Source organism: Pyrgilauda ruficollis, unplaced genomic scaffold (genome assembly GCF_017590135.1).
Source record: "Pyrgilauda ruficollis isolate IOZ18807 unplaced genomic scaffold, ASM1759013v1 scaffold80, whole genome shotgun sequence".
Taxonomy (NCBI): Eukaryota; Metazoa; Chordata; class Aves; order Passeriformes; family Passeridae; genus Pyrgilauda; species Pyrgilauda ruficollis.
Window position 1 is genome coordinate 221,187 of NW_024529933.1, and position 140,643 is coordinate 361,829.

The following is a 140,643-nucleotide window of genomic DNA, read 5'->3' on the forward strand; positions in this document are numbered from 1 at the left end:
GGGGGGGGGGAAGTGGGGGGGGAGGAAGCATCTCGAGTACAACGTACATAATTATTCTTAAGTGGGCATCCCCTAGGAATGATGACAAGCAAATATTTTCCTGTCTTGTGTTACCTAGACACAACTCCAGCAGTTCTGCATGTCTGTGTTGGCCATTAGTCTGGCACATCAGGCTAAAGAAGCCGTAAAACACGGACTTCACTCTCAGTTGAGGTTCTCCTAGTCCAGAGAGAGCCCTCCAGGAAAGGCAAGGTACTTCATGCCGGCATCTTCTGCCGAATGGAGGGTGGTTGCGGAGGAGAATCCATCCCAGCAGCTTGGGCTTCAACAGGCAAGTGAAAGAAGAGAAGGAGCCAAACCCGATAGAAAAGAGAACATAGAAAACGTGCCTTTTTAAAAGCCTCAGCCACGCGCTGTTGCTTTGGGATGCGGGGAAAGGGATCCGCTCCGGCACCGCGGCCCGCGCGCGGCCCCTGCCGGCGCCGCCAGCAGCTGCGCCGGGAGCCTGCTGGAAGAGTTTGGAACGTCTTGGAATCAAGGTACGACCCGGGTGGGAAGACACCTCAGACGCCCAATTTCAACCCCCCCCTGCCGTAGGCAGGGACACCCTCCACTAGAAAAGGTTGCTCAGAGCCACATGCAACCTGGTCTTGAACACTGCCAGGGATGAGGCCTAGTGGTCTTCTTTCAAAATATCCAGGACAGAATCATAGTCTTTATTTTCTTTTCTCCTTTCCCCCAAAACTTAATTGCATGGCCATTGAAATACTGGAAAGAGTTTTATGTTAAGACTTTAAAAAATTTTAAAGTGGCTTCAGCAATTATTTGGCAGACATTTTCCAAAATATAAAAGGTTGCCTGAAGGAGATTCACCCCTCCCCACAAAGGGGGAGCAGCAGCATTCCAGCCCAGATCCCCGAGAGAGGGAAGAATAAGATGCAAAAGACACTCCAAGAGAATTATAGAATGGTTTGATCTGGAAGGGACCTTAAAGTTCCCCTCATTCCAATCCCCTTCCTGGGGGATGCCACTATCCCAGAGTCCCATCCAGCCTGGCCTTGGACACTTCCAGAGATGGGGCAGCCACAGCTTCTCTAGGCAACCTCACCACCCTCAGGAGAAATGTCTTCCTAATACCCAGCCTAAACCTACTCTCTGTCAGTTTGAAGCCATTCTCCCTTGTCCTGTCACTCCAGGCCTTTCTGGATAAACAGTAGTGGTGACAACCCTTTTCTAAATTGCCTGTGTGGCACTTCCATGGGTATGTTAGAGCAATCAGGCTGAAAAGCACCTACAAGTGAAACTGCACCCAAAGCAGCCCCTGATCACAGTGATGGCACTGTCTGGCTCTATGTCTGAAGTGCATCGTTGAGGTGAATTGTACCTCAGGAGTTTCCAGCCTTTCCTAGCCAGGAACTGCACACCAAAATATGTATGTGCCAGAAAACATCACAGCAAACCACACCTTGGAGAGCCAAGGAAGAGGTGCCCTGGGGCACAATCAGACACAGAGGTACCAAAGGGATGACTGAGGGTCCCTGTTCCATCACGGACTGAGGCAAGTCTGGCTGGGCCTGTGACTTGTTCCCAGGGTGACCTGGGGATGGTTGCTCTCACTTATCCTTCCTTGCCTCTTCCTCGAGCAAGGGCTTCAGATTGTTCAGCTGCCCCCATGCAATCACATCCTTAGTGCTGGTCATGCTGTGAAGCCACGTGATTGCAGAGCTTGTGAACCAAAGGTTGCTTTTGGTTTGTGGTCCCAGGCAGTGGCAGGGACTGGCTGTGGGATTCAAACAGGATACTACCAGGTACGTCACCAACCTGCCCATGCATTCAGCAGCTCTTCTTGACACTCACATGGCAGTTAGGAGATCTAAAAGTAATCAAGTATCTGACCTGAACTGATTTCCAGGACAGCAGAGCACCAGCATTTGTGCAAATTCTTCAAAAAAGTGTCTGAATGTTCAGGGAGAGCAAAACTGTTATTGTACAGAGAGAGCTTCCATCCCAAGCCCAGGAATCGGCAGGTTCATGCAAGGAACATTTGTATTTCTGTTTCCATGTCTAAGCCTCTTGTGTGTGGCTGAAGGCTTACTTCCAAAGTTGTCAAGTTTGTGATTTATATGGAATCTAAATTCACATGGAATCTAAATTCACTTCCTTGTCAGCCTGAATCTCTCAGTCTAGGGAATGAGAATGGGAAAATGGGAAAACACTCCACAGTGGTAGGAAGAGTGACGAAGAAAGACCACAGTGTCCTTTTATCACTGAAGCTCTCAGTGCTCTTCTTGTTAGTGGTGTGGCACAGGATTCAACATTCAGGAATTTGGGGCTCCATGCTTGTCTTGCCACAACATTCTGCATGAATTTAAGGAAATCACTTAACATGGAATCTTGTTCTCAAAACAGCTCATGGGAATCTTGCCATGGAATTCAGTCCTTTAAAAAAGAAAAATGTAAAATGTCTCCTGTTTGACGTCAGAAAGGAAGCACTTTGGAGCAAGATTGTTTCTTGCTTTGATTGTTGGTGGACCTTTACTCCATCATGGAACAAGAATAAGAGCTATATAATTGAATGAGAGAGACAATTTAAGTCTCTGATTATGGGAAAAGAAAAAAAATGTTTACCTTTGCAAAGACAACTGGCACACACCTTGCAAGCTTTCCACAGACCATGAGCCAGAAGAAAGAAACAGGAGTGCAGAGCCCTGCAACCAAGAAGCCAGATTGGTGGCAGATAGGGCAGACTGATTTAATGTTGCACAGAGGTCAAATCAGAAACTTTAGCATCAAAGAAAGGAGGAGTGCTGCGAAAGCCCAGTGCTCAGCAGTAGCACTTACCAGAGGTATCATATAAACTTAACCCTGCTGTTGTTACTCCTGTTGGAAAGAAAGGAGGTGAAGGCCACGACCTGTGGAGCAGAGGTCAGATGTTACAGACCATCAGACAAAGGAAGTGACAATGGGGAAAGGTTCTTCTCTGAAGCACTACCAGATGGTGGCTAATCTCAGTCAGGGGAGAAGGCATGGCCACCAAATCTACACTGGCTTCCTGAACCTGACACTCAGGCATTATCAAGGGAAAAGACTGTTCTTCCAACTGTTACAAGACAAACTATGCAATGCAACCCATCCAGTTAATCACAGTGCTGTGCTGATCTGGGACAGAATTTTCCAGGATCAGACATACAACATGTATTTGCTTGTTAATTGTTTCTGCACAAAAGCTGGACTATTAAATACTCTGAAAATTTCTACCTTGGTGGAAATTTTTCCTCCTGACCCTCTGATTATTTGTGAAAATATCTTTGTCTCCTCATGTAGAAGAAAGCATAGTTAGATGGTATGAACTCCGGTATCTGTACTGGAGTTTGTCCTGGAGACTTCTTTCACAATAGTAATGGTGAAAATGTTGTCTTTGCATTCAGCTGCAAATCTGCTTACAGATTTACTAAGGAATTTCTGCTAGCTGAGCTCAAATAGGACTCCAGCATTTCCATGTCTGTCCTGGTGATGATGAAAACACAAATGGAGATAGAGGTGGAGGTGAGCTCCGGAGACCCAGAGAGGCATCTACTCGAGGCAGTAGGGCACAGACCCGAGAATGGAAACCTAAATGCTTCTCGTGGGATTCATCACTACATGGACTGCATTTAATCTTGTCTGAGCAGCTTATGTTTTCACCATGCTTCTGTTTCCCTGCCTAGGCCAGAAGGAATAGAGGCCCCATTGTTGTGAGCAGCTGCCCCGAGAGCCGCGTGCAGAATGCAGAGCTGGGATGTTGCTGTGCCCAGAGGGAGCCACGCATGACAATGACAGCCACTGGGTTTGTGTCCCTTCCAGCCATTTCTCTATACACAGGAATAGTGGGACTGTGCTCTTGTTGTCTCTGTTTTGGACACCTCAGTGGTGTGGTTTGAGTCCCTTAATTTGGCAGAGTGATCCAGCGGTCTGGAAAAATAATCCAGCCAGCAGAAAACAAATAAGGACCTTCGTGAAATTCAGTGTGTGCTTAAGCGCTGAGCTGGGTCTTGCATTGCTGCTATGGTCAGATCTCCTCAGTATTATGTAGGTAATCAGTATCACACACATATTTTTTTCCACAAGGAAAAGCAGTGAGAGCATCATACTTCACATGCCTGTCACTCCTTACCTTAATATCTGGTGTTAACGTGGTATTACACCAAATATAAGCAAGGTCCTCACTTCTTCTGGACTTCTTGGAAACAGGGTGCATAGGAACACACATTCTCAAATGATCCACTGTGCAATGCCTGTGTGTTGGTATTTACCAAGAACAGTATCCTGTACGCTGCCACATGGGATGTGCATTTCTGAACCATGGAAGTGAGAACTGCAACACAGTTCAGGGAGGTGCAGCCAGGAGGAAACAAAACCCTCCTGAGCCAACCGTGGTACACCCCCAAGTGATCTTGCCATGTACTGGGAGATGTCTTCCCCATTTTCTGGGCATCTCAGCCACCCTGTCACGAAGGAAGAATAGGAATACAGCAGAAAATACAGGTTTAACCCATGGTAGGAGCTATGAAACCACTCTGAACTCATGTTACTTTTGCTGTTGGTACCTTTTAGAAGTCCTGTTTCATCTTTCATGTTGACATATCAGTGGTTTTTTTGTGCTATATGTGCAAAGATGGCCATGACAGGAAGCAGAATAAACTCTGCTTGCAAAGAGCCTTTTCTCTCTGTTGACAAACTTGAAATGCCTTTCAAAATTCAGGTCTCTTGAAGTTGGGGTATCTTCCTGTTTTCTTTTAGGTGTCTTATTATTGTGTGAGATGGACTCTGCAGGGTAAGCAATCCTTTTAATGAGAATAGGCTGTTTTCCCCCCATACTGGAAGCTGTTTATTAGGACATGGCCACAGAGTGACATTATTGTAGAGCTGCAGCAATAGGACAGAGTTGGCTGGAACTCAGAGCTTCCGTGAAAACTTTCAGCACTCAGAGCTTCAGTGAAAACTTTCAGCACTATTTCAGATTTTGTTTGACAAAAGAACAGAAGATTTTGACTGAAATGTTTCTGAAAATAGCAAAACCCTCACCCACTCAGAGAGCTGAATGTGAAACCTCAAATTTTGGTGGGGAGGAAAAAAAAGCAATGACATTTTCCTTCCAGATTTAGATCAGTCCCAACAATAAACTTCACTTTTTATAGGAACCACATAGTCATAATCGGAATTAAACTGCATATAGATCAGAAGTAGAAAATACAAGAGACTAATAAAAGTATCAGATATACACAAGGCAGAAAGTTGAAAAGAGCAGAGAAGAAAATGAGATAAAGGGGGAAGGTACAGTTTAAATGTGGAAAAATGAGACCAGAGTAGAGATGGAGGCACAGATGTGAGTGGTCATGGGGCAGGGCAGAAATGCTTCAACCCCAGCCATGGAGAGTGCAGTCATGAACAAGGCAAGGAGTACAATGCATGGATTCTGGAGCAAGTCCTGGGGAGGGAGACAAGCTGGTCAGAGGGATGGGGCAGCTCTGCTGTAAGGAGAGCTGAGAGAATTGGAATTGTTCAGCCTGAAGAAGAGAAGGCTCCAGGGTGGCCTCATTGTGGCCTTGCAGTGCCTGAAGGGAGCCCAAAGGAAAGATGGAGAGAGAATCTTGACATGGGCCTGGAGTGACAGGACAAGGGGAATGGCCTCACACTGACAGAAAGGAGGTTTAGATTGGATATTAGGAAGAAATTGTTCCCTGTGAAGGTGGTGAGGCCCTGGCACAGGTTGCCCAGAGAAGCTGTGGCTGCCCCATCCCTGGGAGTGTCCAAGGGCAGGCTGGGCAGGGGTCTGAGCAAGCTGGGATAGTGGCAGGGGTCCCTGCCCCTGGCAGGGGGAGTTGGAATGTGGTGATCTTTAAGATCCCTTCCAACCCAAACCATTCTGTGATTCTCTGATTCTGTGATTCTGCTTTTCTATGATTCCATGATTTTGTGACTTTGCACTCTTTACCTACCAGGCCTGAGGCTTTGGGAAGTGCTAAGTGGGAGTAGAAGCCATCCATGGGAGAGGCAGGAGATGTTTTGGGAGAAACCAGCAATACCTTTGACCACAGGAGCTGGCTGGGACCTACAAGCCAGAGGTTTTCAGGCTTCCTTTGATGTCACTGACCCAGCTCTTGCTTCTCTGACTGCAAAATGGAAAGAGAAAATATCATCCCCCTCTTGTTCATCTACTGAACCCCTTTGGAAGCAGTTCATGGTTTGCCCTAGGTTTTGCTCCCTGTCTCTCCATGCTCTGTGCTGGGGATCCCGGGGTCACCGCCGCAGGACAAAACAGTGGGAACAACAATAACTGCGCGGTCCTGGCACAGGACGGGGGACAATTGTTTTCAGCCTTCACAGCCCACAACTGGTGGTACAAATGACAGATACAATCAGGCATTGGGGTTTTCCTTACATTTATATGTCTGGGGAAGGGTATCAGCCACTGTTCTCAGCCACTCTGGCAAACTGAAGCTAAAGATTCGGGCAGGTGGGAGAGAGAGAGAGAGAAATGCATTGAATTGCTATCGAAAGAAACATGCATAATTTCTAGAAATGCTTTGTGTCAGTTTCAAAGATCCTACTGGGAATGCAGCTTATTCTCTGGCCAACATGTTTCCTTTGCAAAAGGCACAACTGGTGTACTTTGGGGGTTTTTTTTAGTTTCCAGCAGCAGTCAGTACCTATGTTTTCTTTGACATGCCTGTAAGTTCAATCAGCTGAAATGGTTTATGTGAAGCAAGGGATGGGGCAAGTTCACATGGCACTCTTAAGAGGAACTTGAGACAAACTGTGGTCTCACTGATGTAACTGGAGGTTCTGTTTCAGATCTCTGCTGATCTGAGAAGGATGGAGCAGAAAAAAATGACATACTTAACCCTTCTGGTAGAAAACACCATGGGAAGCAGAGAAAATAATGTAACATTCCTCTAAAGCCTCATTGCAGAGTTGTGGTTAAATGTGATTAAAGTTGTTATCCTCCCACTGCCTTTACAAGAGTATAAAAGTGGTACCTCTGAAGTTTTGCTGGAGTTGGGCTTGACAAAATACAAATAAATAAACCCCTGCAATAGCTAAACACTGTTACTTAATAGAGCTTTAAATACTTACCAGCTTCTAGTGTAAAAGTATCAACTTTAAACCACTCTTTTTTTTTCCTTTTTTTCCCCCATGGTTAAGTCTAAGGTTTAATCTCAACCAATGATATTTTTCTTCTGCCTAAGCCTTGATGTGTTTATGGCACACTGCTTGTGGTGACAATCCTACTTTCAGTAGCAATATCTCTGCTTCAAAATAAGGTATGTCATCTCCTTTCACTGAACTCAGCAGTTTCCTGAGCAAAATTCTGTGGATTAAAAAAAAAAAAATAAAATAAGAAACTGTTTTAAAGACAGCCCAAACCCAAACATCTTTCTGAACTTATTTAAATTTTTAAAAAGAATGTATCTTTCTTGTTTCACCCTGCCATTATATCCACCAATGTCATCACTGCATGGCTTCCGCTGAACCAGACAGACCACAAAGCCTTTATCCACTTTCTCTTTGATGAACACTCAGTGCCTTGTTTTAGAATTTTGTTTAATTTCTTTCATTGAGCGAAGTGCTGGCACCATCTGCTGGGATTTTTATCACTGCAACCACTAAAGACAGAATCACAGAATGGTTTGGGTTGGAAGGGATCTTAAAGATCACCACATTCCAACTCCCCCTGCCAGGGGCAGGGACACCTGCCACTATCCCAGCTTGCTCAGACCCCTGCCCAGCCTGCCCTTGGACACTCCCAGGGATGGGGCAGCCACAGCTTCTCTGGGCAACCTGTGCCAGGGCCTCACCACCTTCACAGGGAACAATTTCTTCCTAATATCCAATCTAAACCTCCTTTCTGTCAGTGTGAGGCCATTCCTCTTGTCCTGTCACTCCAGGCCCATGTCAAGATTCTCTCTCCATCTTTCCTTTGGGCTCCCTTCAGGCACTGCAAGGCCACAATGAGGCCACCCTGGAGCCTTCTCTTCTTCAGGCTGAACAATCCCAGCTCTCTTAGCCTTTCCTTCTGTGTGAGGATCTCAGTCCTTGCATGTATAAACGTACCAAATATTCCCAGTTTGACTCATATGGGTACATTTTTTGTTATTATTTTTATTTTTTCTACACCTTTCCTAGATTTAGATTGCATTCACCAGACTCCAGCAATTCCCTGCAGTCCTGGGTCCTGCCTGGGTTTGGGAAGGCAACTAAAAAGTCTTCTGTACAGTTTGGTGCTGAGACTAAGCAGATTAAAGAAGGTGATAGGACTTTAAACTGAAAGAAGGTAAACTCAGACTAGATATAAGCAAGACAGTTTTTTATGGTGAGGGTGGTGAAACACTAGAACAGGTTGGTCAAAGAGGTGACTGATGCCCATCCCTGGAAATCCTTAAGGCCAGGTTGGAGGAGGCTCTGGGCTACCTGATCTGTTGAAGATGTCCCTGTTCACTGTAGGGGGATTGGACTAGATGACCTTTGGAGGACCCTTTCAACCCAAACAATCCTGTGGTTCTATGATTCTGTGATTCTGTTGACTTCAGTCCTATTGTCCAGATCCTGTAGAAATTGATTTTACTTGTGAAGGAGGGCACTGAGTTTAAATGGAGAAGACTGAGATGAAAAACAGCCTCAAAGAAAAACTGAAGCACTTCCTTAATTTGTGTAAGATTCAGGAAACAGGGATCAGTCTGTGACAATATAACCAAACTCTTTTTCTGTAGATCTCAGAGCAAGATTTTAATAAGCTGCGAACCACAGGAACAGGGACTCAAATTAGCAAAGATGTTTTTATAACATTTTCAATCTTGAATATAACCTTGTAACTGGAAATTATCGTAGTCAATAAATCTAGGAATTACTACAGAAATTAGATTCACAAGATTGTTGGGAATGTAAAACTAGGAGAATGTCTAAAGTACCATTTATGTTTGTGTCATATCCCTCATAATTTTAAAATAGTTATTAAAAATGCATACAAGAATATGCATATTTTACATGCATAAAATATATAGTATGTATAATACATTTGTGCATTACATATATTTTGTATACTTACACATACTATCTATGTATAATATAATCACATGGAATTGTCAAAGCTTTAACTCCCAAACATCACAACGTATACATTTCTTAGTAATTTTAAAATTTTACTAGCTATCTTTACTCTGTATTTTATGTCTTGTCATAAATTAAGAGATATTTAAATCCTTATGATAGGTGATTCACACAATAAACCTTAAATATATATATATATATATATATAAACCTGTTATATTTTGAAGATAGCTTCCCATTTGAATCTCCTGGTTCACCAAGGAGAGGGTGATGTCTTTTTTTCTATGGATCCAAAATGAAATTACCCAACTTCAGGGTTCAAAAGCAGTTTTTAAGACGGAGCACTGGAAACATCAGATCAAAATCAATCACATGAGCGTCACTCTAGGGTGACAAAGTCACCAACCTCTGATTGCACAAGTCATCTGAACCAGATGAACAGAAACTTTCTACTGGAAGTTACAATGTTGCAAGTCTCTCTGATACCCTGTACTGAGCTGAACAATGGTGATACCCAATCCCTGCAGAGAATTGCCATTTTGGAGCATTTTCGGGAGCTCCTAAAGGGAGGTATGATAGTGGTGTGGTTGAACATGGTATATGAGGTCTTCTTTTGAAGCTGAATTTCATCTGTGGTATAAGCATGCACTCATATTTGGAAAACTTGAAACTGGGCAATTCCCAGTCAAGCTTTGCTATCTTGTTGATTTTGTTAGTTTTTCAAATGTTGGTTTGGCAGATTTTAAAGCACCAAAAAAACTTGATAACAGTTGATGTAATTTGGCACTAATAATTTGAAGCAGGTGCCAGACCTACCTGAATGATGCACTCTGAATAGGGCTGTTGGGGGCAACAGTGGCAGCACCTGCCAGTTCTTAGGAAAAAAGTCTGACATTCCATTTTTAGGCCCATTTCTTCAGTTCAGTCTGAGACACTGCTCAGTGCTTCATCCAGCCTCATCCCCAATGGACTGTGGAGCACATTGTCTTGAGGAATCTGAGGGCTCTGGGCAGATGGAGCGGTGATGTCATCCAACTTTTCCATTTCTAGTTCCTATGAACATTTGCCTTATTCTTACATGCCAGCTCTTTCTCGGCATGTTTTAGACTAGAAACATTTTTTTTTTTTCTGGGTGTAGAGAAGGAATCACTTCTTTTTGATTTCAGACAAGATCTGGCAAGTGAGCTCTTGTTGCTAGTCAAAGAAAAAGCCTTAAAAAATTAACACAGAATCTGTGTTTAGCAAAGTGATTTGCATAAGCTGTACACTTGGTTCTTAGAGTTGGAACAGTTCTAACCTATGACAAATTCCTCTGTCTGGGCTGTCTTCCAAAATCATTTTCATCTACCCTGGCAAAAGAACTGAAGTCTGCATTCTGCACTAATTAAAGGCCTTCAGGAGAAGGGCCCCAGTTGAAATGCTGACACACTTCGTACACGCTTTATTTGTGAAAGGGGATACTGAGCCCATTTGATGGCGCCTCCTGCTCCGTCAGGCCATGCAAAATTTTAAGTGGGGAAACAAAATGGGCACAGTTATGTCTTGTTAAGGTTCTGAGTTACTAAAACACTGCAGTTTTCTTAGTTTAAAAGCCTGATATGGAGATTTTTTGATCTTTGAATAAGACTAATAAGCAATAAAAAGGCTAAAACCCATGGCAGTTCCTTAGTGAATATGAACTGACACTCCCAATTTTTATTAAGTACTATGGCTTAATGGAGCTGAGTCTGTCTCCCTAAATATCTTCATTTTGGAAACAGCAGAATATACACACACATCCCTTTTATAGAACTGGGAACTGCTGAAAAGGGAAGGCAGGGAGAACAGCTGTCCCAATAACTCTCTGGAGTTCTTCCAGCAGGACTACCACTCCAGTAGGGATGCTTTCCATTCTAGATCCATGACAGGCTTCTCAGCTTTTTAATATTCCCAATGTATTCAATGGAAATCAGAGTCCTTGACTGAGGAAGGCACCCAGAAAGTCTTTGTTTCTGAAGTTGGTGTCCTGCGTATTCACCACCTGCTTTGGAACACACGTGCTTGGGCTGAAGAGAGATTTTAACTACTCTGGATGTAAACTACTTTATCCAAGTGCCCAGCAGGAGGCAAGGAAAGAAACTCCTCCTCTGTGGGGAGTCTCACCTAGTAGGAAGTGTGCTCTGAAAACATGGATTAGACTCAACTCTGCAGCTGAACTACACTGAGAGCTCCGGCAGAGACTAACAGAGCTTAACCAGGGTTCAATGCACTCACCCTGGCCAGGGAGAGGAGGGAAGTACATCTATCCAGCAGCAGATGTTCGGATGCTTAGTGACCTGTGGGAAAACACTTGGGAGAGGCAAGGGCACTTAGGCAGCTGCATGGTGTTTGTGGAATTTAAGGAATCCCAGCCCATGTCCTAGGCTTTTCTCCTTGCTCATTTGCAATGAGTGCAGGAAAGAAAAAAAAAGGAGGAGCAGGAGGATTTCTCCCTCAGATATTCTTTCAGCATTCCTCAGGCTTCACCCTGCGTGTTTGTCGAAGCCCTCACTAAAGGATTTTTTATAAAGCAGCAATGCAGTGATTCCATAGCCTCTGAGACATATTCAGGGTTTTTGCTAGCAAATAAACTCACAAACATAAGCAACATTCTTTATGAATCCTCATCCTTTCCTTAGGAGGATGAATTTCTAGCCTGTTTTCTATGAATTTTAAATTCAAAGTTTCCACAAGTGCAAACGCTCCAGTTTTTTTCTGCCTTCTTGGGCACAGGGGACAATCCTGTCTTGTTTTTGTCCCTGAAAGTATTGACTGTATTAGACACTGGGCACGTGCTTTTGAAAGAAAAGCACCATGAATGCTTGCATGTCCCTGTATTATCGGCCACGTGCTCCATTCCTGGGAGACAAACGGGCCACTGAAATGCGGCTGGCCTGGACATCCCACATACCAAGCAGATGCAAGCAGAATGCCATAGGGAAATAAGAAACACATTGTATGTGATTTAAAAGGCTTACAACTATGGAATATCCCTCTGAAAGCCTAATGAACATCTCCAGCACATAGACAATCAAAGTGCAAAACTCACCCTGCATCAGGATACAAAACCACGAACTGGAGATAATCTTGGAAGAGACCCACAAAATAAATCTACTTACAGCAGCACCTATAAATCATGCAACTCCAGCACTTGGCTTGTCAAAATGTTTCCTAGCTCAGGATTTTCTGTGGAGAGGAGGCTGTCCACACAGATTCTTTCTTAATTTTATGCCTTCTGTTTGCCTCTCGGGTGAGCTTGTATCCTGGGTTTGGGGTTTGTCTTTGTTTTGCTTTCTTTATCTCCTAATATATTTCAGACTGACTTTGACAAAGTTAGTGATTAGAAATTCAGATTTCTTACACAAGGCTGGGGAAAAAAAAATCTACAAATACTTGTTCAAGTGACTGAAAATACAGTCTTTTTTTTACCTGGTGACTATTGGAGTGATTGGATCAATGTTTGGATATAACGGGGAGAATATCTAGGAAAAAGGAAGGGGGAAATGGGTAAATCTCTCAGGATTAATCTTCTGGGGGTACTTTTTTTGCATGGACCTCCCTACTTACGACACATATGAGCTCTTGGAAGTACCTTTGCAGAGTTTCCATCAAAAGCTGAGCTGGCAAAGGAGAAAGCAGTTAACAAGATAATTTCATCCCCATTCTCAAAGGGAAACAGCTCTGAAACAATTCCTTCTAGAAATGTGTTAATTCCCAAGTGGAGAAATAGCTGGTGTTAAACCTGTATTGTGAGGTGAGAAGGAGCATTAAGCAGGCCAGGCTCAGTGGCTTTCTATCCACAAGACTAATTGTAACAAGAGCTTAGATTGTCCACTCTGAGGTTTGAATCTAATGTATGTAAATAGCCTTGGTTGTGTTATTCCTGCTTATCCCTCTGTCCCATGCCTTGCACAGAGGAGCTCTGACACATCTTCAGGAGCAGAAACTATTCCAGCTCTGTTCCTCCATACACTGCTGATTGCTTGTAGGACTTTGGAGCACGCAGAGCACAATATTTTTGTATGCAAATACTGGAGGGAGTCTCAACTTTGGGGACAAAACTCTAGGAGAACCACCATAAAAACAGCACAAAATCACCAACATTCCCCATGTTGCTCCAGCATGGACAGATGATCAAGACTGCCAGGAACAAATTATGCACTTCCACACACAAAAGAGGAAGAGTGGTAACAGATAGACAGGAACTAGGCTGAGACTCAGGAGACCAGGCTGAGAGACTTCAGCACTAACTCCTGCTCCACGACTGAACTGCTGCAGGACCTGGGGAACTCAATTTGCTTCTGTTTTCTTGCCCATTCATAGTGTAAACTCGGAGGGTGATGACTGCCTCTTGCTGCACATTTGAACTGCACAACTGGAGTCAGTTCAGGCCTATTGCTGCTACTGCAGTTGAAATAATAGCATGTAAATAACTTACACAAACCAACCAAATAAGCTGGTGGAAGAGTGCAGATGGGCATGAAAAGAGATACGGGTGAAAGAATGCGAAGGAGCAGAAAAGACAGGGGGAAAGAATGGCCTGAAATTAAAAAAAAGTGAGAAAAGGGAGTTAAAAAACAGCAGAAGAGCACAGACAGAACATGGTCATTCCAATATCAGCTGCTGCCTGCTGTTCCACACTGTCCAGAGGGAGATTTGAAATGGTTTAAACACAGAAAGAAGTGAGCAGGGAAACCATTCTGCTCCTCACCAGCCCTCTGCAAACCTCAATTCCCTATTCATGAACTCCTAAAAAACCTTCAGTAATCTGAACCTGTAAAACAATTGGTTCAAGGCAGTGGAATCTCCCTTAAGGATCCAGCACCACCATATCCCCAGCACACCACTCTGCCAGCATTTATTAGTCCTCCAGGGTCATCTTTGACCTGTGCTAATGTAATCCTGCTAAAACCTTCTGGCTGTCTGGGGCCTGGCTGTCTTCAGAAACACACCGGTGTGAAATAATTATGGATTAGAATAAAATTAAAATGCAATTTTCAGGCATTTCAGCTGTACTTGTGGCTAAGTGGTAGACTCTAGAAGGTTGCAAGTAACAGCTGAGAGGCTCAAAATACTATGATAGAAGGTGAAGTCCATGGAGAGGCCCAAGCTAATGCATTTTCAAGTCAATGGAAAGATTTCTCTGTTTCTCTGAGTGTTGAAGTCTGTGAGGGACTGGATGAGATCCAGTTGAGGCCCATAATTACCAGAAGTTGCTACCAACCAATGACTATTCAGAGGGTCACATTAAGCAAAAAGATGGTTGCAGTAACATGTTTAGTGACCAATGGCTGCAGACACAAAATATTTTTCATTCTTCACAGTGGTCTGGGTATAAGGCATGAAGGCAATAATAATGAATTTATCAGTCCATACTTGCTCCCACTGAGGGGTCTGAAGGAACAATGAGATGTAGACCCCATTCTGTTTCCCAAAAGATCCAGGGAGCTGCAGGCTGGAGTCGCTGTGCTGATCAGGCTGACTCCCTTTACCAGCACTGAACTGCTGCTTTAAAATAAAAATCCAAGAATTGACCTATAACTACTACACTGCCAAACATAACTGAGATTTCTTAGAATCTGCTCTCACTGTGAGTTTTGTGTAAAATGTTTCCCAAGATGTCTTTGTGTGGCTATTAGTTATTGCAGTTGATGTGCTGTGAAAGATTTTAAATGGCAAGTCACAGTGTTTCCTTGAGAACTTTCTGTTATGGACAGCTCTTAAGTTAAACTGGGGAAACAGAACAACAACAACAAAAAGCAATAATGAGGCTGTAAAGGAATGGGAAATTTTCCTGGTTTCCACCCTCACTGATAATTAGTCAGAAACACAGACTTTATGTTCAGCCTGAAGGAAGACACTGGAATAAAAACTGCTTAAGACAAGGAATCAAAGTAATTCTTCAGCCATTTTAAATCTTTCAGGAGAAAGCTAAACTAAACATTGCAATACATTTTCAGAATAAACTGTCTAGAGAAATAATGGAATTTTTAATTTTGGAGAATTCTAAGCAAAGACCAGGCTAATGTTTGCTAGGAACAATGTAGGTGGTGCTGATGCTATGGTGGAGCAGGGGAATAGACCACGAGACCTCTTCAGGTCTCCTGTAAATTTATCTTCTTGGATTCTGTGCCTACAAACAAGAATGTTGGCCAAGAACATGCTAAACTTGGGAAGGTGTGCAGTAATGTTTTAAATCCATTTATATACAAACGAAAGTTTGAGAAAATATACATACGAGATGAAGAACTGCTAATGAAAGATGACAGAGAAATAACAAACAGGCATTTGAAATGTGGGCCGAAAATAAAACAGGATTCAGCCTGAAAAATGCATGCTAACATACTTGGGGAAATATAATCCTAAATAATATCCTCAGTGGGAAAGCAAAACCTGGAAATAATTTATTTTACAAAGGAATTTTCGGGCTGATTGAGGACATTGAATCAGATAGATGAGTTTTAAGCACCACCAAAACAGCTGGAGCTCAGCTGGGACTTCCAAATTCAGGTTTGCTGCTGCTGCAACCTGAGGCACACAAATAAATCCCCCAGCACTCACAGTAAGAGTCTACCAGCTGTTTTATACTTTGATTGAAAATGTGAGTCTCTGAAACTTCAGCTGGAGACCATCAGCTGTGCCTGGAGATAGGGCCTGATGGCAATCAGGCTGGACACTGTTTCCAACAGAGCAAGGAAGCAGGCACACTTCCACCCCCTCCCCAGTTTACATGTAGTAAGGCAGTTTGAGGAAAGTCTTGACTCCCTGACATTAGTAAAGATTAAAGTTCCTCTTGCTGGCTTCTAGGGACACAGAAGTATGTACCAATACTGGATATTCAAAATTTTTGAGAGTAGTTGGAAGAAAACACTAGGCAAGTAAGAAGAAAACACTAGGCAAGTAAGTAGAAAAGAATTCAAGTGATGAGATAAATCACAGAAAGCAGCATGAAGAACTGGTGAAAAAACCCACCACATACACAGATATTGACAATAACTCTTGCAAATTATTAGACATAGTCTCTTTTATCTGCCTTGGCTGCTAATTCTGTTTCCTACCTTTCTGTTCACAAAGAAATCCAAATCCATTGAGGAAAATTCCTTCACCACCTGATAAGAGCAATCAATTCCAAGGCCCTTGCAAGGAACCTTAAAATCTGGCTAGACAGAGATTACAGAAATCCTACACCCCACCTGCTATATGGGTGGCAGCACTTTTTTACCCAGTTATAGAGAAAAACAACAGTCTAATTTCAGAGACTTACTTCCACAGAGTCCAGGAGCAGTAATTTTGGTGTCAATGTTTTCTTTAACACAGTTTTCCATTCTGTTAGTGTCACTCAGCAGCTCCTGCCATAAGTACAAGTCTAAGCAGCTGATGGCAGTGAAGGGAAAGTCTGTGTTTGCTGCGTGGGAGATCTCTGGATTCCCACAGTGAATGTGCAGGAGTTCAATGTCCATTACCAGATATTAAAAGAAGCTTGGTTCCCTCTGCCTCCAATACTCACTTTGTGGCTGTTGTGTTCTTTCCTAACCATTCCAGCTGGATGTTCCTGTGGATTCCTGACTGCTCTTACTGGTCCACCCGTGGCAGGAAACAGAAGGTGATATTTCCAAAGGAACTGACCTACAACCTGGGAAATCTGTCTCCTGCTTCTGTTGAGATGATAGCCATGGAGTAAGGCAATCCTTCCCCTTTTCCCTGCTGTTGATAGTGTTTCTCCATCCAAACAGATCTTTAATTAGATCTCCCTGTTTTAACAACATCATGAACTGAAGTCACTTGCTATACTCTGGCAAATGTGGGTGATCTGTGTGATCCTCCAATGCAGAGTGTTTTTCTCCATGAAACTTTTCCTGTTCTTGAGAGGAATTTCATTATCTGATATTTTTTTTATTGCTACTCCTGTATCTTACAAACCCTTATTTAAAGGGTTTGATGTTGGGCTTCACTAGATAAAGCACGGAGAAGCTGTGTTGGACAAAATCACTGAATTCATTGTGCATGATCCTCTCTGAGGACCGTTGGTGGTGGAAAATACAGCACAACTGCTGGCACAAACCATGCCAGCTTCCTGCTCCTGCTGAGAAATACAGGATTAGCAGAATCTGCCCATGCAGGGAGCTGAGCCATCTAGGAGGATACAGCCCAGGTTTCTCAAGTCTCCTGTGCCCCCTCTATGGTCTCAGGTCTGTCATGGAGCCCTTTAGGATGCAGAGGGTCAGTTTGTCTACTGAACTCAAAGTCATAGGATCATAGAATGGCCTCGGTTGGAAGGGACCTAAAAAATTATCTTGTGCCAGGGGCAGGGACACCTACTACCATCCAGCTTGTTTAGAGCCCCATCCAGCCTGGCCTTGGACACTTCCAGGGATGGTGCAGCCACAGCTTCTCGGGGCAACCTGTGCCAGGGTCTCATCAATATGATCAGAAGAATGGAGCTCCTCTGCTACAAGGAATGGCTGGGATAATTGGGATTGTTCAGCCTGGAGAGGAGAAGGCTTTGGGGTGACCTCATTGTGGCCTCCCAGTGCCTGAATGGAACCCACAGGAAAGATGGAGAGAGACTCTTGACCAGGGTCTGGAGTGACAGGACAAGGAGCAATGGCTTCACACTGACAGAGAGGAGGTTTGGACTGGATATGAGGAAAAGATTCTTCCCTGTGAAGATGGGGAGTCATTCCAGATTGAATGTGGAAACATGCTCAAACTGGGGCAAATACAGATTCAATAGGCTGTTAGGAACAGGAAGGTTAGTTCTCAATTCACTGGCCTTCTTTGTAACTTTAATGTTTGTCTCCTGGCTGTGCAAATGTTCATAAAACAACACAGATGACTGGCCAGCATCAGCTACAAAGTACACAGATATAAATCTTAATGAAGGGGAACAATTACTTACTGGTATTTACTTTACCTCTGCTATTTTAGTTATGCTTTCTAGTACATTTCTAAATAAATGCCCTTCTTGCTTTAATATTTAAAGATCTCTTTCACAAGCAGACAGCATTTCATATGTTTATTCACATGAAATCTTAAGGCTTGTAGGTATGTTTCTTCATTCAAAAACATCACATCCTGTCGACCTCTATCATGTCTTCTAAATTCATTGTTTCAGTATTTCTGGTAGTTTCTTGCACTAGATTTACTGTTCAAGGAGCAACCTTTGGGATTCTATGAGTCTGTGAGTTGGGTACTTGGAACACATATCAAATCAGCAACAAGGGTAAAAATGTTTATGAACAACTCCTAATATTTATAGTGTAAATATTTCTTTGTTACATGGCACTGCTGTTAGAATGTTTCAGAAAAATTCCTGAATGTAAACATCTTAATTAATGCAATAAATGTTAAAAGCAAATATATTAATTACCTTTAAAATTAGACCCAGTGAATTTTTGGGATACACCATATAAAATAATTTTCCACCACCTTTGTGCGGAGCTAAAGTGATGGATTTTTCTTTATTCCTGTTATTCCTGTAGGGTGGATATAAGGAAAAGGGCACTGGAACAGGCTTCATAGTGAAATGGTCACAGCACAAGGCTATGAGAGCTCAAGGAATGTTTGGACAATGCTCTCAGGAACAGGGTGGGGTTGTTGGACTGTCTGTGCAGGGCCAGAAGTTGGACTCAATGGTCCTGACGGGTCCCTTCCAACTGAGGATATTCTGTGATTCTTCATAGGATTACTCAGATAACGCAGTATGTCCCCTATGGGTTTTTGTCAGTATTTTGGTTTGTTTCATCAGCAACTGGATTTCCAGACCTTCTACTTTTTATTAACTTCCACATTAGCATTAATGCAGCACTGGACATGTCATTTTTGGGCTTCTGCCTTTCAGGCTCTGATTTGCATGAATATGTTTCTTCAGCTTTCTTTTGGTGGATATTGATATCTTTTGGAAAATGTTTGGAAAGTGCTATCATCGGACCCCTGATAAGACAACCCAAAGGCAGTGGGATCTGCTTTGCTAGCATTGCCACTTTCTGTTACTTCCTTGCTGGTACTCTTCTGCTACATTAGTTAACAATCTAAGAGCAGTAATGGAGTCACAATTAAGCCCACTAATCTGGTAACAATATGGCTACATCCCAAATTTCTGAACTCCAGGGCATGTTCTTTGGTGATCTTTTTTCAGTTCCCTTGCTTGTGATTTTGTGCACTGTATGCTTTGCTTTTGGTGTTCAAACCCTTGATTAATAATGCAGTTACCACTGCCTCTGCACAGCTCATTTTTTTCTTTTGTCAACATTTCAGTCCTTATTGCTGCAGACTCAGTTCTCAGCCTTTGTATCATTTCTTGAACCTGTTTTCACAGAGACATGTTAGGTGCTATCTCCTTCAGGTTTTTGCTCTATCAAGGTAGAATGAAAATGATGCATCATTGCTTGTACAGTTTCGGCAGCCTTACAGTTGCCTGGGGAGAATGGAATTTGCTTTGCTGAAGAAACAAAATCTGAATTATTCAAGAGCTTGTCTGCTATGTCACATAAATTTTTTGTACAGGGGTCTGAAACCACAGCTCTAGTAATGAGTTTTCAGCACAATACAAACTTTAATTGAGTCTTTCCTGACCTCATGGTCTTCCACGAGACCACTGTGAGTGAAACCTCATTATTTGCTGCTTAAATTATTTGCAAAATTAGTCTTGGCCAAAACATATTTGTGACAGCACTTTTCCTTCTCTTGTCCTACCCTTCTCTTGTAGAAAGCTCACTTCTACTGACAGACTGGTTTATTGCTTTATAAAAATGTCTTTTTGGAAGGTGGAGTCTCTTTGTATTTAGTCTCTTTCATATTGACACAAGTAACATTTGCTGGTGGACTATTTTTATCTTTATTTGTACCCATTCCAAGAGATTTATGACCAGGCTTTCCAAGAACAGCAAAACATGGGTCAGGGCCATCTGTCTTTTCATTAGTCTCTGTAAGTGCCACTGCAATGACAAGGTTACAGAGTCTGTTGGGATAAAAGGAAACCTCTTCTAACTCTCACTTGCCTTCAAGTAGTGGCCTCATCCACTGTGCCCTTTGGTTCCTTTGGATTTGAAGTGGTTTCTGTGTTCCAGTGAAAATCTGGTGGCATCCACACTTAATATGTTCACCACAGACACCAAATCCTCCTGGTGATCTGCTGCATTGTTGGAAACTCTGCCCCTCAGCAGATGCTTGTTCTGAATTTCCATTACCCGTATGCTTTTCAATGATGAATACACACCTTCCAGGGTGTTTTTGAAAGCAGCTTGACAATTGGAGTGGATCAGATTCCTGAATCAGTCTCAGGAAAAAATAAAATGGAAATGCATAATTATTCCTTATCCACATCTCTGTCGCTTGGCACAAAGGGTCTTTCCATGTTAAGAACCTCTGTGTGAGTACCAGGTGAAATTCTGATTGGTCTTGGATCAGTGAGATATTCATCTCAGAGATATGCTGTCAGTGATAGCAATTAGCCCCACCAGTGGCAGAAATCACTTGAATACAAAAATGAATGAAGATTAGGTGTGTTCATCATCATGCCACTAAAGCTCACCTTTTTTTCCTGTTTAGGACTGATGTTACTTCATAAGTGATGGTTACTGCTTCTTGATAGAGCCTATCAAGGAGCAGTAATCCAGGAATCCAGCGGAGAGCAGGAGAGGACCATTTTGCATTCACCAGCTCTTGGTGAAGTCCTAATAATGAAGGTCAAAGGAAATTATTCATTTGTTATTAGGTTTGGAATGAAAGATGCTATTCCAGAGGGGAATATTCACCTGTTAAAATTCTGTTGGATAAAGAAAAGAGGGAGGAAGCAGCTGGGGAATGAACAGGTGGATTTTTGGTGGATACAGGGGAAGACATGGGAAGGAGCTCTTAAAATAAATACACCTCACAGGTACCATCAGGAAAAGCCCAAACTGCCTATTTTTCCAAGCTCTGACATTCCAGAGGGGTAACCAGTGGTTATAACATCAATTTCTATATTCCTTAGATGCCTAGTGCCTTGTTGGGAAGAGATAATATTTGGAGCTGAATAAATCCAGGCATGTAATTCCTGATAGTAAAGCCCTGGGGGCCCAGGTTTTGATATTCTTCCAGCAACCAAACCCAACAGAGGGAATCCTGGAAGAGGTGGAAAACAGTCAGTCCACTGGTGGAATTCCTGGGAAATAGAAAGCAGCAGAAGCAGGAAGAACAGAGCTGGAACCAGACTCCAGCCAGGTAAGGCAGACACCAAATCCTTTGGAATTAGAACTAGGCAGGGGTGAGAAGAACTAATTGCTAAATTTGTACCACATGGATTCCTGAGCATGATCCCAGCAAGGAAACTCCATGAGAAGATCCAGATTGAGTACTATTTCCAGATGGGAAGAGTGAGCCTTGGAATTGTCTGAAGGACGGTACAAAGATCAGCTGTCAAACGTGGAGATGTTATCAGACAATTACTCTGGAGTGTTTAGTTCCCAAGACAAGTCAATCTCCTGTCTTTTGAGGCTCAGAAATCTGGGAAGACCACAAGTAATGCAGATAATTGACTGGCAGATAAAACTGCTGGGGAATGGTAGGGAAAATCATCCTATTAGGGTGACTAGTTTTGTACAGGAATTGTGCAAAAATTGTCCAAAAGAACAGAAATCAAATTGGATTGACATATTCCTTGGAGACCACAATCCAGTGGGAAAGCTAAGAGAAGGAAACAAAACTAAAAAGACAAATGACCCAAATCTGCCAAAGCCCTCAAATGGCCACATTCCCTGGCACTGCTGAGGAATTCAGGCAAGCTCCAAGAAAAAGGTGAGCCCATATGGAATCCTTTATGGGAGACCATATCCCCCTGTGACCCTTCCTGGAGAAAGCCATGGGATAGGTTATCCCAGTTTCAGAGAATATGTCAGTTCCTTGGGAAAAACACTTTGCATTACTTTATTGTTTTAGCCTAACCAGTAACCTGGGATATGCAAGTCCATCCTCCTCAGTGGGGAGACCGGGAGTACATCTGGACGTGGTGAATTTCTGGGAGAACCCTGGAGAAGAAACCCTCCAGCTTTGCAGGTCCATGTCATAACTCATTGTGTCAGCCACTCCTGTTTGATCCCAGTGCATTTGTCCTCTTGTATTTAACCTCAGCAGCACTAATTGCTGGGAATTAAGCAGCCTTTGGTACTTCTTTTCCATAAAACCTCTCCATCCCACTCTTCAATCCTGTTGTGCACAGAGGAAAACCACAAAACTTCATATTTTCCCCTCTCCACTTTGCCTCCTCTTTTCCTGTAGGATTTGGGCTATCCAGTCTTGGATGTGGATTAGGCAGAGCACCTTGGAAGCTCAGCTCAGGGTGGGATTGGAGCAGTGTTAGAACCACCATGGGTTCTCCCAAGGTTTGGTGTGAGGAGCTGCATCTTGGGAAGGGCTGGGATTTTGTACTGTTCTGGGCTTCTTTTTCTTTTTTTACCTTTTGGGCCACCTCAGAGGAAAAGCCGGAAACCAAACCAACTGAAGGGGATTCCCAAATTCCTTTCCAGACCTTCAGAGGAGGCCCAAATCCACATGGAGCTGAGAAGAGGGATGTGAGGAGAATGGGAATAATTGAGCCTCAGGACTCTGCACTTCATTCTTTTAATGTGTTTGGAGGTGCAGGAAAAATGAAATCGCAAAGAAATTCTGTGTCTGTAACATCAAGTGCAACCTCTTTAAAGCCAAGTCCTCGGAGCAGGGTTTTCCCCAGGGTAAATCCAGATGTGACATGGAAAATTCTCAGCAAGGATTTCCAGCCTTGACTACACAGTTTTTGGAAAAGCTTAGTAGCCGAACAATATCAAATTTATATCAGATTTCTGTCAAGTGTGGTGTTTATATCTGGGACCACTCAGTTCCCTGGGTGTCAAAGTCCTTCAAGTAGCAAAGCTGAGCCGGTTTTGAGAATTCCAAGTGTACCTAAGATTCTTAATACAATATTTAAATGATTAATACTTAGTTGAGACAGTATAAAGTGGATTTGTTAGAGTGGCAGAAATGTTTTTTTCACCTGGAAGTGTGTTGGGATAATCAACATTCCTTATGTCAGAATTAACTGGTCCTCCTTTTCTTTCTAGATTGTGGATAATTGGGGAGAATATTTGGGATAAAGAAATGAAATGCACAAGGAAAGTTTCATGTTCTCAAGGGAATGCTTTAGGGATGTACAGCTTCTGAACTGCACAAGTAGAGTCAGGCTCCCACAGAAACCTTCAAAAGCTGGAAGGGACAGGGAAGAAAATTCCAAGAATGGTGTGGGAAGTGGTTTCTCCTAGGTCTGGACACTGCTGAGGTTGGAATGACTTAAAAATATTCCTTGTCCCTCTCTTGTTCCCAGCCCAGGACTAAGTTGGTGCTCTCTGAGTGGCTGCAGCTCCCTGGATGTGGAGGGAGGAGGTCTCTGCTGGAGAGTGGGAGAAATGTCCCTGCTGGTTGCTGGGTCCTCGGTGGGCAGAGAACTCTGATTATGGCAAGATGGGTTTGTGAATATTGAACCAATCCTACCTCCTTTTTAATGAGTTGTATCAATTAGTCATCAGCAGGGACCACCTTTAGCCAGCTTTAAAGTTCCTTTTCCACAGATTTCTTGATGTTTTGATCATGACATCAGCAAAACCTTAAGTTTGATAAATTAACCCTGAAAAGCTTCAATGACCAAATCCTGAGGGAATTGGGGATTGGATATCTGGGATCTTATGGCCCTTCAAGGACATGTTAGGTTTACCCACTGATTTTGGTTTCAAGGGAAACTCCAAGATAAGAATAATCAAAATATTAATCAGTTCTCATGAAACTCAGCTTTTCAAAGCTTTATTTAGGATCAAAAAAGATGGGAATGCCTTTGGCAGAAAAGCACCTGTGAAGCAAAGCAGACTTTAAATGCCTGTAACAAGATTACAGAAAATCATCATGTGCATATATATATATATATATATACACACACACACACATATATAGATATTTATAAAGTAGATTTTTTTTATAGCAGTTGAAGGTAAACTGTCAGGGCTGGGTTTTGAAATATTGTTTTAACAATAAAGTATTCTATAATTATGCATGTGATTTTTAATATTTAATATACAGAATTAAATTATTTGCTGATTTTAGAGTATTGCATTGAAAGTCTATGTGATTTTGCTTCTTTCCCTGTTCCAGGAGAGTGCTTAGTTATCTGTAAGGTTGTAACATCGGAACCGCCAGTTTCAGTGCCTATATCTGGACTTGATATATTATCTGTATTATTGTTTAGATGCATTGTTTTAGACAGAACTAGGGGGCTGGAAGAGAAAATTGAAGAAAAAGGTTGTAGAGAAGGGGCAGAGCAAGAATGTAGAGAACCTAATTTAGGATTGAAACCCACCAGTCTGCTGGTTCAGTCTCCTGGCAGGAAGTGGTGAAGGAGATCAGTCGGTGTTGAACGGAGGTGTTCCGTGGGTTTGCTCCAGCCAGACGAGGATGTGGGGGACACTCTGCACCCCAGCCAGGGCAGGGAGGGCTGAGAGGGACAGGGGGGTCTCCCCAGCCTGCAGGGAGTGGTGTCACACGAGGCAGATGGCTACAAAAGTTCATTATCCTTATGGAGATGGGTCCATGGTGTCTGTTTGCCATGTACCTGAGACCCCTGGCATGGGTCTGGGTCTCATTTTGTAAAGGGTGAGTGTTGCACAGAATTAGTCTGAATTATAATTTGAGATGTTGTGTGCTGTGGGCTTTGGGGCATACTTTTTTGTTTTGAATGGTTCACACTGGGAAGTTTCATGTATAGGTGGCTCTGATCTGCTGGGTTTTGTGCTGCTTGTCCCACTGCAAGCTCTGAGCAAAGGAAGGACGTGGCAGCTCTCTCACTGAGTTGGCATCCTTGGCCTCAGCAGTTATGAAAGCAGCAGGCAGGTTTCTTGCCTGCTGAATCACTTCTTGTGGTGTTAAGGCCGACATCCAGTGCTAAAGAAAATTCCTCTCTTTTCATGTGACAGCAGCACTGACTTGGGCAGAGTACTAAAAACCTCAGAATTTCAGGTGTGACACAAAAGAAAGCTTAGAGTGCAAAAAGGTTAATGTGTGCCCAAATTGCCTCTGGAGGCAGTTCTGCTGTCTGTCCTCACGCAATTGTGTCTTCTGAAAATGTGACCATTTTATTCATTGTGCTGTACAAAACACTTCTCATAATTACAAGGAAACAGATGATACTAAAACTCAAAGGAATTTGGATGTGTAGAAGCAACCTATTTTTTCTTCTCCAGTGCAAGGTGCTTGATGTTAGGAAGTACTGAAAAGCAAGGAAATGGTTATAGTTGAGTTGGTTTCTCTTTATTTATTATCCCCCCCCCCCTTTTTTTTTTTTTTAAACAGAGGAGTAACTGGGAAGGTTACAGGAACTAAAGCTGGATGTAATAAATCCCTAAATCTTAAAAACAAAAGAGGCTTAATGGAGAAGTTAACAGTCCTGTGAGGGGATTATTTTTGAACTCAGAGGAAGTAGACTGCAGAACCATGAAATGCCACCTGAAGAAGCCTAAGTCAAATTGGACTTTTTTTGTCATTTCCTCACATTGTTTTTCTTATTTTTAACCTCAAGGGCTGACACGGTCTAGCCTACCCCAGCAAGGCATTGGATGGATCCTTCTGTCTCTGCTGGAGGTGTAGCTTCACAGCCCAGGGGAGGAGTCACGGCTGGGGCAGGGGAGGCCACACCTGCCGCTAGTGAGCTGGCAGGGGGACTGGCCTGATTTAAACAACTGAACACAGTGGAGTCACAAAGGGACTGTGCTTCTACCCAAGCTCCTGCCAGGATTGTGGACATGGGTGGAAATTAAGGGAAAGTGACCCAGATCAAGCTATTTTGTGAAATTGTGTTTGTTAGGGAAAGAAGGTAAGGATGATAAATCTTGGGCTGAATGAGTTTTTTTTCCATGAAATGCCAAAAGCAATATTGGGAAACTTACAGATTCTGTTGGTAATGGCTATATACTCCACACTTATCCTATTAATTTTTCTTTCAAATACTGGAAATTCAGAGACTATTCAAATGGAATTGTCTTCTGTCCACGGTATTTTCTTGGTTGTTAAAAAAAAAAAAACAAACAAAAAAACAACCAAAAAAAAAAAACAAAAACAAAAAAAAAAAAAACCAAACAAAAAAACAACAACAACAACAAAAAAAAAAAAAAAAAAACCACAACAAACTCAGTCAGTAATAGTTAAAACTCTTGAAATGCAATTATTCATGACCAAGGAAAATGGCTGTATGACAGGCAAGGAACACAGCCAGGAGCAGATGGTGCCTTAATTCTTGAGTGGAGACCAACCTGTTGTCCCTAGTGGGGAAACTTCTCTACCCCTTCAGAGCACAGGGACTGAATTTGGTTTGATTTGAACCAAGGCAGTCCAGGCTCTCCCTGCCCTGTTAGGTGGGGCAGCCACCAGCCTGTGACACTGGAGCTGGGGAGGAACTTCAACTCTTCTGAGGGCTGACCTTTATTATTCCAGAGCCCTTTTGGGGGGATGTACACATGTAAATTGTTAAAGCAACATGCTGCTCTCCAGGGCAGTTTGACTCGTTTTGATTCACCCTTCTCCAGGGGTGGGGGAGGAGGTGGGGACTCAGGGGCTGTGATGTCATTTGGGGCACCCCAATGTCTCTGAGAGAGCCACGATGCTGTGGAGAAGCAGCTGAGTGGGGAATGAGGGGGCTCATGCTTGGGTGCCCTCTCCCAGAGGGACCCAAAACTGCTGGAAAATTCACAGGGAGGGGTGTGTGTAGAATACTAAAACCTGTCAAGTTTTTCATTTTTCATAGATTGACAAATAATAGTTATATATTAATTCATTTCAAAATAAGCCCTATCTGTTATATACAGGAATGTAAGAAACTCTGAATGGAGATCTGTAGGGTTTGAAAGTAATGACATAACATTTTTTATATATGAATGAAACAAACAAGTGCCTGAAAACATAAAAGATGATCGGGGTGAAGGAAATAAAAAGGGCTCTATCCCAACTTTTCCCTCCGTTCTCTCGCCACCCCACACTGTCGCAGCCCCTGGCTGAGCTGTGCGGTGGTGCTGCCGCCTGGCGGCAGAGACTGGCACCGCTGCTTCCGACACCGCCCTGACCGTCCCTGCTGGGTGACACGAGGCACCGGCAAGAGCCGGGACCGAGCGAGGCCATGTCCGGAAACAGAGTGGAGGGGTGAAGGCGAGTCAGGAGTGCAAACAGTCAGGACCATGAGCAGGGCCAGGCGATAGAAGGAGTGCAAGGCGGTGACTGAGAAGAATGACAGACGTGGCGCCGGTTGTGCCGGGCGGCAGAAGCGCGGCCGCACCGTGACACGGGGCGGGCATGGTGCGGATAGAGCTGCCTGTGTGCCACTCTCAATATGGCGGCGCGAAAAAGGACGCCGCAGTTCGCCACCCCCAACACGACAGAAATGGCAAGAAAATCATGTGACAGGACACTACAGAGAGCCGGCCGGAGTTGAGCCACATTCAAAATGGCAGAGAGATGCGTCCCAGTCTTCCCACTGCCGTTCGCGCAGCTCCCGCCAGCCCCCGGCGCCATTGACGCCACCAGCCGCGTTCCCACACCGGGAAACATCACAAAAAATCTCTCTGAAAGCGCCGGGTCGGAGTAGGAGTCAAGTGTGGGGATTTCAGGCCGCCGAAAAGACAGACGCCCTTGTGAGGAGCGGGGGACCTTAATTGTACCACACCGAAGATGGCAGCTTAGCCGGAGATGGCTTCCGCCAGCACCCAAGGTGGCGACGAAGGTCGGAAGTCACGTGATTCAGCACAAAAAATGGTGGTTTAGCAAGGCTACTTCGCGCATGTCCAAAGATGGTGGCATCGCACGCATGCGCTTTGACAAGGAAAAAGGACAGGGCAGGTGGGGGGCAGGTCGAGGTGCGCAGGGCAGGGGGCTGGGGGGAAGGCAGGATGGAGGAAGGAGGGAGAGAACTGAAGTCATGCTGGGGGGAAGGAGGAGGATGGTTGGGGGGGCGGTATCATGGAGAGGGGACAGGAGGAGCCGGGGTGAGGGGTGCGGTAGGGTTGGGGTGTGTAGTGGGATGGCGGGGTAGGGGGGACCCGGCTTGGGGGGATGAAGGGGAAGGCGGGGCTGGGGAAGGGAGAAAGGTAGTGAAAAATGAGAGGTACAGAGAAAAAGAACTACAGAAGAAAATAAACGTGTAAGAAATATAAAGAGAGAGAAATAGAGCCCAGCCCGGCCCGGCTGTACCCACCCACAGCAAGAACCGAACGCAAACAGCTGCGCAGCCTCCTACCAGCGGTTTAAATCCCCTCGACTCCGCCCCGCGCAGGCGCTCTGGGGCCCCGCGCACCTGTGCCGGCCCCGCCTCGCCCATAAATTCCGGCGGATCCGTGCCCGCTCGCCTTGCTGTGGTGGATGCTCATCCCGGGGTGCTGCGGGACTGTCATTCGGAGCGCTGCGCGGGGCTTGAGGCCTTGAAGTGGGGCCGGCACCAGGATCCAGGCCCGGAGATCTGAGTCCGGGTCCTGGCGATGTCTGCTGGGGTCCTGGGAGGAGCTGTTTCTCCCTCGGCGGGTGGGGTGCGGGATTTGGGCTGGGATGAGGATTGGGATCGCCGCGGGTGGGAGGAGCCGCTCCGGGACTGAGCCCGATGCTGCTGCTTTGCTCCTGCTTCGGCAGGCGCGGGGCCTGGGTCACGCCGCTGCTTCAGGTTTGGTCCCAGTGTGGCCGCAGGGAGCCAGGGCCGGGCCCAGAAGGATGGCGGCGACTCACTGGAGTAGGTGCTGGATCGCAGCTAGAAGCGACAGGACGCGGCCCCGGCCCGTGGGGCGCCGCCTGGCGGACACGAAGCCGCGACGCGAGCGCAGCCCCCCCCCCCCCCCCCCCCCCCCCCGCCCCGGAACCCCGAGGCCACCGCACCCTCCTGGGCAGGGCAGCGCCCTCCTCCCCCTGCCCCGTGCCCAAACCCCGGGGGCTCACGCCCGCCGCGCCCTCGCGGATCGAGCGGGGCAGGATCGCCGCAGGCGGGAGGAGCCAAACCCCTTCCCTTCCAACCTGGGGACATCACCCATCAGCAGCATTAAAGTCAAGGGACTCTTCCCTCACAGAAATTAAACCCCAAGCAATGCTCTTGGAAATTCCTTAAAAGGTTAGAGTCGGATGAAGTTTTGTTTGCATTAAGTTTGGAGTTTTTCAGAGAGCCAGCTGGAACCACAGAACTGATGGGATGCTCCTGGAAAGTAGATGGAACAAAATAAGGTAATTCATCTTCGTTTTCTGGTGATCAGGGACAGATGGAGGGCTGAAGAACATTATCTTCCTCTTCAAACTTGTGTACTCCTGAGTGAATACTGGTTGCATTCTGACATATTTAGAAATGTGGGAAAGAGATTGTGCACAGAAAGGATGCTTTTTCTCCCCTCTTTAAAAATTCACAAAAATGACTGCTTTTGCAAACAAACATTTTTCCATTTAAGACTTTCCCACCAACTTCATTAAATAGAGGTACGTCACACTTGAGACACCTGTTAAACAAAGTAGTACAGAAATACCATTGTTTCCTGCTGGTGATAAGAAAAATGGTGTAAACCAAAATTTTCTGTCCTTTACTTCCTCAGTTAGAAACTCTCACACAAATTCCTCGTTTTTGTTTTTTTTTTTTTTTAAGTTATTTTTAGTATCCTCTCCCTTACATTTAAAAATTCCCAGTAACTTCTTTGGGGGCAACTACACTTTCATTATATCAACCAGTACTGCAAGACAATAACATTATACCATCTTTTTTCATGGTTTGTGTTAAATACAGTACAGAGAGATCAAATTATGGCCAGCCACATGCCTTTGGTAAAAATAAAAGTCTGGTGAGATCACATTTTCTTTAAATTCAGAAAGCCACATGTTGAACTCATGTTATGTTTTGAAGTTCAATTCTATACAAACTTCTTCAAAGCAAAATTAAACAGCTGTCACACCACGCAAATGGCAATTTCTGAGCTGCTCCAGAAAAGAGATGAAAGGTTTGAACTTCAGAGAAGCTCTTCACATGTCTTGATCTCCATTAGATTTGTGTTTCAGACAGGGGGTAGAAAGTCTAGTAAATATTCACAAACCTACAAGTCAAAAACAGTGATACCAGTGATAAATATGCTCAGTTTTTAAAAAACTTTCTGTAGGAACACATGTGGCTCATTTAAGCAATTGACGGTCTTCTCCTTTGAGGCGTTTTTTCCGGGGCTGTACAAAGTCATCATCTGAGTCATCGGTAACTTCTGCATTATCTTTTTCACTCTGGCTGTTTGGCTGTACAGGAAACTTTCTCTCAGGATAAAGATTCCTTAGAAGATCTTCAAAGTAGGATTCAAGTTTCATGCCAGCATCAGCCACTTCTGAATCAGGCTGTTGGGTGAATTAACAACATCAGTGCATCGTGAAATAGCTTTGTACTTAGATCACATTAGGTCTTTTAGGTACAAACTACAAAAAAAAAAAAAAAAAAAAAATCTCCAGCAGAAATGGCTCTGGAGCACAGGGCCCCAAAGAGCACAAAAATACAGTGAGGGCAGATCTTCCAGCCAACAACCACCAATGATTTTTTTTCGCTAACTGAAAGACCACAGAAGCCACTCACAAAAGCCACACTGCCTGGGTACTCAAAGCTGTATAAAGATTCTAAAAACTCTTAAATTCTGACTGGGGTGGGAGCAGGGGGACAGAGTTGTGTTGTGCTGTAAAACACACAGGTATGTCCTCAGGGTGTTAGAAACTTTTCTAGCTTACAGATCTTTTTAGTAACAGAAAATGTTACTTGGTAGACAGTGACTGTAACATGGAAGACTGAGCAGTCCTAAAGTCATCCACAACCACCACAGCTACCAGTTTCTTGAAGCAGATATCCCCAGTATAGGAGTAAGTCCTAGCTCTCAGAGTGACTGGATGAGAATTCCACAGAGGCCACTTGGAAAAATTACAGTGGGAATTATTCCCACTGTAATTCTCTCTCATTTTGTGGTCCACTCAGAACCTGCATCCCTATTTCACCACATATTCCCTTATGTGCAGTAGGGGATAATAAAAATTACATGCAACTTGAAATCATAAGAATGATTTCCAGAAATGAAAATCCTACTGAATTTAAGATCTGACACAAGCAGGACGAAACCAATTTTTAGATCATAATGCCCACCATTAACCTGTATGATAAAAAATTGTGTTTTTCTTTAGCTGCTGTTGGGCCATTCAGCTATGTTTGTTACCACCCTCCTCCCTTCTATGAATGATGCCCACTGCAGTTATCTCAGACCACAGCAGTGTCAGATCTGATCTATGTTTTCACTGCAGTCTCATCATCAAAGTATGTTTAATACAATAAATTCTTGTGTTTTAAGTTGTACCCTCATTACAGTTATACTGAAAACAACTAAGCCAACAAAGCTGATAAAATATCTATTTTTCTAACCTCATTAAATTCAGCACAGTTTTGGAAAATCAGTCTGAAATCAGCCACAAAATCTTCTGGCTTATTGTAGAATGAATTGGTCACTTCAAGTCTTTTCTTGATGGTTGACAGGTCCATAGGCTTCTTGATTATTTTGTAGTAATCAGGGACCTAAGTGGATGAAAAAAGTCCAAAATGAAACTATGTTCATAATTTATTGTTCTATAAACCTTTAGATTTGAGGGAGTAGGCAAGATTTAATCTCATCTTCAAAGTACAACTCAAAGATACAAGAATTGCACTTTCAACATACATGCAGACAGTTTCTGGAATAACAGTGATGTATGACAATTTGTTGGCTAAAGTATACTCTTTCCAATGCTTATTTTAAAATCAAAGAGAAACACATAAAACCTCCACTAAGTACATATAATAGAGCCAATGAGTTAGTTTGGATGTTCTTTAGTAACACATGGGCATAATATGAATTATCAATCTCTTGTGCCATTTCTTATTATTAAACTCTGTGGAATGTTCTTCAGAATTCTTATTCAAATGGAATAAAGGCTGCATAGGAACCTACTACTTTTTGATGATACTCTTTCCCCATTGACTTGTCCTTCCCCACTGCCTTGTCATGAAGAACATCTTTTGATCTGATCACAGTGGTAGCTCTTTGGACTTCTACTGCACTCAGGTACTGTTTACCATTTTAAACTAACAAATTTCAAGTCAATAAGAAATTCAATTTCGTATTAGTACTACGGAGTACCCCAGTTCTCAAAATCACGTAATGTTTAAAATTAGTGTTTAAATGTTTAAAACCCCCAAATATATCCCAATTTACCTTCTCAGTGATGTAACTCAGGATATGAAGTTAGCAGTGTTAGAACTTACTTTTTAAAGTGACTTTTGAAGTATTAAGTAAAATAACTTATTGTGGAATTTTACTAGCAAATCCCCTGCCAACCCTTTTAATTTCCCCTTCAGTTTGAATAAAATTAAACATGTTTAATGCATTGAATGTCTGTGGAATTTGACTTATGATAATGGACTTCAGAATGCCACTAAAAACATGGCAAATATGCTGCTAACATAAAATAGAAAGAAGTGAGGTACATACTGTGGGAGGAACTGGATCTTGAAAGGCAGGACTCATTTCATGACAGTAGAGGTATAGCAGCAGTCTTTCACACTTCTGTGCCAAGAAAAATAGATATCCAACTAATTCAGGAATCCTACATGGCTTATTCTAAAATCACAAACTACAGAAAATACAGAACTCAGTATTCCCACTTTTTCTTTGTGTATACAAATATATTAAACTGGATCTTGAGTCTTGAAAGAGATTATAAAAGATACTTCTGTGTGATTTTATGCTTGCTGATCCCTTTTCAGAATCTTTACAGTGTAGCCATGATCTTTTATGAAAAATCCTTTGCTAGGATTTTTTCTCCTGAGAAGCTGAGGAGCCTCAGGAAAGAAATGTAAACAATAACTATGTGCTGCTGTGGAATGCAACAGGTGCAGCTGTGATTGGGGCATGTTGGTTGTTTCTAATTAATGGCCAATCACAGTCAGCTGGCTCAGACTCTCTGCGAGTCAGGAGCCTTTGTTATTGCATTCCATTCCTGTTCTTTCTAGCCTTCTGATGAATCCTTTTCTCTCTATTCTTTTTAGTATAGCTTTAGTATATAATTTCAATATAATATATATCATAATATAATAAACCAGCCTTCTGAAACATGGAGTCAAGATTCTCTTCCTGGGAGCCCCTGTCGACCAGATTACAGGGCTTATAACTTACATTTAATGCAAAATACAAATAGAGTACATGTAAATAATGGTGTGACAAAGTCTGTCCTCCACACACACATAATTGATGGGCAATGTGATCTGTCCTAAGATAAGAACACCAGGTGGGAATTGCAGGAGGAACTGTCTGGATGCTTGCATAATTAATGCATTCCAGAGGTGAGGGAGTGATGATGGTTGTGATTGTCCTTGGTACACATGGGCCTGCAAAAGGGTACAAAATGCTCCTGGAGACTGGGCCAAATGGCAAAGTGACCTCCTGAGGCTGCAGGGCAGCTTCCAGGTGGATTCCACCCCTGCAGAGATACCTGCAGGGTACATCCAGCCTGAGGATGGGAAGACTCAGGCTTGGACAGGTGAGTAACAGGTGGAGATAAAATCCTAATGTAGCTCCATGGGTGCTTTGCTGCTTTGCAACTGTGCTTTCTGCAAACCTGCATGTTTCCAGTTGACCCTGTGTTATAGCCCTTCAGACCTGCTTATTACACACTGCACTGGCAATATTTAGATACTGTATGAGCAATAAATCTCATCATAATCACCCACATACCAGTGTCATACGTTGTGAGCCTGAGAGTCTCCTCTCTACTACTTTTCTATAAATGGCTATACATGTAGACTAAGACCCCAAATGAAATACTGTTTTCAACATATTTACACAAGTTGCCAACTGAAAACAGGTAAACACTGACAAAAGTTTCTAACATAGTTCAAAATTGCTTCAGCTTCTAAGTTTTAAATAACTATTTTATCCTTACCCTGCGGTCTATGGGTGCCAAACCCATGGTGTCTTCCAATTTTCGTTTTTCAGAGCTGTGAGCAGGTTTATCACAGTCATATTCAACTTCTGGCTTGGACAAATCCCGACAGAATGTACAAATCCACTCTCCACTAAAGAAGACAGACAGACACATTGACTTCAGTGGGAGAGCACTCCTTTGCCAGAAGGCTTTCCACATATTTTTGGGTAAATCCCTCATCTTTACCAGAAAACTGTGCACCTCTGTTGTTTTCTTGGTGGTGGTAAAAAAGGCTGCTGGCAAAAATGCTTGACTACAACTTTGTTTCCTTTTAGTGTCACTGGCATCATTAATGGTGTCCTGGCAGAAAGACAGACAGATGGTCCCTACCTTTGTTAATACTGATTTTTTTTTTTCCCCTTGAGCTCACAGGATTTAAGGACAGCACTATGAAGGGCCCTGTACAACCATAACTACAGAGAGACTGAAGGAGTCATATGGCTGAACAGAAGGCAAAGTGTTAGTATTATACGGTGAGAACTACATACCCGCTACAAGCTTGATCTACAGCACATTACTAATCTACAGAGATTACCATAGACAGGATTCTTTGTAAAACTGAAAATATTTCATTCCCAAAAACACTCAGATATTCATGATTTTACCAGTTTGCATAAGACAGTACTGGAGATGAAAAGGTCAGCATGAGACTGTAAGATAATTCATTCTGCAAGCTATGTCTACTGATTGTTGAACACAATTTATGAACTTGAAAGTTTTGAGAAAAAACTATGAAGAGTCAATTTTTTTACTATAGTTCTCTACAAAGAGAGAAACTGCACACTTGCAGATAACCACCAGAGGGCTGAATTGTCACACAGTAGACAGAATCCAGCAATAACCAGTTATGACACCAAATGCATGTGTTTACCCAGAGGTATGTTATGATAAACAGAGACTTCGTAAATGGGAAATAGTTTCTGCAGCACCCTTTATTTCATTTCAATAGTAAGGCAGAAGAATTCACACATTTAAAAATAAAATCTTACTGTTTTCTATTCAGAGTGATCCAAATATTTTCACCATGTGCCAGTTTTAGCATGCAGTGGTGAATGATGGGCATTTTGCTTCAGGAAGTTTTACTTTCTACTGTCTTAACTTCACAAAGTGATTTATGACAGTGCCACCTCTGTGCCTGAACTAGCCTCACAGAAATGATGTGGCAGATACACAAAAATTAATACAGGCTATGACCTAAAGATCTTGAGATATAAGAAAACAAGAAACAAATTAGAGGAATGATGCATTAAAATATCCAAGAATCAGAAAGAATGTGGTAGGTTGGAGTGAAGGAAAAAAGACACTGTGGCCTTACGAGTCTACATAGGAGCACTGTTTTAAACTGAAAGAGGGTAGATTCAGACTGGATACAAGGAACAGGTTTTTTACAGTGAGGACTGTGAAACACTGGCACAGGTTGCCCAGAAAGCTGGTGGATGCCTTATTCCTGAAAACATTCAGTGCCAGGTTGGATGGTACTCTGAGCAACCTTGTCTAGTTGAAGATGTCCCTGACCATTGCAGGGGCATTCATGTTAGAGGGTCTTTAAAGGTCCCTTGCAACCCAAAACACCTTGTGACTCTGAACGTATGAAATGGCTCTATCCACCTGAAACAGGGAAAAAAAACCAACCATGAAAGCAGCAGACTGACACCCCTGACACAATAATAACAGAATTATTCTGTGTGTTTGAAGGAACTAATGCTAAGAGACTAAAGTTTGTTTGGCAGACTTAGAGTTGGCAGAAAAAAAAGGAAGCAACCCCACAAAGATGAGAACAAAACCCTGATACATCAGAAGTCAGGAGGAAACTTCACCTAACTGTGCTCTGGAGCCCAGGAACACAATGCACCTGTAGTAATATGCACCTTTACAGATCTGAACACCTGCCACCAAAGTGGTTTTTGGCTCTCTTGCCCTCAGATATCATTACCTCAGTTTCCACTGAATGATCCAGTAAAAATGAAGCATTTTAAAGACTTGCTATTGAATATTTAATTTTAATAGAAACAAAATCTTGTAATACATAGTTATCTACCTGCTCCAAGATTCCTTTTTGTTTCCTTGCCAGAAAAAATATTTATTAATTTAAGTGCTTACTGTAACCTTACTGGGTTTTCCTTATGGCACAAAGCTGTAATGTAGCATTGTTTTAATTTAAAAAACCCTGAAAACTGAAGTTTCAAAAAGTAAGAGAAACATTTTTATGTGCCATTTCAACTGACATTTAAAAGAAAGATATACTTCCAGAAGTATGCCTGTTCAGAGTAGCACAGAGATGATCAACCTGCTAATCTAAGTTGCTATCCAAATGTTTTACACCAGTAAACTATGCTGATATTTAATCAGAAAACCTAATATTTATAAAAGCATTAACCAATGAGCATGTTATAACCAATGTTTTTATCCTTTAATACAAACAAGCTTATTGCATGACATTTCCAAGCTGGGGCATTGACAAATGCCCTTTATTTTAATCAAAGACACTAATTCCAGAAGCAAACGCCAGTAATATATAACAATAATCTACTTAAGACTCGATTTTGAAAGTCAAGAAACTGAGCAATGGTTTTGTAACAGCCAACCAAGGAAGCCTAATGCTTGTTTCAACACTGATTGTTATAAAATATGTCAGTCACTACACATCCCATGCTTGGAGTGTAGCCATGTTTAGCACTGAAGTAATATATTCAATACTATATTAATTCAGATTTTTCCTGTAGACATGTCTTAATTTTTCTTTTTTTGTTAAAAAATCATTATTTTTAAGAAATTTAACTATATTCCATCACCCTTAAAACATTTTATGACAGATTGCTAATGCTGTGTCCCAGTTTTAATAATAGATGGCCTACATGTAATCTTGTTTAATTGTCAAATAATTGAAGAGTTTTACTAGATTTTGTAGGAAAATATACAATTAAGCTTCATGAAAATTCAGATTTTCTCCAACTAATAAAACTCCTGGATACAAGACTTTAAAGAAGGCACTGCTCTTCCTCTGAGACTGAAACTTCTTACCCCAGGTTTCACAATACAAGTCTAATGTCTTCTAGTGCAATTTTAGATGGAATTGAAATAGTCAATTACCTTGGAAAGCTCATCAATGTAGGAACATGACAAGAAAGATGGAATACTTTGGGACACTTCTCACAGCAAAGGAGCTTCCCTCCATTTTGACATACAGCACACCAATCTTCATTCGGATCATCCTCTTTTCTGCCCTCGCCAGCATGGGAGGATCCCATCCAAGCTGTTTTCCCAGGGAACGTGTTCTCCTGCAGTGCCCCTGGCTGGTCATCTGTGCTGTCTGGTGCATCTGTTCTTAGCATAGCTTCCTCAGAAGAGGAATTGTGACTGGTATCCAGCAGCAAGGAAGTAAGTATGGACTGCAGGAAGAAACAAAGCAAGTGAGATTACAGTATTTATGTGAATCTACATGACCCTAAAACTGTGCTAACTGACCTGAATACCACATTTATATACCAGCAGCCATACAACTTGCTATATGCATGCAGAAATTACTAACACTCTAAAACACAGGCAAATAAACACAAGAAATTAGTTATGAAAGGCTATTTACTACTCCACCAATAAAAAACTAATCTCTGATGGCCCAAAAATCTAGTACCTTGTTTATGGATATTCCTGCATTATGACTAGAAACACTTCCTAGCAGCACCTGAAAATTTCATCTCTGCAAGTTATTCCTGGATTTCCCAGGTTTTCAATGGAAAAAAGCAGTCTGATCACACCATTTAATTTAATTGGCAGTAGGACTAGTTTGATTTTGAATTTCACCTCTTCCTTTTACTTAGGTTTTTAGTTTTCCCCTAAATACAAGTAAATTATTTTAGTCCCCATAAATACAAAATACCCTCCAAAGAGAAAGGAGCTCTTTCTAGCTGCAAATATTACATTCCGAGGCCGGGATTCCTCCTCCGTCTCTTCCTTCACTACAACAATTGGGAAATCAAAGTTCTCATTTGATGCACTTGACTCCTGTTTAATTCTGATCGGCTCCAACATAACAACAGGGACTTTGTGTGTAGAATCAGCTCCTGGTGGCCTGCTGGAGGAGCCAGAACTGTAAATGACAGGAAGAGGCAGGAAAAAAATTAAATTGGGAGTCAGAACTGGACACCTTTTGTACACTGATGCTTTCCAAGACCTCAGGATGTTAATCTACTTTGTTTCTTTTAATCCTGAGTAGTATTCTCTTTATGGAATGCAACATCCAAGTTTATTTCCTTTGATGTATACTGAAAAAGCATTACCAAATGGAAAAAATTTAATGGCTGCAACCATTAAAATTTGAGACTTACCCATGGTTTGACCCAAAACTAGAGAATTACTCATGGTTTGACCCATCAGTCCAAAATTTGCAAATAGTCTTCAAATCATGCACAAAAAAGCACCTCCACTGAACATTGTAAACTACACAACTGAATAAGGCAGATAAAATACATATTTACATTATCATGGAAAACTTTCTTAGTGCCTTGCAGCTCCACCAAAACCTGGACCATACTTTTAGAACTAGATCTGTCTTTTTTCATGTATTTAGTCCTAACAGGATGAGAATGGACAAGCAGACTTTAAAATACCTGCTTATCTTTTTAAAGAAAAGTGGAGAATTTAAATCTAACAAAATTAATTCAAGCAGCAGCGCATCAAATCACATTTTTCAATGCAAGTAAAGACTCTTCAAACAACCATTTAAACTGTTCATTTAAACTGTTCATAAGAGTCCTTCACAGAATTTACCATGTAAATGGAATAGAGCAAAAGGTATTCCAGATTAAAAAGCACCTGCATTTCCAACTCAAGTAGGATGAATATCATCTGATTTTTCTCTGCATGAAAAATTAATCTCATGTCAGAGGTATGCTCTAATTTATTGCAACACATTAATTGATCTGCACTCTTTAAAAAATGCTGTGTAAATATATTTGTTCATTAATATTCCATCAGTAAGGGAGAAAAACATTTGTGTAGACTCTCAGTAGATATCTACTGCTCACTTAACTGTATTGCAGCAGAAAATGCTTAATAACCCTCTTTGTAGCATCAGTTCCTTAAATCTGAAGTAATTTATGGTTCCGCAAGGGCTTTCAATATGCAGCTTTTTCCTTTAGCTGATTTTTCTGAACTTAAAACTTAATTTATAAATAGTATTCTTTCAATAACGCCAACCTAGCCATCATTTACAGAGTCAATATATCTTTAGATGTTTTATTAATACATTACAAATGAAATTACTGCTTTTAGAATGCAAAGAGTGCTGGAACAACCATCAGGCCTGACCTGTTAACAGAGGTGAGACAAATCGACATCTTTATGCATTGAAGAGAGAAGAGACTGAGGCATGTTCTGTGGAGGTGGAAGTTACATTTTCTTCTCTCACACTTTCCTTACCTCTCTCTGCTCCCAACACTGGAGGCACTGGGTGAACGAATTGGAGGGTGTACATTTGTCACACTGATTCCTCCTAGGACAGAAGGATCAGATTAGAACAGAACACAGGCCTGTGCCAAGTCTGAGATACGACTCAGAGAAGTACACGTGTTTTGGGGAAAATTTCTCCTGCAGTAAGAAATATTTAATACATTTTCATGTAAGGATGAGAGGCATGAGATAACAGAGGGAAAGAGGACTAAGAAAGGGCCATTACATGCAAGCAGGCTGATGGGTGAGTACCTTGCCTGGCTGACTTCTCCACCTGATCACTGCAGGCTGTTTTGTCTTATTAAATTCAAGCAGATCTCTCAGGAGAACTGCCAGGAAACTTGGAGCTGATGAGCAGGAAGAAGTCTGGGGGACAGATATGAGAGAGACCAAAGGTCTGCGGCCCAGAGAGCCAAAAGCCTTGTGAAGCAGATTGCTGAGCAGCAGCCCTGAGAAGCCTGAGTGGGCTGTTAGTGCTGCTTGTGAATGCATTACCTGCTGTCTCTGCTATCCCGCAGGAATGTGGGACCACCATGCGAGTGCACCAACGTTGCATGAGTGCTCCCTGGGAATTCCCACTCACATAGCCTTCCCACAGCTCAGGTCAGTAAATGGTCAGCTGCCAGCTGTTGGGCCACCAGCATGGTGACAGGAATCCCCTGGATCCTCCAGGTCTACCACATTCAGCCACCCATCACAGTAACTTCTCTGGTCATCCTGTGTCAGTGCTGCACTACCCACCCAAGGCACCATTTCTAGTCTGCTGTTACATCCTCTCTCACTTTCTCAAATACTTGTCTCTTACCACAGCTGCTAGGTTTTAATCTGCACACCTGAGTGAGTCACTTTCCTATGAATTTCTATCCAATTTGCTAAAATCTACCCTTTTTTTTCCCTTCCTGTTTTTAAGATCTGGATGCTTAACTTTTGATCACAATGCTAAAATATTATCTCTACCTTCTACTAGGGTTTCTACAACTTTGTGTTCACTTTCTTATTTCTCATGTTTAATATAAAACCGAATTAATTCTGATGTCAGTGTTAACACTGCCACATTTGATTTTTCAATTGCACCACTTAAATATTAAATTGCACCACACTGAATTACCTGAGAGGCCTGGTGATGGTACTGAGGAATTTGGTGACTGCACAGTCCTGTTTGAAGGAGGTTTTGGCTGATTCTGCTCTACAGTGCCATCCTTCCTTACAGCATTATCCAATGTCATGCTTCCTGAACAATCAATCTAAAAGGCGGGGAAGCAAAGGGAAGCAGTTAGTGTTGGGAAGGGAAAAAAAACCCTCCAAAACAACAAAAACCAAACAAAACCAAAAAGCCTCTGCTATGCTGTTATTTTGAAAGTGAAGACTAAAATGCATTTCACCAAATTTTACCCATCCAAAAGTGAGATGGTTACTTTAAAACATATAATCCTGCTTTCCCTAAAAAGAAAATTAAATAGCCAAATCCAGACAGCACTTCATTTTAAGAGCAGATAATTCTGTAGGTGCCAATTTTTCTCCACAGGCTACAGAGAAGTCTTAAATCAAACATGGAGCCTTCACACACTGAAGTAAGTTTATCTCCACACCTTCTTTGGACTTGCTCACATTAAATACTCTTGAAAATATAATATGCTATACACAAACTACCCCTTAATCCATGGGTGTTGAACAGGACTGGAAGAAACTCAAAGGACACTCAATCCCATCCGTCCCACATACCCTCTGGACAGGAGCCATGCATATTGACTCAAAATGGAAACAGCAAACCAACACTTGTTCTTTCCACCATGACTCAGGCCAGACAACTGAACTTTATTCCAGGAGCTCCCAAAGCAGCATTCTAACTTTCTGTAAAAACTACACATTCTGGTTTGATAAGGAGAAATGACTTTTTGAAATGTTTGGTTTCTTCCAATATGTAAGATAACATTTGATAAGATGTATCCAAAGTTGATGCAGCGACCTTGGCAAGGTCAGCATATTTACAGTGATTTGGGCCATGTATCTTGAAAGCATGAACTCAAATCACACACAAGTAGAAGAGTTCATAATATTGTGCACAGAAATAAATATGCTAAAAAGTCTCACAGACTCAGTAGTTTTATGACCATGTTGTGTAGTTCACCCTTTAAGACTGACAGATACTGTGATTCTGTAGTCTATGTACTCCATTTTAATAAAGAGAACACACAGTATGTAGGTAAAAACAAAGCACAGATGGGAGATAAAGGAAGTAACAGCATGCTATGACTAGAAAACAATGACACTTCAGATAGCTTCAAGCCTTAGACCACAAAAACCAGGTTAGGCAGTTATGTGGAAAATAAAATCACCTAAGACTCAATAACTCCAACATGGAACTCTGGCAAACATGTACCATTCAGAAGATACTATAAAAGAGAAGCTTAGAGGGTTAAGAAATTATGATCTTACTATGCTCTTTCTATCACCAGCTCAGAGGCATGTTAGAGAATATACAAAGAAAAGAAGTACCAAAAGGAAGAGACATAAGGAATATATCCAGTATGCTGACCAATAATACCTACGTAAGATAGCTCTTTTAATAAGTTAAAAATAGATTTAAAAAATGTTAAAAATCTACCAAAAATGCCATCAGCAAACCACTGCTATCTATAGACACTGGTAAATGAAAGCTAAGCTAACACATTTTTATTTTTATAAGGATTTTGTAAGGATCATTATGAGTGCTGCAGAAAAATATGCAGCATACAAATAAACATGTCCAATTACAATTACAACTTGTAATCCTACTTTTCTTAGTTGTCCTAACAGCTGTCTCCCAGAATAGACCTGAGTATTTCCAGCAACGCGCAGGCAACTCTGCATTGTTTACTTCCTAGAACTCTTTCATTTTGACAAACAATTTCAGTCTAAAAGGTTTCTATTTCTCACAAACGTTAAGACTTCAAAGTAGAATCCTTAAAACATTGCCTCTATGTTACACTCACATCAGGCAGAGATGGCAGATTATAGGAGCTGCCCACTGGGGAACTCAGATCTATCACGGGGGGACCATAATTCTTCCAATCACACCCAGCAGCACTGGTGACTGTGGGGCTGGATGGAGTCGATGTTGAGCTGCTTGCAGTTGAAGGGGTGGATGAAGCTTGTCCACTACTAATCTGCCACTAAAGAGACAAAAATCCACAATTCAGCATTTTTTTTCTTTGCAACAGGTCACATCTAACTGAATATACTGATAAAACCAGCAGCTTAGTTCAGGAAGCTGACTTCAAACATAAAATCCTGATTTACTCTGAAGTTATCTCATTTCAAGAACTGATCTCACAAGACAATGGAAGATGACAAGTAGTTGAAAACTATGAATAGAAGAAATGAATGCAAATTCTCAAATTCAAAGCTATACCGCAGTGTTAAGTATCTATTAATATTTCATGCTTCATTGACAGTGTTGTGGAAGAAAAGTAACAGTTTTTGTTAAATGAAAGTATTACAGGTAATAGGGTGAATGCACAACTGCTCCAGGGCTTTGCCAAATAAACCTGCATGCCTTGAAGTCTTTGATGTTCCCTTAACAACATAAAGTCATTAAGAATTTGAAATGCTGACTGGATCTCCATCCATATATACATTTAACACCATGATATGAACTGCACAGTCAAGTCAGACAAAATTTCTTTCTCATCTAGAAATGCAGTTTTTAATGGAATTTCCTGGCAACTGCAGGCCAAATCTGACTCTGCTCAATTTCTTTTTAGTTAGTCATTCTATTTACTGGCCTCTAGTTTCAGAAAGACATTACTGAATTATGAGGTAGCTTGAAAGAAAGACTTTTAGACAGACCAGTCTTCTTTTCAGAGGCACAGAATAGAAGTGACTTACTTTTTATTCTCACAAGTCCTCTTAGATATTGTTCAGCTTTCTTCCATTTAGTTGAATTAGTTCTCTGACATCATCAGCATTGCAAACATAACTAGTATTACCCCACTCTTCAGGTCACAGATTTGTTTGATTCTTTCCTGCTTACCTGCACCCAGCAACTCATGTGGTAATAATACGCTTTTTACTAAAGATAAGCCTTCCTAAACACCAATGTGTTTGCTTCTGTCCCAGTTCAGCTGCTGATCAGCTGGGCATTGATCAGTCTCACTCAGCAGAGGTGTCACAATTGTGGAATCTCTTTTTTCCCTTCACCTGTAAAGGTTCAGATTTGCCATACCCTAGGGAACCATGGCAGCTCTAGCTTTTTAGTCAAGGTTTTACCTGGCTCCTGGTGAAGTCACTATCATTAAAATAAACTGCGATTTTCTGATTTGTCTTCTCAATGACTACAGTGTGCAGACCACGGGCATGCTAAGTTTTGGATAAATGGTCAGAAACCACAGCAACAGCAAGTAGGAGAACGAAATACCTGCACAGCACACACAGTGGCTCACCTCCCTAATGCTTCAGCTGCTTAGAACTGTGAAAATGAAAACAACTTGACAGTTACCTCATTAAGAAAACTGCGGGTATCTTGTAATAGAAAAACAATGTAATCTCTGTTTTAATTGAAAAGCACTCTAGAAGTGTAGTGTAAAAGATTATGTAAGGCACATTTGATGTTTCATTTCTAAATGGAGAGTAAAAAGGGAAATACACTTTACCTGTTTTATAGCTTGCTGTGCCAAGAATGCCATTTGCAATGGGCTAGGCTTCACTGATGGCCTTGGTAGGTTCTGATTTTGGGGAAATCTCATCTGTTGTGCAGGAAGAGCTGAACCATTGGGTTTGGGACTATGATTCTGAAAATGAATCAAGCGTGGAGGTGCCTGCATAAAAACAATAAAAACAGTTCTGAAGTTAGCGGAGATCTGTTCTATATTCCACATATTTTTTACTAAACGGTCCTTTTAAACTTCTGAAACTCCTCATAAATTATATGCAAATAAATAGTACCACACCATTTATCTGAATGATCAAAAGCATTGAATTTCAATGTTAAAACCTAGTAGACAGTTTTGAGTTGTTTTATTATATGAAGAGATATAACAAGAGACAGTGAGAGTGTTTCCAACTTTGAAAGATACATGAGAGAATCACTGGGTGTTATGCAAAATAGATGTAGCAAAAAAAATTAATGACATTGACTTTTTGATCACTTGACAAAAACACAAAAATGTTGCTAAGCACTGTATATGGCTGGATACAACAAGATTTTATTTTTTTAAAGAATAAATACAAACTGGGTGCCACCACACATTTTGCAAGGCAAGTTTAAAATGCCCACTCATTTCTCAGTAAAGAAAATGTCCTCTAAACCATCTACATAGCTATGTGCTGAAGATGATGATAGCTGAACTTATGTATCTAGGTTTAAGGGCTTTCCTTTTTTTCCTATCTTACTTTATTTTCTCCTTCAGTGCCATGGAAAAAAGAGACTCTGAAAACACTCATAACTTACCTGATGAGAAGCAGGAGGTTGTTGCATGGCTCCTGGCATTCTTGGGTTTGGCAGAACTACTGGTCCTGCTCTGCGCTGAGCTTGCTGTCTCTGAGCCATGACCTGCTGCTGCATGTGCTGGAGGCGGAGCTGAGCTAAGCTGATCTGTGTTGGGAACTTGGAGAGCTGGTTGGGAGATAAACTGCCTGGTGGCTGTAAGTTTGCTTCAATCACAGGGCTCTTGGGCATATGTGGTGGAGTTTCCTTATCTTCAATTACTAAAGAACCTATTTTAACCAAAAGAAATAAAATCAATACTGAAGTATGGCAGTTAGCAGAAATGCCATCATGCTGTCAGCAACATGCAGCCTGACTAGAACTCAAAAACAATTTCTGAAGTAATTTGTTTCTTTACTCAGACTTTATTTTATTTTTCTTCACTGGTTCTTATATCTAGGTTATCTACAGAAACTGTACATATCTGATCATAAACAAAATGGCCTGATGGCTGTGATTTCTGAAACTAGATTGATAAATATGATTTGGTTTTATCTATCACTTTAAGTCTTACAAGAACCCCAGCCCTGGTCTATACAGGTGCCATTTCTACTGTAGCACTTTTCAGAATGTAAGGGACCATATTTCAGAAGTTCATTAAATAAATATACACAAGAAAAAGAGTCCACCAAACACAGGAAAAAGTCAGCTCATGACGAACATCTCAGCTGAGCAGCAGTTCAGAGTTATCACCACACAGCTGACAGCTGGTTTCTAGAAACACGTTTCATTTTCAATTCCTGTCTCTAAGAAAATTATTTATAAAGAAGGAACTTGGAGAATTTCCTTAATACCATCCAATGTCCTCATGTCTGGGAAAAGGAGCTTGTTTGCCTTGAAGAACTGCCATAACACTTCCTGCCTCTGACATTGTAGAGAATCACACATTTGCACCTCTGTACACTGAGAGAACACTTTCTGATGAAAGGCAGAAAATGTCCCACAGACATCTCACAAAGCCTTCTGCACATGACAGAAAAACAAAAATGCCCACCAAGATAACAGTGGAGAGAGAAAGGAGCACCACAACAGTCAAAATCCTGAAAGACCTCTAAAACCTTTAAGTCCTCCTGCTAAGCTGTTGAGTTCTTAGGGTGCTTATCATCACGGCTGAAAGCTGTCCCATGGGAAAGGAGCTGGGAGTGCTGTTTGACAGCAGGAACCCTTTCTTTGGATGTGAAATAAGATTAAAAACTGCCTTCCTTGTTTTAGAAGTCAGAAGTTAGAAGTATTGACCAGAAAACTGAAAGCTGCTATTTTCACCATCACATATACCATATTCAAATAAGGTAAGTTTGTAAATACTTTATCACAGTATTCATAAATAATACTTTTCCCCATGCAATGCACTTTAAATGTTTCTCACAGTTAGGGAAATACATTTAACAGAGTAAATGAAGAAATTAATAGCGCAGAGGCTGTCGTCACAAAAAGAAAGCTGCTTTCAAAATAGGATCAAGACATTAAAAGGCTAATAAAAAATGTGTCACACCTAGATTGAAAATATTCTGAGCCCAGAAGCTAGGATCACAGTGGAACTGGATGGTATTGTTAGTCACTGGGGAAGGATCACACCTTGCTCGGAGGAGATACCGTAGTCGATATGTAATCTAGAACAAGAACAAAAACAAGGGGTTTTTTTTCTCCTCTGGGGCTAGAGCCATATATCTGAACAGCACAAAAACCCCAAAAATACACCCCTTCACACACCAAACAAAGCAACCAATCAAAAAAACCTACTATCAAAACCCCCCTGAACAAGCCTCTAGAGAACTGAGGTTAAAGATAGAGAAACTTATCCAAGCTACAAATAAAGAGGTATTTTTAACATCTTTCCCTTATTCCTAAAGTAGTTTTAGGAATACAGCCTAAACAAAAATAACAATTCTTCCCCGCAGAAATACATATCCTTCTAAAAACTTGGCCATTATATTCAATGACTTTAACTACTTGCAAGTGGAGCTAAGATTTACACAACTGTTGATGTTTTTTCCCCCATGAATCTATTTTAGCCCATTCATTTTTCTTTCAAAGTATGCCACTTGTTTGGCAACAAGTATGATCTGAGGGAATTTTCTTTTGTACTAAATTTAAGTTTTCTCAGACAGCCAAAGAACAAATTTTAATAAACTGTGTTTGAAAACTCAGATTCACAGATATTTTCAGATTTTTTCAAATGCCTTGGTTCCAAAGAACTGGACTGTGATTACACAAGAGAATATTCTACCAAATGCTCACAATTTATTTAGTGCCTAGAAAGAAAATGTTGTCTTGCAGTTGTTTCACTAGAAATGTCAGGAACTGATATACCAAAATACAACAGGCACTAATTTTAGAATCACACACAGCAAGCAGAACCTGGAAAAAAAAAACTTGAGTTCAACTCTTGTTTTTCTTGAGTGACAGATTATTTCCTGGAAAAGAGATATAATTGGTGAAATCATCTTAACTGTTTAAAATGACACAAGTTTTTTTATTTCAATTTTAGGCAGGTCAGTTTAAGACCATACTCAAAAACATTTAACATGACTAAAGACTTTTAAATGACCATGGAAAAAATTGAAGTGCATTATTATTATTATTTTGGATAGAGATTTCCTTAGGATTTTTGTGTATACTGCCAGAATCAAGTAGATGACACTACAGAAATTCTAGGCTTTTGTCCTGTTACCAGTACTGGTCACACACAGTTCCTGTCATAGTTTGCTCCACTATTTTCCTACTATTGTGCACACACGTGTTGTAGATAAACTCCTGACTGGTCACCTCGTGTTAGTAGTAGTAGTGAAAAGTACATCCTGAGAGTACAGCCCCCAAGCTCTAATGCTGCCTTTAAGTCATTCTTTCCTCCCTCCTGGATATGCTGGAGCAAAAGTCTCACATGCTCTTCCTACGCAAAACTCCTTGGAAACAGATTTTTTCCAAATGCCCACAGATGAGTTATCTACTCAGCTCCCCAGCAGCACCAACTTTCTAAAGCTCAATCTGTTCTTTTGAAAAATACTTTTCATTTGCTGAGGCTTTCTGGGCTAGATGGTCCTTTCTTTCAGCTGCCTAATGTTTATATGATTAAGATGCCTGAAACACAATTTGTTTTCTTACTCATGTAGCAGAGTCTTGATGGCAACACTAAGCAATTATAAACAATATGACTCAGTTTGATATCCTTTTTCTCTATTCAATTAAAAAAAATATGACTGGCTGAGGCAGTATAAGGCAGATCAAATGAATTTGACTACTTGAAGTTGATAAAAACAAGTAATATTCTGCTATAGCCTGCACTATCAATAATGGGTATAAAAAAAAGAAAAAAAACCAAAAACACCACCACAAATCCAAACCCAAACAAACAAACCCCACCAAATACCCTGATAGGTTCTCAACTAACCAATGAGAAAATAAAGAAAAAAACTTTCACAAAAAACTTTGTGAACCAGTTTATAGGAATTGGAAAAAACAAGCATCTAGCATCTTTCTTCAAGATTGCCCCAGATTGCTGCTCTCAGGCAAGTACAGTCTAGTAACCTTTGGAAAAATCAAGGTAAGCTTTTGGGTTGTTTTTTTTCTTTCAAATTTTCTAGGATTTCTGTCCATCACGAACATTCAGCTTAGTGAGAAAACATGCACTCAGATCTTAAGGGTCATTATAGCCATGAAATATTTAGCTTTGTAATTGTTTGTATGGACAAACAAAAACCTTAGTTTAATTTTTATCGATTTTGAAAGTTTTTCAGTGGGAGATGAACCTGACAGAACAAAGACATACAATAATATCTACATTAAAACGCTAGGTACCAGACATCGTGATATACAAATACCGTTTTTCATGAACTCAGATGCTGTAGCAAATATTGTAAAGAAGCACAATGATGATGTAGGCCACACAACATTTTTTTCAGTGTTTTATGGCTCCATGGTTTTCAACCCACAGAAAAGGAGTTGTTCCTACTTCTGCAGATCTACAGTAGTTCTATGGTATTGTAACAGGAGAGAACCATGATCACAGAGCTAAATTAATAGAAACATTCTGTATTTATGTTTAAGAGAAAACCACGACAACCACATATAAATATTCCAATTAGTAGAAAATCATGAAAAATTCTAATACCCAGTACTCCAGACAAGCATGTGCATGCTTATCTGACTTAACCCTAGTCTCTTGGTGAATGGACAGAGCTGTCTTCCTAACTTACCAAACGTTTACTGTACAACAGTGCTGTGCTGCTCCCACTGGAAACTGCCCATTTGGAAAAATTCATGACATGTTCCAGCTGTTTAGAGAGACCTGCCACTTCCTGTTGTTGCTGCAGAAGTTTCATCCTGTGCTCTTTTGCCAGAGTCTGCAAGTAGAAAAGCAGTTCCAGTCAAAAGGTTCAATTTACAGTTAAAAGGCATTAACTTTCATACTGGTAATTCACAATGATCACAGTGGTTTCACTTAGCTCCTCTAAAAAGGACTCCTGCCCCCTGATGCAGCAAAGTCAGAACAAACAGAAAAGTCAGTACACATTTACTCAAAATATCAGGACTCTCTGTGCTACTGACACATTTTTACATATATTTATACGTATGTGTGTGCCTTTCTACACACACACACACTATTTTTAAAACACAACTGGAGATATTATTTTTCCAGGTACCCATTCTAGACAACTCTCTTCTGTGATTTGCTACTGGATTACTGAATTTATTAAAAAATCTGATAGAACACTTTTCATGCATGATGTGTGGAATTATGAATTGCAAAAGCATGGAGAAAGAAACTGGCCACCCCTCAAAAACCAAACTTTCCTTCACCAAAAACCCCACTTGCTCAAGTAGTTGTATGGGACATCTCTCCACTTTGGAATCATGACAGGACATGCACAGGGGACTAATGCTAGAAATTTACTGTAATGTGAATACATAGAAGAAAATATTAAGATTGAAATTTTTCCTTCTTATGATAGAAATGAAATTACCTCCAACTGATGCAGCAGAGCTTTTCCCTTTTTATTTATTTCTACCATCAGTGTAAATATGGCAACTTTAATATCCTGTTCCACCTGCTTTTGATTCTGATTCACTTCAAGAATTCTGTAAGCAGACAGTATAGAAAATAATGTTCTTTAGCTCATAAACCCATCTTCTAAACAGTACTAAAAAATAAATCTGTTGCTTAGACTACAATACTTCTTGGTCATATGCACAAATTAATTAATACATGCATCATCAGATACCTATAGCCAGGAAAATTACTGGGAGAAATAGAGCAAGTAAGAGTGACCTATGATAAAATTAATTAACTGGTAGCAAACTCTAATGCCATAACTCTGACATCTATTAAATGCTCATTGTAATTGAAATTGTTGATTTTCAGAGTTCTGGCACTTTTCTGGAATGGTCCATGCCAATCAAAACTGCTTAAGTCTAATTTCCACCTAAGGTAGAATGGCACTAATTTAGCTGTTTCTACAGCAGTGCTCAAACTCACAACAGCAAAGCTTAATGTTACGCTGGAGAAACCCCTACTGCAAAGATGAAGGAAGAGTTCAAGTCACACTTGGCATCCCCAGCTGAGCTGAATCTCCCTGCGTACTGCTGCCCCTGAACTCTGCTGAAAGAGCAGCCACAAAGGCTCACTGCAGATTGCATTTTACAGATTTATTTTTCTCCTGGGTTTGCAGTACTCAGAACAGAGTCCCAAGCATAAAAGTACTACATAAATCTTCAAATACATGTCACAAACGTTATGAAAATTTGAGTCACAACCTTTAATTTTCTAAGAGGGATCTACACTAAGAAAATTAATGTGCTGATGGTGGGGAAGCATTTAAGACTGTATTCTACAGTCTTTATTGCACAAGTTGTTTTGTTGCACCCAAGTAACTGTTGCCCATTAAGTCCACAGGCTGAGCAGAAGAATTACCTAATACAACCAAGCATACTGAATAGGCAACAGTCACTACAGTGAACTTTAGAATCCCTCTTTCTGGAAGAATGAAAGGAGGGAGGTACAAAATATACTAACTTAAACATTTCAAGAAACTACAGTATATGTAAAGTTGCCTTCTGTCAGTTTTAACCTCATAATCTAATACAAACCTGTTATGGATCTGTTTCCCTGTATATTTTATGTACTTATTCTTCTCCATCAACTTGGTGATTAGTGTTTCAATGATAACTTTCTGGTTCTGAAAAGCTTCTTCTATAAACTGGTACCTGTAGTAAAAAGAAGTGAGGATTTACACATGTAAAAGGTGTTATATACTTGCTAAAAAGCAGAGTGACTTACAAAATAATACTTCTTTAATTGAAGAAAGGAGCTGCTTAAATCCGAAACTTAACTGTCATCATGGAAACATATGTCAGCAAATGCTTATATATTTCATTTATAGTACATTTAATTTTACCGTCTATTTCCTGTCACACTGGAGTAAGAATTTATGATTTTCATAAATACAAAATGATATTGTGTGACATAGCCTAATTTTAGCAAAAGAAAAAGTAATGTTTTGAGGTAGTCATCACTTTGAATGTGAAAATGCAGGTAAGCTATTACTTCATGCAAGACAAGGATGCAGAAATAGAAGAGATTGCTGAGTTGGTAGAAGTTGGTAACATTTTAAATCAAGGAACCAAAATCTTTAGGGTGGCACATTATAAAAGGGATATAAATCCTAAGAAAAGGAGAATAAAAGAGGAAGACTGCAACTCTGCATGAGCAACGTTTAGCCTGTTCCAAGGAGCACCGGTGGCCAACACTTCTCCACCTACTGACATTCACCTGGTCAGGCAAGCAAGCTCTTTGGGTGGTTGCATCAGGTATAGCAAATATATTAATATTTAACCAGAGTGCCTCTGCCCCAAAACATGACAGTATGTGTTTACCAGCAAGATTTTTGCCTTGCACTCAGAAGTTGTATATAATTCTGCTTTTCAGCTTCAGTGACCAGTAAGAGATGACCAAAAGAACAGCAACACAAAGATTTGAGTGTTATAGTGTTGTCAAAGTACAGTATTAGCCAAACTGTAGGTTAACTCTTCCTCTGAAAGAGCTCTTCACAGAAAAAAGAATTCCCATTTTCTCCATTCTGAAACAGTTTGGTAATGTTGTTATATAATCTTGTTGAATGACAAATGGAGAAATTACACATAAGTGAACAGTTGCATAACACAGCCCCGGTGTTTTCTAAGGACTCTCTGAAGATCTGCATAGCAACAAATTCTGACCAAATAACTTGACTGTAAAAAAGGTCTTGTGCTCAAGTCACCAGATTAACAACGGGAAGAATTAGGTTTTATTCTAAATGTAACAGACACTCATCAATCACATTCTTTGGGATACAATCTCTGGTTTTTATGAGTTTCGTGTCTGAGCAGAAAATTTTAGTTTACACTTTTTCCACCTGACTGTGTTCTATACAGCTAGAACTAGATTGCCTGAATCTACTTCAGACTACCCTCCTGTGAGATGGATAAAATACACACTTTGATACCTGTGCTCTTTGTGCTCTAGTAACTGACAGTCTCGGCAGGTCAGCTTGTCACAGGTTTCACAATACAACTTCAGCTGCTCCTTTTTGTGGTAAGGGCAGAACACTGGTCGCTGACTGGTCACACCAACTGCCTCTGTTGAATAAAGGAAGACATTAGTACAGTCTACCTGAACTGGTTCAAGATTTGCGTTCTCCTGTTTTTCCTTAGATGTACAAGTGTGTATCAGGTCCCTCACTGAGACTGTAACAGCCATAAGCTCAAACTGCGATGTCTCACTCTTCTTGCTCAAGCATGGAGCTAGCACCCTCTCTAACGGAAAATGTCTACAACCTATTTTAACATAATTTCTTCTGACCTCACAAAACTATTTACCAAAGTAATAACCACTACTCCTGCAGCTGCAAAAGACATTGCAAAATCAGCAAGCTCCTTTCTTAAATGGAGGTGAGGAGGTGGTTGACTTAATTTGTGCTCCGTCTTCTTTCTCAGCTCACTTGGTGGAAAGGGGTTTGAGGACATCAAGACATGGACATTCAAAGTGTAGAATATACAGAATGTAATAGCCAGGAAATATGAACTTCCCTTCAGGACCCTATTCTAAATGGGTGAGAGGTCTCATTCAGATTCTAGTGAGCAAGTATCAAAGGGTGCAGGAAACACCACATCACAGAAACTGAATCTGTGTCTTTAAACAATTTAACTGACTAAGCCTGATTTCCTAGGAGTTAGGTTGGACACTGAGTTCATAAGGATTATACGTATAGCCTGTAATGAAAACTGGCTTCACACTGCAACCCATTCTTCACTGCAGATCAGTAAGGTCTCTTTTCCATACCCATTCATTTATTTATTTTCCAAAAATATGGAAGAAGTTATTTTCAGATCTGTATACTTCAGTCAAAATTCTTTCCAACTCACCAACAAACAGCCTCCCAAAGAGGCCTGAGTGCACTGAGGCCATTCCTACCACCAAATCCTGTTCTGCCTAACAGTCCAGCAGCCACTTCTACCCACTTTTGTCCTCTCTTGAAAGTACACTCAGTAGTCACTTTTGATTAACCATGGGTGAAAGTGGGATACAGAATACAGCAAATATCTTCAAAGTACCATGGTGGAAGAGACCCTTTGAGCAATAGATTATCTCTTCGTACTAGATAGGGTGGAAGTAAAATAAGTATATATTCTAATACATGTATTTAAAATAATATATAACAATATCTAAAAATTAAGTATTTACAAGAAAAATCATGTAAGTCCAATGGATGTATTAGAACCAGTAGAATGTTTGTCAGCATCCTGTAACATTTATTAACCTCCTTCAATGACACTAGAAGACAAGACACAGTGGGGGAAAAACTGAAACAAAAGAGGTTCTCAATGAACAGAGAATTACAACCTTTTCTACCACAGAGTAGTCAAAATTTCTCAGAGAGGCTGTACTGTACACCACATTCACCACTGTTGGTTCTCAGGGCCCAAATGGATAAAGCCCTGAGCAACTGGAACCCAGAATTGAATGCCTGAAGCAGGAGGCTGGACTAGATGATCTCCTGAGGTCCTTTCTAGCCCAAATTATCATAGATCCTACTGAGGAAAAATGCCCCAATTCAAAATATACTTCCCTTACATTTCTAAGGCAAAACATTTCAAGCTCAAAAGACACTTAGCTAAAACATGAATTTTGGCTGGCTTTTCATCAGAATGCTGAAAATATATAATCTATTAGTGCTCCTTTTCCTGCTGTATACAACAATAAAGCTCATATTAATAATTTATTAGACCTCTAGTAAAACTAGAGAAACCAAATGCCTAAAGAAGTATTTTCTGCAGCTAATCTCTAAAGTCTAGACAATAATCTGCAAGCACAATCCATGTGGAAGATAAAATCTATATGTATTTATTAGTTTAAAACATGTTAAATTAAAAAAACCAATAAACAAAAAAAAATCCCTGAAAACCAAAAACAAAACAAAAAAAACCAAACCAAAACAAACAAACAAAAAAAAACCACCCCCAAAAAACCAAAAACCAAACAAACAAAAAAAAACCACCCCAAAAACAACATGTACCACTATTCAGCTTATGTGAGACAAAAAAAAATGGCAGAACACCAGCTTTCAAGTTACCACTTTTTTTTTTAAAAAGTGTGTTGGTCCAGTGTACCTTTCCAATGTAGACACAAATTCTTTGTGAAATTATAAATATGTTACCTGGAGATACTTCTTCTTTCTGCCTCACAGTATGATCCTTTGTGAATTTAACCCTCTGGTGAGCTCTGATGCAGGTCTTGCACAACCACTCTACACATTCCACACAAAACCCATGAGCTTCTGCATTGTCTTCACAGCTTGTGCAGACCTGACAAGAGGAAGAAAGGTAGCTGTTAAAATAAGTTTGGAATATACACACAGGTATACATACATCAGTGCAGTTTAATAGTCTTCTGAAAATAGTGAAATGAGAACAGGAGTACCTCTTTGAGGTACAGGAACATTATAAACAACAGCACAGAAGTAACTGAATATGACTTTTCAAAGAAACAGGTCATTTTGTCAGTGTAACCCTAAAATCTTTGCTTGACATGATAAAAGTCAGAGCACTACTCTCTGCCACTCCCTGCACACTTAGAAGCCAAACAATGTTTACTGTATACCAGATGCTGTTGTGAAATATTTACTAATGACAGAACACAAGCAACACTATTCTGATTTTAGAAGCCTCCCTCAGTTCACAAAGCAGCTTTCATTTTAGCTTCCAGTCACCTGCTTGGTTTCAGGAAGAACACACCATATTGAGCAGCAAGGTTCCTCAGAATCTTAGCATCACCTCTTAAAGACAGTATTCCAGTTAAGTTTGTCAAAAAAGCTACCCCAGAACAATTTACAACCAATGCACAAGAACTGTGGCCTGTTAACCCTTGGGGCTCTTTGGACTACACCCAAGAGACTTAGGAACAAGAAATAATTAAGGAAAACAAACATGTCAGCAGACCAAAACCTCTCTACACAGAGTAAATATTATACACAAGAAAAAATTGCTACAGTACCACAATATGAACAACAAGTTGAAAACTTTGAATGATGGACAACACCATTTCACACACTCATAATTTCATTTTTACCCCTCCTTTACAATGCCTCTGTAGTCCTACCTTCAATGGGGTTTTGGTAGTAAAACATAGTGAGCATGCTTATGTAGTACTGGTTTAGGTAACAACCACCCATTTCTGGCAATGTTTAGCACTGCTGCAGACCAAAGCCTCAAGGTGTCTGAAGATTGCTACGTCCTACAGATCACAATGACAAATATCTGCTCACAGGAGCAACAAAGAGACAAGTTTTGGTTTTGTTTTCAGTTTGATATAAAAAACCTCAACCAAACAACTTCTGTACCCACACAAGGTAAATATAGAGTAAGTTAAAGAGGAAGGAAATATTTATATCTCATGCAGATAAAAAAATATATACATAGAACTATGTTCCAGTTTCCCCTTCAGGAAAGAAAGGAACATTAGTACAAAATTTGCCTTAGGCCACATAGCAAGTTACTGACAGAACTGGAATATGAAAATGAGTTCCAGATTCCCAATGCTGTGCTTATGCTTCTGAATCATGTTACCTCTCAAAGCAAGTATCTTCTGAGAAATGAAGTTACAACACAAGGGCTGTTGACCCCTCTTGTTGTCACTTGGAGTTTGAAGCAGTTTCATTATAGGTGACCTGCAAAGGAGAAAAAATTGGGCTTGTGCCCCTTTTTCTGTTTCTTTACAAAATGAGGCCTGAAAGTTTTCTATTTCAAAATAACCTCAAAAATTTAACTTCTCCTTGGTTTTTATTTTTCTTCCCCTTCTTCTCTTAACAACAACAAAAAAAATCTTATTCCTATCCAGACCAGTAGATAAGGGAAAAATACCAAAGTCAGGACATCATTAAAAAAGTCTAGAAAATTGAAATATAGCAATTAAAGGAAATTAACTGTAATCAGGAAATTGAACATTTTTGCTTTCTGTCTTGATTTCAGCTGGGATAGTGTGGGGGTTTTCCTTAGTAGCTGGCACAGTGCCGTGGTTTCAGATTTAGTACGAAAATAACATTGATAGCAACAACCATCACATCAGTTTGTTAGGCAGTGCTTACACAAACTCAAGGAGTTTTCAGCTTCCAATGCTCTCTGCCAGTCAGCACATGCACAAGGAGAAAGTGTGGCCAGGACAGCTGACCTGAACTTCCCACAGGGATATTCCATACCACAGAATATCATGCTCAGCATATGAACCGTGGGGAAGTACCAATCTCTGTTCAGGGAAAGGCTGGGCACTGGTCAGTGGGTGGTGAGCAAATTTATTTAGCATCACTTGTTTGTCTCGGGCTTTACACATCCCTCCCTCCCTCTCTCTCTCTCATTACTATTATTATAATAATTATTTAATACTACTTTGTTTCATGTATTACGCTGTTCTTAGCTCAGCCTACAGTTTTATCTCTTTTTTCCCCCGATTCTCCTCCCCATTCCACTGGAGGTGGGGAGGGAGGGAGGAAATAAACTGAAAGAGAGAAGTAAAAAAGGCTGCATGGTGCTTGGTTACCAGCTGGGGTTAAAGTGTAACACTTGTTATTAACCCTTAAATTCAATGACATTTGGAAAAACAATAAAACAAATTTTAAACTATTCTGAATTCTTGGGGGAAAAAAATCCTCTCCTTCCTTTCTCTTCAGCCAGTTGTCTCCTCCTTTTTGTGCCAGTGCAACTCTCTGCAAGACTGAGATGCAAACCAGGACTGATTACACCATGGTAGCCCAAGGCTCAGTTACATCAGCAATCGTAGTATTGCATTTTATTGAAATGGTATGCTCTGTCTCGCCCCTCCGAAATGTATGGTGTATTCTAAGCCTGCTGACTGGAGAGTGAACTGAACAGGCAGCACAAGAAAGTTTTCACATCAGTCTTGTGGCCAGAGAGGTGTGATTGTGCTGCACCCCAAATACCCAGACATGTTTTTGGAAGTCAGAGTGGAGTTACATACGGGGTATTTGGTTTTCTAGTGTAAATTAAAAAAAACAACAACAAACAAACAAACAAACAAACAAACCCAGCCCTAAAAACAAAATAACCAGAGAAAAAGAACAAAAAAGGCTTTCAGGCATTCTCTACGTCAAAGAAGCAAAACAAAAACAAAAAACCAAAAAAACCCACCCCAAAACAACAACAACAACAAGGCAGGAACCAAATTAAAAGCAAAACCAACCAACCAAACTCCCCACAACAGCCTTTCCAGATCACCTTTAGCAAAATCAGGCAGATGAACATGGCAGGACATTTAGGTAATTAATTCTCCCTAGATTCCAAGAGCTTCATCTATTTTCTTTTTTCAATATGCTTTAGTTGGGTTTTTTAACTGTTTTGACCTGCTGTATGTGGAATGAGATGAAAATTGTGATTCAATAACCAATAATCAGGTGCTGCCAGAAGAATCAAAACTCCTCCTTTGTAATATCAAAAATACATATCCCCACCTTTATACTCTTCAAATCCATCAAGTGGATATGAGACAGATTTCTAAAGCTTTTCACAGACGTCGTAACTCAAGCTGTCAAAACAGCAATGGCTTCTAGGTAGCATCAGATTTGTTCCTATCCACTTCGGGTTTGAAATATGCATTTTCAGATGTAGGTTGGATTTTGCTAGAATTCCTAGTGATTACATTAAGCAATACAGCTAAAGCATATGGAAGTACAATTACTGCAAATATTTGTTATGCACTTACAAAACCTAAAACTCATTCTTATTTTGGTAACTCACACAAGCAGTGTTTCAGTGATTTCAAAGAAAACTCTCCCTAGTTAATCTACAAGCTTTTATTCTGGTCAGGCAGACATTTATTTTTAATTGAGTTTTCCTTGTAATTACATTTAATTCAGTTACAAGTTCTATATTTATAACCCCAGGAAGTGTTCATTCAGCCTTCAGTCAAATTTAAAGAAAGGAGAAATTACTCAGCATGTTGCAGGTAAGTAGTATTTTAAGAAAATACACAAGATTTTATGGCAGAAAAAACACATTAACTTGCAAGAGTTGAGGTAATAGACCTGTCTTCTCAGCTCCTGTAATAAATAACCACTCTTCCAATTAAACACACGTTGAGTATTAAAGAGATTAAATAATCAAGCAAAGGTTTCAAAGGAAGAGAGCAAAGTAGTCCAGATGAATATTCAGTGAACTCCAAACTTCACCAATGTAAATTAGATGCAATGCTTTCCCCCACTGGATCCAAACCTCACTAATGCAACCTCACTTACACAACTATCTCCTGGCACATACAAAATCACGGAAGACAGAAGACTATACGTAATTCCAAATATGAATCATGTACTGACAGCTCAAAATGCATGAAATCCTTCTTACCCCACCATCCCATTAATATCCACATCTCTTCAAAGCATACAAGAGCATATTGTGACTCTTCCTGAGTCTATCACCCACCTCCATAAACCACTGGATTTCAGAGATATTTTGGTCACAGGTACAGCTTTTATAGGCTGTTTGAGCATAATAAAACACACAGTGGTTCCTCTGGCACCATACAAACTTAAACTTATTGCTCTAAATTCTCCTTATTAATCACCTCATTATGGCAGTCAGACTTGCTTTCCTAATATCTGGATCTAGTATCAGATCTAAGCTGATACCTTGTTTTGTTACTACATTCCTGTTGTGAATGAAGTTCTATATGTCTAATTAATAAACAAAAAAACTGAATTTAGCAGCAGTTTTAATTGAACAGCAATTTTATATAAATGAATACAATCAATTATAATAAATATAATAAAGCATATACAAAAATTTGGCAGTGATTACTTAAATATGATTAAGGTTCATATAAAGCATAAGCAAAACTGACCAGGGTACAGGGAGGGCTTCTCACCCTGCCTCACGTACAAAACAAAGGAACCCAAACTACACTTATATACTGTATGCTAATACATTTTCATCAATAATTTTCCATAAATCTCCTCCTATTTTTGATTCTTGAACTCTACATCACTATACTGCATAGTGCACGCTCCACTTGTTGCTCGGGCGTCTCCTGGCTTTTTGGTGGTCTTTTCAGAGGAAGGCTCATCGTCTTCCTCGCAGCCCTCTGAATAATCTGGCAGGTTGCAGATGTGCATTAAGCTTTGTGTTATGTAAGTAAGCATTATATTCCAAATAAGCCTTATTATTTCATAGATAAAACCACAACTTAGATTCCACACCTGGAATAGTCCCAACTTTGTTCATCACAAGGCCATTTCTGTTTTGGGATCTTGCTTATCTCAACACTACATCCTGTATCCTGTTTTTCACATGTAACATCTGCCAAGGGGCCCATCTGCTTTGTAACACTAATCACATATACTTTTCCTTTATTATTTTATAACAATTATTTTCTAAAATATTGATATAGTTACAATTTAGTTAGCACGAATCATATCCATTTATCACAATTCCCAACATCTCACAAAAAACCCAGCTGTTCTTCATTCCTAGTACAATATTTTAAATTCTCAGATCAGAAACTGGTAAAGATACAGAAAGTTATTCTCACCATCAAAAATATTTTACACACATTCTGTTTTGGACATAGGAGCTATGGGAATTAGAACCTATACTAAAATGCACTAGAGGCTCAGTATGCTTCACCAACTCCCATGTTATCACTAAGGTCCTCTCTCTTGCATCAATCTCACATTTCTCATTTTTATTTTCATGGCTTTGCATACACCATGTTCTTCTGTTAAAGTCCCTAAATTTCCCTCACTTGATTAGAATAAGACCCTTTAGTCTTAGTCTAATCTAATCAGCAACATCTCTTAGGTCTGAAGCCCTTTTCTGCTCACTCTTATGAAGTATAATTAATTTTTATTTTCAAACTTCTCTTTAGAAGCTGATAATTTTGCCAAGTCTTTCAATAAATCACAACGTGAAAAAAAGTTATAAAGCATCTGCTCTTTCGAAGTATTTATATCCTAGTGCTGCCCACAACCTACAGAGTTATTGCATTTCCTGTGAGTTTCTTTTCTTTTGTGAAGTTTCCTATGCTAATAGCCAGCACAAAACCTTTAATGCTACCCAGGAAAGCTCTTGTAGAACACGTACTAGGGAATTTGAGTTCTATACTTTCTTCATGCTCACTTCTTGTGCTCCTGAAGTTTTCAGCAGAAATTGCTAGAAAGCACAGCTATGCCAGTAGTGTATTGAACTGCCCAAATCAGGCTCAGGGAAGATAAACATGATTATAGATAGATGGACAGAACTTTCATGGGTTCCAGTTATTTTTCTCTTCCCACAATGCCAGCTCCGTGATAGGCCATTCACTCCTGCAGTTTTAATTCAGTATGCTAAAACTGCTTTAGCATTAGTACTATTTTGAATCTGAAAAAATCAAACATTTCATTTGCAAGAGGTCTTTTGCAGTCTCTTTTGGATTGAAATAAAACAGTCCTTCCTGCCAACACACATATAAGGCTAATCACAGATACACACCAGTGGTTCTAAGCCACAACAATATTTGCACAAAACCCATGCCTTGTTTCCAATTCTAATTTCTTAATCGTTCAAATAAAGCTGCAAAACTACTTAAGACAAATTAACAAATCTCAGTAAAAAAAATCCTATAAAATAGCCACAGTTTTGGATAGAATTTGGATGATCTCTGATGTAGTATTTCCTGCAAGTGTCAGTATCTTTTCTACTTTAATTTCTCTGATCTGTTGCCTATGCTAATGGCAAATTTTCTTCCTTTTCTCCTTGCTCCTTCAAAGGCAAAACAAGACAGGCTGATTAGAAGGCTCCATCATCGTTAAACCTCATAATATTCAACCTGGACAGTACACTAATCAGTTTAACTATTATTGATTTAACCTTGCTGTTCCACAACAGACATTTACAGAACAGTGTACCTTTTTTCTTATGTCAAGGTACAAAAAAGTTTCATTATGATACCAAAATAAATCTATCCAAATGAAGAAAACTGCACATCATTAGTTTCCAAGAGGTAAGGTCCAAACTCACTTAGCAGGCATCTAACAAAACATCTAGCTTCATCTTTTCAGAAAAAAGTCAGCAAAAAAGCACATGAATGTCCTATTCTGCTGGTTCAGCAACATATGCTGGTCTGCCTTCAACTGCTACAGAAAGTGTGCTGAGTTCAACCAAGGACCTTAGCTGAAGAACAGATTTGCTTTCAAAGTGCAAACCTGCTGGTTTGTGTCAGGGAGAGGGAGAAACAAATATGGAATGGAAGAGTAAGACCAAAGTCTAGAAGGGATTTGAAGGAAACATAAATGTTTTCAAGAACCTCCCTGACATTTGTTCACACCATGCAGTGAATGGAATTCTCCACTTAACTTTCACAGGAAGCAAAAAAATATTGTGAGGGGAAAGAGGGAGTGATCAGATACTTCAAAAAATTGGTTACTACTCCCAAGGGAAGAATAGAATCCATTTCTATCACCACTCCCCAAAGCAGTATCTTCAAGGACTTGTTATATAACTAAGTACAGGTTATGGGACAGCCCCACCCTCTCAAAAAAAAAACCCAAACATTTAGGACTGCTTCTGCATAACATTATTTGCTATCTTGCTTCTCTTCCTAATTTTAAAGTCACTATAAAAGTTATGATCAAATTTTCAACAGGGACTACTCATTTTGTCAATCTTACTGGTACAGTATTGAGAGACCATATAAATCTCACAACCATCTGCAAAATTCAGATATTATCCTGCAATTCTCAGGGGACAAACAAGAAACAAACATTTCCCTTTGCCAAATCCAAAAAAAGCCAAGTTCAAACAGGGCTACATTACAAGAACACAGCTTGTACTTCCAGCAACTGCTTCTGGTAAGGTCTACATTTCTCAGAAATCCAGTGTCAAAATTCGTTAAAATCTGAACAGTTTAATGTTCAGACTTGCAAGACACAAGTTCTGTTCCTTGGATAGGATGACACCACTTATGCCTTCAATAGCCAGCAAGTTGGTATCACAAACCTGACTGGCTCCTGTCATCTGCTCCCAAGAGATGTGGCTGTTCCCACACACAAGCACAAATTCCAGCTAAGCCTTGAAAGGAGCAGAATGCACATCACAGGACCTCTAAGACACTGCCCCTGAAGCAAACAGCTCAAGAGCCAATGATACAGTCCCCCCTAAAATGGGAAAGTGAAAAAGAGGAATTTTCAAAATAAAAGGAGACCACCATCCAAATATTAGGGCATGAGTTGGAATGCAAGCCACACTGATATGGCAACCTTCCTGTACTCTTCTTATGAGGAATGCAGCAACATACAAAGAGGCTGAATTATTTACAGTAAGTTTCTGGAGTTTAATAAGTCCATGAGTAAAGAGATGCATTAGTTACTCCTTTACTAGCTAAAAATGAAGACATGCATTATTTTGCTAACAGAGATTGTTCAATTGTGATCCTACACAGATATGACTATTTGTTTTGTATTGCTTCCACACTAGCCTCCTGAAAATAACATAATGAAAAGAAAAGCCCAGTATTACTGTTCTTCCAGATAACTTTTATGAGACGGCTATTACTTGACTGCAAAAGGAAGAAAAGGCAGCCTACATAAGGAAAACAAACAAGAAACCCCTACAATATACCATCCTCCCCAACTAGCATTTTGAGCCTCTTCCTTGGCAACAGGACTCCAGCTATTTAATGCCATGTTTTGTCAGTAATGTGATAAAGTCCATTTAGATCTCCTAGTGTAGTGTATTCAAGTCTTTGTTTCAAAAAGTGCTTCAAGTACCCTGTTCAAAGAACAGAAATTCCATTCTAATGCCTATTCCTTACATTTATCTTTTGCTATTAAGATGCAAGTTTATATCAACAATTAAAAATAGTATAGAGTAATATAACCACCTTCTTCACATTCTTTTTCATACATTTTAACTGATTTTCTAGAGTAGCTACCCCATGTGATGTCTAAGTAGTTGAAGTTCTGTCTGCATATGAAGAGCAAAAAGGCTACACAGCAAGAAGCCAAGGATATGAACACACATCCAAAAGGTGTTAACTTGATTACATGTTAATGCACTTACCTGATTTGATTTCTCTACTGTGCTACTGGGAACCTCTGTGGTATCCTTCACAAAAAAGTTATCTATGATGTGTCTCTCTGCACATTCCTGACCACAAATTGGACAGCGGATAACACCGACTGGGGGGAAAAAAGAAAATCTGATTATGCTTGCACAAGCTAAGATATATTAAACAACTTCAAAGACAACTTGCAAGGATAAATATTTTTGAAAGGATGTTATACCACTTTCCTGTCAATAAGGTGTGAGCTAGAAAAAGAAAATTCTCATTTATCACTGAAGTAATGTTTACTTGTTATTCACTGATGACATATTCTATCACCCAAGGTCAAACACTTTCTTGTTTCAATGCCATAAGGAATTTACCTTAATCTTATAAAGAAATAATTGTTTTACTACAAAGGGAATGTATTCCCATTGATGATTTGTTGCTACAGAATAGATTAAAGTAAACACTTTTAAGTGTGGAATATTAATAAGAGAGTGGTATTACATACACACACACACACCAGCAGTGTGACGTGACTGACCTAGATCCGTGTCACGTGAGAACACAAATGTAGTACATTCAAATTTAATGAGATGACTTGTAGAGCGGAAAAGTTGACCTGTATTAATATCATTATTACCTTCACATTAAGCAAGGGAAAGCAATAAAAACTTAGGAATAAATAAGCAGGGCTCTCTCCCTCCTCTCCTCTGCAAGACACAATGGGGTACAATTCTAAGACAAACATAGTTAGGCTCCAGGTTGAAGAAAGCTGAGAGCCAGTAACACAAAGGTTAAACAATTAGTCTTTTCAACAGAATGGAAAGGACAAAGTAAAGTTCAAAACTTGGGGTTGAACTGTGAGTAGAACTAGGTTGAAATGGAGAAGATCTATATAAACATTTTTAAGCAGACACCTTTTCTAGCTGCAGAAAATAAGAATGTCCTATTAGCACTGAGGCTTGTTTTTAACATCCAAGAAAAATCTCTAAAATGCTAGGCACTGATATCTTGCTTGAAGAAAATTACCGTAGTCATTACAACCAAAAAAGGAAGCAATTGAAGCTAAGGCTGAAATAATAATCACTGAGCACATGGAAGTCACATGCAAAAAGCCTACAGTAGAACAGTCATGCAAGTCTACACTAACATAGATTCTAGACCTTCAGCTCCCATTTGAGAGGAAACATAGATTTAGGACCTTAAAAAAGATCTGTTTAACCCAATGAATTCAACACCAGTATCTAACTCACCACTTGTATAGTGAACTAAACTAGCATGGGCTTAAAGTGGTTTCTGTTTCATTTTTACAATAAAATGTAAAAGTACAGAAACTATTAAATATTTTACTTTTTGCAGGAAAACTTAATTCCTTACTCTAATTGCTTCATACAAGATTTAGGTAACTTTTTCACTAGATTTTTCCAACAGATGTTCAAGGTTTAACTGGCAACTCAGTATAAAGCAGTGCTGTAATAAAACTCCACCCATTTTACTAAAGCAATTCTTATTCTGAAAAATTAGCAAGCAGTTTTTCACTTGTTATCAAGGCATTTCACTTTCATCTGAACAGCTATGATGTTAAGCCTGATTTTACTCTAAGTGCCATTTTACCAGTCTGCATTTCAATACACATTTGCGCAGTTTCCTTTGATATACAAATTCCATTTTTTGGCTACAACTTTTGTAACATTTTTTATATCATCATCTGCAAGGATAATTGAGAAATTCTGTTCTGGTAAGTCAAGTAGCTAGCAAAACTGCAAGTACTGAATTTCTCCTATAATTAAGCAAATCAATTTACCACAGTCAAGAGTGAACACATCTCCCCTAATACTCAAGCTACACACTTTCCAAAAAAGACTATTTTTTACATTTTTCAACAGCACCAATTACAAACCATCCTCTCCTTGTTCCCTCACTGCTCATTCTTGACCCTGCCAAACACAGGGCTCTGGGTTAATACCAAAATAAGCTAGGGAGGAAACTTTGAAACAGAATTTGAAGTACTAAAAAGCAGGCATTCTTTATTGCAGCACACTGGACACACAGAGGTTATTTCCTCTACTCTGATGTGTCACAAAACTTTACAAAAAAAGATGTTTATTCCATCATGATCATAAATATTGATTACAGTGTACTTCCTGGCTAATACATACACATCACTTTTTCTAGAACTAATTTGCATGCATCTACCTCTTAGTAAGAGTAGTCCTTTTATATTCCTACAGGGTCCCCTGAAGGGGTCTCTGGTGATTGTATTCCCTGAGAGTCCCCAGTGTTACAGGTGACCTTTACTTGAATTTCTCTTAAGGCATGCATTGTTGCCTCTTGTTACGTAGCTACCACAAAACCCACTGTATTCCTCATTATCTGTTTATCCACTGGTCCCAGCTACGTGGAACAGCCTGTGTGCCTACTTATTCATTATTTAATCTACTTCTTTAAAACACATTGTTCTCTTACTTGGACAAGTAAGGCATCATTATGTTCTGTTCCTTTTATCAAGGTCAACACAGGTGTCTTGAGTTGGTCTTTGCATGTGTTTCGGAGAGGAGTATAGACACAGAATGAGACTGGCAAATATTCAGGCATGGATGTATTTTTCCTGCTCTCCTAAGTTTTACTTTCATCCCCTGCTCTGCTTCACTCACCAAATGCACTACTGACTACAGTGAAGCAACATGAGAAGCAGCACAAGGATGGGAAGAGGACAACACCACCACCACTGAAGATTAAACCTGGAGCTACTGAAGAAGATCAGCAGCATTAAGCAGGGTTTGTAAGTCAGCTTGAGTTGAAAATATGGAAGACAAGGAAGGGGAGGCAAGAAATTAAGAAACATACCAAGACAAACAAAATATTTCACATGCCTTTTCATCAACAATATTGCCAACTACCTTTTCAAGAAATCACTTAGAATTTCTAGTGTGACATGGGAAAAGGGGGAAAAAAAGGAAAAATTGCCTACAACTCTCAAAATCTTCATTAATTTTCTCTTCTAGAATTCCTTATGCTTTCTAGCCTTATGTCAGGGGTTTCTTCTGCCACTGTGTGAGGATAAACTTGCTTTTGTTATAATCCTGGATTGATGACTCACAAATCAAATCAGTTTTAACCCAGATTTAGTCAACTTCAGGATGGAGAATTTAAGCAAAAAATCTCAAGTATCAGGGTTTCCAGTAGTGAAAGTAATTCTATAAGATTCTTATTTTTCTTTAATGAAGCAAACACAGGAAGGGGAAAACATATGACTTAAGTTGGGAGGAGTTTCATAATCATCATCATGACAATTGTGAGGATAGTGAGTGAGCAGATCCCACATTTTTCTCTGTTCCTTTGTTCCAGGTGTAAGGAGTCAACACAGTTGCGTGCCTCAAACATTGTCACAGCCACAGGTTGACTTTGCCATGAGATAAGCACAGAATGGAGTGACAGGCCTGGCAGAGGTGAGACCTGGTTAGCTCATCCTGGGTAATGCATCTGGACAAAAATTCCCACTATGGAAATGTGTATGAAGAAGCAACTGCTCGTTTGCAGATCACTGGTCAAAGAAAGATCACCCCAAGTTCTGAAACAGCTGAAATCTGTGACCACCACCAACCACTGAAGCCACCTGAAAATGCCTCCCTGGATACCTGGAACTTGGACTGTAAGATATGCCACCACAGCAGGAACCTGAGATAAGATAAAAGGGGTGCTGTTGTCTGAGTATTATCTCAGATCTAGGGAGAGGTTAACAAAGCTGGGGGAGAAGAATGTCACACAACTGCAGAATTTATGGGCCACAAGGAAAGCCAGCTCAGCAACTGTACTGAAATCAGCTTGGACTTGGTAAAAGTAATTCCGGCAGTGGGAGATCGACCACCAACTCAAAGAGGAAGAGTACATGGAGTGCAAGGACTAATTAGCATTAGAAGCAAAGGAATCAATTAACCAATAGAATAGTAGCACTGTGTAGCCAATGAGCAGTAATTTGTTTCTTTGCTAATATGTATGAATAGTGAAAAGACCCAGAGAATACCACTAGCGAGAGAAGACGAGAGTGAAGAAGGATCAAAAAGACACCACTGGATCTATAGGTGGTGACTATCTTCTACCTGATCTCTCTTTCTGCTCTCTTTTCCTTCTACCTTTCCTTCTATTTCTTTCTACCTTTCTCCCTGACATTCCATGTTAAATAAACTCTGTATTATGGACTTCAGCGTATGATCTTATTTGACCCTTAATTTGGGCAGAGGCACATCTCTTAGCATCAGGAGGATTGTTTTTTCAGCTGTAAAAGGAACTGGATAATGCCCATGCGGCTCTTAAGTAGAAGACCTCCACCTTTCTGAGCAGCATTCTTACAAAAACCAAGCAGTTGTGAAACATCACATTCAGATTTTGCTTGAACCAGGCCAGGACACCACAATGCTAACAAAAGCAACAATGCTGGCTCCCCTGCTCATTCATTTCTATCCCACGACAACAGAAAGATTTGTGCTGCCATGCACTGAGCTGGATTAGGGACTGCAATATTGATTCAGTGGGGCTGTGCCAGGAGAGGAGAGTGTTTCCCCCCACTGTCTACAGGCTCATAACACATGCACCTCTTTCAAGGAATGCTAAACCACATTTTAGGTAGGAAGAATCATGTCCCATTTTTAGTCTTCTTTACATGCTGCATGCACAAGGGCATCCCATGCCATTCAGTGGAATGGATTTATAGGTGATACAGTATTATTACCAACTCTAAACTCAATTTCCTGGGAGTACATTCAAGACCACTAAAGCACCCTGAGACAATAGGAGGAGACTACTCTGGTTTGCCCCAATTTTGACTCATTTGCGTCTTCACTGTTGCAAACAGGTTTCAGAACCAATTTAATAAAGCCACTGGATGATCATTTGTAGATCCAAGAGGGCATTTTTGTTAGTAGATGCAAAGTGCTTTACTAAAAAAAGGGGGATTTAATAGTTCCTTTTCTTCAGATTCAGATTTCTTCAGTCAAAAAACCAAGTAGTTTTCTGAACGAGAGCTCTCTATTAAACAGAGTGCTCAAAAGCAACTGGCAATTTTACCTGCAACAACATAGTCATTACAGAATAAATAATTAGGGTTTCACACAGCAATCCTTCCCAGTTTTACAGATGTTTTGCTTTAAATTCTAACCATACAGATTGCAGAACAAAAAAATATTTACAGCAAATTACACATCCAGTTAAAATGTTTAAAACATAGACATGCTAATTAGAACTTATAAAAGGTAGGTCAGAGATTGAAGGCAGCACCAGCCATAAGATTTTTAACATAACTACACAGAAAATTAAGGTGTTTCAACTGTGAGCTACAGATTCTTTTCTCCTTTTGCTCCTTCTATAGATACCACTAATACTTGCAAGCCTTTTCATTTAAATGCATGGGTTTGAGGTAAGCAGGTTATATTTACACAGGTCATGTTTCCCAGTTAAGAACAAACACTTAGAAAATTTGAGAGGCAGTATCTTGTGCAATAATGTCTGAATCAATTTTTAAAATAATTACTGCTTTCCTCTTGCTCCTCATTAAGCCACTACTGGTGCTGCAAAATTGGCAACTTCTTCAAACCAGTCTGTTCCAGAAAAAGCTGCTCCCATTCTAGTTGTGACAGCCTGCTGCTGCTAGTAGAGGGGAGATAGGTTAAACCAATAAGCAGGCATATCTCAAGGGAAAATTGGCACCTACTGCCAAGATATAAACATTCCAACCCACAACCAATCTAGCAAAAAATGTATTAAAATTATAATTAATTAACTGTTAATTTAAATTATTTTAAATCCTTTAAAATGCAAATAAATTAAAAACAGACAAAGACTATTAGCTGTAATTCCCCCCTCTGGAAGAGTGTTACAGGCCAGTTTTTATGCTGCAGTACATTGACTTTCTTGGAAAGCACTGCAGAGCTGAATTAAAATATTTCAGCTACTCTGTGAAATGGTTCATTGTTTTTGCTATACATGCCCAATCTTCAAACATTTTAGACAGCGTGTATTAGACTTCAAAAATTGTAAATTTTGCAAGGATTGACTCTCCAGCCACTTCTGAATACCTTAAGAAATTCTGACGGCAGAGTTTACATTCACATCCAAAGCTGTCCAATGCATTTTCTTCAACAACACAATTATAGGAAGTGTCATAGTGCTAACAAAAGGAAACATGGTTATTGTGGGATGGACAATGTTTAAGTACAAGATGACGAACAAAAAGTCTCACTGTCTTGCAATGAATGTGCTTAAACGATGATGCAGAATCTGCCAACAAGCCAATTGTCACTGCTGACTGGGATGAGCATTTCTTTCATCAAAATTAAAATACATTCTTTCCAGTCCTGAAACTGTCAAGTATTCCAAATGATATGTAATGAATTCAGACATATAACATGCAAGGATGTTTAAGATTCTGTGATATTCTTGCACCATTTTCTCTGATCAGCCAAGTATTTCATTTTGAAAGTGGGCTTAATGCTGTTTAGATTTATCCATTCTACTAAAATACCATTTTGCACATACTCTTGGATCTTGCCAACAGTGCTGAAGTCCATTGTATCTATGTGTTTCTGGAACAAGGAAATTAGTACCTTTCTCCATAAACAGCAGCATGTTAACATGTTATAATTAATAAAAAAAAAAAAAAAAAGATGACCGGGATAAAAAAAATTGTCAGAATCTCTGGTATGAAGACGGACCCTGCCTTACAGCACAATACAGCTAATAATCATTTCTTTGGAGCACTACATTTCATACTCTGGTCTTCATCTTTTCGAGTCATCATCTAACACCAGCTGTTAGTTCAGCAGTGGCAGTACAATGCATCTATTCCCAGAAATCATACCTATAAAAATAGCAGGTTAGCAGAGTGTAATTTGGACAGTTAGAGCCAGTCACAACCCAAAGAACCAAGCCATTCTCAGACACTGCAAGTTTGTTCTTGTTAATTATTTGTTGCAAGGATGAAAACTACACTCCAACATGTGACCCTCTTAAGTGTTTCACCCACTACTTCTGTTTAGCCACAGCTACCTTAATATTCCCATCAACACTGAGCAGATGTAAAGGTAAAAAAAAGCCTCAAAAATAACTTCTAAGAATCTGGATCATATTAAGGGAACCAAATTAGAAGCAGTAGTGGGGACAACAGTAGGTAACAGGCTATAGTCAGAGTATTTCACTATAAATGTCATCCAAACAGGAGTGATAATGCAACTCAAGGCCTTCGACTAGCTCATGCTACTCCCTCTCTTCTTCAAGTGCTCAGATGCATCCTTGCTACCTGTTCTTCACAAGTCTGCTCCCATTCTCAATATGTTCACCACTCAGTAACTGGAAACTACCTAAGAGACTTGGCAAACTACCCTCTTGGCCCTCATTTTCCCAGCCACTAGCCTCAGGGGAGCAATTCAGGTGCCTAAACAGACATACCTAATTTGAAGGTAATATCCTGCCTGGCTTCCAGCTACTAGTCCAGAAGGAAACAGGGCTCCTGTGGATTGTGCAGTACATTTACCAGCCCTTTTTAAAAAATTACAGGCATCCCAAAAATTCAGCAATGGCAGAAGATATTTTAGTTCAGACAGCTGAATTTCAGCTTACCTGCCTATTCTATGCCATGTATTTTTGATACTGTGATTTTAAATTCCTGTTGGAGAACACAACTGAGCTACACAGATCTTTGCAGCCTAACAAACTGCAGTCTGTAGCTCCAAAGGAAAACTTGGTTTAAAATGCTGAAATGTCAATATTCAGAGTCATCAACTTGCCAACTGCAGTGTTCATGGCATCTGTTCATATTCTGCTACATGGATATTTATTTTGAGGTTCTCCTCAAGGACAGAGTTCAGAAGTCATCAAGACCTCTAGTTTCCTTCAAACTATCTCAAAATACATATTACAGTCATGCAAAATATAATGGAACATTCCATCAACTTTATCTGTAAAGTATTTGTGTACGGAATGGATGTTTAAAAGCACACAGAAATGATGTGTCAGTTTAAAATAATAGGCTCTGCCTTTATTTACGTTATTTTGTTTGGTGAGAGGGTGGAGAGAAGAAAAGGGCTGATTGTTGCTAAGAAGAGATTTTTTATTAATTAATGTCTCTTCAATATATTCTTCAATGACAATACGGTAACAGCACATTTACCATACATGTACACTGGCCAACATTTAGATACCCACCAGCAAAAAAGAGGAATTTATCTATCTATTAATAAATTCTGAGCATTTTAAAGGTACATTTTGAATCTGTGCTGCTATTAAATCTATTCTATAACAAATACTTTGACCTGGCAGTATTTTAAAATTTTCTAGATTTTTTTAAAGCTTGCTGTTGAAAGGGACAGAGACAATGAAAAGTACAAAAAATATTTTATGAAAATTCCCACTCTAATAAGAGAAAAAAATAAAGATCCCTATTTCCTGCAGTTTATATCAGATAAATTCGAGTGCTCTGCAAGACATTATTAATGGAATAAAAAAGTAAAGCTCCAAGCCATTTCATGCATTTAAGTAATATAACCCAAGAATCCCAAATCCAGTCTATTCTGACTACATGTTATATTTAAAAGCTGTTCAACAATAAAGCTTGTCCGCAGGCAGGATTTTTGCATCTATGAAAAAGCACCTCTTAATGGCAGCACAAAACTAATGCTGATTTATTATGCTGACTCCAGCATAGAATTTTACACCTGAAAATTGATAACGTTTCTTTGCAGTATTGCCAAGTAACAGTACCTTCAGTGGGATTTATCTAAATGTTACATGAAGTTCCCTTCATAGTCATTGCAGATATAGGTAATAGTTAGGTCATGAGTCGTGTCACTGCTAAAGCAGATGTTTACACTTGGTCAGATGAATGACACCTTAAAAACATCCACTTCTTTCCAGTAACTATACTAGTACTCTTATCCACTACTGGGCATCCACTTAATTGCAAGAATTCCTCTGACGTTCTACAATCAGCCATTAAAAGAGGAGAATATCCTCCAAGTATACTGCAACTTACAGGGATTGCACTTCTGGGTGTAGATGGTCAGGAATAAAAAGTCAGCTCACTTTATATTCTTCTCTTAAATGTGCCCAGTATGCCACCGTTTTAAGAGTTCAAAAAGCAAGGTGCCCAGCTTTTTCCAGCTCCCACATAGCTTTAAGAGTACCAAGCTGGAGCAATATGTGCATTGTGAGATTCACACGTGGCTGTGCAGCCTGCAAGAACCAGCATTAATTAAGAAGCAGTGTTATCATCTCCTCTGACACTGTATTAATACTAAAATTACTGAATGTAACTGATAAAACATATTCCTTCTGGGTTGAAGAGATGAACTAATTGATCAAATAAGAACAACAGGGATTTCTAACAACTGCCCTACAGCTTTCAGAAAACAGCAGGTTACAGAGCCAGCAATGATACTGCTTATGTTCCCATGGTGTATCTCCTCCTATTGCTGTAATCTGCAGTAGGTAACTGAACCATAAGCCAGAGCCTGTTGGCTGATGTGAATAAACATCCACATCCACTGAAGAAATCTAGTATTCCTATGTTTTCCTCAATTTTCTCAGAACTAAAGCAGAACTCATTCAAAGGAGCTCTCCCAGCATGACATTCTTGGCACAAAGAATGAAGCTAAAGAAAATTCACCTTTTACCAAAACTGGTGTTCATAAGTGCCATTTGTATACCTTCTGTTCTTCACTCAATCTCTTTCCACCTTCTTGCACCATACTGCCTCAAAGGATTGATAATGAAGTTCTGGAAATACTACACATGGCATCCGATAGCAGCTTGGGAATGAACTAGGACTGTACCTCTATTCCTTCTTTATTTTTAAGGAATAATCACAAGGATTCCACCATGGTTCCTTATCTATTTGTCTAGCATAATGACAAATGAAAAGCAAAAACAACCAGCCACAACTTTAAGCCAGAACAACAGTAATTCTGGCAAAAGTTTGAAGCCAGACATCCTGCAGTTTACACCACCTACACTATATTGTCAAAAATTTAGATCAGTCAAAAAGGCAGCCAAAGAAACCATTTTAAATCTGACCTCATCTCAATGGGACTCGGAGCAGGGAAAAGAAAAAAGCCCATACAATACAAACAATCAGATTGGAACACAATACAATAATATTGTTGCTAAATGGACTTTTAAAATATGTGAGATTAGCATTTAGCTTCTTAAAAGAATCCAGACTACATTCAGTTCTTGCACAAAGGGTGGAATGCAGCAAAGGGGACTGTCAGCTGAATCCATTTGGGATACCCATAAAAAAAGTAATCTTCATTTTGCCAAAACAGCTTCTAAAAATCATTATTTTGAGGAGTGATCTTTGGCCCTGTTGATTGTCAATGGCTGTGATAATAATCTAGAAGACACATGAGCTACCACAAATCATGAATTGGCTTCTAACTTGTATCTAGTCCAGCTACAAGGCCATTTCTGAAAAGTAAAATGCAACAGAGTACTGTCTCCCTGCACAATCCATCAAGATGCACACAATTTTACTGAAGGTGACAGTGCCAACAGTCTATATACCAAATACTTGTTTACTGAGTGATAAAAGCAATACTTGCAAGTCATTCTTATGGTACAGATAGGAGTTATGACATACTTAAGACTATTTTCTTTCTTTTTTTTGTTTAAAATTCACTGCTAGATGTGGGAAGACCACAGGTCCTCCCACATGTTCCATTCCAGAAAATTCTGAACACTCTTTCACAAGACTGGACTCTGCCTTTGCTATGAAGCAGAAAATAAACATTCTATTTAACAACTTGGAGTGCAATATTTGACGAAAGAGCTGCTAGCATCTCTGGACTCCCATACAGATAAATCATCTGAATGCCACCTATGTCTATCCAAGGAAAGAATTCTCTGTGTCTGCTTTGAGGTAATACTTACTGAGACAATATTTAACATATGAGCTCTGAAACCATATTTGAGTTTCTTGCATAGAGAAGGGACTGAAGAAAACTTTAGAACTTCTCAAGGAGATAAAATTCCTTTAACAGTTGATTAAACAACCTAAGTACTCTAAGTTTAGTGATTTCCAATATATGCTAGCCAGGGGGTTATACCCTCACAGTCCCTTCTCCCTACTCCCAAAGGGAAGATAAAACTGAACTATTGAAGGCCAAGTAGTCAGTAGTTAGTAAGCTCAACAACCAGTCCATAAGCTAAAACAAATGAGAACAATAGCTGCTAATGTGTGAAAGGCCCCTAAACAAGACAAAAGCAAATAAGAAACAACTATTGAGTGCTGAAAACCAACTGCTTAAGCAAGAAAATGCAGGAATCTGTAAACACACAAAAGAGATAAACATAATCCAGACATATGATATCCCCAGGGTTTCAAAGTTCCCAGACAATTAGCCATTACTGAGGTCCTGCTATGGGACACTACTCATCATTATATAACTCTACATTCATTCAACAAAGCTTGTCAGCTAAGCAGATTGTCTTTATCTCATTGTCCAACTGACGAGTTGCCTGCTACCCTAATTTATCGCTTTAGGGCTATGATAGTTTCTGTCTGGCTAGTTTCAGTATCTAACAAGTTTTAAGTATTACAAAGCAGGCACTCTTTATTGCAGTGCACTGGTCCCTTGGAGGACCCTTCCTCTAATCAAGTTCTCTGAGCACACTGATGGCATATTCATTAGCTATCCCCCCTTACTTGATGTATATGTATTACTTTGACACAGTCACACCCCTTATTGGGAGTCCTTACAGGGCTCTTTGGGGGACTTTTTCAGTGGCCCTCAATGTCCAGTGTTCTTTTGAGGTGGCTGTTCCTCGACCCCCACTTTTTAGTAAGCACAATATCATTGTTTTCTGTAACTTCTGCTTTGTCAGCCTTGCAGAGCTGAGCAGGCATCCTACCTGCCTTTTGCATGACTTCTATTTGCCTAAATTACATCCTTTACCTATTTCTGCAAGGTTGTTCTGTTCTACTGTCCTCAGACTAAAATGGTTTTCTGTTCTACTGTCACTGGGCAATGCTATGAATTCCAACTTTTACTTGAAAACTGTTGAAACAGTAGTTCTAAATAATCAAAGTTTTTCCAAAGGCAAAGAAAATTCAAAGCAAAGCTGCTACCCTTTCTTAAACCAGCTGGTGAGAAGGGCATGTAATTGACACTCCTACATTATTTCAGCAACTAGTTTACTCATTTTAAAGCAAAGTCCACAACAGAAAAAAATATGTGTTTCAATCCACACTTCTGCTGTTCAGGACTAGTTTACTCATTTTAAAGCAAAGTGCACAACAGAAAAAAAAATATGTGTTTCAATCCACACTTCTGCTGTTCAGGACAATTTTGCATACTGCTTATTCCTAGTAACAGACTTGTTGGTGCTGGGCTATTTTGTCAAGGCACTGCACCTTGCATTTAAGATTAGAACCTTGCTCCCACTTTAAAATGTCTCATTCTCCAGTCCCAGAAGTGCTGCAGCTCTCTCCCTCTTTCTTTCCACATACTCATTCCCTATGCAGCTGCCAGCATTCCCTCCCCTAAGAGCATCAGTGTTACAAGTACCCTGACATAGCAGGTTCACAACATGAACTCGTGTGATTAGAGCATTAGTTCAACAAACTTCAGCTCCACACATCCTTGACCACGCTCAGACTCTAGAGCACATGCCTAGAAACATATGAAGCTAATAAAGTAAGTTTGTTTAAATGCTTTCTGACCTCATGTAGACATCCTAGAAAATACGGGGCGGGGGGGAATGTTTCCAAGTCAGCCTGTATGTTAAAATAGCCCTGGTTTCTTTTTTACAAGCTACAGTCCAGACAGGTGTGTTAGCTCACTGGGAAAATTATACAGTCACTTTTCAAATTAGGCAATCATTTTAGTTCAAAGGATATTTGCACTACAGACTTGTTTTATTCAAATTCAAACTATATTCATTTGAGGGACTACAGTTGAAAGGGAAACTCTCAATTTTAATACAAAGTTGCCTGTGGCAACTTAGTTATTAATCAGAAGCAGAAATCTTTCTGCATTCAGAAGGTAAATGGCTTAGTTCCCCTATCCATGTACTACCATTTACAGAGGATTTAGCACCAGAGTTTTTTAAATGAGGATGTCTCCATGACCCAAATCCACGTTACAAACAAGTGCCCTCAAAACCCATGAGTGCAGTTCAAAGAGCTGAGCCTTGCTTACTGTCATCCTTTTCCCATAGCCCACTGATAAACTTCAAAAATAACTAGAAACCTTGTTTAACATCAGTCCTCTATCATGTTAGTAACGTATGTAAGGTAATATGAAATTTTGTCCCACATAAAAGCTTCAAATAAGCATTTACTTGAATCACTGGAGACATAGTATCAAGTAATTAGGGACATTCCTTAGCTCAATCTTCAGTTTCATAGCTGATTTTACAAAACTGTTAAAAAAATGTGTCATTTTCTTACTTACTTTACACAACTGTTTCATGTTTTCTTTGATAGCAAAGAAAGAATTTTACACATACTCTCTGGCCAGCAGGTGAAAAAACAGATAATTTGGTCAGTTCAACTATGGCACTGATGCCTCCAAAGTACATTTGAACTGCAAGTACCTACTTTAAACACACACAACTCCATAGCTGCCTAATTGCTGAGGTAAATTTTAAAAGCCTCGTTGGATTTTTTTAATGAAAACATTTTTTCTGTGACCTTTAAATTTGCCAAAGAAAAAAGAATGCATCATAAAACTGTTACAGCACATAAAAGTTAAATCTAAAATAAGAAGCCCAATGGAAGATTTTGATACTATAAACAGTTCAGTGGGATCAGCTGCATTGGCCCACAACCCACACTTCAGGCCATATGCACCTGAAGAACCCTGTCTGACCAGTATTGTGGAGACCATGTGAACACCCACTCATCTCCAGCCCATGGAGAACCCTGTGCTGGAGCAGGGTCCTGGCAGAACCTGTGGATTTGTGGAGAGAGGAGCCCACCCTGGAGCAGGTTTGCTGGCAGGACTTGTGACCCCCTGGGGACCCACACTGGAGCAGTCTGTTCCTGAAGCATTGCACCCCATGGAAATGACCCATGCTAGAGCCGTGTGTGAACAATTGCGGTCTGTGGGAAGGATTCCCTTGGACAAGTTTGTGGAAAGCTGTCTCCCATCAGAGGGACCCCACAGTGGAGCAGCAGAAACACCATGTGACCAACTGACCACAGCCCCCATTCCTGTCTCCCTGAGCCACTGAACAGGGAGGAGGTAGTGAATTGAGAATAAAGTTAAGCCTGGGAATGAGGGAGGGGTGGAGGAAAGGTTTTCTTGAAGTTTGCTTTTACTTTTCATCATTCTACTCAGATTACGATTGGTCAAAAATTCAGTAATTCCCCCAAACTGAGTGTGTTCTGCCCATTATGATAATTGGTGAGTGATTCCTCTGTCCTTATCTTGACCCACAAGCCTTTTGCTACGTTTTCTCTCACCTTTCCAGGTGTGAAGGGGAATGACTGAGCAGCTTTGGTGGGCATCTGGCACCCATCTATGGTCAAAGCACTGCACTACTGTATTAAAGTATTTCATTTTACTGCAAAAACCTTTTAAAAGCCTAAATTTCCAATTTCAGAAATAATGAACTTTTTCATCTAGTCAGATACTCATCCTGAAATACAGTCCTATTTAGAATTCACCTAAAGTTCCTTTCGGTTTTCCCCTGGCTTGTTTTCAGATTAGACACAACAGGCAAAACACCAGCTTTACAAGTTTGCTGTTACTGGGAAATTCCACTAAATAATGTGGAAATTCCTCCTCCAGCACCTTAAACACACACAACACTGGCATAAAGATTTACCTGTACAAAAGACAAGTTTCTTTAACAACACTACATTCTGAATCAAGAGTTTCAACAAAATTTCTTTCTCAGATTTAACAAACTGGGTGAAGTTGAGAGAATGTGGTCACTTCGTAGCACTCACGGAATTCAGCAGACCAAGCTAAAAATGCGCTGCATAACTGAGTAGTTCTTCAGGGCATTTTTCCTAGGAATAAGCTAGCCCATAAAAACATTCTTCCATTTGCCTCTTCATGAACATATGCACCACTATTTTCTCTTGCTCTTCAGACAAGACATTTTCTTAAGAGATATCTCTACTATAAGCATTAAAACAACCCAATACATTTTCAATTAGAATTTTTAATACATTAGTATATATTTGCTTTCCTTATGATGCTTTCACCTAATGGTCTAGAATTCCTTTCCACTGCTAAAACTAATTGCTTACCTGAGACATAATTAGCTGATTTTGTATTGAAACAGAGTTAGGTTGACCTCTGACGCTAGAAATCTTTGTCTGAAAAGAAGCTTCACACAATGATACACCTATTTTGATAACTTGTACACCCTGATTTCTCTAGCTTGGCAACTGCAGTTGTTTTAACACTCTTCTGATGTTCCTGATGGCTTTAGCTTTTCGTTCTCCCACTTTCTATGGGTGAAAGAAGTAAGAACATAAAAGCATCCAAACTACCCTAGAAATACTATTCTGCGCACATAAAACAATAAACATCTATTACATACTTACATTAATCATACATCAGAGCAAGCATGATTCAAGCTAATTTCCACAACATGCAGTTGCTTGCCTTAATAAAGACTGTATAGGCATGCCTCCAGATTTTCATGGAATTCCTGGTAGAAGAGAAAGCAGTAACTTTTGGCAAATATATACCTACTTCAAATTATACTTGTACAGTAAGTATCATATCCCATCACATATATCTTGAGAGCATACTTTTCTCTAAAATAAAGGCATTATAAGTAGAAAAATAAGAACTTTCTCTATTCATTAATACTTATATAAATATTTTAAGCTTTTACTCGGTTTTTTTAAACCAAGAGATTCATCCATTACAAGCTATCAAAACAAAAATATTGTATTTCACCTGTAACAATGCTAAATTCATTTCACATATACAATATCTGGAGGTCTGGGAATTTTCAATTCAAAGTAAGCACAAATCCAAAACAGAACGAACACTAGACATGTCTTTCCTATACATATTCCTATAACATACACTATTTCCAAATATTAGCACTCCCAAATCTCCTTACGTTGGAGGTTAAACTTCTTGATGCAGCACAGCAGAAGCAAGATGATCTTTGTGAAAAGGATGCAACCATGCCTGTGAAAGTGTTTGTGTATAGCCACACAAACAAAATATGGGCTCCTTGTAACAGTAAAGATGGAGAGAATTCACTTTGAGGAAGTGGCAATATCAATGACTAAATGGAAATAATAATTTGTAGCAGCAGATTTAGAAAAAGAATCTTAAGTCTTCTTAGACTACCAAGACATGGAAGAAAAATTGAACTTCACCATAAGAAACCTCAAATGAAGCTATTATATCCTTCAAACTAACTAATAAGAGTCCCAATTGTTATCCAACTAAAGGAGGGAAGTAACAAAAGAAACAAGTAACAAAATTTAAGTTGATGTCAAAAGCTGTATTTTCAAGGTCAAATGAAGTGGTGACACCAGAAAGTCCAGATGTAAAGATCAGATGAGAAGCTGAAAGCATTTGAACCTATCTGTAAAAGGACTGCCTGTGGGACATCATAATAAAGCAGATGCCATCCACATATCTGAGGGGATGTCAAGGGTAAGGTCTTCATTGTATCATTAGAGAACTTCAAACTGTATTGCCAAGTAAATATTTCTGAGAATAACCTGAAACATGAACACCTCTGAATCCTTGTTTAGCAACTCTGAAGTATATATCCCTTAATTAACAACATATACTGAACATATTTGAAATGTTAGTCCAGACACTCCAAGAACTTAGATAATGGGATTGTCCAAACATATGCTTCTAACAACTTCATATAAATTTGTTTGCTAGTGGGTTTGCTACAGAGGAGTTACAGGGAAAAAAAAAAAAAAAAAAAAAAAAAAAAAATTTCCCTAAAAAAAAAAGTTTCCCTCTACTATTTTGGCATTGACACTAGTAAGAGTTCATGATGATACCAGCATAAAACTTTGCAACGCCTCTCCATTCACAAGTATTTCCCTGCACCAGTTCCAAGTCCATTTTGTGTACAGATTTATGACAAAGAACAAACAAGGCTACTTGCAACTTTAAAAGTTTTGAGCAGGGATAGAATTTCAATCTCTTAACTTCACAGCTTTCATGTACCTATTTCACATTTGAAAATTCCAGAAGAGTACTACGAGGGTCTGCATATTACAAACACTACCCTTTAAGTACAGGCTACTACTCACTCACTGAAGTGCAGCCCAGACAAAATCTGGGCAAATGGCAGACTTCTAATAGCAGCATTTTTTGTGTATGCTCCAGTTGTAACTCACACAACTGGACAGTAAAGAATGGTCATTTGACAAACAAAAAGAAAACCTACATGAAGTTAGCCAAATAGTTAGTAGAGGTGGCTGCAGATACTTGCTCACAAGCCAGTGTCACATTTACAGAGCTGCTCCTTCAGCACTCCCTGTAGTCCATAATGTTCAGTCTGACAACCAATTTTTTGTCTGTGCAACACCAAAATTATCACCAATAGCAAATAAACTACCACTGAACATTCAGAAAGCAGTGAACTCTCCAGTGCTAAAACCACGGGTGTCTGACACACTGATGATTTTTCAACACTTCCAACTTCAGGAATGGTAGAGAAATCAGAAACTCCAGGTTTTCTTTTCTATAGAAGTTATTCTACTTCAAAACTGAGTGCACGTGGCAGTATAGAATATATCAATGCCAACTGGCCTCTCCACCAGTTTGCCTTTGCAAGAGGAATAATAGTTAACATTTATCACATGAAACTCCTCTGTATGTCTTGCCACTTGTCTGCTGTCATCCATGTTGTATCTTGTATTCAAGTGAGCAACTGCAGAATTCTTAATTCACTTTAAGCTTGAAGTCTTTTCTTTCACAGCTCCTTAATTAGTTGTTAGGATCTTCACAGAAAGAGAACCAACAAATAAACTCATCTGTATCTTGGAAGTTGAAGGCACATTTTATTCCAGTAAAGTGAACAAATGTTTCTTCTTGGAAACATTTTGATGAAGACACAGTGTCTCCAGATTATACCTGAAGCTCAACCTCTTCAGCTACCTGTTTATCAGCTAATTTCAGTACTCATACAACACACAAGGCTGGTTTGGTGAAGCACTTTTCAAATCACATCCTCTCTTTTGTTCAAGACAGACTCCATTCTACCAGTCTTTCTTCAGGCTTCTTTTTGTGCAACTCAAGCACTCAGCAGAGGCGCATAAGCAGCCTGTCTGCTTACCTCTCAGAACATAGTTTGCAATTCTGTTGTGCTCCTTACTTAGGACACTCCAGTGCAAACAATTTCCTTGATGCTTATTTCTTCAGCTTAGTCACAGTAATTTCATCATTTACATCAGAAGTAATTTGTTATCCAGCTTTCCAAGATTATACTCTTCCCTTCATTTCTTCATGTCATTCCTCATAACCATTTTGCAGAACATGTTACCAGAAGAGATGACAGTTTTGCACCACTTTGGTCCTTCCTACCCTATCCTTGTGAGAATTTAAGAACTCCTCCAGCTGTAACAAATTTCCTCTAAATAATCAGTTTTGGAGAATAACAGGTGGCTATTTTCCCAATCCTAACTTCAAATTCACAGGTTTTTCTGTACCAGTTGGAAAACAGAAAGTAGACAATGCACTTAACCAAGTTTGGCTGTAGCTAGCTAATATACAGTCCCTGTCATTTTAACCAGGGCAAACACATGACAAATTAAGATATAAAAAATGCCTCAAGGTGAGTTTCTTCTTCCAACTGGACAATGAACTCTAGTATAGAAGCATGAAAGTAGCTTGGGAGAAAAGTCAACAGGGTAAAAATAATTGTCACCAAAAATACAGTATGTCTGCAAATCTGTAGAATGAGGAGGAGTATGTACTGTGAAATCATTCATACAGAACCAACTCACAATCAAAAGGAGGGACAGAGCTACAAGCTTACTGTTGCTCTGATCCATTATAAAGCTGATGTTTGAATAGCACTAACCTTTTAATTCTTATGATGCATCTCATTTCTCATTCATCTATAGATCCCTGTTTCTGCTGTATTTATACAGAACATTTGGGAATGGACCTATGCTGCTCAAGACCTCTCATCTCAGAAGACAATGATGTTATTTCCTCTTACACTACCTTGCAAACTCCTGAGCTTGTATCTATGCCCTCTTTCCTATTTCCAAATATCTCATCTTGAAATATCTCATCATACTCCAGAGTCTGTGTTTTTCTGTTCCTCCCATGCAGAATTTCTCATTTCTACTCGCAGATGGATAAGCAATAACACGTCCTGAATCAATCAAGCTTACATATATAGGCTTTGGGCCCTACAGATTTTCCCACTCTGTACCTTTTGATTAAGCAGTCTGACTACAACATACTTTACATGCTAAAATTAAAGACTGAATGAATATACTAACACAGACATTCATATAGATGAAGAGGCTCAGCATATCCTACTTGGGAGTTTCTCAGATATTCTGAAGCAAATCTCTAGCTGTTCCAAATATTTCTTTCTCTGAAGAGGGGTGTCTCCTTTACAAATTGATGCAAACACTTAATATAATTAAGTGGTAATCTTTAGTCAGAACTCTGGCAGGATGGCCAAGTTTTCCTAAGTCCACTTAAGAGACAAAAGAATGTAAACCTGGAGCTACTACTTTTCACTTGAGCACCCGCTACACATTCCAACAAGTACAACCTCAACTAACACCTATGGATTAGCCCAATTTCCATCACACTTCCTCTTTCCTGTATAAGTTTTTCTAGGACCTTGACCAGCTTCCACGACAGGATGTTTGTTTGCACCCTCTTCTAAGACGAAACCGCCTTTAACAAAACCAAGTGATCCATTAGACCTAGCCTAAGAGGGCTAGGGGGAAAAAAAATTAAAAACATTAGGAAAATAGTTTCAAACGGAAGTTTATTCCACACCACCTACAGTGCCATGTACTTTTCAAACACATTGAACACAGGCTATTGTGTCAGTACATGAGCTTAACACAACTTCCTCGCGGCATTCTTCCTTCGGCGCGGTAATTAGCAAGTAAGTGGTGCATGAATGCATCAGCAGAGCCATCCAGGCTGCCCATGGCCCCGACAAGTGTTATTATTATTGCTCGGCCGCCCCGGTCCCCGCCCAGGCGCGGGGTCGCTCCCGGCCGAACGCCGCGCACGGCGGATGACACCTGCAGTACTCCCCTACGGCCGCGCTCCACACTCCAAACACCACTCAGAAAAAGTCAGTCCTCTCGCTACGTTTTTATGCCTTGCTATCAGCCCGTATTCAGGTTTTCCGCCGGTCAGGGGCCAAAAGCCCCCCCGCTCCCCCGATAACGGCTGCCCGGGCCCGCACCTACGGCCCGGAGCGGGAGGCCGGCTCTCACCGCCCCTCTCCATCCGCACACAGAAGTCCTGGGAAAGCACAGTAGTTCTGCCTTCCCTCCGACGTGGGAAATTTAAAAAATAACGATTAAAACGAACCAAGCCGAAGCACAAACCCGCCGCCAGCCTTGGCGCCGGCGAGCAGCTCCCGTCCCGACAGCTCCGTGCCCCGGCAGCTCCGCACCCCGCCCACGGCACCCGGTCCCGACAGCTCCCCGTCCCCCCAAACGCGGCCCACAGGCCTCCGGGTTGGAGGGGGCAGCAGCCCCAGGCAGGGGCAAGGAGGGTACGGGCAAGAAGGGACACTTACTGGGCGTGCAGTGCAGCGGTGAGCCTTGCGAAGAGACGGGCGAGAAGGGAGGTGCCGCCGGCAGCGGCTCCTTGAGGGCGGCGGCGGCCGCGGGGGTCAGGACGGGGGGCAGCATGAGGTACCGGTCCGGCTGCGGCAGGCAGCGCTGGCACACCGAGTGCAGGCAGGGCAGCAGCTTGGGCCGCCGGCTCTGGATAGGCTGCCCGCACACGCCGCAAGTGTCCAACAGGTTGAGCGGGGCCGCGTCCCCGTCGCGCTCCGCCGGGCCCTGCCGGCTCTCGGCCTCGTTCTCCCCGCTCAGCGCCGCCGCCGCTGCCCCCGGTCGGTCCGCCGGGCACGGCCCCCCCGCCGCAGCCGCTGCTGCAGCTGCTAACGCCGCTGCCGCCTCTTCCATTGTCCTGCGCCGGCCGCCGCCGGAGAGCCGAAGGAAGGAGGGGCAGCCTCGCCGCTTCCCGTCCGCGCCGCCGCCGCCGCCGCCTACCGGCCCCCGCCCCGCGGGTGTTCGTGCGCCCGCCCAACAGCAGCGGCCCCGCTGCGCCGACAACGGCCGCCCGCGGCCCGCCCCGCCCCCGCTACGTGCGGCGAGCGCTGCTCCGCGGGAACCGGCCCGGCCGCCGCGAAGCCCCGCCCCGCCCCGGGAGCTCCGCCCCGTCCCGCGGGCCCCGCCCTCTCCCCGGCGCCAGTGACTGCTCTCTCTCAGCTGGGTGGCTGCCTGGGTCTGTCCGGGTGAGAGGAAGGACGGAAGTTCCTCTTGAATATGAGGGAAAACTTCTTTACTGTGTGGGTGGCCATGCTCTGAAACTGGTTGCCCAGAGAGGGTGTTGAATCTCCCTCACTCGAGGTGCTCAAGAACCGTCTGGACGCAGTCCTGTGCCATGTGCTCTAGAATGCTTGAGAAGGGTGGTTGGGCCAGATGGCCCACTGTGGTCCCTTCCAACCTGACCCATGAAAGGTGTTTGTACCTTGGACAGGTTATTAAAAGAGGTCACCCTTCTCCCTGCCCTATGTGAGGGTGAGAGTCTGTAAGTTTTGTTGGCTTGGTGGATCACAGCAGTACCATCACATGCAGCCACATAACCTGACTGAAGCTAATTGGTGATTGGTATAATTAAAAAGATACAACGGAAAAGTACAATTCTTGTTTAGACACAACATTTTATTGAATCAAAGGCCTTAAGTATTGAGCTGGTGAGACATTGGAGCAGGCTGCCCAGAGAATTGTGGATGCCCCAGCCCTGGAAGTCTTCAAGGCAATGTTGGATGGATACTGAAATCAGACAACAAAACTTTCTAACGCAATTTTGAGTATCAGACAGCAGGCATTCTTTATTACAATGCTAGACACATCAGAAGGATAGCTCTGTTAATCTGATGTGTGTCCAGAACGTACAACAAGGTATTTACTTCATCATGATCGTACATATTTGTTACAGTGTACTTCTGGCTTATTCATAAACACCACTTTTCATAGAACTAATTTGCATGCAGCTGCCTCCTACTTGCAGTCTATTAATGTCCCTAGAGGGTTGTCTGAAAGGGTCTTTGGTGGTTGTACTCACCAAGTGCCCTCAATATTACAGATGACATTTCCTTGAACTTCTCTTAGAGCATGCGTTGTTGCTTCTTTTTACATAACTTGGCCCAAAAAGCTACTAAATTCCTCATTATCTGTTTATCTACTGGTTCCAGCTCCATTTATCATCCTGTGTGCACACTTTTACATTCTTTTATCATTTTTTGATAGTTGGTCTTTAAGCTCTATCCAGCAACTTCAGGAGAAATGAAAATTTATCTTCTCTGTGTTATCTATCAGGACAGGACTTTGAGCAACCTGGTGTAGTGGAAGGTGACCTGCCCATGGTAGGGTGGGGTGGAAGCAGATAATAGTTAAGGTCTCTTCCAGCCCAAACTGTTCTGTGATTCTGTGAGCTTCTATGAAGCATGGATGCAGACACAAAGCTAGATCTAGCATATTGGTTGCTAGATCAACCATGAACCAGATCCAAGCTCCTCAGAATATTCCAGATGTCTGTGCTTAAATTCCCAGAACAGCTATCATACTTCCCACTTCCTTGCAATTTCTTCAAGACCCTAACATTGGTCCTGTAATAAGCAGGACCATAAAAAAGCCATACATGACAAAATATTAATTTCTTCAGCACAAGGAACAACTGTGTACAGGAGCATTGTCATGATTCAGCATGTCTCACATGCATAATTGATACAAGTTGTTTTGGGGAGGAGGAACCGATTTGGCTTTACAATGAGGAATTGTTAAGAGGTAAATGTCATTCTCTGATTAAGAATATCAGTGGAAGGGACAAGCCATACATTCTCAACCCCTGACCTGCCAACACATAAGGAAAAAATGCCTCCAGAAGCACTGTTCTGAAGTACACCTTCTGCCTCCCACTCCAGCTACCTCTGTCCCTTTACTAAGAGTCACCATGTGGTAGCAGAGTCCTGTAGTCCTCTTTCCTCCCCACCCCACGGGTTCGGTTATCCAACACCCAGTGATGATGTGCTAACAATCCATTGTGACAGGAGCTTGCAGGCTGAGAGCATGCCAAGTGTGAAGGATGAAATGGGTTCTGGAATTAAAGTTAAGGATGGTACAGGTTCTGCAAGGTGAAAATTACCAAAAAAGCCATTAGAAAAGGTCTGTTGAGGAACAGGCAATGACTGAAGAATGGTTGATTAGTATTGAGAGCAAACATGATCAAAAACTCAGTAAATAATACATTTGTGAGGAGTAATAGCAAGTCATAAGATCATCAGACTAGGTAGTTCCTGTAACTAGTGTGAACTATTTCTCTAACAGATGTCAACACAGGAAAATAGCAATATTGTGTAATGGTACAAAGATAACCCTGTGAAGGAACTGAGTAGAGGCTTTGTTGCAAATGATGATTCTTGTGAGGCACTGTCCCAAAGATTAGTAAAATAATAGGATTATGTTTCCTGCAAAGTTTGTTTGCTTGGGATGTTTGCAAAGCTTGCTCAAACTGTGCTGTAAAATCTGTAGTTGCATGGCATCTGAACAGTATCTGATTTAAAATGAAAGTTTGAACTTGCATAATTTGAATTTGAATGTAGAGCCTTCCTGTTAGTGATGGCATCATATTAGCAGTACTTGGGACAGAAACAAAAAGGGCATGGAGGAACAGAAAATAACACCCTGAGATAACAAACCATTCAGTACATGTAGACAAGGGAGGAAGGAAAAAAGCTTTTAAATGCAACCACATTGTTAAGGCAAAGTGTGACAATGATCAGTGAAAGAAGTGGCATCCTGTTACACTGACCTGGGTGCACAGGTTTTGGCCACAGCTACACCACACCTGGCCATCAGGGAACACTGGCAGAGCTGGCTTGGAGCTTCTGGAAAAGGTCGTATAGACAAACCCACCACAGGGCAATATGTACTGTACTCGCTTTTGTCTGAAAACAGCTGATGGTTTTGTCTAGTTTCTGATGGAAAACCACTTGTTGCACTCTCCAGCGTTTCACTGGAATGAGTCAAACCAATGAAGAAAGAATGACGATGCTGATAGCTAGATATTGAGATGACTAGCTAGGAAACATCCAGAGGCTGAGGCTGCTTCTCTCTTCCCTTGCTATGCTACTCATTACTTCTGTTTACAATTTGTTTTGCTACCTCCTCTTCTTCTTCTGGGCATCCCATTTAAAGCAAATTCCAGAAGCATTTTGCCTTCTGTTCAGATATACACTTTGTGACTGCAATCTAGATCTTTGCAATTTGTAATCTACATTCCTGTGATATACTCCACAAAAAGTTATCATTCAGAAACTTCAGCTGCAGAAAGAAACGGCTGCCAGCTGCACGGAAGAACTTCTCAATGGAGATCTCATAACTAGAAGTTCTTTGCACTTAGAATTTACTTGCTGGCTCCAATTTCCTCCTTTTGTCCCTGGTTCAGTTTATCTCTTTCTTGTATTCACTTGCAGTCACAAGTAGTCACTTGGCCTTGCAAATGCAACAGAGTCAAATCTTCCCAGATTACCGCTAAACATCAGCATGTGCATTTCTTCCTCTTAAAACAGCCATGTGACACTAAACAGTCTCTTACCAAAGTATTTTTTACGGACTAAAATAAAACCATGGGCCTTTGCAGTGTTCCAGCCCAGTTCAACCTTTATGTGATAACAGTGAAGGAAGTGGGGAGGAGACTCAGCGCTCCATCTTTGTCATTAAAAAATGCTTTTGACACAGTAGTCATCCAAGACATAGATTTGACAGCTTTCTGGACAGACTCTATTACAGCAACACAAAGCAGTCACTGGGAGGATGTGTTGCAGAATATACAGCCTTTCCTGATCTGTGTCCTTTTGAGAAATGGACATCTTAATATGTGGTTGGTTTTCAAAATCTGTAAAATATAAAATATGTTCACTGGAAGCAAGATGAATGCATTAGGAATTCATGGTTAGGCAAACGTAATATATTAACCTTTCCAACAACAGTGAAGTAGGAGAACTTTACATACTAAAATATCTGGAACAAGCAATGAATGAGCATAGTGCCTCCCAAGCTGTGAAGGCTGAATTAGGAATTGATCTAGAATATAGCTTAGATCTGTAGGCTGCCCTTTGGAATTCCACAATCAAGAACCCATCAAGCTATACTTACTTGTCCTTTCAGTAAGGAGAGAGTGAGAGAAATTACCTGGTTCAGGTAATTTTCTTAGGATTTTCAACTTTCTGTTTTCTATACTTCAGTCACCTAACATATACAGACACACACATAAAACTTTTCTTTCAGATTGGAGGATGGTTTCTTGGAAACCTTTTTTGTGTCCTATTATTTATGCTCTTTACCCAAGTAAAATATTTCTCCAGCACCTGGCAAATAACAACTGAGACTTTCACAACTGAGAAGGGATTTGCTTGACCAGTTTCAGCTGGAAACTCACCAGAGATAAGGCTGGGTCCAGCACTCTGGAGTGGGCCAGCTGCCATGTAATGTTTCCAGTTCTCCATGCAATATACCTCCACTGTAAACTATGGAACAATATCACCTCTGCACAATTTCCTATTGGTTTAATGGTCAGAGAATACACTCTGATTTTGTAAATTAAACCTGGGTTCATCCCATTAGATTCCCTTTCAGGGAAAAGGAGCTTGCCTAAGGTGAGAGGCAACATGCCAGTTCTGAACACCCAGTATTAGATAAACACTGATGGAAATGATTGTGGTATTCACAACCCCTTTTTCTTCCAAAGGTATTTTTTAGTTTTCACTTTCATTGAAAATTCCACAAACACATGGAAGCAGTCTAGATATACATGAACATATCACAATTAATGTCTCCTAACAATGCCCTATCCACTTGTTTTGTCAGACACTTACAGGTCCCATCTCTAATTCCCAATGCACCTTTGGAACCCTATGTCTCTCCTAGGGATGAGTAGGATTCTAGCCCTGCCCATGTAGATATGCTGTGGTTCAAAACTTAATGTCTTCCCCTTCCAAGTCCCTGTGCTCTCCGACTGTGCAGTGTCAATGGAAGTGGGGCACCTGAGGGTAAGGAGCACAGATCAGCCCTGATAATTTAAAAAAGCAACTGCAAGCTAATCTCTGATGAGTTAAACCCAGATACTCAACCAAATAATCAGGCCAACAGACCATATTCCTAAATTAACACAGGCCAGCTCCAAGTCTGTCACATCCAGTTTCTTTTCTGACATGTAAAAGGCCACAAATATCTTTCTGCAGCAGCACAAGTAACCTCCTTGGGTATTAGACTAATTTCAAGGAACTTGGGAATTGCCCAGTGGGGGTCACAGCTCCTGTTGATGAATCTCAGTAATTATAAAGCAGGGGGTATAGTTGTATCACCTATGGGTTTGAAATTCAGTAATAATTGATTGCTTAGCTGCCTACCTGCCCAAGCACTTCCCTTGCACTGTCTCGATGATCCTTGTGGGTCCCTCCCAATTCAGCATATTCTGTGATTCCTTATCTCATTAGGGTTTCCTACTCAGGTTCTTGTTAGCATTGTTGCTAGAATAAAATGAAGCACTGCCAGCTCCTGGCAGTATTTGAACAAAACAGCGTTTCCTCAAGTCACCTCGCTCTACTGGGAGACTGTAATCAACCACGATGAGATTCTGCCCTGATTTCATTCCTGAAAAGAGACTTCCTAGTCTCCTTTTGGAGGGAGGGTGGAGGAGGAAAATGTTGCTTTAACAGTCAGGTTGTAGGTGAATGTACATGGAAAAGAAGCCCTGCATATATTTTCACTTCCCTTTCACTTAGCGTGAGTTTTCAGGTAGGAGAATCAAAGATTCATTTAACAAAAAGGATCCCAGGTTTTAAAATGTGCTTCCATTCAGATTGGGAAAGAGTTTCCCCAAATTTAAAATACATTTTAAAGAAAAGCATTGTGACATACCCTGGATTTGATTAAACACTACGCTTTCAATACATATATTTTATTTGGATTTTGATATTTCATTTATTACTATGCTAAATAAATTATATGCATGAAGTAATTGGAACATTTTCCTCCATAGCAGCAAAAAGACATTTACAGAAGTACTAAAACTTTTGCTGCAAATTCACAGTTTGTTGAAGCTCTTTATTAAAAAAAAATAAAAGAAAAAGAAAAAAAAAATCCCCAAACCTCTTCAGACTGCAAAGGAAGACAGTCATTACCTCATTCCTTGCTGACCTCACCTGTTTTTCAATAATGCCTTCACAGGCTGTGCTATTTTTTGCCCATAGAACTTTAACTAAATACCCATAGTAAGGTATATTTTGTTCTCTTAGTCTTATTGAACATCAGAGGTTTATTTTTCCTCTTGTTGACAGCAGATCACATTAAATGACTACAAACAGCCCAGGACCAAAAACACATTAATTTTCACTTCTATTCTGAAAAGTAACCATATAATGAGTTATGCAATCATGTATTTCTTTTCCTAGTGGTTTTAAGGTCAGATATTCTCAGTTTAAAGGTAAAAGGTATTTTTAAAAGTATTATTTCATCTGTTAAGCTACTGCAACTTGGAATTTAAAGGTCATAATACTCCTTCCTGATCCACAGTACTCCTAATGAACCCTTATTTTTGACCAGAAAGTCCCTTTCTTTCAACTTAGGCTTTCAGGAGCACCTATATGAATCATACTAAGGAATCAGTTGGGAGGAATAGGATCTCTCTCTTTCACTTCATTTTAAATATTGTGTATATTCAGAAATGCCCCCTTTGCACACAAGTATTACATCTGTGTGAGGGATTTGCATCAGTGTGACTAAATTGATTTTGCTGCATCATTGCACATTTGCCTAATGTCAACAAGGCCTTTACTGTTGGCTATGCTGAACTAAGAAGAATAGAAAAGTAGCATCAAAAACTTTTGTTAAGGTATGGAGATAGGATTCTGACTATACCTACAGGGAAAATAAGAAGGGTTGGTTTGCTTTCACATATTGCTGTTTATAAGCAGTTGGTTTTCAAAGAAGCAAAGCTTGTTAGAAAATTCAGAGTCAATAATTTTAAGTCAAAGGAACATGCTACAAATTTCCTAGCAGAAAGATAAAACTAATCTTATCTTGGATACTAAAATTTTTATTTGCAGTGGTAGCTAGCTAGTAAATAAAATATCCAGCTCTTCAAAAGCCCCTGAGTATTTTGAGTTTCTCTCTCATTGTGTCCCAAGTGTTGTCCCCACAACTAAACCAAACCCATGTTGGACAACAGGCACCAGGACCAGCTGGAGCCAAACCAACTCTTCTGTTTCATTGTGCGATTTCTCTGAACAGCCCTGAATAGAGGGTGGGACAACAAAATAGAGGATAAACAAGGCACAATCCTGGTTAAAAGCCACAGTGGATAGACACAGGACTGTGTTACTTGGAATAACACCTTCTGAGCCCTTCAACCATCTGTATCTGGACAGACCTCAAGACTGCTGCACAGAAATGTCAAGGGTCTAACCTGGCCTCTTAGCCATGAAAGTCTTCTTTGCCATAGGAGACATGGCAATATGACTCATTTCAGCCCCAAGACATAAGGGATGAGATATCCCAAGCTTCTCTCCAGTTTGTTCATTCTGCCGTCACTATTTTTGATATTAATTCTCAGGGGATTACATGTTAATGGAACTATTTATGGTGTTAATTCTTAGGGTATTATAATGAAATTAAAAGGAGTAAATTATATGTAAGAACTTTGGATAGATAATATCTAAACCCCACAGATTTTGCTCTTGGTTACTTCAGGACATTTATGGATCTAGGCAAATGCTGAACATCTAAGAGCATTTCCTTTTAAAAATATTTTTGGGTAATATCTGGGGGCAATAGGTAAGCTTTGCCTTTGCTTTTCCACATGCAATTTCCAGCTGTACAGAAATTCCTTCCTGGGGTTATGATGTGATACACAACCCTTTTGGCAGCAGTGCCAGGGATGAAGTGGTGCCACGTCAGCTGCTCAAATGTTCAGTCGTGCCCTGAACACAGCACTGCTGTGTGTTCCAGTTTTTTGGTGGGGGAGGGGGTTATCATGCTTTGGTTGGCTGCAGGAAAGAAAATCTTCAAAAAATCAATGACTACGCCAGTGGCAGCTCTACAATGTCCCATCACAAGAGAGTTATAGAGCATTGATGATACCATGATGCCCACTTTCCAGCTTCTCAGTCATGCTCTCTTCTGGATTTAAAATAAAAGGGTGATTCTTAATTGCATTTATGACCAGAAATTGAAGGTGTTAAGACTGATACCAGCTTTTACAACTGTTGACTTGTTTTATTTAAAATTTCTGATATTAATAGAGGAGTCAAAATGAGGCTTCAACTATGAGCCTTCAGAAGTTCTGGTTAGGCGGGATAAAGAGCCATATATCAGGCATATTTTAGTTAGATTTCCTGTGAAATCATGAAGGTGCTGATAGACCTCTAGAAATATTTCTATCAAACACTGTCATATTCCGCCCCTCTTAGATTACAACCTTAGTACATATTTTTGCTCATGTTTGGAGGAGTCAGCATCGTGTGGCCGTACAATATTCTGACAAAACCTTGTTCCTTCATTCGTGTATTTCCATCCGAAATCAAACAGGAGAAAAGCAAGCAGAGTTTGACCCTAAATTGGAGAGCTTTGCCAAAAGAAGATATGTATTACAGTCACAGGAACCTGACCTCCAGATCTGTGGAGCTGCATATCTATGATTTTCCAGTGCTTGAACAGATTTTAAAATAAGCCAGTCTGTAAATACAAGGAAAAATCTAACTGCAGTGTTACAAAGTTGTGCAATGCAGCACTCCAAACTTGTTTTCCTCATAAATCTATAGAATTGTGGGCAATATGTAAGTAAATAACTGCCTAATTTATTTCTTGTACTTCTATTCAAACAAGTCATACCCCAAAGGAATATTTTAGCAACATGTCTAGAGTATAATGAATTTTAATATATTTTTGAAGGTATCATTTGACATTTCAGGATATAGGATCAAGGATTATGGTTTGTGCATCAGAGACATATTCTGGACTTAAACACAACTGGATTGAGTTTATAGATACACAAACACACACGTATATAACAGACATATTTATATTTTATATATATACACATGTATCAATCACATACTTCCCTGGGGAAAACAGTCTATAGCTGTGCTTGTATTTGTACAGAAATTGCATTTTCCTGTCCTATGGGCCTGTTGTGAGGAACCTCAAATACTGAGGTATCTCACATATTGTTGTAATTGGAAATAATATTAAATGTGCAGCAGACAGATATCCTAAATGTTAAAATGAAGTTGGAACTTGGAAGTAATTTATAATTTGCCATTATCATAATCTAGTAAAAGATTAAAATAAGGACAATATTGCAATTTTTTTTTTCTGGTATCAAGTAATAACTGGGTGTATTTTTGCCCTGGGAGACAGCTCACAGGGCAAAATTAATGACATAATTTTCATTTCAGATATTGACCAAAGCAAAATTTTCCCAAGTTATTATTCCTACAGAGATTCTACTGCATTATGAAGAACATAGCAAGAATACTTAAAATTCAGATTCTCACAAAATATGGTTCAGCATAACTCCACCAATGTAGCTAGAACTAGACCAACTTGGAGTTCCTGACAGTCTGTCACAGTGCTCCTACCCACAGTTTCACAGTTACTGAAACCTTAATTCACCTTTACAAAGTACATAATTTTATTTCTTAGTTTCTGCTTGATTAACCACAGGTGAGTGACAAACCAAGAAGAATTAATGTAAAACCAGATCTGAATAGCAGCAGTATAAAGCAATGAACATGACAACTCTTTTTCCCTAGAAAAAAATTGAACAACCAAAATAGGAGTGGTAAAAGAAATGTACGTTAGCTTAACACCCCCCACCATTTTCTGATAAAAGGAGGTAGCTGTGATAAAACTACATAACAGCATAATCAGTTGTCCACTGATTTATAAAAGATAAGATAGAAGTTGCTTTAAATTATTTATAGTTATCCAATAGACCAGTGCAGAAGTTTTTCCATTCTGTAGTTTTCTACAGTTTTGCCCTGATATGAATGCTAAATAGCTCAAGTTAATGATTCCTGCTCTTGCCACTGGAATGATGCCAGTCCAATACCTTTCACAGTTCAGGTGCATTTGTTAATGTCATGGATTGACTCTGGCACAGTGCCAGTGCCCCCATGAAAGGTGTATTTCCCAAAATGGTTACTGTGACTGTTCCTTTCATTTTCCTACCTCATTTTTTCTTACATATGTTCTTTTGTATAATAAATGAAAAAAACAATTATATATTATCATTGTCAGTATCTATTTCCAGTGTCTGCAGAGAGTACGAGCCTTCACCCTCTGATATTTTTTTCCCAAGTGCATTTACTGTTAATATTCCATTTCAGCCTTTCCATTCCTTTACTCACATTTTGCCACACTTCACTGCCTTCTTCCCAATGTTGCTGCACTCTTGTTGCGGCCTCTAAGATTTCCCCCCAGTGTTGTGCCAGCTCGGTGCTGACTGTTATGTAGCAACCACATCCCAATAGCATTATAGGGCTGTGTCAGATCAGTCACACAGGAGTCATGTCAGATATAGCACACTCTTCTTATATGGTTACCTGCGAGGTGCAGTAGCTGAGGCACACAGTTATATTAAGAAAAATGCCTAAGGACTTGTAGAGGAAATACAGGGAGCTGAAGAAAACCAATGTTTCAAATAAAAGATAAGGGTTTCTTCCATTTAACAAGGTAGTTGAAAAAAGAAACTGTGTTAGTGATATTGCAAGCCACTGAAAATTGAGTGATTCAGACTTAGAAGCAGCCAACAATTACCTCTCATATATACCTTGGTGAAAGCAGTATTTCACTCTTTCCCTCTTCAGGTCCTGTGGCCATCACCAGCTTGGCAGAGGGTGGAAATACAATCAGGCAGTGCAAGGAAATGAGGCAGATGTGCACCTATGCTTTGAGGTCCATAAGAGCTGGGGCACTGGGACTGAAGAGTACTGAGAACTTTCTGTGATCTGCTCAGCCAGGGCCAGTGCTGGGTTAAAAGTCCTTCCTCTTGGGTTGCACAGGGAGCATAGCTTAGCTCAAAGGGGAGAAGAGGAAAAGAAAATAATAGCCCAGGTTGAAATACTCCATCCATTTGCCCAGCCTAGGAGCCTGGAGATCAAAAAGGCTGCACACATTTCAAGCAGATTTCTCTGAAACAGGGAAAGAACTGCTTTATGGCTTATGGTAATAGGCTGCTTTTCATGGATTCTAATGTTTAACACAAAAGAGAGGAGAAGGAAAAAAAAACAGGAGAGGAAAATCCTTTTTGACCAATCCCTAATTCTTTTCAAATGGACTTAACATTTTTAAGTGGAAAGAGATATCCCTGGCTAGCCTTCCATACCCTGAATGTGGAAATAAATTTCCTGTAATGATTTGTTCCAGCACATCCTTAAACAACTGATTGCTCTGTTTTGTTTGATAATAAGTAGATATAAATATTAAAAATGAACCAGAGACAAAATAAAATCTGCACATGATTGTATAGCAAGAGGGAAGAGAAAATCATGTTGATTGAACAGTATGGAATATAAAGAGAATAGATATTTCCATAATTTTCTTATTTGCAGTCATATGGAGAAATCTTTCAAATACAGAAGATGCCCTGTCTTTTAGATTTTGCTCCAGAGCCTGTCATTACAGAACAGTTTCCCAAATATCAAGTAAAAATAAATTTGGGAAAAAAAAGATTACTTCATGGTATCCACTCAAGAATTTTGCACAATAAAATGACAGTAGACTGCCATCCCCTTACATAAATATATAAACTATGCCAAGGAATAAGAGTGTTGGTAAGCACAGTAGTTAATACACCATCTATTGTTCTGATATTCACTGAGCATCCCATAGAAATTAGGTGCATTTCTATACAACCATCACGATTTCTTTTTCCATTCAGCCCTACGAGCACTAACTGGAATGTTAGGGTGGGAGTTGATTACGCAGCTTTGGCAGTGAATTGGTTTGTATGCAAACATAAAATGAATTGTCTTGCAGAATGATAGAAGGGGATTTAACTTTGCTGAGTCAAATTTCAGTAAAGCAAACAGAACCAGAGGGTCAAATGAATTAAAGATCCTGTGTCACTATAACAAAACTATATTGCTAAACAAGCTTTGGATAGGGTTTGAAGTTTCAAATGCTCATTTATTCCTGTGGCAATATGGATCACAGGAAATCTTTTAAACCCTTTGTTAAACATAGAAAAATGTAAGGGAAAAAAGAAGAATAAAAATAGTTAGAATGCAGAAAAGTCAGGCTTTAATTTTAAAACTCCAATTTGCATTCACCATTTCAAGTCTATGTGAGAAAAACACCGTTGTTTAACAGGCTTAGCTATAGCAAGAAAGATAAAGTATTGGGTTTTCTATTTGAGAAAAGAGTTATTCAGTTCACGGAGATGGGCTGGAAATTCTGCTGGAGCTGGTGACAGACAGAGTCCAGTCCTTCCCTGGAGAGTCAGGGCCTTATGGGAGAGGGACAAAGACAGCTCAAGAGCTGCAGGGGAAGGGAACTCAGCCTCTCTCTCTGGTGTTGGCATGGAATAACAAATTCATTGCTAGAAAAATTCAGGACAACATATTGTCTGTGGGTCACATGGAAACATGAATTGCAGCAATGCCCTGCTGTCTCTAACACAGCTTTTTGGATGTTTCTTAATAGCATCAAAGCAGCTCTCCAAAAGACAGCTTTAGTATCTCAAGCGGATTTTTCTCAAACAGAAATCAAATGGAAACACATGTGAAAAAGGAAAGAACAGGGGAGGGAGGGAAAAGTACAAACGAGGCTGTTGTGCATCTGCTGCCTACCTATCTTTCTGCAGTTTGAGTCAAAGTAAGCATCCTTGCAGCTCAAGATTTGGGTCACCAGAGAGTCAGAATAGCCCACCACTCATGATTTTGCTCATTAGCAAAGTTTACTCTACTGTATCAATTTTGCCCCTGTGATGGTGACAAAAAATAGTCAGGTCTTGGAGTGTGTCCTCCACACACACCAACCCCCTCTCCCATGCAGTCTTGGAATATGATCTGTCCTAAGATAAGAACACCAGGTGGGAATTGTGGGAATTGCAGGAGGAACTGTCTGGATGCTTGCATAATTAATGCATTCCAGAGGTGAGGGAGTGATGATGGTTGTGATTGTCCTTGGTACACATGGGCCTGCAAAAGGGTACAAAATGCTCCTGGAGACTGGGCCAAATGGCAAAGTGACCTCCTGAGGCTGCAGGGCAGCTTCCAGGTGGATTCCACCCCTGCAGAGATACCTGCAGGGTACATCCAGCCTGAGGATGGGAAGACTCAGGCTTGGACAGGTGAGTAACAGGTGGAGATAAAATCCTAATGTAGCTCCATGGGTGCTTTGCTGCTTTGCAACTGTGCTTTCTGCAAACCTGCATGTTTCCAGTTGACCCTGTGTTATAGCCCTTCAGACCTGCTTAAATTATACTGGCAATATTTAGATACTGTATGAGCAATCAATCTCATCATAATCACCCACATAATCAGTGTCATACTTCTTACACCTGACTGAGAGTCTTCTCTCTACTACTCTGCTAGACTACTACTGAGTCTAGTCTCACTTTTTTTATCTTTACTGGACATGACTTCAGCATAGTCCTTGGGGCTTTTCACTGGGTCTTGTTTTCTTGAAGAAGCTGTCATTTTGTGTTTAATTTTCACTGATCTTTGCAAGTTGTTTTATGTAACAGTCAGAGCTGCACACTGGTCACCTTGAACTACTTAGAGCATAGACCTTGGCACAACATGATCTAATTTTTCTTGTTTGCAAGGACATTCCTTATCTTCTCTAAGGAATAAAAGTCTGTATAGTAGTCACTAAAGATATTAGAATGCTTTTTATAAGATTAAATGCATTAATACTGCTGTCCTGTCTAAACAATATGAAACAGTATAATTCAGGACTTTTTACTTGACACACATTCTCAAGGTGAGCTAGTGTAAAAAAACTCAGACATCTCTGACGTGTCTGATAGACTGTAGGGGAAAATGTGCTGTGGTGTCTTCTGTGACAAAACCTACATCTTGCAAGTTTGGTGTAAGGACTTAAAAGCTGATAGAAGACAGATTTTGTGTCAATGACAGGTATATGAAAAGTCATGGTGCATGTTTAATAAAGATGACTTTGATTTCAGAACAGAACACTTTCTTAAGAGGTCCCATTTGCTATGGATGGACATGAGCTGTAAGAGTTTAGCCAACAGAAGAAAAACAGGGGTCTGCCTTCCTTGGGTCCCAGCAACATTGATGTTCAAATTCAAGAGAACAGAGTTATTCAAATGCACTGTGAAGAGTTTCTCAGACAGAGATATTAGACTAGAAAACTAGTCTAGATGAGAAATAGGATTATAAGAAGGAATTGGGGAGTTAGGGCAGTCTAGCCAAGTAGATTGGAAGCAAAGAGTGTCATACTGGGGAGTGAGCAAAGAGCTTATCAGATTGGGAAATCAGGAGCTGGGGTCCACTGTGGCTTCCTGTAGGAGAAGATGAGGTCTGGGATGAAGTGGGGAAAGAAAAAGGACAAGGATGGCAAGAGGCTGGAGGAGACACAGTAGGTTACCTTACATCTGGAATATACATTTATCCAATTGCCATCTCAGCCAAGAAGCAAATCCTCAGTTCATGTTTCTCACCAGCAATCCTTTTCTGGGAGGGCTTTACTCAAAGGATGACAACCTGTGACTGGCAGTGGCACTCCATTAATTCAAGTAGCAGAAATCTGTGCTGATGCTGCAGTTGTTCATCTGCTGAGGAGAACGAGGAACCAGGATAAAATTAATCTCTTTCCAGCTTGTTTTCATTTTTCTTTTTTTTTTTTCTGCTTAAGAAAATAAATAAAGAATTTGTTAAAGAACATCACTGAGATTGCTAAGTAAAGCAACTGAAACAGGAAAAAGAATCAAATAAATTATGTTTATTCTGCTTAATTAATTTCTCCTAATGTGATATTAAGAGCTTATCTCCCCTGCTTATCCCATTTTGGTCTGATAAGCAATTAGCCCAAACTCATTTAGAGCAGAGAATGTGCTAATACAGCATAAATATTTCTTCCAGTATGTGTTTTTTCATGTATTTGCTATCCAGGCTTATTTTGCCCTCTCTGTTAGTACAGTGGAAAAACAAGAATGCAACTATGCAGTCACCCTGATTTATCTGTTTTGGACATTGTGCCTGCTGCCCTTGCATTTAATCTCTGTTGTTTCTAGACTGTGCAATCTGGTCACAGACTCTTTCCACCTCTTTGTGAGATCTAGAATATTTTGGAAGTGACTTATGGAACAATAATGCCATGGAAATTTCCTCAAATATCGCCAAAATATAAAGGACCCTTTGCTCGCTCAGAGGGGTAGCTTATTGCTGCCTAAGAGGAAAATGGAAACCTAATTATATTTTTCAGAGAAAAATAGGGGCCCATATTTGTGTCTTGGCTTGCATTCCCTCTCTCTTTGAAATAAGCCTCAATGTTCCAGTTTATGTAAACTATGCCTGAACGAGCCAGATCAGCCTAGAGAAACAAGGACTCCTATCAAAACTTATTGTTTTCAGAGACAAAATTAATCCAGTATTAATCCAAGAAAACAACTAAAATTGTTGAAGAGTCTCAGCTGTTCCCACTGCTTGTGGCTGCTGTACCCAGCCGATACCCTGCACAAGGGCAGACCTGCAGCTCGAACCCAAAGGAGAAATCATTTATTAGCAGATTACAACAAAAGGTGGACTTTACTCTCTGTGGCAGGGGCTCTCAGTGTGGAACTGGCTTTCATGGCCATAGGACCAGGGCACAGGAGGAGATGAGGCAGGGCAGGGCAGGTAGGAATGTCACTTGCTTAATTTTGTCCCCAGTTAGTGCTGGGAGCTTATCTCCACCTCTTGTCACTGCCTGACCTGTTAGGGAATTAACTCAACCTCATTTACATCAGAGAATATTCTAACACAGTCTAAGTATGTCTTTCAGTCTATTATTGACGCTCTAGTTATATAACAAATTTGGATGTCACAATGTAGATTTGCTTCATCACAGCTGTGTTCTTGGACCCATGACCTTAATCTTGGTGCTCCCACTGCATAAAGGCAGATTACTAAAGCACACAGTCTCACCTGAGGAACAACATGTAGTATGAGCACATGCAATGTGTCCTTCTATTACTGGTGAGGCCAGTGTGAGCTATGGTTTATATCCCCTTGCTGCTGTCAGCCTTGCAAGCAGCAGCTGATCGAGGCAGTGATATTTCAGTCAAGGTTTTGATTCCAGAAAAGAAGCCTGTTCTTTGATGCACCTCTGTTCAGAAAAGTGTGTAAACATCCATGAAACCTCTCTTCAGTAGATGCTTGAAAAGAAGGCACACGTTTAAGACTCCCTTCTGAATAAAGTTCTTTACTTCAACCACTATATACATATAAATACATATGGATCTTGATGGACAAACTCCCAACATTTTATACATACACACACTCACATATATATCTGTATTTAGTTATTTAACTTGGAGAACAAGAACAACCTCATTTTGGAAATGAGGTTAAGCCTCTGTGAAAGTAATGAAAGAATTCTTATTATAAAGACATGTAAGAAACACTTATGCTCCTTTATGGAGGCAGGTATCTAAAATAAAAGCAATCTGCACTCAAAACACAGACACAGGCTGCTGCTCAGGACATGGGAATATATAAAGCTCAAGAAGGTGGAAAAATTTCACCAGCTACCATTGAGGAATCTGGGCTGTGTGTGGGCTTGATATTATAAGAAATGTAGAAGAAAGCTGGGAACAGACTGTAGAGATTTACTTTTCTAAAGAAGCATAGATTTAGTGCTTTTGTGTCAAAACTTGGCTAAATAAATGCCTGGGAATTACAGCAGAAACAATGTATCCTGAATGTATTCAATGTGCCCCCTTATTTCTACAAGAAATCACCTCAAAAAGCACACTCAAATCTAAGTTCAAACTTAATATGCAAAAACAACTTGGCAGATAATGCAAATAAAAAAAAGGACTACTTATTTTATAGTTACTACTAACCTTGTAGATCAACACCAGATAGCACAACAAATATTTATGGTTAAACAGCAGAACTGTCTCTAATACAACATAGTTTGATTAAAGATCTAATATTCAGTCTAGGTAATGAAAATAAACCATCATTGCTAATGACACCAGTAGGCTCTAGATACCTTTGAAGATACATGAAAGGCAAAGCCCCTTTAATCAGGGATCAAGTAATTTCCACTGGAACAATGACCTGAATCCTACACCTGCCAAATCTTTTTGACGTGGACTTTCTCCCCAGTCCACCATGGCTGCAGCAATTACACAGTGATGCCTTGGCAAGAGGGTTTCCCTGTTTAAATAAGTTAATTTTCCTGTTTAAATAAGTTTAGTTTAAATAAGCTATTGTTTTACTTCAGCTTCTTGAAGTATTTGGTACAGTGCTTTTTCCTACACAGCAGCTATCCTTTGCATCTCTGGAGCAAGAGCATTATTTTCCTCCCCTTTGGTAAGGTTCACAACTATTACCTCCAGTGGCAAGCTAGCTAATGCAAGTTTTGCTTTGCAGAGCAAACAAAGCACTTATAGAGAATATATTGGATCCCCTTTGCAGCCCCTATGTCATTCTTGCTGTGGAAGGTAGCATCTTCCATTTCTTACCATCATTCCTTCTTGTTTCTAGCACACACAGTTGGGATTGATTACCATCATTCCTGTCAGGTGAGTCTTCTTCACACACACTGGATCATCTCTGGGGGAATTCTTGGGGGCTGCCATTCAGAGGATGCACAACAATTATATCCTATGCTCCCTGCTGACTGTGGTGGAAGGAGAGGTGGTGGTGGGCAGTTCAGCTCTGTGCTGAGACAGAGACCAACATTCAGACTTTTTCATAGGCACTTTCTTTTTCTTAAGGCATCTAGTTTTCCCAGCATCTTTGGTGTCTCTGTTTTCCAAGATCTATTTTAGCATTGTAATTACATGTAAATAATAATTCTAATTTTTTTTTTTAATCTGGAACTGAATATCTTGAATTTCCATATGCTGAAATAAGTGGTGGAAGACTCTCCTATTTTTACTGTCAGTTCTTTCCTAATTAGTCAGAAGTGGGATATGGACAGGACTGGCAAGCTCTGCTTTCCCAGAATTTGTGTTTTCTAGCATGACTTTGATGCTTGCTATTAAGGTTTCAGGATGTTTGCTTTGATAACTGATTTTGAATCCTGTCTGGCTTACTTCTTTTGCTAGGTTATGTATTTTCACAGGTTTTTTTCGCTCTATGGCTCAGTAACGCAGTGCTACTAGCACATTTTATGCTTCCAAGATATGTGCAATCTGCACATATCCACAGAATGCTGCTGCTCATGTTGCCTACACAGTAGCTATGTATGATAATGCTAAGTAGCCCCAGAAAGCAAGTGTAGCCTTGTTTCACACCAGTGTTCAAAGTGAACCAGCCTCTTACATGGACTCCCAGATGCAGCCATCCAGCCCTCTCTACAAGGCTGTGATGACAGAGTAAGAGCTGAGTGCTGAAGTTCCACAAGGCATTCCTGAGGCCTATGTCAAGCAACCTGAAAAAACAATCAATGAACGTGGTGATGAGCGAAGCATGCCATTGCATGTGTTCTTTCAGGACGCTCCTATGCATGAATATCTGGTTTTCTGGGCCTGAGTCCAGAGGCTGCTCTCCTCCAATTTTGTATCATCTTGCACAGTATTCCACTGCAAATGACCTCCCCTATAGCATAGGGCAGAGAGACACTTTTCCAGTTTCACATTTTAATATTTTAACAACTCCATGTTTTCTCTTGTAAAAATTTGGCATTTTTTCCTAGTTTGTTTTCAACAACTTTTTAAATTTTACTTCTGCAGTGACATAATGGTCTCTTAGCATCTCTACTACAAATAAAATGTCTTTCAATGCATTTTTGCTGCTACTTACTGGACTGCAACTTGCTTTTTTGATGTCATCACCGCACCAACGGCAATCTCTTTTTAAAGAGATTCACATCATCTCATGTTACAGAATCTCATGTCAAAATAGGGCATGCTTTCTGCTGTTGACTTCTTTAAAATGCTTTGCTAATCCATATTATATCTGTTGTACATATTTCCCTATCTTTGCATTTGATCAGCCCACTTCCTGCTTAAACTACCCACACAGGATTTTTGTAACTTGGTAAACAAGATCTGCAGTTTCCTACCAGGGCAGGAGTTTCAATTTCAAGTTTTAGGTATTTGATACATCTCTGTTCATCTTTCCTTTGCATCTTTACAAAGGACATTATTTGTCACTGATTTGTTTACTCTCACGTTCCTTCCTGTGATTGCACACTTTTCATTGTCTCAGCAATGTGAAGTTGGAAGATCAGACAGCCACAGAAGCTGAGCTGGGTAGCACCACAGACCTCCTGGTCCTGGTACAGTGGAAGCTATGGGAGAGATAAACTCAAGGCAAGGACAAAAGTGAAGACATCAGGTCTGGTCACTCTGACCCCTCTGACAAGAGAAGGTGTAACAAGGACATTGCTGGCGCAAAAGAATGTAACAAGGACTTGATCACTGAAAAGATTGGGTTGCTAAGGGAAGAGAGGCAAAAGGGTCCTAGTGGAACATTTTGCACGGACATTAGAGAACTATAAATACTGGTGATTAGTGTAATAAGCTGGCTTTGCTTGCATAGCATGGTCCATGTCCCTTCAATCACCACACAGCACTATAGAATTTTTATTTCTGAGTTTTTGTTTTCTTTATGACGCTTTTTGGGCTTAACTGGTTCGTTCTGCCCATCCTTTCCAGACTTTTCTGCTTGGCATTACAAAGACCATCACTGATACCATCAGTTATATAGAACATCTGACCCTGGAGGGTGTTTGTGTCAGTATCTATTTCTGAGTCTTTTTGCCATCTGGCAAGACCCACATGTTTAAGCCAACAAGGTGCTTAAAATACATCAAACAACAAGTACAGATCAGTCTGTCTCCCACCATACTGGTAGATCTTTCACACTCAAACTATTTTAACACAAGGCCTAGGTAGGCTATGTGACTCCAAGGCTGCTTGACTAAAAAAAGGTTGCTAACCTATAAGTGACAATAGAAGCACTTAAACCAAGAAAGATATATAAAAAATAGCTGAAACAAGAAGAGAAGTGAAATTGTTGAGTTGGCAGCAGTCACTTGTGGACTCATAGAAAAATTAACAACTGAAATAACTCTAAAACTCCAAAAAAAAAAAAGATAGAAATAGAATATAACAACTCAGCAAAACTGAGGATCGCCCTATTGCAAGGAGCAATGGAGTCTGGCACTTCCCCGTGTGATTGCCATCTGCCTGACCAGCAGAAATCCAGTGGTTACCTGCATCAGAGGTGGTGAGGGTATTAATGCTTAGGCTAATAGTACGTTACTCACAGCCATTTATTGTGTGTACAATCCAACAAATAGCATAATTGCTCCATACTCATAAATTGTGTTTGTGATCCTGCTTTTGAGCCTCCATGCAGAGGAAAAGACATCCATATAAATGCTGAGGAGGTTATACAACACCATTGCTCTATTTCTTGATTGCTATATTCATCTTTGTTATGAAAGTGATCCATGAAAACAAATAGGCTGAGTTTTGGTATTTCTTAATTCCTACTATGAAGGCCATTTTGGAAATGCATTCTTGTATTCTTCTCCACAGTTCTCTGTCATAGCCAACATTGTGCAACCTCTGTTTTGGCATGTGTGGTGCCATGCATTGCTCAGATCACCTGTTTGGTTGGAACACTTCCTTCTTCTCCATCCTAATTGCCAGATGACAGTCTGCCTTCCTGGAGTGACTCAGCCTGCATGCTGGCTGGCTTACCTGTCACTGCCCCTGTCATCCACACGAGGGTATGTGTCAAGGCAGGATGTGGGTGGAGATGGAAGCACAGCCCAATTACAGAATGAAGAATGGAAGTGGGAATGCATGAAATTAATATTGGTAGAGTGGGAACTGTGGCTTTCTTCCTAAAATCTTAAACTCCATTTACCTCTTAAGATGACTTCCAGCAGAGCAAAGAATTGGGCTGGTCTTGCAATCTAGGAATTTGGTGTTCACAGAAATGTAATAGATTCAGGCAATATTCTGTGTCATCTATTAGCTGAAGCTAGCCACCAAAGCTGGAAAGAAGCAAAAAAAAAAAAAAAAAAAAAAAAAAGCTAGGAACAAATGTAAATGATAGTTATTTTTTGAAGTTGAAATAAGTTATTGTTTTACTTAACAAGACTTAAAAAAGAAAAATTAAACAGTGGTGGGAGCATCAAGATTTGAGAGAAAATTCTGAAGGAGATGGAAGAATGAGAAAAACTTACAATTTGGCTTATAGAAGCTCCTTGCTGTCCTGTAGCAAGGTCACCTGTAATTCTGGAGACTCATCAAGGTGACAGTCATCTTCGCTTTGGGGAAGGAAGGAAGGGTGAGTCTGCTGTCCTGTACATTTTTGCTGTGTGAGCCGCCCTCAGTGACTGGCCAATACCTGATAATCTGCCCAGCAACATGACCCCAGCAGCCTGCCAGCACTTGGTGATTTAGTTCAGCAGCAGCACTGAAAACTTTCCTTCTCCACTGGTGAATGGATCAGCACAGATGTGTGACCTCACCAGACTTAATGCAGTCAACAAAATACTTCTGGTGCACTCACAGTTGTTTATCAAGCCATGCAAACATGCAGTGCTGCTGTCATCTCAAAGCAAGTTAATTTTAACACACCCTGATGTTTCCTGGAAGTCAAAGGAAATGAAGTTCCAGTTGAAATTTGGACATAAGTGTAAATGTCTGCCAAACCACGGCCTGTATACATGACCTGATGCCTGGTTTCTATTTTCTGGTTTACAAATGTTAAAAAAATCCTTCAGTTGTGAAACTACCCAAACTCTCTTGCAACATGAGTAGGACCTTTGTTTCCTCAGACGTAATAGCATATATGGCAAAGAAAATGCATGAGTTGTGAACAGATGACTTCATATAGCTTTCAGGGCTAAAAAAGATGACTTTTCCTTGCTCACAATTAACTTTACACTCCTCAATTCCTCTCATTAATTGTTGCTACAAATGAGCAGCTTCCTAGAAAAGAACAAGACTCAAATTACTGTTGAAGCTGAAGGAATGGGGCTCAATTTGTCCAGCCTGAGAACTGTATTGACACCAAGCAGCTAACACTGATCTACTGATCAGAAAACCCACAGGTAGTCCTGCCGTTTTTCCTACAAAACTGGCTGGAGCTGGAGATGGAGCTGGGAGAACTAAGAGGATGATGTAGACACAAATCCTGAACTCAAGGAAACTATGTCCTCATGGTTCCAATACTGCACTACAAATAAATCTGTTAACTACCAGTGGTGTCACCTGATGGGAGCATATCAAACCAATATTTAAGAAAAAAATAATTCAATCACTCACCAAGCTAGTGAATCCTATTGACATCATATGTGGGGGTTTTGAACACATTTTGAAGGAAGTAATTATTGATAGGTGGCTAAATGGGAGAAGATATTAAAATGCATTAATGACTTGAAGAAAATAGATCATGCTAGAAATCATTTTCTTCAATAAAAATGGAGACAAACGTGCTTTTAGGATACTGGAAAAAATAACCTTTGGTTATAAATCAAGCCGTAATGAAAGTGTTAAATGATGCTATATAATTATGTCATGTTCAACATGGTGTGTGTTCAATACACACTATGGTGATAGGTAACGTCATTTAGGAATGCATAACGTAGATAATCAGCAAAAAATAGATCAGTAAGTAGGGCTGACCATTATCCCTCTTCCTGCCTACACTCTCAAGTCTTTCAAACACATTGTTTGACTATGGTAAGATTTATAGTTCGATTTCTTAGCTAAATTGTGATTGAAGTGTGTGATATATACAAAGGTGCCTGTGATGGGACTCCATAAACCTGTGAAAAATACGGGCCCAGTGAAGTTGAGAAGAGAGAGGACACCTGAGAAATTAGGTTACAGCCCCAGGAAATGGATGAAGGATATGAAAAGGAAGAGGAGAATGTTCCTTGTAAAGGAACTGGAAAGGGAATTCAAACACAAGAAAAATGGGGTGATGCAGGCCTGAGAGGATCCTCTTCTTATGAACTCTGCAGCAAGGATATCACATCTGACTCAAGTTCTCCAGTGTATTATCACCACTGCCCTGGTTATTAGCATGGGAGCTCAAAGTGAATTGTCATTAACCAAACCAATCCTACACTCAGCTGCTGTCTTCTGTATAAGTGGGAGGGGGTGTCACATCCTTTGGTAGGAACAACATGACTTGTGGTTTGCACAGCATACCCCAAATTCAGACAGATGGAGTAAAAACTGGGAAAAAAAGGCCTTTCAGCCCTAAGAGATTCAGTGTAGGAACATAAATTTACCCATTTTTCTGGACAGCTTTTCCCAGGCTTCCTCCTCCTCCATCCTTTATGAAACATCCAAAATGCCAGAAACTGCAACGCAGATTCAGTGCATTGTATTCCTTCTTCTGAACAATGCTCTCCCATCTGGTTTCCTGATTTTGTAGGTGATAACTTAATGGCTGCCACTGGTACTTCCTGGGATTACATGGTGGGGTTTTTCCACAATGCTTCTATCAACTCATGCCCTTCTTCTAAGAAAAAAAGTTCTAGATGTAGGTTAAACCAGCCTGATACGAATGAACAGTTACCCCCAGCTCTGTGAATTGAATAAGCTGAATTGAGATGTGTTTTCTTCATAAAAGGTATCACTGCAGTAAGAAAAGCCCACTGATCTCTTAAGAAGAATTAATTAGGTAGAAAAGAGATACTGAAAGAACCTGAGCTAAATTGGTGAAAAAAAGGTACAGCAGTGGCTGGGGAAGTGAGGTAATTAAGAGAAAAGAAAGTAACAAAGAGTTAACCAAGGGGAGAAAGTATATGATGCATTATTTCATACAACACCATTGACAAAGCATGTCAATATCAGCAGATCCCTTGCTGGATCTGTGGCAGCCCTGCAGCTCCATCCTTCCAGCCCATGGTGGGGGAGCTGCAGCCAGCTTTGTTTCACTCACCAGGTGAGGAGCAGCATCGTGGGGCCCTTGTTAAAGTCCCAGAGTGGTTTAAGCAGCTTAAACTGCTTTATAAGCTTACAGTATCTAAGCCTTCAAAGCTGCTTAAAGCTATTTAAGCTGCTTAAGACACTTTAGTCTGTTGGCATGTGCAATGGGGCTGTACCAACAGCCTGGCCTGCAAAGCAAAGAGTCCACCTTCATATTTACAGGTCCCAGCAATGAAATCACCTCGCTGGGGCTGCCCTGAACAAGCTCAGCTCAGCTGTGTTCTCTCCTCTTGGGTCACAGGATCACAGAAGAGCTCAGTTTGGAAGAGACCTTTAAAGGTCATCTACCCCAACGCCCATTGTCTAATTGTCCCTCCCTGTACTGTGGGATTAAGGCTGCCCTTGACACCTAACATTTTGTACCAGGGTCTTTGAAATTCTGAAAGTTTTTTACTGCCATGGATCCACAGGTGGGGTGTCTAAAGATATACCTGATGCAAGCCATATGTATTCTGTCGGTATTTATCCATTTGCACAACAAAATTCACGAGCTCCAGTGGTTTTCTTATAAGAGAGAAAGTTCTTGTGCAATATGAAATCCTTATTCTGGTGTCTGAATGTCCAGTACAGTTTTAAAAGAACAAAAGAACCAGTGGATATTCACTGAAGTATACCTATAAACACTGAAATGAAATATTTATAAATTTCTGGGAAGTCATAACCCTGATTGTATCTTTGAGGATGATTTTTTCTAGATTAAAATAACAATGGTGACTGAAAACACTTCCAGTTTACAGTCATATTTTCATTAACACTACAGTCCACTCTGATGATCACAGATTTCTCTAGAAGACATTTTTGAGCCAGTTATTTTTATATTAAGTAGTGACTAGAATTTGTCAGAAGTTTTATATGGGTTTGAATTTCTAACAAAAAGCAAAAAAAAAACTGAAAAAAACTTAGTTTTGAATATTAAAAAAATGAAATAGAAAAATAAGTGGCTTTGCTCTGTTTTCCTTTGTGAGTATGATTTTAAAGAGATTTATTTTGAGCTAACACAAAAAATATATTGCAGAATGCTATTTTACTTGCACAGTAATTCTGGTTGGCATTTTCTTGTGTATATGAGGCCTCTGTGCTCCTCTAGCTAAGATATATATATATACACACACACATATATATACACGTGTGATGCACCATGACCATGCAACATTTTGGGTTTTGAATGTTGAAATGCTCATTTAATTATAATTCAAGCCCTTAAAACTTTCCAACCTTTTCAAAACACTTACATTTTTTTTTCTCATTCCCATTCTTCCAATTTTCCAAAATAGAAAAACGTCCTAAAACTTTGAGTAGAAAGAGCTACTAAAACATAATTTCTCTCAGGCTGAGAAGCCTGCACTTGTTAGTTTTACTGATGTCTATATCTGTGCTGTTTTTTTGCAGACCCACTGGCATGACAACAAGATTTTGTCCTTTTCCATTGGCAAAGATTATTTGATCTGTGTTTATTCTGGATGTGTTTGTTTAATTCCTCATTTGAGCACTATCATAAATGATTAGGTCATTACTGCCCTGGGAAAAGAACCAGTTTAATAATTAACTTGTGCTTGCAGAGATCTTCAACAGCTCAGAAAAATGCAATAGCTTGCACATGAATCATAGAAGTACAGATTTGGATAGAATCTCAAGGGGTTATGTAGTTTGTTATTCCTCAAAATTTTTAATCAAAGCTGTACCAAGCCTTCCTGAGGTAAAATAAACCAAAAACTCCACAACACAAAATCAAGGAAAGATGTTAAAAAAAGTACTAAAGAGCAACCTGTGCAATATTCCATAACAGCAATTGAATATGCTTAGAACCACACATGGAATTTTCAAATGATTTCTTAGTGAAAATATGTTATGGATTACCTTGTAATAATTTGTATGCTCTGTCATAGTTCCAGTGATTTCAGCCACCTGCTACAAAACATGCACCTGGGCCATCTCCTAGCTTCAAAGAAGGACCACAACTGTCTTGATAAGTGCAGATGGCAGTCTCTCTAATTTGTATCTAAAATCAATAATGGCAAGTATTTACAATCTTCTTGGGTAATATATTCCAGCAGTAATCTTTTCTTCTGGTTAGAATGGGTTACTGTCTTATTTATTGTAGTATAGCTGAAAAAGGTTTCCTTGACATTCTGTGTGTTATTAGTGGGCATCAAAAACCATAAAACTACCCTCTTAGTAATAGCCTTTGATGTATCCAAAAGCTGTTGAACACCATATAACCTTTATTATTATTATTATTATTATTATTATTATTATTAAAACAAAACTAGAACTTGCAACCATGCTTTATGTATCCAATTTTCCAGTTTCATCTTTGTTGATCTCTGGATTGCTTCCAGCTGATCTACATCTTTCTGAAATTATGGTGCCTCAAAGTATTTTAGCTGAGACCTCACCAGTGCCCGGAAGAGCATGCTAATTATCTCATGTTATGTACACTGTCATGAGCAGACAATTCAAGAAAATCTAGAATTACATTTATCTCTTTTCCTCAACAGCATTACTCTGTTGGCTCATTCATGGCCCTTATTAATCACTAGATCTTTATCTGCAGTGGCATTTTGTGGTTATGCTTTTGATTTCATCCTCCCAAATGTAGCCCTCTGCGATCGCCTTTGTTCAAATTTTTCATTTTGGATTTCACAACCTACCAGGATATTTTTGAATTCTAATTCTGTCCTTGAGCATATTCTCCAAATCTTTACATATTGTCACCTACCAAGTTTATAGGTATGTAATTATTTCTAATTCTGTCATCTAAATCTTCATTGAAATGTTAACAGAAGCCTATCCTTTAGAAGCTGTGCAAGACATCCCCACGTGCAGCTAGCAACCACCATGTATTAGGTTTACTTTTGACAGTGGACTGAATTAGGAGTGATTTCAAATGGAACAGCTTTCCCCAGTTCATTTATGAGCATGCAGGATGATATCAAAAACCTTACTCAGGTCAAGATTCATCTTGGGTCTTGCATACAGACATTTGAACTGCTTTTCCTTATCTTTTGGACCAGTTACTTTATTCAAGAAGGAACTTAAATTAGTTTGACAAATTCATGTTGGATGCTTCTTATCACCTTCTCATGGTGTGTATGAATTTACTTCTCAATAATTTGTCTCATTATCTTTTTCAGTAGTGACGTTAGGCAGAGTACTCTGTAATTCCCTAGGTTCTTCCTTTCCCATTTTTAAAAGCAGGAATGGTTATAACCCTGCAAACAGCCAACAACTTCTTAATTGTGTCAAAATCTAAGCCTGCCGTGAATGCCAAGTTTAAGAAAAAAATTTTTCACTAAATTTTTCACTAAATTTTTTTTTCCTTTTTTTAAAACCCAGGTGCCATGATGGGAAGAATTAAGGAAGAGCAAGGCGTTAAATCAAGTGCATGTTTGGTTTAAAAGAATGTGCAAAATGTATATTGTAATGCCAGATTTCTGCTAATTACCAAAAATTTTAAGTATGATGCTGACTGTATTTCCTTCTTAGGGTACATAATTGCTGTAGGCCCTGGTGACTTATCCAGTCCTTCAGCAACTTTCAGAGATAAGTCAAGAGCCCAGTAGGTATTAAGTGAATTTCAGCACTAGAGACTTGCATACATCTCACTTATTCAAACATTCTTTTACTTGTTTTTTTCCCTACTCTGGCATATGTCATTATGTTAAAAAAAAAAAATAGCATTGTTAAGTACTTACCATTGATGCTTATGTGCATGTGAAGAAAGTAGCAAAATTAATAAAACCTTTCCCTCAACTCTGGGTGTCTGTTATTTGTGCTTCTGCCCTTCTCTTCTTCTAACTTCTTGGTATTTATAGAATCTCTCTTCCATTTTATGCTCCAGGAAAGTTGTAACTCATTTTGCGACTCATTCTTTCTACTTTTATCCCTAGATGTTTATGCCAGTGCTTTGTTACCCATCTCACTTATATGCTTTGAGATTAAGAATAACAGACCACCACTTTGTCATCAAGCAGGATTGTCTTTATAAAACTCACTTGAGTATTTACATGTTTCTTCTGTGTATGAGTTTTAGGATCAATTAGACAGCCGGCTAGTAAGAGAGAGAAAGTAACTACAAAACCAAGAAAAGTAGAGCTGATGTTTCTAGCTCTTATCATTCATCCCACACAAATTCACAGCCCAGTTTTCTGGGCTGTACATCAAAGCACGGGTATTTATGGCTAGACTTACCCTTTGGTATGTGCTTTCCCATGGGAGAAGGGCTGCTAATCAAGGTCAGGATTGCCCAAGCAGGCCAATGCTTCTACAATATGCCCTTGATTTCACTCTTTGTAGGATTGCCTTTTTGATATTCAAGTCACTGGAGGATTCCTTATGCAGATATGCTGGCCTATTACTACTTATCTGTCTTTCATGTCAGGATGGTTTGCTGGTGCACCTACAGCATAGTTTCACTTACAGGTTTATTTTCCTTAGAATTCCTTCACATGGGACAGTTCCTAGCAGCATCCTGATTTGCTGTGATGAACAGTGGTCAGGTTTTTTACTAGCTTCATCTAAAACCAAAACCAAACCAGTGTGTTTCACCTGACAGTTTTCACATAAGAAAAAGAATAGATTTAAAATAGATAATATGTGGCTCTAAGCAACTTAATTATATCCCATTTTTAAAAATTACTTTGCCAATGAAAAAAGGCATGTCAGGGCTTCAGCATGATGATTTATGACTGTCATAATGACAGATGTCCTTCATGCATCTCTAACATTGTAATCTGGGATCAATGTGCTTTTTTCCCATATTTGCTGGTAAAAAGAAATACACTATATAAATACATCATTATTTGTCTTCAAGGCCTTGTTCTGCATTAGCTTGGGAAACTGGTTTGGTTTTGAGATGAGTTCTATAGTAAAGCCACTGTAACAGTGTACCACAAAAGCAGCACTGCAGTTGGACACTTACCCCTGCTGGACACTTACCAGGTTGATATGCTGAAATGCAGGGAGGATTTGGCATGCTGCTGTGCTCCACTGAGCCTTGGCAGACTTCATCCAGGGTATACAGCTTCTCAGTTCATCCTGCAGACTGAGATTCCTGATCTTAAGTGCCCCTTGTCTGCATCCAGGATTTATTCCCTATACTCCTTGGCTGCTGAGAGGCAGAATCTGAGCCTAGTGGGAGAGAGAATCAGTGAAGCATGAATGGAGAAAGGCATTAACTCATGGAGGAAGAGAAGTGACAAATTGTACCAAAAATGAGCTTCTTTCTGCCACTCCCCACCTCACACACTGCAGTTCAATAATCCTCCATCTCTAGGCCTTTCTTAGGTAGAATTGTTCTTGGATCCCATGTTTCTGCTTAGAGAACTGCTGAGAGAAGCTGAAGGGCCACAACTTTAGTTCAATAAAGCAGTGGAGTGACAGAGACGTATCTGTACACACATTTTTTGTGTTTTGATGTTGCAGTGAAATTACAGCAAAGTTCTTTACCAGTCCATCTTAGGGATTGCACTTCTTCAGAGCATGGCCACACAGGTCACAGCTTGTGGGATAAATATATGAGATTCAGAGCTTCTGCAAACCATATCTCATCTTGCTGCAACAGCTTCTTTGGGTTTCTTATTGTGAGGGTGTTTCTCTGCAGTCCAGATCTCTGCTACAGTTGCATTTATTGATTAGTCTTGCTCAGCTCCAGGTTCTCAGAAAAAAGTGCAGAAAATCATCTTCCACAAAATGCAGAAGTTACAGGAAAACTCCTTTTGCCAGATATGATTTTATAGCCTATCTTCACTAGGAAAAAATGTGTGATCAGCTACAGATTCACCATTAAAAACATAGTGAAACACTGCATCAAAGAATATTCGTTAACAATGAACTCACTGTTAACGAATTTTTATGAGCTTTTTGATAAGATAGGCTTGGGGAAGAATCAAATACAGAGAATGGTTCTGCACTGAGGAGAAAAGGGTGTTAACTCACCTTTCAGATCTCTGCTTTTCACAAATGAGGTAACAAATAGGTGCAATCATCAACAGGCAAGCGAAACCATGCATTTAAGATTGCCTTCATCATTATTACCAGCAGAGGAAGACATTGCTACATTCTGGGGTTTCCTGAAAGCTGCATCACATATTAAACTAACCCAAGCCTGCCCTGCTAGCTTTACTACATGAGTAGTAGTAGGATGCATGTAAAAGGAGATCTACTCTAGAAGATATCTAAAGCCTCCACGAAGATGAAATTTCATTAACAAAGGGTGTCGTTTGGACAGGGTCCCAACAGAAACGAAATGAACTGTGTGTGCTAAGGCATGCTGAGATTCAGGCTAGTCTGGGAGCTAGAGAAGCACAAGAGTGGATCTCCACTGCTGCTGAAACCCCTGACCCTCATCTCAACCAGCTCCCCAGCTTCCAGATCACAGCTGGTGCACAGGACACAGGTACACAAGGACACAAGGACAGGAAGTCTGTTTCCAGCTGTATCTGCTCATCTGGCCATGGTTTGAGATACCCAACCACAAGCTAAACTTAGCAATACAAACACATGAAAGAAAATTGCTCACATGAAAGCTAAAAAAAGGGCATATTTTCAAGGTGGTATGGCCTATCCATGTCGGTTCTGCAGAGCTGCAGATACTGCAAGTTTGAGGGCTCAGACTATTTTTCAGGATTTAGGAAATCAACAAAAGTTAATCTTTAGACAAAGGACATGCAAATAATTCACTATTATGGTGCAAATACAGAAATCAAGTTTCACAGTGGTTACTATTTCCTTACTTCCTTAGGGCTGCAGATCTTTCAATTCATTTGATCTTAAAAAAAAAAAAAACCATATGACATTGCGCAAAGATTTACACTTACAAATCAATGCATTTTTCAGCTACTAAACAAACTTCTTTGGGGTTGAAATTTTTACAACATGGCAGAAAAACAAAGTATGAATGCAGTTCTTTGTATGATTGCAAAGCTGTCCTGTTAACAAAATGTTCTTTTTCGTTTTCTCCATTTTGCAGGAAGCCAGAAATAATAAGCAGTAATCATATTATTTCTTTTTAATCATATGCCGTTCAATAAAACTCTCAAGGAAAAAAAAAATTCTTGGTCACGGTCATGAAGAGACATATTCATGAATTTATAAGGCACAGTCATTCTGTTAACTTTAGTAATTTACTTCATAGCAATAGGGTAGTTTTGAAGCAAATACCCAGACTGTACCCATAAAACCACATATTAACCGGTTTCTCAAAATGATGTTGGTGTGCATAAAGCAGATTCCTGTTGCACGAAACCAGAACTCTACAGCATTCCAACTCAATGGAGTAATTGGTCCTAAATCCTCATGTGGACTTCCCATGACAAAAAGCTCCAGTATGTAGTTAAGGTACAGACATTCCCCAAAGCTGTCAGACCCTCAAGAGTGGCTGCAAAACCTGAAGGAAGCTGCACAGTCAGGTACTGCATATATCTTCCTCTTCACTGCCAACTGCCCTTCCTCAATCAATTTAGCAGTGTCTATCCCTCCTGCTTTGTCCTCAGTTGACTGAATTTCAGAACTAAAACCTTTGTTTTCTCATTTTCCCTGCCTTTTGCTGCTGAACCCATCTTTTTTGTGTTATCTTTCTTTTCCCCACACTTCAACCTCTGCTACCACACTGGAAGCACCCTCTTACACCTGCCAAAACACTCAGGTAATTGCAGACTGCAGCCCCAAAGAAATTACATTTCCAAAAAATGTGTACCGTGATAGAAAGAGGAGTTTTTCAAGGGGCATAATAACCCAGTGGCACTCAGAGGTGGAGCAAAGCCTTATGTGTGTAGTTGTAACTGCAGTAGGCTGGAAGTACAAGAATAAGATAAGAATCTTATCAAGGCTTCTGTGTCAGAAGTCTTGGAGATGAAAGCTTTGAAGAGTTCAGATGTCACCCATAGCACTACTGAGGACAAAATCTCCATACCCTCTTGACCTGTGGTGTACCTGCTCACCTCAAAGGAATTAGTGACGAAGGATTAATGGTCAGAGGCTGCAAGACTAAAGGATGGCAGGCATTTGGATATGGCTCTGGGTTCTGAAGTCTCATCTGAGGATGGTCAAAGTATGGCACCAACTTACAGAAGAGGGCCTTGATGATGCTCTTCAGCATCCAAAAGTCCTTCACTCACCTCAGGTTATCCTGTCTATCTGTCACAATCAGCATAGTCCCAATTGTTACATTTATTTTAAAATTTGTATCCTATATTCAGAAAACACTGCAGCATTTGAGTCTCAACAAATTTTATGGAAGGACACTGGCATTTTTGTGCTCTTCCAGATCAACACTATTGAACTGCTCAAACATGATTTTCACAAAGCATTGCAAACACTCCTAGAAAAACACTGTCACTACAATACTTGGTCAGACCAGCGACTGGTCCGGTCCAATAGGTAGTCTCAGAGGAGAGTAATGCCAAATATCCATGAGTAAGTCTCGTGACTCAACTGTTACTTCAATAATTGGGGGTGGCTGAATATACATTATTGGAATTTTGTCAGGCAGTGATGATGATCTAGCATTTCCCCATGAAGTTGTTAGCTCTGATGCAATTAAAAATGTTAACCAATGTTAATGTGTGCATTCCTTTTTAATTACATGTTTAACCCAACAGCTTACTGAAACAACAAAAACTGAGAAATAGCTTAATTTTTTTAAAAAATCTTTTGAACTCTAAGGATGCTAATCTAGGAAGATTACTCACCATCTTCCTTAATCATTTCCATGTTTGCTTGCTTTCTGGACAAGTGTACATTAACACTCGCTAGAAATGCTACAGCCTACTTCAGTCCTGCTCTAAGAGAATCCTCCAGTGAGACTTTGCTACAAATGCAAAAAATTCTGACAGAAGTTGTGTGACTGTGAGGTAAAGTTGCAATTCTTTTCATCACTCTGGATTGATGAGAAATCAGGCGCCTTTTATTGCAAATTAATCCTAAATATGGGATATAGGAAAAAGACTTGTAGTTTTTAAAATATTAAATGGACTTAATCTTTTTTTCTCATCTTCATAATTTTTTGATTTTGTGAAGAGAGGCTCATTGCATACTAGTGGAAATGCAAACACTTTGTTTGAGATAATTAGTTTAATTTTCCAAACTGGCTTCTTTTTGAGGTGTCTTCATGAATCCATCAGCCACAGCCAGCCTCTGCACATCCTGTGCCCCTCATCAAAATGTGTTTTCCTCAGCCTGCAGCACAGCACCTACAGCTCATTCTCTTGGGGTATTATGCATCTCCTCAGCAGCCTCTTTGTATGCACAGCTCATATCTACACCAAGCCGCACCCTCTGTATCCTTTTCTTTCTCATGCTTTGTTGAAGCCTGCATTTATTTTCAAAGACTCCTCTACTCAGCCTTTTATGTGCAGTGCTTTAAATCCTTTTATTCCCCTGAGCATTCCCAGCTATCCATTTTTCCCAGAGAGGGAGGTGGATCTTCCTTGAAGTCATTATTCAGGGAAAGAAGACTAGGCCCCATTATTTGATTGATTTCACAAGTCATTTAAATGAATGGTATGTAGGCACAACTAGCAAATGCTTGTTAAAATGGTTAATTTGATAATTTCTTTTCTGTGATAATGGGAGAACAAAAAAATTACAAAATGAGTAGCTGAGCAAAATGGCAAGAATTATGTTTTGTCCTTTGAAATAATATTAAATGACAACTAAAATCCTGTAGAAATACTTACGGGATATTGCTATATCTACCGAGAGTTTATTATGCCTTACATTGTTAGAATGAAAGACAAAGAAATGAATGAATTTATTACGATGTTAAAGTTGCACCAATTTTTATTTAAGCAATCGCATTACGGGCAGTGCAGTGTGAAAAATGACTGGTTCAGTGACAAAAATTCTTTTCTATTACAAAGCCCCTTTTAGGATAATTAGCAACAGGACAGAAAAGAAGATACAAAATATCTTTAAATGTAGGAAAAATGGGAAATTATTCTGATGATCTAAATTTGCCTTAAGCACTTCCTTGCATGATAAAATCACTATAATGATATACCTAACTTAGTGGTCTTCACACAGAAAGGTTGAACACTTAAGAAGATTAATAAGACAGGAAAGACAAAGCTCTTGAAACAAGATCTTGCCATGATCTTCCTCACTTATGTACTTGTTAGAAATGTGGTTAGTAATTTGTGGAAATAAAAGACGTATAAAATATATATGTGTATGAAACAGACTATTGGTACATAAAGGGGGGGAGAAATCTTTCCTCAGGATGGTGAAACCGCAGCAGATGGGCAAGGAGGCACCGCGACATTTGCATTCGAAGGGAATTCTGCTACACAGGAGATGGGCATTCACGAAGGCATGTGTCCAGTGACACCCAGGAGATGATGGCCCGGATGAGATACACATCAGAGATAACTAGAGCCATCAACACCTGCCCTCTGAATGCCGGATTCCGGGAACTGGGGAAGCACATTGTTCAATTCCCGGATGAAGGCTTTGTGCAGCCTGGTCCGAAGAAAAGAACGAACATGAATATGAAGACTTCTTAAAGAGACAAAGGGACTCTGCCGTGGGCGAATTAAAACGTGTAAGAACCACAGCCTGGGAGCAGCCAGTGTGGACGAGGGGAATTTGGTGCGATAGAGGCCAAATTCACGTTCACCCGTATCACTGTCTGGGGGTGTTACGCTGTCCAATTGATTGGTGGCTGTTGGGACTGTATTACGGTCGTGAAATAAATTTTAATTTTTTTATTAAAATTGGCTATTTTTCATTTTTCATTTATAACAGTACTGTTTCAGTCAATACTGAGAGGAAAAACAAAGTTTTTTTTCCTTAAAAATGAAACTGTCTACAATCAACTTATTAAAAACATAAACAACTTCCGGATTATAGCTGAAAGATCTTATCTAAAGGCTACATTGGCTTCAAGTGATCAGGTTAAGTTTCTGTTCCCAAATATTGGGGTGTGATTTCCGATGGCTGTATTGTGGGTTGTGCCTGTAATCTGCGAATGGAGAGAAAAATATGGACATGGAAACAGAGACTCCAGAGTGATGTCAGACAGCGTCTGCAACCAAGCCTGTGACAATTGCTGAAAGTATGGTTGGAACCCACACCACTTAATTTTGCCAGGTGAGTGCACTGATGACAGGCGTCCTGTGTTTGAAGACCTCATTCAGGCATAAATGTGTTCCTTAATAGCAGAGCCTTAGTCTTAATGCTGGAGTTTCCTATGGGCTCAGCATTTGTTAACTTCTAGCCCGGGTCCCTAGCTTGCCTCTCTTTGCTCAAATAGACCAAAGGAGCTGCAGTAACTCACCACTCCTACCTGGCCAAGGGCTTTCCCCCAGCACATCCCCAGATACATTATAGCCAGCATTTTGCTGGCTTTTTTTTTTTTTTTTTTTTTTTTTTTTTTTTATTTTTTTTTTCGTTTTTTTTCCCAAATCCTTTGCTTCCCNNNAATTATTGCCCGTTTTTTTTTTTTTTTTTTTTTTTTTTTTTTTTTTTTTTTTGCTATTTTTAATTTATTTTTCGCTATTATTGCCAAATCCTTTGCATCACCTTTGATAGCTCCAGTCCTAGGGGTGCCACAGGGGTGCCATCTGTGCAGAAATCCCCAGTGGCCAAAAGGCCTCTAGAAGCCATGGGAAAAGGCACAAAATTGCTTTAAGGACTACATTAAAATGTTTTTGAAGTCCTATTGCAATTGGCCATCGGACTAAATTGCCATAAGGCACTGCCTTTAGTAGCACAGGCATGGTTCCCATGAAAGACTGTTTCTCCTTGGTGGTTAGTCCTTCAATTGTGTATTCTCTCTGGCAATAACTTTACTAAACTCGACAAGAACAGTCATACTTCATGCATCTCTTTCTAGCAGTGATTGGGAGGCACCTTGAAGCTGGTTGTCATTATTAAGCTTGCCTATGCTGCAAGCAGTTTGCTAACACTTCCCAGACCAGACAGCAATGACCATTTGTTCCATGTTAAGCCTATCAGAGCTGTGGCAGATGGGTCCATCTTGATCAGAAATGTGCTCATTTCTTGATTGAAATTCCTTAGATCTTTCTGAAGTCGGCTGGGAATGTGTCTGAAATGAAAGGTCATTCTTACTGAAGTCTATGCAGAGCAGTGATTGCAACAAAGCAAGTATCCTTTAGGATGTGTAGTGCCTTCCATAGTCCAGTCTCTCATATGCATGCAAAGATATGTTTGCATAACTTTTATTATTTATGCTCTAGACTTCATCAGTTTTCCATATTGAAATGTGATGATTTCATATGCACACTGTGGCAGCATATACTGATCATTCTGAAAATATTAATAATTTTTCTACGGTTCTTATTCTATACAGCCATTGTTACATCATTTCTATCTTCGCAGTGGATGAAAACTTACCCACTGGTGTCATTCTAAGATGACAGTCTGTTACCAGGGCCTCACTAGCAGCATAAAGCATATGTTTAAATAATTAATTTAATAAAGAAATAGGAACTCAGTGGCAGGAAATAGCATTATAAACTTTAGAACACCAGGAGCATAATTAGTGCTGTGGCATAATGATGAAAGAAGGCAATAAAATAATTTTACTTTACTCTGTAATTCTTAAAGCACTGAAAATTAGCTTATCAGCAGGGAAGGGTTGGTTTCATTTCTTTCAATTTCATCTGCATGCTGTCTTAATGTTATTTCATTTTTAAAAGAACACAGAACACAGTGAATACTATACAAACGAATTTTGAAGTCACATAGTACATGAATGAATGTATTTTTTTAGGCTGAGAATCTCACATTTAGGAGAGTTTTTAGTGTCTGGACAATCACTGGTTCTGTGGTCCCAGGAAAAATCGCAGGATGCGACCATTTGATCTGTCATCTCTGCCAGCCATGGAGGCTGAGAAGGGTGGAGATAACAGCATCTCTGTACCAGCCTTATCCAAAGCATGGAGAGATCACATTGGAGGCAATTTGAAAAATTCAGAGCGACGGAGAAGAACCAACATGCCTGATATTTTCAATTTAGTGGAAAATAAAATAACCTAGTATATCTTATAAAGTAATGGTGGATGAATGATGTAAAGAAGCAGAACACTAGAACACTCACAGTAAAAATGTATTAGAAACAAATTATCAAAGGATGCCAAGTGCCATCTCCACTTTCTGTGGATGCCCATGTCAAAACATTCCCTGCACTACTTGTTATTTCTACCCTGTATCAGAAAGCCATATATTTATGTGCTGGTCAGAGAGATCGTTGTGCCACAGGTGTGGAAAGATGACTGGAGACCCCTCAAACAGAAGACTGGGGATACAATTGGAGGAAACGGAGGAGTCATATTCACATCCTAACAGAGGTGATAACAGTACAGAAATTAAAGGGTACAATACAGTGGCTGCTCCCTGGATGGAATGGGGCTGGCATGCTCAGAGACCTATTCCATAGTGATTCCCCAAACACACAATCTGCAACTGTGAGCACCTGATGAGGGAGAAGAAATGGAAGGTGGAGCAGTGTGGAGAAACTGTGGCCACGTGCTGTTGAAATCTTCGCAGGGAGGGGAACTCTATGGTGAAATCAGTCTCCTTGGATGAACTTGGTTCATGATATAATTGTAATATTAACACACACCTCCATCCCAAAGGTACAACCACTCCTCACTGGGCACGTGCTCTATTTTTTTAAAACTGTGTCTTTAAAAGCAAAGCGAGAGAATTTTACACCAATCAGTAACAAAGGTATGTATGACTAGAGTCACTCAAGCTCCACCTAAACATAAAGAAATGGTATAACCTGAGCATGGAGGAAAGTTAGTTATCAGTACTTGATACTTGATTAATATCCATTTTACTGTTGGATATTTATTTCCTGTTGACTGCATGTATAATACAACTATGATACCAAACTGAAATGTATTGGATGATATCCAATTCTGGATGCAATCTGATTCTCTGCTTTTCATTTACCTTTATCTTCAAAAGGGAACTGAAATTCAGATTTCTTTAGAAAGAGAACGGTCAGTCTGAGTTTCCATATGTAGTCAGTTTGCTGCTTTTTCACTAAAACCAAATTTAGACTGAACTAAACACTTCTCTGAACTGATTTATCTGACATGGAAAACTCCAGAATACTAAATCACTGATCTCATTTTATATTAATACATGTAGGCAGATGTATTGGCATCTTATAGATTCATGTCTCTGTGGTATAAAAACACGGAGAAAAAAAGGCAAGAACTGACAGAGCTCTAAGTTTAATAGAGACCAGCTTGGTCAAGAAATGGGTCTGAGTTCTCTTATGTGAAAGAGGGACAGGAATTATAGGCCTAGAAGACAGGATTTGGTGATGGGATTTAAGGCAACTCAGAAAGCCATTTATTCTGTTCCAGATGGTGAAGGCAGTATGGGAGAAGGAGCTCAGTGCCAACAGTGGCAAAACAAGCAGGGAAAACAGAATATTTAAAAATTTTTTACTGAATTCTGTAAAAAGCCTCTATTCAAAAAGCGTAAAGGTTGCAAAGTTGTGTTGCTGAGGATAGGAAATGCCTGATTGAACATTTCCCAGATAAATTAAATTTGTAAATCTTACATGCACTGTAAAATCTTTAATTACAGGATAACATGTACCTTTTTACATAGCACCTTTAGCCTTTCTGTGCACATAGGTGGCATACCATTAATGAGCAGTGATTCATTAGCCTGTTTTGTCCTTATTGCTAAGTGCATGGCCTCATGCCTCATTTACTATATCCTATTCAAACTCTGGCCTGAATACACAATTAGTAACATTCTCATAGGATTACCCATGTAATTTTTTGCTATACTACTTATTGCTTCACAAACATTAAGTAATATTTGTAACTTCTTTGCAGGATCAGGTAATTTTTCTTATTTTTGTGTTTTAGAATAGTGTGAGATGATGAAAGACTGTTTTTGGTTTTTTTGGTTTTTTTTTCAGAAAGCCCACATTTGTCTGTGGTGGATTCCTATGTGGGTCTCGTCTGGAAGAAATGACCCTTTACCATTTTGTTTTTTCATCCCTATGTGAAGCTGGAACCCCTTCCTCTTCATTTGGCATGACAGTGAATCTCTACCTTTGATTGTTTGGGGGCAAGTCTATCCTACTGGGCCATCTGCAGCCTGAGCTCTGACCAGGCATTCCCTTGGGCAGAGGGGTGAGAAAGTGAGCAACCACCTTTCCAAACTGTGGAAAATGCATATTATATGATTGGCTCTTCACAAATATTAAAATGAATACTATATGCATTATGTTAGAAAGTTATGCTGTATTAATCTCTTTTGAGTAGTGTGGTAAATATAGCTTTTAGGCTATAGCATAATATTAAAATAGAAACTGTGTGATGTAAGATACTTTTTGTAACTAGCTCAAGGATGGATAAGATAATCAAGAAATTCTTCGCAGAGAGATAACAGCAACAAGACACCAAGATCCCAAGAGAAGAATTATTGCCTCCTTTTCGGAATAGCCCAGACTTCGCAGGGATCAAGGCGATTGATTTACAAGATGAAGGGGGGAAGCTAACAATAAAAAGAAAAATCCCTAGTGTGAAAGGAATGCTTGCACCATGTATGAGATATATGAATATGCAACAGGCTATTGCTTTTAAGGGTTAATCCTTTGTTAGCAAAATGTGTTTCTATGGCAGAGTGCCAGACACCTGGACATCTGTAATCCTTTGCTTTTTATTGTCCTAACTCTGATTGTCGAAATTCTTATTGCTCTAATTGTTATTAATATTTTTATAACTATTTTATTACTATTAAACGTTTAAAATTTTAAATCAAGTGATTGGTGTTTTTCACACAAACCTACTGTTTGAGTAGAGAAGACAACTGTGCAACCAGAGTCAGAACACAGGTATACTGAGCTTCTTTTATCGTGATCCTGCACATTCACATAAGCCACCTTTACTTTTAGAAGTTTCTATTTCATCACTCCCTGTGAAGCTGAAACAAGCCAGAGTTGCTGCCATAACCAGCAGGAAATTTTTCCAATAGAAAACATCATCAAGCACATTTCTCAATCGTCTGCCATGCCAGACCCATCAGATCCCAAGTTTAGTAGAAGAGCTGCAAACAACTCTGTGATGAGCTTCAGTAGATATATCAGCCTTGGTATGGATAGAGCAATAGAAACCTGTGGATGTGGGAGAACAGGAAGAAGTGGAAGAAAAAGGGATGAAAGAAAAGCATGTGTTAATGGTATCTAAATTAGTAAGTCATAAAGTCTCCCTCACAACTATCTGAAGTTTCTATTTATAGAAACATCCAGATTGAGAAAAACAAAGGACAACCTAAATTCAACAGCCTACACCCAGAAAGAGACAAAAGAACAATGAGTTAATCAGCAGTTTTACCTAAGGACTCACAGAGGTTGGACAAAAGGAGGGACAAATGATTCACAGTCACTGGCAACTTTTAAAAGGTGTAAAAGACACATTCAGAAGCAAACCACATGGCTCCCATTAAGAAGAACAACCCAGAAGACACCATGAGAACTAAATAGCTAGCTTCCCTAATTATTTGTGCCCTCAAATATTTTGGACAGACCAGGTGCAGACACACCTTCAAGCTTCCCAATAGGAAAGAATGAGTAAAACTAAGAGAAGGATGCTCCTGCCTGAGTGATACCTAGTTTGCACAAAATAAAATTACTTTTCCTTCTTATGCTGCCTCTTGTCGAGGGTTGCTCCATTACTTAAGATTTGCATAACAGTTCTAGATGCTGGATGCCTCTCCATGGCTCCCCTCCCACCAAGTGAAGCCTCAATGTGCAAATCAGCTGCACTGGCTAAGCAGCAGCACATGCTCACAAGTGTGATTTCCTTGCAGAAATCGTATTTGATTTCAGCCCCAGGCTGGATCATGGAGAAGAACCAGCACACGGTGAAGGGTTTTGGCTGGGCATGGGCATATGTCTCTGGCTCCTGTGCAGGGACACAGCTGCAAGCCAGCATCTGAGCATTGCTCAAGGAATGCTACGCAGATTTCGAAATATGATCTCACCCATCCAGCATCACTCCCTGGCCCTTTATTTGATCCTCTGTAATCACTGATAAGCTGTGTCAATTGCCTCTACTTCTGCAGAAAGATGACATTCATCTCCGCCCCCAGATGCCTGCAAAGTTGTAAGTCATCAATCCACTGAGGCACCAGCTAAACTTCATAGGTTGGGGAGGGGATTCTAAATATCAAAGCCTTCAGAGTCTTCACTATTACTGTAAGGGCACCCCAGGCGAAGGGGAGAGAATGATGCATCTGACTCTGTCATGTCAGAAGGTTAATTAATTACTTTATTATACTATATTACATACATCTAGACTGAATCTGCCATGCACTCACTCTGCACAGCACTGCCCTCAAACCCATGACTCTGCCGTGACTGTCTCGTGACAGTCCGGCACACACACACTCTTGGCCCTAGTAGGCCAAGGAGACAAAACATCCTCACTCTGGCTAAACAATCTCCATGTTGCATTCTACTTTGGTACAACACAGGCACAGCAAGTGATAAGAATTGTGTTTTCCCTTTCTCTGAGGTTCAGAGAATGTGAAACCCAGAAATATTCTTGGGAAGAATTGTGCCTTGCTTTTCTCTATGAAGAGAAATGTGGCAACACTTACAAACAGTCGCTCCACCCTCGCCTGTTAATGACTTTGCAAACTCCTGTTACATGCAACTATAGACATACCTTTAAATGTTTCACAAGGTTGTAGTCATCCATGTTTTATGCTTGTTTAGTGCTCGATTTATGATCGAGCACTAAAATATTTTGCAGGTAACTGTAACACTAGAAAGCATTAACAACTGTCATTCACATAGTGAGAATTTCTTATGTGTTAAAAGAAATTGTGACATCAGTGTAAGTAGCATTTTAATATTCAAAGCACTTTTAACAAGAAGCAATCCATATAGGATCATTGTGTCAGAGGTAGGCATTGAAAAGAGATTCAAACTATTTCATTTCCACACAGCACTGCAAATAAAAACCTGGCTTACAGCCTTATGCCATCAGGGCTGAAAACTCTGCTTACATGGGAATACATATACTGTAATACTGTAGTTGTATTTTCCTGTATACATACTCTGCCCTCCTTCCAGGTGAACTTTTAGTTTGGGCTCTGTTAAATTACTTCAGAACAGGTTACAATCAGACACAGCAACCTGATTTTTTCTAGGCAAAATAAACTGCTTCACTGCATGGCTAGCTACAAATATAATACTTGGTCACAATCAACATTCCCAGAGAATTAGGTTATTTTCTGTATCTAAAAGCTGATCCTTTATTGTAAAACAGGTCCATGCCATCGTAAACAAGTAGAAAACAACAGTAAAATAAATAACAAAGGACAGGTTTGTTTCCTCTGCTTCACTTCAGCAGTGCAAGGGGACGCCAGTGAGAGTGATAATCATGGCCAAAGACATTGCACAGTACAGCTGTAGCATTTGTCTAACAGTCTGAGGACACATTTGCCCATTAGGCTCAACACTCCTTAAATATATTCTGTGGTGGCTAACAGTTGGCCTGGAGGCCTCACAGTTATAAATAATCCTAATTATTATTATATAACTAATTATATAACTAGTAGTTATATAACTCAACCATTCTAGGCCATTGGGGACACGGACAGCTATTGGCCAGTTAGCCAGGTGACAACTAATTCAGCCAATCAGGACTAACCACGCAGACTTTTGGTAACTATTTAAAGTCATATTTCGGAACTGCACTCAATAAAAATTGGCTATTGCTACATGAACTTCGTGTGTCGTGTTGCATCCATCTCTACTGCAACAATTTTCCAGCCCAATCAAGTCCCTCATCTGGTTCATTGCACAAATAACTATGCTGGCACAGAGGGTAGAAAAGAGCAGCAGAAAATTGTGTGGCAAAATACTGAAGGCTAAAGTGCTTCTTATGCCCTCACCACTGGCAGTCGAAGAAGGCTGAAGCTACACAATGCAAACACGGAGTTCATGGAGTTCATCACCACGTCCTTAAGAGCATAGTTTAGTGGTGGATTCGGCAGTGTTAGGCTTATGGTTGGACTTGATAATCTTAAAGGTCTTTTCCAACATAAACAATTCAATGATTTTGTGATCTTTCTGTGATCTTTGTGGTGTCCTTCCTCAGGGTCATTAGGACATGATATTTTAGATGTAAGCACTAAGAGGCCCTTGGCAGTACATTCAGGAGAAAGTCCAATCTTATGAAATGGTCAATAAAGTGTAAACACTAGGTGACAGCTGATCAAATAGTAAGTATACACATATTTAGCAGCAATTTATCTGTAATGTGATAAAATAATAGGAATAGCTTTAGAGCAGTAAATCAACACAACATAGCCATCAACTAGCTTCTGTGTATAATAAAAGCATATAAATCCCCAAACCTGCTCCTGATATTCAGACTTGAAGTGAAAAAGTCAGAGTCAATCCTGCATGTGGTTACAGTAACAATGACTTCAAAACGGACTTTTGTCTGACCAGGTATTGTGAAATGGTGGCTATTATTGTCCTTGACAGAACTGTGGTCTGGCTGCAAGAGAGGGAATTATCCTCTTTGATTCCAAAACCATATGAAACCCAGCTGATAGATTTTTGAGAGTTTGGAGACTCACCAACCTGAGAGCTCCTGGCAAAGTTTAATCCACTCTTAGAATAATTTAGGTTGAATAGGCCTCTAAGATCATCAAGCCCAATCCTCAACATAACACTGCCAAGTCCACCACCAAACCATATCCCTAAGTGCCAGGTCTACACATCTGTTAAATACCTCCAAGGATGGTTATTCTCTACTTTCACCTGGACAGCCTTTCCAGTGCTTGTCAACCCTTCTGGTGAAGAACTTTCTTCCTAATATTCAATCTAAACCTCCCCTGGTGCAACTTAAGGCCTTTTCCTCTTTTCATTTGCTACCTGAGGGAAAAGGCCAACCCCCAAATCACCACAATTTCCTTTCAGGTGTTTGAAGAGAGCAATAAGGTCAGTTTTTTCAGCTTACACAGTTCATGCCTGATGTATAGCGCACCTGTGTCCTTAGTTAAAGGGAAGACTATCTAAGAGGCGGGGTAGGAGGGACAGGAAGAGATAAAGGGCCATTACCTGGCCATTATCACCTGCAGATTGCTGTCTTCTGCAGCCACTGTCTTGGCATGGTGATCATCTGGCAGTTTCGTCAGAATCTGCTAAATCATGGAAATGGCACAGACAAAACTTCCATGCTGGAAGATATAAAAAGGTCTGTTTAAGCAAAAAGGTTTGGAAGCTGACCCAAGAGCAGTCGCGCTGGGGCTGCTGTGGTTCCGGTGTGGTACCAGGGATACCTGTGCAGTGACAGAGTGGGAAGGATGAGCATCTCCCCACCCAGTTAGGTAACTATTCTGCACATTGGTGCATGTTACAAGTTGTCAATTACAAGTTATGAATTAGAAACCTCTCAACTTATGTGATGAATTAGTGAATTCACATGGCAGACTACTCTGTGCAAAGGCAATTGAGCCCTTGTTGGTTGTGTTTCTTCCTTTCTTTCTCAATGAGCTTATAAAATAAAGCTTAATTTACAGAGTACATTGCCCTGTAAATCTGAAATACCCAAACAGACCATGACAGCTGTCCTCAAAAGTTCATTTTATTTCAGTATGACTTGGTCTATTACAGCACAGAAGAGTTAATGAAAATTTGAATTAATTAACTTTAACTTACTGTGAAAAAGTAAATAATTACAGAAACCCCAACAGCTGAATCCTGATACACATGAAAGTTTGCCCACAGCTAGACAGACAGGTGAGCCTGGGAAGCTGTATTCACTATTTTGGTCACCTATGCAACCAGAAAGATGCACACATTCATTATTTTGATTACATTAAATACCCTTGAAACAAAATAATTACAGACCCCAAATAAAGTTATTTTAAAACCAGACTGGACTAGATATTTTGTTTTCTACTACACATCTGCCATCAAAGCCTGTAATCTAATAATTTCTTGTCTAAGTTTCCCTATATGGTTTCCTATGTGACATTAGAAAACTTCTATCATGTTTTTCTAGAGACATCAAAACCTATACAGCACAGCTGCTTGTGGAGACTCTGTATTTAATTATATCAGTTTGTGCTCTATAAGATTAGACTAGGGTGAACCATCTCGATTAACCTCTTTCCCAGCCTTTTGTCTGTAACTGCTTCCCTTATGATCACAATAATTACCATTGCAACACACTGGGAGCACTTTTTAAAGGAGACTCAGTTCTTCCTCTGTGATTTATTTACAAGCATAGTCTCAGGCCAAGAATTTGTAGATTATTGTATGGTCTTTCTCTAGGAATATAGCCTGTGAGTATTACTAATTCCCTGTAAAATGCTTGAGAAAAATACCCTGAGTTTGAGCTAATTCAGTGAATTCTTCTGACAGTAAAAAAAGGGGAGGAAACAGAACTGGGATCTGTGCCACTAGTATTCTGTCATGGAACAGACTTCTCTCACACCAAGGAGTCCCTGAGAGCTACCAGAGAAGGTTAGATGCCAGGATAGGATGCTTTTCCTTTTAATGCTGTATCTGTATCCCTGGTTCATTATGACATTCCTTGTGACAGTTCTCAGGAGTGGACCAACACTGTAGGTGCTGTGTTGCCAGAGGAGAAGATGATCCTGGCGCTCAAAGCTTCCTATATCCCTAAGCAATGCAGGCAGGGTAAGAGGGAGACCCTGGCCAGGCACACCAGTGCCAACAGCCACACCCATGGATCCGTGGCTGGAATACTGGTGGTCTGCTGTGCTCCCACTCTGCCTTGGGGTGGAAGAAGAGTGTTATCAGGGCTGGTGAAGTGAGGCAGCCAAGAAAGTAGCAGCCAATGTGGTACTGGGAGCTGTGGCACAGTGGCAGTGGTTTACAGGAGACACGGGGGATGACAACCACACTGTTTGCAGACACGCTGCCTGCATGCATATGAATGGAGTCAAAGAAATGTGGCAACAGAAAACTAAACAGAAGGTCTGTCACATCCTATCCCAGGTCTGCTTCTGGTGGGTAGCAGAAGCAAATAGTCACTGACAGGATAAGGCAGACATGAACAGACACTGAAGAGAGAGCAGAAACAGCTCCCTCTCTAGAGCTGTTAATAAACTTTACCTTGGATGGACAAGAAATAAATTGTGCAAATTCACACCCACACACACAAATGTGCATACTATCATTATCCTATAGCGATGGTCCACCTCTGGAAGCAATTTGTTGTAGTGCAGACTCTTGTTTAAAACAAACAGAAGGGACAACCCAAATGCAACCTGCTGACCATGGATGCACACTCCTGGTTAGATAGGATGTTCCATGCCATGCTCCTGGAGCAGCACAGAGATGGGACCTTCAGGTTTCCCAGCACCACCACAGCAGAGGCTGGCCAACACTTGTCTTCTTACGCTTCTCATGTAGTATTTCCTACTCCACAGAACAATACAATATCTTCCCTAATTTAGCAGCATCTTTATTGAGGTTCTGCTACTAAATATCCTATCTAGCAAAGTATGGCTATTTTTGTCTGTTCAAAACACCAAGTCAACAGTAAATGTTACCTTCTTGGTAAAAAAAAGTCACTCAGTAGGCATCTCTAGCTCTGAGTTACTACGTTTTCATTTGGGCTGGAATATTCTTTCCCTGTTGCAGTTTTTAACTTTATACTCTCCCCTATAAGTAGCTAGCAGCCAAAAATCAAAGGATACTTTTCCCAAATAGGTGTCAAGCCTTGAGCATCTGTTGGGACTGACCCCATTCCTCACCAGAGAAAATTAGTCCCAATTTATGTTCTTTGAGAGAAGTCTCATGTCACCATAAAATCCCAGAGCAATTTGTCTAACAACTGTCTGCTACCTCCAACATATATTACTGGCAATCTTACCCTCAAAGAGAGAATTCTAAAATGTGTAGTAGAAGAGCCACACACCCGAGGCAACACAAAACCCCTGCCATAAACTCAGCTGGGACCCCTTACTCCATAGGGGGTCTCTGTCACCACAGGGGCCAGAATTTACTGACCAGTGAAAGCCCATGCCATGGTTCTATCTGATTTTACCTCTAATCTGCATGCACTCCTTGTCAAAATCTCAGTTTCCAAAATTGCCTGCTTCCCGAAGCATTTTCAAATTTCATGTAATCCTCAGTTATTCATGTCAAACATTGGTCAGGGCACTGTTTTGGTCCTTCTAACCAAAAGAGATGCAAAATTCATCTCAGCATCCTTAGTTATAGGGAAGAGAACTCACTGTCACTCCCATGAAAGTGCCCCAGCATCCAGCTGGCACTTTCCCTGAGTCCTGCAGACTTGTAATTACACTCCTGCCTCCCTCCTTACATTGCTGCTCCTGAGCTCCCCAGTTCAGGATCTGTCACTTTCCAGCTATGGATTTGTTCTGGTTGACATCCAGTCCTGGTTGAAGTCCAGGGCAGGGTTCACCAGTGCTGACAAGCAATGAAGTCTGCATAGCCAGGGGGCTCAGCTAGCCTGTCCCATATGGCTGTTTGTATCCCTGGACAGGCTTTTGCTGCTCATCAGGCTGACCTGATTCCCACAGTCTCTGCTTCTCTATGGGGTTTCTTCCTAAGGGCAATTGCCCAGGCTGGGAGAGCTCCACACTGCAGCTCCAGTGCACATTTTGGAGTGCTCTAACCCATTGGGGACACACAGGCTTGAAATCCCTCCCTTTGAAGGGATGGCAGTAACCCAAAATCTGCCTTTTCTCCTTTCTGAAAGGCTCCTCCTTGCAGCTTAACCACTGAAAGCATTTTGGCTGCAGAAAGCAAGAAGAGAGGTCTGCAACTTCCCTGGGCCTTGCAGCAGGTCAGCACACACAGACACAGGCCACACTCAGCTCAGGATGTGTGTGGTGCTGTTGGAAGTGCAAAATAATGACTTTGAATAAAAAGTTCAAAGAATCCTTGGGAAATTGGGCTTTAAAGATGCCTGAGACACCTGCAACAGGTTGTTCAGTAAAAGTATCTACAAGAGGTAAATCTGCCAATCTTGCCAGGCTGAGCTCTGCATGAGGCATGCTGACATATTTATGCTGGACATAAACTCAGATGGAAGGAAATTGCCACAAAACCTGCAAATATGAGAAGTCATAAAGGATGTAAGTATATCTAAAATGTGTTAGAGATGAGGCAAACCTTAGGTTTGTTAAGCTACAGAGGAAGATTTCATCCAACCAAAAAGCCCAGCAATCAAGTTCAGAGAGGTCCACACATGGTGTTGGAAATTATACACAGTTTGAAATTAATTTATATAACTTTAGTCGGGGGCTTCGTTCACGTTTGCCCGGGGGAAAGGAATTGAAGCTTCTTTTCAAAGGACTGTTTCACCATTCAAGGCCTGATGAGCTTAACATCTCAACAGACTGGAAGTAACACAGAAGATGCGAAAAAGATAATGATTATTAATGAACATCAACTCTAAACATCACCCCTGGCATGGTTGGACACACCTGTCTGGGGAAAAGACAGAGAAGAGAAGGAAGAATGAGGCATTAACACAGAAGGTGAAGGGGTCAATAACTAATAGGAAACCAAATACTAAGAACTGCATAACTTGGGGACAATGAACATTGAACCAAAGACGTTTTCTGGGTTTTGACTGCATAAGTATGTGAAAAATCTAGTAAAGAGTCATGCGTGATGGAATGATTTTCTCTTCACAACCTGGAAAATGTGCGGATGATATTATTTCTGTTGCACATCCTGGCCAGAATAAAGTAATGCCTTGATTCTCTAACACTAAAAAGGTTGTTGGAAAGTTTTTGGTTTTCCTGCAGTTTTGGTGACAACAGGACAACCCATCCTAGCCCCTTTTCTCTTCTGCTGAGCTGCCAGGAAGGGCCCAGACAGCAGACACAAGTCGAGATCCTCAGTCCACCATGAGGTTTCATCCCCAGCAGCAGCAACAGTTTGGAGGTGGCCTCAAGTCTCAGTGGCCAGTGCAGCCATCAGAAGGAGGTGCCAGCCGTGATTTGTATTCCTGTTGCCTCTGAGAAGAACAGTGCAACCAGAAATAGGATCAGTGGGGACAATCTACTCATCAGGAGGAAAGCATTAGCCACAGAAATGAGCAATGAACCTATAAAAGAATCTCACTATCGAGGGACCCATCTGGCTCTCACCAGTGAGAATTTCCATGGCTCCCAAGCATTTACAAGCAGAATTAATAAGCATCTCTTTATTTCATCAGTTCTAGGCAGTAGAAGGACCAGTTGATTAGTTTGCTTGTTAAAGTATTACTGACATTTTATCCTATAGTTCTCAAACAATCAGATCTTGATTATTTTTGGTCATGTAAATAAAGTCCTTAAAATTATTATTTCCAAGCCTATTTATATATAAATGCAGCAGTATTTTCAAACCTCAAATTCCCAACAAACTTAACAGTATGTTTTCAGTCACATGGCACAGGAAATGAAGAGGTTTTATGGGGATATTTAAAACTCACTTTTGCAGACAAAGCAGACTTAGAAAACCTCTTTCAAAAGGGTGATGTTTTCGAAGTTTGAAGGACTGATTATGAGCCTTTGAAACAACATTCATCCTCCAAAAATAATATCACTTTTAGCACATGCAGAAGACTAAAGTTAAATGGATGGAAGAATATCAGTTTTGCAGAACTTTGAAATAAACCCAGATTCCAGCTTTGTAGAGAAGTTCACTGGAAATTCTTGCTGAGAATTCTTATTTCTATAATAAAATAATAAAACAAATGCTCTGGATGCACTACAGTGGCCTATGCCACAAGTACATATACTTTGGGAAAAGCCCAAATTACCAGTTTTCTGGGCCAAGGAGCAAACAAACAGGAACATGAACATTTCTGGGCAGAGAGGGACTCTGGCCTGAAGGACTGTGGGCTTCCCTAGCAGAGCCAAGCATCCTCAAGGCAAGAGGTGTTTAAAGAGCCAAGATGCCAAGCTAAATATGAACCTTTTATTCCTCTCTCCTTGCACAGTTTTACACTTGTTTTAACTGAATGTCCCTGTTTGGGAAAAAAAAAAAAAAATAAAAGAAAAGAAAAGAAAAATCAAAGCAAATCTATTAAGAAAGTGTATTGACAGCAACATCTGCTCTAAAAAGGCACAGGCAGGATTTACATTATTCCTCGTTAGCCTATAACTGTATTACAGAATAAGCAGGGGAAGGCCAAGGCACAGCTGATGAAGAGCCTTAACAGTTTCACACACCAAATGACAGGAATTTTCACATCATTAAGAAACAAAACTGAAATGTTCTTCATCATGAGCAAGCAAAATCAAAAGAAACCATGTAAAAATAGGAGAATACCTCATTGAAAGGGCAGGAAGAAAATTTAAGAATCAATTCAGTAGCAAGAAGAAAAGTTCTGGGGGATATTTTCCCACAATCATTCAACACAAAGGCAAAATAAAATATTGAAACAATGAGTAAATGTAGGTTGAATTCATCTAAATCCTTGTCTGAAAAAAAGCTTAAGTTATAGATTTCTGAAGATGGTAAATATTTCCATTCCAACCATTTGCAAGTAAAATTTTGTGACTTTTTTGTTCAAAGTGTCATTCAATTAAAAAAAGGCACAAGTAATCAGAATACAAACATTCAATTTTGGGGGAATGAAATATTTTGGTTCATTCAGGGTTTTGGCATAATATGTTTTTGGTTTCATTCTGCCAAAGAAAACTTCAGAAAATTCTGACTTAAGACATTTTTTCCTGTTTTTTCGGTTTGGCTTCTGAATAAAAAAAAATCCCAAACCTGTATTTGCCTGGATCTATTAGAGTCATTGAATGAAACCATGCCAAGGTAACATCATTTGAAAGTAGCCAAAATTAAGATGCTAAAGCATCAGATTAATCCAAAGCAGCTGTGTGCTGTCTTATGCTTGCTGACTGCTGAAGGAAACACAAAAGGAACGATGCAATGATACATGTGATGGATTCTGGAATAGGAGTATATGTTTGGAGCCCGAAGGTGGTGAAGGATGTCTCCCTCTGTCCTTTGCTTTTTCTCCCTAGGTTTCTGGCCAAACACACCAGTGATATACTGCTGCTGAGGCAGACAGGTGCTGTCTAAAACTTTTTTAAAAATGGACTTCACTGACAAACAGTGGCTGCCTTTTACTAGCACAGGTATTGTCTTGACCTTCACAGGTTATTTATTGGGGCTGTGTGTAACATTCTTCATTTCAAAAGACATAAGCCAATTTAGCTGTAAAGTCCTTTAAATTTTTGTGTGCTCTCACTTGTAATGCTGAATGTCCTCCGGTAGACAAGATGTGATGGCTCATGAGACAGGCACAGCCTCCTGCTGCTCTGTGCTCCCATTCCTGCAACTCCTGTGGCCATTTCTGCCACCACTGAGGCCACTACTGGGATCACTGAACTGCTGCCAGCATCAGGAAAAGCAGCATGTTTCAATTCCTTTCACACGTATTTGGCAAAACTAAATTTTTAGAGCTCATTTCTCAGTGGAAAAAAACCTCAAAACAACATAACGTCTTCCCCAGGGAACGTATGGAGACAGAGCAGAGATAAGGAATAACAAACTGGAGCTAACAGAACAGTAAATGCAGGAGGAGTCCTCACAGCACTCAGTTTCCAGTATCAGCAGTGTCCCTATATCTCAATGACATGTCTGGGGCTTGGGGGATTGAGGGCAGCATTTGCTGCCAGGTGAAGGGTTGTTTCATGCCCTTTTTACACTTTTTGCTATGGATCTATCACAGAACACCTCTATCTTATGTGAAATTAATAAACAATGTAAACATGAATAAAAGAGACCCCTTTTGGCTAGTGCCCCCTCAAACCCGCTGGTTAACGGTTTCATGAAAAAACAAGACACTGTGTATTATATAGCCAAAACAGAAATAGTCTTCCTGACAGAACAGTAAACAAGAGAATTTGTTGGTAATGGAGGAATAACAGAAATGACAAAGTAAAGACAGGGAGACAAGCACTTTCATATGCATGCAAGAGCTTAAGAGTATAATTTTTGTACTGTCATGAAAACTGTAAGTAGAATAACAAGGAGTGATATTTTCAGTGGTTATTAGCACATTCGACAGCACACATGACAGCCAAGAACCTTGACAATGATATAAAAACTTGCTTAAGACCATGTAGGAGGAGATAAAGTGATTTAGAACAACATTTAATAGTCTGGTGAACCTCAAATTACTATGCTACAGTTTACTAGAAAGGTCCAAAGATATAACAAGGAGAAAGAGAACTTAAGAGGGAAACATTTGCTTTTTCATATTTAGCATGGTGGCAGGATAACTTTCAAATATATAATGGTACAATTTATGTTTAGTTATATTTTATAAAAATTCTCCATGTGATATATAGTAAGGCAGTAATAAAGCAGAAATACCACTGTCAAACGGCAAAGGCAATGCAGCCATTGCCTCAAAAAAGTTCCTAAAAGACCTTACACAAAGCTAGGTAATATGCATGCAGTGGCATCCTCACATCTATTCCCACACTGCTGTAAGCAGTTCCCAAAAGAACAAGTTCAGATTTAAAAACATGATATTTTTTCAAGTTACTATTCAGCACGTGGCACAAACAACAGGTGAGGTTTTCACTTTGTGTATTTCAGGTTTACAGCTGAAGCACAAGTCAAAACTCTACAGTCAAAGCTATATCTCAGATTCACCCACTGTGGTCTGGTACCCTCAGCAGCTGCTTTTCAACAAATCCTAAATAAGGAATATAAAACTATTGTTATATCTACTGAACTTTTCTCTTTTGAATCTGAGCAGTCACAGTCAACATCCGTCATATGGTACTGAAAGACAACTGCACTTGTTCAGAGAACATAATACCTGAATATCCATTTTAAAAGACACTTGTATTCTTTGGTAATGAATATAGATTAAAGTCTTAAGAACCTTATCACCAGAACTAGCATCGATTCCCAATGTTGTCATGAGTGAAACAGAATGAGAACCAAGTCTGGAGACCCTCTCTTTAGACAGCAGGCTTGTCAAGCCTAAATTACTTCTGCATCCTCTATCTGCAAGCAGTTTTTTGTCTGCCAGGTACATTTTGCCCACAGTATTTTCTCCACATAGCTTACAGGATGTCACTGCAAGGGCAGTGATGCTATCTATGCAGGACAGCATTCTTCACCCCAGGGACCTGCTTCCTCACCTGGGTGCATGCTGTGTGGAGCCCCAGTGATACAGCAATGGCCTGCATTTAAACTTCCTTACAGATGCCTTGAAAATAGTTATTAAGGTGATTAATATTCCCATTCATGCCACTAGTTACTTGTATCAGGCAGATCAGACTTCTAAAGACTGCATCCAATAAAAGTAGATGAAACCTGTAGGCTTGGGGTTGAACTGCTGGAGCTACAGAGGGACATGACTGTGCCAGGTACAGAGCAGATGCTGCCCAAGCCAAGAATGTAAATTGCTATCTGTGGTACTAAGATTTTAAGATTTTTGATCCAGGAAAAGCATCTTCCCCTTTATAAAGCCAAGGTAAAAAAGCACTTCCAAATGTGACAACAAAAAAAAAAAAAAAAAAAAAAAAAAAAAAAAATCTCTGATAAATTATGCATTAGCTTTCTGTGCAAAGTCTTTCAGGTGACAGAGAAGCAGATGGTTTTTGAGTCATACGTACATATGTTTCTCAGCAGAGCTTCCTATGGAAGTTTCTAGGCACAAAGAACAGTGAAAAGATCAGATAAAATCCTTTCAAAGAGGAAGAGGAAAAGATGTCATTCCAGTGACAACTTAAAATATATTAATCAAATACTGGAAAAATTGTTTCAGTATATATTTAAAGCTGAGCAGAAGTTTCCTGGATTGAGACACAAATGAATATGAGGCATTGTGTCTTTTCTTTTTAGGTGTTCTTAGGCAGGATGTCACAGGGGATCCCTGAGAATATGCTCATAGAGTGACAGAAAAGACCTTGAAAGTGCAGGCAGAGGATGACTTCAGAGGGAAAAGCACAAATATGAATTGTTGAGAATGGTCAGTGAAGGACTGCAACCTGAGAGCTGGGCAGGGTTTGCTTCAGGGTGCAACAAAGAAGCTGTAAAAAAAGGGAACAAAGAACTTATATTGAACAGATATAAACGATCTCATATGTAGAGAAAAAATGAAAGAATAAAAAAAAAGGAGGAATAGAAAAAAAAAACCCTCTGCAAGATGGTGATTGCAGGAAGTGGAGGGTGAGAGGAGGTGCCTTGCACTGTGCCATCCCCTCACCCCAGACGTAACAGCATTGTGCCTAATCAATACTTATCCACAGCAGATCCTCTCTCCCCTTCTGTGGAGAAGGAATGCTTCTCTACTGAAACTATCCATCAAGTGTTATCTTTTTGTTCATGGGTTAAATAAACCAGGATTATAAAGAGCTGTGCACACGTGCATGTGTGGTTTTTCTACTCTAGCTTTCCAAAGCAAGGTGGTAAAGACCACAGCACCTGGTTAGAATAAAGGTAGACACAATCAATTTTAAAAAATTAATTTAAAATACAGAATATTAAAAAAATTTTGAAATCTACAAAACCTCTAAGTATTTAAAGGTTTATAAATGCAATTAAAGCTTCAGATAATGAATAAATAATTAATTACACAAATAATTCTTAAAGGGGCATTTTCTTGCTCGAGGAATTCCTGAAATGAAGCTTGGCAAATGCAAAGAACCGATAGGAAAAAAAGGCATTAATTCCAGAAGCTTCTGAATTTAACAAGTTTCTACCTTAACATGAGATGAGAATTATTATTCTGTCACTCCTTCTGGATGATACCAAGATTCAGACGCCGAGCAGGGTGCCGGAGTGCGAAGCTTTGCTGTGCCCAGAGCAGCTCCTCGTTGCACCTGTTTATGATCGATTGCCTCATTATCATTTGCTCAGCAGGAGAGAACACAGCTAAATTCACATCCAGGGAAAACTGAAAATTCCCTGGCTTTATTAATGCCCCTTTCCTTCCTGTGCAGCCCTGCACACCACTCCCTGAGCGCCGGGAGCTTTGTTGTCTGCATGCTGCATGGCAAAGAATTGCACCACAGAAGTCTCCAAGCTGTGGGGATGGCAACTGGACATGATAGAGCACAGAAATGAGAAGCTATGCCCATATGATATGTTGGTATTTTGGGAGTATTTTTTCTTCCCAAGATGGATACATCTAAACAAGAGCAAGGACAGAATAATATATGGAGAGGAAGGAAGCAGGAAAAATCAATATATTTTTCACAAGTTTCCATAAATCACAGTAAACCATCATTATTTTCATCTCTGCAGCCAAGTGGGCTCTGTGCTGCAGTGCAGAGATCCAGAGTTTGGACTTCACACCATGGCTTTCTGCTTCTTGGGCTGGCAAGGGCAAGAGACCCAGTCTTCCTGGGCTGCTCCCTGAAGACATGCAAGGCCAGACTGGAGGGGGTTCTGAGCAGCCTGGTCTAGATGAAGATGTTCCTGCTCATTGCAGACGGTTGGATGAAATGATCCTTAAATGTCCCTTTCACCTTAACTGTCCCATAAGTTTACGATTCAGAGCTGCCCTAGGCTCCAGGGACCCCTCCAGGCACTCCCTAAATTGATCTGGGGTATAGCTTTTAGGGGTATGTTACAGATATGGGTAGTAATTCGTGGGAATAAAAAGTGTATCGAAATATATATTTATAAAATAAGCTACTGGTGTACAAGGGGTGGGGGG

At 40.2% G+C, this 140,643-nt stretch overlaps 1 protein-coding gene and 1 long non-coding RNA gene across 2 annotated transcripts in view; both read right to left on the reverse strand.

Annotated features, from left to right (window-relative positions):
• Positions 1 to 29,535: 29,535 nt before the first annotated feature.
• Positions 29,536 to 84,920, reverse strand: TRIM24 (tripartite motif containing 24). The gene is made up of 19 exons (XM_041487514.1): positions 84,336 to 84,920; positions 63,620 to 63,738; positions 54,739 to 54,886; positions 52,528 to 52,660; positions 51,134 to 51,250; positions 50,011 to 50,125; positions 49,243 to 49,389; positions 46,542 to 46,659; positions 45,014 to 45,279; positions 44,217 to 44,381; positions 42,558 to 42,737; positions 40,694 to 40,829; positions 39,556 to 39,628; positions 38,056 to 38,224; positions 37,228 to 37,526; positions 34,096 to 34,228; positions 32,646 to 32,720; positions 31,544 to 31,693; positions 29,536 to 30,483 (listed from the first exon to the last, which is right to left on the reverse strand). Exons 1-19 carry the CDS (start codon positions 84,727 to 84,729, stop codon positions 30,274 to 30,276), a joined length of 3,147 nt encoding a protein of 1,048 aa, XP_041343448.1. The 5' UTR covers positions 84,730 to 84,920; the 3' UTR covers positions 29,536 to 30,273.
• A 29,003-nt stretch (positions 84,921 to 113,923) lies between these two features.
• The window catches only part of LOC121364339, an 80,665-nt gene continuing 53,945 nt past the window's right edge, over positions 113,924 to 140,643 (reverse strand). The window contains exon 3 of the long non-coding RNA XR_005956856.1: positions 113,924 to 114,115. This is a non-coding gene — a long non-coding RNA (uncharacterized LOC121364339). The remainder of the gene's footprint in view (positions 114,116 to 140,643) is intronic.

Excerpts from the sequence above, each read along its gene's own strand:
- TRIM24 (XM_041487514.1), bottom strand. The coding sequence starts at position 84,729 with ATGGAAGAGGCGGCAGCGGCGTTAGCAGCTGCAGCAGCGGCTGCGGCG. Across the intron at positions 51,251-52,527 it reads CTAGAGCACAAAGAGCACAG|GTACCAGTTTATAGAAGAAG; the intron begins GTATCAAAGTGT and ends TTTTTACTACAG. Across the intron at positions 32,721-34,095 it reads TGGCACCCATAGACCGCAGG|AAGTGTGAAAGACTGCTGCT; the intron begins GTAAGGATAAAA and ends TTCTTGGCACAG.